This window comes from Callithrix jacchus, chromosome 7 (genome assembly GCF_049354715.1).
Source record: "Callithrix jacchus isolate 240 chromosome 7, calJac240_pri, whole genome shotgun sequence".
Lineage (NCBI taxonomy): Eukaryota > Metazoa > Chordata > Mammalia > Primates > Cebidae > Callithrix > Callithrix jacchus.
Window position 1 is genome coordinate 48872713 of NC_133508.1, and position 101647 is coordinate 48974359.

The 101647-nt window shown below is 47.6% G+C and overlaps 4 protein-coding genes across 20 annotated transcripts; 1 reads left to right on the plus strand and 3 right to left on the minus strand.

Moving 5' to 3' along the window:
• The first annotated feature begins 14980 nt into the window (after nt 1-14980).
• Nucleotides 14981-31810, plus strand: TARDBP (TAR DNA binding protein). 8 transcript variants are annotated; one of them, XR_013519786.1, is made up of 9 exons: nt 14981-15065; nt 16030-16278; nt 19527-19690; nt 21191-21331; nt 22684-22854; nt 24174-25378; nt 26112-26393; nt 27144-27242; nt 30925-31810. XR_013519786.1 is itself a non-coding variant. In XM_002750280.7 (6 exons), the coding sequence occupies exons 2-6, from the start codon at nt 16041-16043 to the stop codon at nt 24702-24704; spliced, it is 1245 nt and encodes a 414-aa protein (XP_002750326.1). In that variant the 5' UTR covers nt 14981-15065; nt 16030-16040; the 3' UTR covers nt 24705-27522. The 8 variants fall into 8 exon arrangements, 1 of the variants encoding a protein (XP_002750326.1); XR_008482574.2 differs by having other exon boundaries at nt 31410-31810; XR_008482575.2 differs by lacking the exon at nt 26112-26393.
• MASP2 (MBL associated serine protease 2) lies at nt 28881-51344 on the minus strand. Of its 8 annotated transcripts, none has more exons than XR_013519782.1 (11): nt 51306-51344; nt 50995-51223; nt 50660-50837; nt 49250-49381; nt 47098-48770; nt 46639-46786; nt 41783-41901; nt 36690-36768; nt 32035-32169; nt 31458-31532; nt 28881-29644 (listed from the first exon to the last, which is right to left on the minus strand). XR_013519782.1 is itself a non-coding variant. In XM_035307710.3 (11 exons), exons 1-11 carry the CDS (start codon nt 51308-51310, stop codon nt 28887-28889), a joined length of 2055 nt encoding a protein of 684 aa, XP_035163601.3. In that variant the 5' UTR covers nt 51311-51344; the 3' UTR covers nt 28881-28886. The 8 variants fall into 8 exon arrangements, 3 of the variants coding, with proteins under 3 accessions (XP_035163601.3, XP_078186496.1, XP_054114734.2); XR_013519783.1 differs by having other exon boundaries at nt 47098-48775; XM_035307710.3 differs by having other exon boundaries at nt 47098-47294.
• Nucleotides 51345-59630: 8286 nt separating this feature from the next.
• On the minus strand, nt 59631-63877 carry SRM (spermidine synthase). Its single transcript, XM_035307713.3, has 8 exons — nt 63602-63877; nt 63081-63201; nt 62630-62722; nt 61348-61501; nt 60738-60821; nt 60497-60642; nt 59990-60112; nt 59631-59913 (listed from the first exon to the last, which is right to left on the minus strand). Exons 1-8 carry the CDS (start codon nt 63766-63768, stop codon nt 59893-59895), a joined length of 909 nt encoding a protein of 302 aa, XP_035163604.1. The 5' UTR covers nt 63769-63877; the 3' UTR covers nt 59631-59892.
• Nucleotides 63878-70754: 6877 nt separating this feature from the next.
• Nucleotides 70755-101225, minus strand: EXOSC10 (exosome component 10). 3 transcript variants are annotated; one of them, XR_013519788.1, is made up of 25 exons: nt 101072-101225; nt 98731-98867; nt 96932-97055; nt 91967-92071; nt 91500-91665; nt 91061-91175; nt 88435-88510; nt 88114-88224; nt 87448-87591; nt 86155-86345; nt 84593-84749; nt 84273-84421; nt 84041-84091; nt 83251-83362; nt 81385-81435; nt 81149-81227; nt 80438-80544; nt 78172-78267; nt 77870-77944; nt 76083-76167; nt 74939-75921; nt 73369-73540; nt 72487-72548; nt 71856-71932; nt 70755-70891 (listed from the first exon to the last, which is right to left on the minus strand). XR_013519788.1 is itself a non-coding variant. In XM_002750282.6 (25 exons), exons 1-25 carry the CDS (start codon nt 101180-101182, stop codon nt 70861-70863), a joined length of 2658 nt encoding a protein of 885 aa, XP_002750328.1. In that variant the 5' UTR covers nt 101183-101225; the 3' UTR covers nt 70755-70860. The 3 variants fall into 3 exon arrangements, 2 of the variants coding, with proteins under 2 accessions (XP_002750328.1, XP_008998646.1); XM_002750282.6 differs by having other exon boundaries at nt 74939-75012; XM_009000398.5 differs by lacking the exons at nt 74939-75921; nt 76083-76167.
• Between the last annotated feature and the right edge of the window lie 422 nt (nt 101226-101647).

A 101647-nucleotide genomic window follows, 5' to 3' on the forward strand; every position in this document is an offset into this window, starting at 1 on the left:
TGAGAGGCTGAGGCAGGAGAACCGCTCGAACCCAGGAGGCGGAGGTTGCAGTGAGCCGACGTCCCACCACTGCACTCCAGCCTGGGCAATAGAGTGAAACTCCATCTCAAAAAAAAAGTTTTCTCACTTTGTTTAGAAAACATACTAGTTTGATTTAAAGAAGCAAATCAACAGTTAAGAGCTCAGATTCCAGAAATTTTCAAACTCGGGAGATATTGGAGAAATGCAAATGCAAATGACATTAGGAGAGAGCATTTTACACTCATCAGAAAGGCAAAAATTAGGAAGGTGGAAATGAGAGGGGTGGAGACAGCCAAGAGAGCAAGGAGCTAAGAGCCCAGGTGCTGCAGCCAGTCTGGGGTGGAGCTCAAAGCCCATCCTGGCATTTCAGAGCTGGTTTCTTACCTGAAGAATGAAGATGTTGTTATAAAATTGTTGTGAAGATTCAAACAACTATTAACATCAAGTGCTGGGAATGGTGTCTATGCTGAATAAGGGATCTGAGCCCAGCACTGACAACTGTGGGCTCCCAGAGGGAAGGGACTTTTCTCGGCTCCTTTGCTGTATCCTCAGTGTCTAGAATAACTGAGCTCAGGGATAATCGCCAGGGGAACCAGCAAGTAAACTGTGGTGGAGTCATGCTATACACAATCCCATATGCTGCAGCAGTCAGAAGCAACCACCTGGTGCCAGGGTTGGTGAACTTTTCCACTAAAGAAGAGACAGTACTTTGGGAGGCCAAGGCAGGCAGATCACCTAAGGTCAAGAGTTTTAGACCAGCCTGGCCAACATGGCAAAACCCCATCTCTACTAAAAATACAAAAATTAGCTGGACGTGGTTAAGGGGGTAGGGGTGCCTATAATCCCAGCTACTCGGGAGGTTGAGGCATGAAAATCGCTTGAACCTCGGAGGTGGAGGTTGCAGGGAGCGGAGATCACGCTATTGCCCTCCAGCCTGGGTGACAGAGCAGGCGAGTGTCTCAAAGAAAAAAAGAATAGACAGGCCTGGTGTTGTGGCTCACGCTTGTATCCCAGCACTTTGGGAGGCCAGGGTGAGTGGATCACTTGAGTCCACATGTTCCAGACCAGCCTGGGCAACAGGAAAACCAGCCTGGGAAAACCCTGTCGCTACCAAAATGACAAAAATTAGCCAGGCATGGTGCTGTACACTTGCAGTCTCAGCTACCTGGGAGGCTAAAATGGAAGAGTCACCTGACCCTGGAAAGGTCAAGGCTACAGGAAGCTGTGATCGCAACACTGCACTCCAGCCTGGGTGACGGAGGGGGACCGTATCTCAAAAAATAAAGAAAGAAAATAAAATTACCAAAATGCTTTTTTAAAAAAAGATAGTAAATATTTTAGGCTTTGCAGACTACAAAGACAGTTACAGCCTTAGATAGTATGCAAATGCATGGGTAGGGCTGTGTTCTAAAACCTTTATGAACACTGAAATGTGAATTCCACGTCATTTTCTTTTTCTTTTCTTTTTTTTTTTTTTCAAACAGAGTCTGCCCTGTTGCCCAGGCTGGAGTGCAGTGGTGCAATCTTGGCTCACTGCGACCTCCACCTCCAGGATTCAAGTGATTCTTGTACCTCAGCTTCCTGAGTAGCTGGGATTATAGGTGCACACCACCATGCCTGGCTAATTTTTGTATTTTTAGTACAGATGGGGTTTCATCATGTTGGCCAGGCTGGTCTTGAATTCCTGCCTTCAAGTGATCCGCCCACCTTGGCCTCCCAAAGTGCTGGAATTGCAGGTGTGGGCCACAACGCCTGGCCTCTATGTCATTCTCTATGTCATTTTAATGTGTCACAAAATATGATTCTTCTGTTGATTTTTTACCCCAGTCATTTAAAAATTAGCTTGCTGGCTGTACAGAAACTGCTGTGCCCCAGATTTGGCCTGTGGGCCATAGTTGCTGAATCCTATTCTAGGCCCACAACACAGAGAAATTTATTCATGTATTTATTTTTTTCTGAGACAGCGTCTTGCTCTGTCGCCCAGGCAGAAATACAGTGATACTGTCACAGCTCACTGAAGCCTTAACTTTCTAGACTTAAGTAATCCTCCTACCTCAGCCTCCAGGGTAGCCGGGACTATAGGCTCACAACACTACACCTGACTAATTTTTGTTTTGTTTCATTTTGTTTCTTTAAGACAGAGTCTCGCTCTGCCACCCAGTCTGGAGTACAGTGGTACAATCTCAGCTCACTACAACCTCCACCTCCCTGGTTCAAGAGATTCTCATGCCTCAGTCTCCCAAGTAGCTGGGATTACAGGGTGCCACCATGTCTGGCCAATTTTTGTATTTCCAGTAGAGTTAGGGTTTCATCATGTTGGCCAGACTGGTCTCGAACTCCTGGCTAACATGGTGAAATCCCATCTCTACTAAAAATACGAAAAGTTAGCCAGGCATGGTGGCATATGGCTGTAACCCCAGCTACTTGGGAGGCTGAGGCAGGAGAATACTTGAACCCAGGAGGTGGAGGTTCAAGTGATTCTCCTGCCTCAGTGAGCCCGGATCATGCCATGGCACTCCAGCCTGGCACAAGACTCTGTCTCAAAAAATATATATATATGTATATGTGTGTGTGTGTGTGTGTACATTTTATTTGTCACTATTGAAGGTGATGATTGTGTCAGTGTATCCTGAAAATTGATAAAGGATTAAGCATAGGAGGAGCTATGGTTCATCTCCAGTTGATGAAGGAAAACTCTTTGCAAATGAACATAGAAGTACTGGGACAGGAGTTGTCTCACGCCAGTAATTCTAGCACTTTGGGAGGCCAAGGCAGAAGGTTCACTTGGGGCCAAAAGCATGAGACCAGCCTGGGCAACATAGGAAGACCCCGTCTCTACAAAAAATTTAAAAAATAAAAACAATTAGCCAGACATAGTGGCACACCTGTAGCCCCAGCTACTCTGGAGGATGAGGTGGGAGGATTGCTTGAGCTCAGGAGGCCGAGGCTGTGGTAAGCTATGATTGCACCATTGCACTCCAGCCTAGACAATAGAGTGAGACCCTATCCCTAAAATAAATAAAATAAAATTTACCATTTTGTAACCCCCAATGGCATAATGGAGTCAGGAAAGGATTATCAGTGGATGCTAAACCATTTTTTTTTTTTTTGAGATGGAGTTTTGCTGTTGTTACCCAGACTAGAGTGCAATGGCATGATCTCGGCTCACTGCAACCTCCACCTCCTGGGTTCAAGCAATTCTCCTGCCTCAGCCTCCCGAGTAGCTGGGACTACAGGCATGCATCGCCATGCCCAGCTAATTTTTGTGTTTTTAGTAGAGACGGGGTTTCACCCTGTTGACCAGGATGGTCTCGATCTCTTGACCTCGTGATCCACCTGCCTCGGCCTCCCAAAGTGCTGGGATTATAGGCGTGAGCCACCGCACCCGGCCTACTCACAGGTTTAAATGAAATATTGGTTGGCCACTATTAAGCACAATTGATGGTATAAGGGAGGTTTTCAATACCCATTTTTAGACTGCATTCTAGCCTGGGCAATTAAGTAACACTCCCGTTCTCTCTCCCTCTTCTGCTTCCTCTTTTTTCCTCTTCTTCATTCCTTTCTTTTCTTTCTTCCTTTCTTTTTTTATTTTAAAAAGAGAATATTGTAAGTTGAAAATGTATTTAATATACCTACCCTACCTTAAATATGCTCGGGACACTTACATTATCCTACATTTGAATAAAGTTATCTAACACAAATACACAAAGCCTATTTTATAATCAAGTGTTGAATATCTCATATATCCTATCACTAGCTTCGGAAAAGATCAAAATTAGAAATTCAAAGTGCATTGAAATCGCAATGGTTTCACACCATTATAAAGTCAAAAAATTGTAAGTCCAGGACCATTAAAAAATAAAATAAAAAATAAAAATAAATAAAGCTTTGTGATTATTAATGTATAATTTTTAATTGCATATTAAGTTGTTCATATTCATTTATAAAATCAGTCTTAATATTTTGAAGGTGAAGATAAAACGTTTACTTTGAATCTATGATATCTGCTTCTAATTTTTTATTTTTCTTCCTTACTTCCTTTCCTCTTTTTCTTTCTCTCTCCCTTTCTTCTCTCTTTCCCCCCATAGAAAAAAAAAAAAAAAGATTAATGAGACATACTAAGCAAATGTAATGCATGAAACTTAATTGGATCCTATTTTAAGAAAATAGAGGCGGTTGGGCGTGATGGCTCATGCCTGTAATCCCAGCACTTTGGGAGGCTGAGGTGGGTGGATCATGTGAGGTCAGGAGTTCAAGACCAGCCTTACCAACATGGAAACACCTGTCTCTACTAAAAATACAAAATTAGCAGGGTGTGGTGGCACATGCCTGTAATCTCAGCTACTCAAGAGGCTGAGGCAGGAGAATCACTTGAATCTGGGAGGCAGAGGTTGTGGTGAGCTGAGATTGTACCATTGCACTTCAGCCTGGGCAACAAGAATGAAACTCCATCTTGAAAGAAAGAAAGAAACAAAGAAAATAGAGTCTGGGCACAAGGACTCACGCCTGTAATCCCAGCACTTTTAGAGGCCAAGGAGGGCAAGTAACTTGATCCCAGGAATTTGAGATCAGCCTGGACAACATGGTGAAACCTCATCTCTACAAAAACTACAAAAAAAAAAAAATAGCTGGGTGTGGTGCCATGTGCCTGTAGTCCCAGCTATCCGGGAGGCTGAGGTGGGAGGATCATCTGAGCCCAGAAGGTCAAGGCTGCAGTAAGCCAGGATCGTGGCACTGCACTCAGCCTGGGTGACAGAGAGACCTTGTCTCAAAAAAAAAAAAAAAAAAAAAAAAAGAAAAGAAAAGAAAAGGAAAAGAAAATAGCTGTAAAAGATATTTTGGGGGAACAATTATAGAAATTTGATTATCCTTTTTTTTTTTTTTTTGAAACTGAGTCTCACTCTGTTGCCCAGGCTGGAGTGCAGAAGCTCCATCTTGGCTCACTGTAACCTCCGCCTCCCGGGTTCAAGCAATTCTGACTACAGGCGCCTGCCACCACGCCTGGCTGATTTTTGTATTTTTAGCAAAGACAGGGTTTCACCTTGTAGGTTGGGCTGGTCTTGAACTCCTGACTTCAGGTAATCCACCTGCCTCAGCCTCCCAAAGTGCTGGAATTACAGGCGTGAGCCACTGTACCCTGCCAGTTGTAGAAATTCAAAGGTGTACCAGATATTAGATGAGAGCAGGAAATAACTCTTCATTTTCTTCTGTGATTACCATTGTGGTTATGTAAGACAATGTTCTTGTTCTTAGGAGAAGCAGGTTGAAGAATTTAGCAGTGAAATGTCATGATGTCTGCAATTTACTTTCTTTTTGGAGCATAGTAGGGGGAGATGGGGTCTCACTCTGTTGCCCAGGCTGGAGTGCAATAGGGCAATCTTGGCTCACTGCAACCTCTGCCTCTTGGGCTCAAACAATCCTCCTACCACGGCCTCCCAAGTAGCTGGAACTACAGGTATGTGCCACCACACCCAGCTAATTTTTGTATTTTTTGTAGAGACAGGGTCTCGTTATGTTGTCCAGGCTGGTCTCCAACTGCAATCCAACCATCTTGGCCTTCCAAAGTGCTAGGATTACAAACATGAGCCACAGCACATAACCTGCAAATTTACTTTTTTTTTTTTTTTTTTTTTTAGGTGGAGTCTCGCTCTGTTGCCCAGATTGGAGTGCAATGGGACCATCTCAGCTAACTGCAACCTCCACTTTGTGGATTAAAATGATTCTCCTGCCTCAGCCTCCCAAGTAGCTACCCACCACCACGGACCAGGCTAATTTTTGTATTTTTAGTAGAGATGGTGTTTCACCATATTGGCCAGGCTGGTCTCGAGCTCCTGACCTCAGATGACCTCAGATTACTCCTGTAATACCAGCATTTTGGAAGCCTGAACCTCCGCCTCAGCCTTCCAAAATGCTGGGATTATAGGAGTGAGCCACTGTGCCCAGCCCAAATTTACTTTCAAATAATCCAGCAAAAAGAAAAAATAAAATAGAGAGTGCCAGGCGCTGTGGCTGACGCCTGTAATCCCAGCACTGTGGGAGGCTGAGGCAAGCAAATCATGAGGTCAGGAGTTCAAGACCAGCCTGGCCAACATGGTGAAACCCCATCTCTACTAAAAATACAAAAAAATGAGCTGGGCGTGGTGGTGGGTACCTGTAATTCCAGGTAATCAGGAGGCTGAAGCAGGACAAGTGCTTGAACCCAGGAGGCGGAGGTTGCAATGAGCTGAGATTGAGCCACTGCACTCCATCCTGGGTGACAGCGAGAGACTCTGTCTCAAAAAAAAAAAAAAAAAGAAGAAAGAAAATAGAGAGACAGCTAGGTAGATACATACATACAGCAAATATGGCAAAATATTAACAGTTGTTTCATTTAAGTGGTAGCTATGCTGATGTTTGTTATACTGTGGCTTCAATTTTTCCATACATCTCAAAATTTTCAAAATAGAAAGTTAAAAAATGGTTGAAGAGATAATGGAATTAGAAAATCACCATTTTCGTATCCTTTGAGTCACAAAATTTAAAAAATAAAAATAAAGAAAAAAAAGAAAGAATGGCATGGAGTCTGTATATAAAAAGAAAAAAAAGAAACTCACCATTCTGTAACAATCCTAGTAATAACGATTTAGGCAAGATTCATCAGTCTGCCAGGCACAGTGGCTCACACCTGTAATCCCAACACTTTGGGAGGTTGAGGCAGGCGGATCTCTTGAGGTCAGGAATTCGAGACCAGCCTGGCAAAACCCCGTCTCTACTAAAAATAGGAAAAGTAGCCAGGCATGGTGGCACACGCCTATAGCCCCAGTTACTTGGGAACCCGAGGCAGAAGAATCACTTGAACCTGGGAGGCAGAGGTTGCAGTGAGCCGAGATCACGCCACTTCACTCCAGCCTGGGCCACAGAGCAAGACTCCTTCTCAAAAAAAACAAAAATTGTCCAGGCACGGAGGTTCACCCCTGTAATTCCAGCACTTTGGGAGGCTGAGGTGTGTGGATCACAAGGTCAGATGATCAAGACCATCCTGGCCAACATGGTGAAATGCTGTCTCTACTAAAAATACAAAAATTAGCTGGGCATGGTGGTGCATGCCTGTAATCCCGGCTACTCAGGAGGCTGAGGCAGGAGAATTGCTTCAATCAGGGAGTCAGAGATTACATGAGCTGAGATTGTGCCACTGCACTCCAGCCTGGGCAACAGAGTGAGAGTCCATCTCTAAATAAATAAATAAATAAATAAAGATTCATCAATGGGTCCTAAATCCACTGGGTAAAAACTTGAAGACTAACAGAATATTTGCATAGTCTCAGTGTATTTACATACAAATTATTAGCCTCAAAAAAGGGAAAATGATAATTTTACAGGGAAGACTGCCAGCAGATGCTAGTTTAAGCCAGGGTCAAGGTTAGCATCATCGGTTATGGAACCCAACAGACCTCATGTGTCCCCTGCTGTGATACACAAGACATGTCATTTCGGAGGTCTTCTCGCCAAACGCTTATAACCTGAATCGAATCGTGAGGAAACATCAGACAAGCCCAAATTGAGGGACATTCCACAGAGCAAAGTAAGCCTGAACTCTTCAAAAGTGGCCATGTCTTGAAAGACAAAGAAAGGCTGAGAACCTGTTCTAGATTGAAGGACATTAAAGAGCCACAATGATTGAATACAGTGTTCCTGGATTGCATCCTAGATCAGAGAGAAAAATTACTCAAAGAACATGGTTTTTACTAGTTTTTTCTTTTTTTTGCGATAGGGTCTCACTCTGTCACCCACGCTGGAGTGCAGTGGTATGATCACTGCTCACTGCAGCCTTGATCTCCCCAGGCTCAGGTGATTCTTCTACCTCAGCCTCCCAAAGAGCTGGGACTACAGGCATGTGTCACCATGCCCTGCTAAATGTTTTGTTTTGTAGAGGTGGGGTTTCACCATGTTGCCCAGGCTGGATTGCTAACTCCTGGGCTCAAGGGATCTGCCCACCCAGTGCAGCCTCCTGAAGTACGAGGGTCACAGGTGTGAGCCACCACACCAGCCTGTTTCTTTCTTTCTTTCAATTTCTTTTTTTGTGTGTGAGACAGAGTCTTGCTCTGTCGCCCAGGCTGGAGTGCAGTGGGGCAATCTCAGCCCACTGCTCAATTCACTGCAACCTCCACCTCCCAGTTCAAGCAATTCTCTGCCTCAGCCTCCCGAATAGCTGGCATTACAGGCAGCTGCCATCCCATCCAGCTAATTTTTGTATTATTAGTAGAGATGGGGTTTCACCATCTTGGCCACACTGGTCTTGAACTCCTGACCTCGTGATCCACCAACCTCGGCCTCCCAAAGTGCTGGGATTACAGGCATGAGCCACCATACCAGCCTGTTTTTGTTTCTTTTCCTGGGCAGGAGGGAAGAACCGAATTTGAAAATGGTTGTATATCGGAAAAGAGTGTTACCTGAATGTTAAAGCCCTGCATTTGATAATAGCATCGTGATTGTGTAAGAGAATGTCTTTGTCCTTAGAAAAGACAAACTGAAGCACTCAGAGGCCAAGAGGCATCCAGCCCATTAGTCTCAACGGATAAGTAAGAAGATACATGTTATTAATTAATTATGATGACGATGATTATTTGAGACAGAGTCTCGTTCTGTCACCCCAGCTGGAGTGCAGTGGAGCCACCTCAGCTCATTGCAACCTCTGCCTCCAGGATTCAAGCAATTCTCCCACCTCAGTCTCTGGAGTAGCTGGGATTACAGGCATGAGCCACCACACCCAGATAATTTTTGTATTTTTAGTAGAGATGGGGTTTCACCATGTTGGCCAGGCTAATCTCAAACTCCTGACCTGAGGTGATTCCCCGCCTTGGCCTCCCAAAGTGCTGGGATTACAGGCATGAGCCACGGTGCCTGGCCATATTATTAATTTGTATGTCCAAAGAGAGCGAGTGATAAACCAAATGTGACATAACATAATCAGTTGATGAATCTGGATGAAGGGAACATAGAAGTGCTTTGCAATTCTTGCAACTGTATCATAAATTTTAAATTATTTCAGAATAAAAAATTTGTTTTTAAGATCTAAGTTAGCTGGGTATGGTGGCTCTCTCTTGTAATCTCATCACTTTGGGAGGCCAAGGTGGGTGAATCATGAGGTCAGGAGATGGAGACCATCCTGGCCAACATGGAAACATCCCATCCTTACTAAAAATACAAAAATTAGTTCGGCGTGGTGGTGTGTGCCTGTAGTCCCAGCTGCTTGGGAGGCCGAGGTGGAAGAATCACTTGAACCTGGGAGGTGGAGGTTGCAGTGAGCTGAGATCCTGCCTCTGTACTCCAGTTTGGTGACAGAGTGAGATTCCATCTCAAAAAAAAATAAAAATAAAGAAACTAAGTTAGACCTAGACTAGTTGGGAAGGTAGCTTCTAATTTTGGCAGGAGCTAAAAATATGGAGATGAGGGGAAATTAAATCTTGATAAAATAATTTTTTTATTTTTGGAGACAGTTCTTGTTCATGGCTCACTGCAACCATCTCTGCCCCCTGGGGTCAAGTCATCCTCCCACAACAGCCTCTCCAGTAACTGTAACCACAGGTGTACATGACTATGTCTGGCTAAATTTTGCATTTTTTTGTAGAGATGGTGTTTCACCATGTTGTCTAGGCTGGTCTCAAACTCCAGGGCTCAAGTGATCCATCTGCCTCAGCCTCCCAAAGTGCTGGGATTACAGGTGTGAGCTACTGTGCCTGGCCTAAAATTACTTTTTTTTTTTTTTTTGAGACGGAGTTTCACTCTTGGTGCCCAGGCTGGAGTGCAATGGCGAGATCTTGGCTCACTGCAACCTCCGCCTCGCAGGTTTAAGTGATTCTCCTGCCTCAGCCTCCTGAGTAGCTGGGATTACAGGCATGCACCACCATGACTGGGTTAATTTTAGTAGTGACGAGGTTTCTCCATGTTGGTCAGGCTGGTCTCAAACTTCTGACCTCAGATGATCCGCTCACCTCAGCCTCCCAAAATGCTGGGATTACAGGTGTGAGTCACCTCGCCTGGCCCTAAAGTTATTTTTATTTAAATATCTTTATTGGCTGGGGGGTGGTGTGTGCCTGTAATCCTAGCATTTGGGGAGGCCAAGATGGGAGGATTACTTGAGGCAAGGAGTTTATAACCAGCCTAGGCAACATAACCAGACCATATCTTTACAAAAAATTTTAATTAGCCAGATGTGGTGGTGCACACCTACATAAATAAATAAATAAATAAAATTATTGCCCTGCTATTTCTTTCAGTTTTCAGAAATGTTGTGGAGCTGCCTCCTGTTCGTCTCATGGGGCTGATGAGCTGAGGGAATTTGAGGGAGGTGCTGGAAGAGGAGAAGGCAAGTCCCCAAGTAACCTCGTTGAAAACGGGGGGCTGGGCCGGGCACAGTGACTCACCCCTGCAGGAGGCTGAGGCAGGAGGATCGCTTGAGGTCAGGTGTTCAAGACCAGCCTGGCCAACATGGTAAAACTTCATCTCTGCTAAAAATACAGAAATTAGCCAGGCATGCCTACCTGTAGTTCCAGCTACTTAGGAGGCTGAGGCAGGAAAATAGCTTGAACCCAGGAGGCAGAGGTTGCAGTGAGCCGAGATTGTGCCACTGCACTCCAGCCTGGGCGACAGAGCAAGACTCTGTCTTGAAACAAATAAAATGCTGCGGTTCAAATGACTTTTGACAATCAGTGCTGTAAAGCTGAATCCCAGAGCTAACTGAGACAGGAGCAGGAGGATCTGTGGTCCAGCCTCCCTCTGGCCTTCAAATTCTCTTCCTGATTGAGTTACTGACCTTCCTTAAGACAGTGTTTGCTTGTCCTCCCAACTCACCTGAAAATTTTTCTTTTTCTTTTTTTTTTTTTTTTTTTTTGAGATGGAGTTTCGCTCTTGTTACCCAGGCTGGAGTGCAATGGCGCGATCTCGGCTCACTGCAACCTCCGCCTCCTGGGTTCAGACAATTCTCCTGCCTCAGCCTCCCGAGTAGCTGGGATTACAGGCACGCGCCACCATGCCCAGCTAATTTTTTTGTATTTTTAGTAGAGACGGGGTTTCACCATGTTGACCAGGATGGTCTCGATATCTTGACCTCGTGATCCACCCGCCTCGGCCTCCCAAAGTGCTGGGATTACAGGCTTGAGCCACCGCGCCTGGACGCCTGAAAATTTCTTGGGAGAAGGGCCAGCCTTTGGGGTTGTGTTCCTGTGTGACCTGTCCCTAGGAGCTTCTGCACACCCAGCTCTGCCCACCTGCAGCCAGCACCCAGGACTCCACAGCACTACCCGCACTAAATGCCTCAGTCTCAAGCTTGTTGCAGGGAATGGCCAGGGCAGTGGACATAGTGCAGAAGTTTAGGGTCTGACCAACCTGGGACAGCAATTTATGGGCTAGTGACATCCTTCAGCAGCTGTATAAACTCAGGCCTGCCATATGGTCTATGAGCCTCAAATTTTTCTTCTGTAAAATGGGAATGATAAAACCAACTTCACTGGACACGGTGGTTTATGCCTGTAATCCCAGCACTCTGGGAGACTGAGGCAGGTGGATCACTTAAGCTCAGGAGTTGGAGGCCAGCCTAGGCAACATGTCAAGACTCTGTCTCTATTAAAAATAACAAAAAGTAACCAGGTGGCATGCACCTGTAATCCCAGCTACTTGGGAGGCTGAGGTGAGAGGATCACTTGAGCCTGGGAGGTAGAGGCTGCAGTGAGCCATAATGGCACCACTGCACACCAGCCTGGGTGACAGAGGGAAACCCTGTCTCAAAAAAAACCAAACCAAAAAAACCAAAAACCCTGGCTCACGCCTGTAATCCAAGCACTTTGGAGGCCAAGGTGGGCAGATCACCTGAGGTCAGCAGTTCAAGACCAGCCTGGCCATCATGGCAAAACCCTGTCTTTTAAAAAGAAACTAATTCTAAAATTTAAAAAAAAGTAAAAAAAAACGAACAACAGCAACAACAACAAAATGACTTCTCCCCCACTGTGGCTGGGTGTATTAATTGAGATGAATCAGATCTCTGTGGCTTGTCCTGTGTTTCACAATGTTAGTGACCATCAGGGTCCATCTGTCGAGCCTCATTCCATGTGCAGGGCCATTTCTGGGGGTGAGTAAAGGTCACTAATTATATCTGCCTTCAATCCTTCCTCCCTTATCCCTTCAAATCAGTTCAGACATAATCTGCTTAATATGAACAGCAGGCATCAGAGATGGACTTGCAGGATTTACTATTTATTCCCTGGAAAGTCATAAAAAGCATCAACCAGATGGCCTGGGTTCAAATTCCGGTTCCACCACTTATTGGTCATGAGAGCTTGGGCAGCGCTACTTAATCTCCATGACTCACAATGGCACCTACCTGACAGGGTTGTTAAGAGGATAAAATGAGTTAATACATAAATATAAAGTACATGGCCAGGTGTGGTGGCTCACACCTATAATCTCAGCAGTTTGGAGGGCTGAGGTAGGCGGATCACTTGAGCCCAGGAGTTCAAGACCAGCCCGGGCAACATGGAGAGACCCTGTCTCTACCAAAAATGCAAAAAAATTAGCTGAGTGTGGTGGTGTGCACCTGTGGTCCCAGCTACTCGGGAGGCTAAGACGAGAAGATCGCTTGAGTCCAGGAGTTGGAGTGAGCCGAGGTCACCACACTGCACTCTATCCTGGGTGACTCTATCCTGGGTGAGACCCTATCTTAAATAAATAAACAAATAAATAAATACTTTGTGTAAACATTTCTTACTGTATGTCATTAAATTATTAATGTATATACAAAGAAACATAGTTACCAATTAAACTATGACACAATATCATCAACTGGAACTGGAACTGAAATCACATACTGATTCCAGAAATGTGAAACAAAGGCTGGGTGTGGTGGCACTTTGGGAGGCCGGTGTATCACCTGAGGTCAGGAGTTCAAGACCAGCCTGGGCAAAGGGGTTAAAATACAAAAATTAGCCAGGCATGGTGGTGCATGCTTGTAGTCCCAGCTACTCAGGAGGCTGAGGCAGGAGAATCGGTTGAACCCGGGAGGTGGAGGTTGCAGTGAGCTGAGACTGTGCCACTGCACTCCAGCTTGGGCAACAGAGTGAGACTCGGTCAAGAAAGAAAGAAAAAAGAAAGAAAGAAAGAAAGAAAGAAAGAAAGAAAGAAAGAAAGAAAGAAAGAAAGAAAGAAAGAAAGAAAGAAAGAAAGAAAGAAAGAAAGAAAGAAAGAAAGAAAGAAAGAAAGAAAGAAAGAAAGAAGAAGGAAGGAAAGAAGGAAAGAAGGAAAGAAGGAAAGAAAGAAAGAAAGAAAGTAAAAAGAAAGGTGGCTCGTGTCTGTAATCTCAGCACTTTGGGAAGCCGAGGTGGGGCAGATCACTTGAGGCCAGGAGTTCGAGATCAGCCTGGCCAACATATTTTTAGTCTCTACTAAAAATACAAAAATTAGGCTCGGCACAGTGGTTCATGCCTGTAATCCCAGCACTTTGGGAGGCCAAGGTGGGCAAATCACAAGGTCAGGAGTTTGAGACCATCCTGGCCAACATGGTGAAACACTGTGTCTACCAAAAATACAAAAATTAGCTGGACGTATCTCAGCTACTTGGGAGGCTGAGGCTGGAGAATCACAGGAACCCAGGAGGCAAAGTTTGCAGTGAGCCGAGATAACAAAGCGCTACTTTGTGTCACGTATCTTCTGAGTACTCACATACTTAACAGCTGCACTGCAGCCCAGACAACAGAGTCTCAAAACGAACAAACAAAACAAAGCCAGGCATGGTGTCTTTGCATTCCTATAATCCCAGCTATCCTTCCAACCTGGGAGGTGGAGGTTGCAGTGAGCTGCAGATCGCTCTAGTGAGACTCCATCTCAATCAATCAATCAAGTGTGCCTTAAAATAGATGAAATACTGTATTATTATATTATTATTAGAGGGCTGGAGCCAGAACATGTTAGCATTTTGTGCCTCGAGATTCAAACCGTAGGTCTACCATTTACTCCTTAGGTGACTTTTGTTTTGTTTTGTTTTAAGAGATGAGATTTTACCATATTGGCCAGGAGGTCTTGATCTCTTGACCTTGTGATCCGCCCGCCTCGGCCTACCAAAATGCTGGGATTACAGGCAGCAGCCACTGAGCCTGGCCAACTTTTTTTTTGGCGGGGGGACAGGGTCTCACTCTTTTGCCCAGATCGGAGTCAAGTGGGGCGATATTGGCTCACCGCAACCTCTGCCTACCTGGTTCAAGCAATTCTCCTGTCTCAGCTTCCCGAGTAGCTGGGATTACAGGCGCACGCTACTATCACCCTATCCTTGGGTGACTTTAAGCAAGATACTTGATCGCTCTGTGCCTCAGTTTCCTCACTCGCAGAATGAATATCAATAGTTCCTGCCGCACAAAACTGTTGGGGCTATTAAGTATGTGAGTACTCAGAAGATACGTGACACAAAGTAGCGCTTTGATTGCTATTATTAGAACAAAGTTATTGTTTCCAGGTTTGGAGGTGGGCTAGCGGAGGGAGGAGAGGACGCAACCGGCAGCCTTTCAGAAAAGGAGTCCGGGTCTTACCCTGCTTCCCAAGTCTATTTGGCCCGGGATCCCGAGCCCCGCCCCCTCCAGGCCCCGCCCCACCCTTTTTGGCCGAGCCCCTGCGCTACTCTCGCGCGCTTTGAAAGTGCGCGAGCTCCGAACGAGACCCGGGCTGGCGGTTGGTCGGCCGAAACCATCTGCTACGTTATGTGGGGGGAGGTCAGCGCCTACACAGCCACATTTTTTTTCGATTTTCAGCTTTTCAGGCCTAGTTCCTGGTCTTATTTTAGCTCTCGAGCTTCTCTGTAGGCTCGAATTTCGAGAAGGCAGCCCGAGTCCCTGGGAAGAGGGTCATCGTGGCTCTCCTCGGCGCCCTCCCCCTCTTGACAAGCGCTCGGTGGGAGAGGACGCCGGCGGGCAGAGGGAGGAGGCGGCTCTAGCGCCATTTTGTGGGAGCGAAGCGGTCGCTGGGCTGCGCTTTGGTTCGTCGCTGCCTCGCTGTCCCTGTCGGGCTTCCCAGCAGCGGCCTAGCGGGTGAGTCGCGGAGCCTTCTCAATGAGGACGCCCTGGGTGTCTCGGCTCCCGCATTGGGGCAGCCCGAGGCGGACGCAGCGGCTTCGGCCCCTGCCCAGGGAAATGAGCCGTGAGGCCGGGCCTCGTCCTGCCCGAGCGGACTCGCTCGGGAGCGTCGTTAGGTCCTGCCGCAGGAAGGCCGCAGGCGCCGAAAGCGGGACCCTGCCCGCGCTGCCGCGCAGCCTGAGGCGAAGGTTTGCCTGGTCCTGAATAGTGCCGGCGCCTTCGGTACTTTGCAGTCCGGGGACGCTGCCAGCTCGGGCCTTGGTGCTCCTGCGCCCCACCCCGGGCCGCGCTAAGAAACTCCTCCCAAGGCTGGCACGCGCGGGTTTCTGGGAGGCGAAGGCCGGCACCGCCAGGATCTGTCGCCGCCGGCCTTGCGGCTCGGGCTTGTAGAGCCCCCGGAAAGCCCCAAAATGAGGAATGGAGAGGACTCTTCTGCTGTTTTTTACACCTGGTTCACTGCTTATATTCAGTCTTCAGGTTCAGCTGATGCATCACTTAATTGGGAAAATCGACCTTAACCCATCATGCCCATGCCTCAGCCTGTTAGGCTCCTCTCCTGACTTCAGGATTACATAACGACTTCCGCGACTGTCATAAAATAGCTACTGTTATTCTCCTGCATACCCCAGCTTGTAACCAGCAAACCACGTTGTACTCAGCAGTTACAGTTGCAATACCTGACATATCATAAGCCCTCAGGGAAAGTTTGTTGATTGAATGAACTGGCGAGGCATCAGATTTTGATAGGAAATCACTACCCTTACCTTCCCCTCGTCATTTTTCAGGGATACTAGTGCATATACGAATCCAGAGAAGAATTTTTCTGGAAGTTAGAACACTAACGTGGTGTAGGTATTAGCATTAGAAGGAAACCATTACTCTGGCGTGAATGTTCATTCATTTCTCTTTTCCTTTTAAGAAAAGTAAAAGATGTCTGAATATATTCGGGTAACCGAAGATGAGAACGATGAACCCATTGAAATACCATCGGAAGATGATGGGACCGTGCTGCTGTCCACGGTTACAGCCCAGTTTCCAGGGGCCTGTGGGCTTCGCTACAGGAATCCAGTGTCTCAATGTATGAGAGGTGTCCGGCTGGTGGAAGGAATTCTGCATGCCCCCGATGCTGGCTGGGGAAATCTGGTGTATGTTGTCAACTATCCCAAAGGTTTGTTACCATTTGGTTTTGTAATCGTGCTGAAGCGTAGTCAGGTGTGTGTCTCATCCATGGGTCATGGCCTCTTTGTGGCGGCAGGTCTCCTGTAACTTAAGTATTTTCTTGAACTTCACAATTAGATAAGTTTGGAAAACCATGAGTCTAAATTTGTGGAAACTGGGGATCATATATCATTTTAAAAGAGAGAACGATGTATTTAAAAAATATTTTAATAAGCTTTGCCCAGTTTCTGCCACGTAAGGAGTTACTAAGAATGCTTGGGACTTGTATCAGTGTTGTAAGTAGATTCTTCTACAGTGCTCCAGTATTTGGGTTTGTTCATTGTCCTTTTGGTCTTAACATCATTCATTCAGGAAATCTGACTTCATTTTTTTCCTTAAATAAACAGCAGTTGCAGTAGCCAAATCTTGAATTAGTGCAGTTCCAATTACAATTTTGAGTTTGTTCATTGTCCTTTTGGTCTTAACATCATTCATTCAGGAAACCTGACTTCATTTTTTTCCTTAAATAAACAGCAGTTGCAGTAGCCAAATCTTGAATTAGTGCAGTTCCAATTACAATTTTGAGGTTCTAGTCTTACCCTTTTTGCTTCATTTTATCACTGATGTTCTAAATCTGAGAAAAGAAAGCATGATATTTTAAAAATGTGCCAAGGAAATAGCTAATTTCAGCAGTATGAATGTGTGCTATTAGTTGATCTGTGTTGCTTTTATTATAACTTGATATTGCAACAAAGTCCATCAAATTTGGTCAGTATGCAAGATGTTAATTTACATGTCTAGAAAAATTTTAGGGCCTGGTGCAGTAGCTCACACCTGTAATCCCAGCACTTTGGGAGGCTGAAGTGGGTGTATCAGCCAAGGTAAGAAGTTTGAGACCAGCCTGGCCAACATGGTGAAACCTGGTCTCTATTAAAAACACAAAAAATTAGCCAGGCTTGGTGGTGGGTGCCTGTAATCCCAGCTACTCCAGAGGCTGAGGCAGGAGAATCGCTTGAACCTGGGAGGCCGAGGTTGAAGTGAGCCGAGATTGCACCATTGTACTCCAGCCTGGGCAACAAGAGTGAAACTCCATTGCGAAACAAAAGAAAAAAAAAACAAATTAGCCAGGCACCTATAGTCCCAGCTACTCTGGAGGCTGAGGCAGGAGAATTGCTTGAACCTGGAAGGTGGAGGTTAGTGACCTGAGATCATGCCATTGCACTCCATCCTGGGTAACAGAGCAAGACTCTGTCTCAAAAAAAACACAAAGAAAAAAGAAAAATTTTAATAATGTTAACTCAGGGTTTTTAGTATGCTGTTTCTTGAGCAATTGGGTATAGAAATACTTACCCAAATTTAAAATGTCAGGCTGGGTGCACTGCCTCCCAGCACTTTGGGAGGCTGAGGCAGGCAGATCATCTGAGGTCAGAAGTTCAAGACCAGCCTGACCAACATGGTAAAACCCCGTCTCTATTAAAAATACAAAAATTAGCCATGTGTGGTAGTTCACACCTATAGTCTCAGTTACTTGGGAGGCTTAGGCAAAAGAATTGCTTGAACCCAGAAGGTGGAGGTTACAGTGAGCTCTTGCCACTGCTCTCCAGCCTGGGCAGCAGAGCGAGACTCCATCTCAAAAGAAAAAAAAATGTCATTTAATATCTCTCCCCAGGCTGGGCATGGTGGCTCATGCCTGTAATCCCAGCCCTTTGGGAGACTGAGGTGGATGGATCAGCTGAGGTCAGGAGTTAAGAGATCAGCCCGGCCAACATGGCAAAAACCCATCTCTACTAAAAATACAAAAATTAGCTGGGTATGCTGGCAGGCACCTGTAATCCCAGCTACTTGGGAGGCTGAGGCAGGAGAATTGCATGAACCTGGGAGGTGGAGGTTACAGTGAGTGGAGATTATGCCACTGTACTCCAGCCTGGGTGACAGAATGAGACTTCATCTCAAAAAAAAATTCTCTCCTCTTGTAAATAACCTAAGGTTAAGGTTATGTTTTATGTTTTTTAAGTAAGCCAAACTTTTGGTTTCTTTCTCTTTTTTTAAATTAGAAATGGGGGCTCTTGCTGTGTTGCCCAGGCTGGAGTGCAGTGGCTATTCATAGGTTTACTGCAGCCTCAAACTCCTGACCTCAAATTGTCCTTCCTCCTCAGCCTTGCAAGTTGCTGGAACTACAGGCATACACATCACTGTTCCTGGTTTTCTTTTTTATTAGAAAAGTAATGTGTATTCATTGTTGAGAGTTTAGGAAAGATAAAAGTTAGGCCTGGCGCGGTGGCTCATGCCTGTAATCCCAGCACTTTGGGAGGCTGAGGCGGGTGGATCACGAGGTCAAGAGATTGAGACCATCCTGGTCAACATGGTGAAACCCCGTCTCTACTAAAAATACAAAAAATGAGCTGGGCATGGTGGCATGTGCCTGTAATCCCAGCTACTCAGGAGGCTGAGGCAGGAGAATTGCCTGAACCCAGGTGGCGGAGGTTGCAGTGAGCCGAGATCGCGCCATTGCCCTCCAGCCTGGGTAACGAGCAAAACTCCGTCTCAAAAAAAAAAAAAAGAAAGAAAGAAAGATTAAAGTTAAATCTACTTCAGGAGATACAAGTTGCTGATTTTTTGTTATATAGCCCTTAAATTATGTAATAGGCATTCAGATAATTAGGGAAATTTAAAGTCAAAGTAAAATAGAGTTATTTTTGTTTTGATAAACCTTTTGAGAGGGAGAGATTGTAATCTGGAAATACTACAAAAAACAAAATTGGAAATCACTGAATTTGCACCAGAAAAGCACCTGAGACACTAAATGCAAGCCTTTATTCTGTCCTCTAGAGCAAACATCACTCCTTGCCAAGTTTTTGGTGTCTTAACAGTTCTTAGTCTTTTTTTTTTTTTTTTTTGAGACGGAGTCTTGCTCTGTGGCCCAGGCTGGAGTGCAATGGCACAATCTCAGCTCACTGCAACCTCCGCCTCCCAGGTTCAAATAATTCTCCTGCCTCCTAAGTAGCTGGGATTACTGGTGCAGGCTGGCTCATTTTTTGTTAGTAGAGATGGAGTTTCACTGTTGCCCAGGCTGGTTGCAAACTCCTGAGCTCAGACCATCTGCCTGCCGCAGCCTTCCAAAGTGCTAGGATTACAGGCATGAGCCACCACGCCCAGTCTTAAGAGTCTTTTTGCTTCTCATTTCTAGACGTAGGAGGTAGTGTTTTTAAAGAAGCGCTAAGTGAAAATTTCTAAAAGGTTTCTGCTCATTTTATTTAGATAACAAAAGAAAAATGGATGAGACAGATGCTTCATCAGCAGTGAAAGTGAAAAGAGCAGTCCAGAAAACATCCGATTTAATAGTGTTGGGTCTCCCATGGAAAACAACTGAACAGGACCTGAAAGACTATTTTAGTACCTTTGGAGAAGTTCTTATGGTGCAGGTAAACTTGGATTGCATCAAACATTTTTTTTTTTTTTTTTTTTTTTTAACCAGTGAATGAGCACCTAGCATTTATTTATTAATATAAATAAATAACAGATGGGGGTCTCACTCTGTTACCCAGGCTGGTGTCAAACTCCTGGGCTCAAACTGTCCTCCTGCCTTGACCCCAATATGCTGGGATTACAGGCATGAGCCACCATTGCCCAGCTGCATTCTTGTTAGGTTTGTTTTTGTTGTTGTTGTTGTTTTGTGTTTTGTTTTTTGTCGGTTTTTTTTTTTTTTTTTTTTTTGGTTTTTTGAGACGGAGTCTCACTTTGCTGCCCACGTTGGAGTGCAGTGGTGCAATCTTGGCCCGCTGCAGCCTTCACCTCCTGGGTTCAAGCGATTCTCCTGTCTCAGCCTCCGATATCTGGGATTACTGGCGCATACCATCATGCCTGGCTAATTTTGTATTTTTAACAGAGACAGGGTTTCACCTTGTTGGCCAGGCTGGTCTTGAACTCCTGACCTCAGGCAGTCCATCTGCCTTGATCTCCCAAATTGCTGGGATTACAGTTGTAAGCTACTGCGCCTGGTCGCATTCTTGTTATTTTAATGGCACTGTCCATGTTCCATAGATGATACTTCCAATATTTGTTATATTTATACATATATTTTGTACCCAATATTATTGCCTTTGATAATAAAGTAAAATGCACGAAGGCTTAAGGAAAGTAGATGATAATAGCATTTTTCTTTGTATTTTACACTAATGGGAGATTTTTCTGCTTTGTTTAATTAAGATTGTAAACAATTTAGTTTATATTTGAGCTCATTCTAAGATGTTCTATTAAAATTCTGTTGTGGCTCACGCCTGTAATCCCAGCATTTTGGGAGGCCAAGGTGGGAGGATGGCTTGAGGCCAAAAGTTCAAGACCACCTTGGCCAACATATCCAGACGTAGTTTCTCTCTCTCTTTTTTTTTTTCCCCCTTTGGAGACAGGATCTGACTCTGTTGCCCAGGCTGGAGTGCAGTGATGCAGTCTAGGTTCACTGCAATCTCCACCTCCTGGGTTCAAGCTATTCTTGTGCCTCAGCCTCCCAAGTAGCTGGGGCTACAGGCACATGCCACTACACCCTGCTAATTTTTGTATTTTTTGTAGAGACATGGTTTTACTGTGTTGCCCAGGCTTGTCTTGAACTCCTGTGCTCAAGCGATCCACCCTCCTCAGCCTCCCAAAGTGCTGGGAATACAGGCGTGAGCCACCGTGCCTGGCCCAATCTCTTTAAAAATTCAAAATCAAAAACATTTCTATTGTATAAGTGAGTTTTGCTCTATATTGTTAACAATATGGATTCAGTATTAACCTTATTTTTACTCTTAAGACTAACTTGGTTTAAATTTTAAGCCACTGTATCCAATTGAAACCATTCAAATTATTTATTAAGGAACTCTGATTTGGGAGTGGAGTGTGTGAGTATGTGTACTTTTAGAGTAAACTTAAATTGTCCTTTCTAGGTCAAGAAAGATCTTAAGACTGGTCATTCAAAGGGGTTTGGCTTTGTTCGTTTTACGGAATATGAAACACAGGTGAAAGTAATGTCACAGCGGCATATGATAGATGGACGGTGGTGTGACTGTAAACTTCCTAATTCTAAGGTACTTGCTTCTGTGCTGTGAGAATTTTTACGAACAGACTTCCTTAGAAGATTGTAAGATAAAATGTTAAATGCACTTAGAAAAGATAGTGGCAGGGCATATTCTTTGAATCTTTTTGTCTCGTTGAAGCCTTAGGGCTGTAATGCATGCTGAATATTTTATGCTTGTTGCAGATATTTAGTTTATTACTTCTTCAAACTAAAGCTTTGTTCATTTTGTTCTTTTTGTTATGGATGTGAAAGAGAAAAGGTTATTTGTCAAGTTAAGTTTCCTTACATAGTTATATGTTAAAACATGAAGACAATCAGAATATATATATATATATTAATCTTGTTATAAAATCTAACTTTGTCCAAGCAAACAAGTAACATCTGCTTATTTGGCACATCATCATCTTTGCCAGGAGATTGGTCATTTATTGATTTTCTCAAATCCAAATACAGTCATGCATCACATTGCAAAATTCATCAGTCAGCAGTGGACCAAGTGTACAGTAGAGGTCCCGTAAGATTATAACACTGTTTTTACTGTCCCCTTTCCATGTTTAGATATACACGTACTTACTATGGGGTTACAGTTGCCTGCAGTGTTGAGTATAGTAACTTGGAAGTTTGTGGCCTAGGCGCAGTAGGCTATACCATCCAGCCTAGATGTGGGGTGGCTATGCTATCTGGCTTTCTTTCTTTTTTCTTTTTCTTTATCTCCAGTAATGGCTATCAGCAATGTAGAAGCTATCTGGTTTTATATGATGTTTGCACAATGATGAAGTTTTTATTTTTATTTTTTTTAATTTTTTTGAGATGGAGTTGTTGCCCAGGCTGGAGTGTAATGGTGCAGTCTCAGTTCACTGCAACCTCCCCTGCCCAGGTTCAAGCGATTCTCCTGCCACAACTTCCCAAGTCACTGGGATTACGTAAAGGCGCCCGACACCACACCCAGCTAATTTTTGTATTGTTAGTAGAGATGGGGTTTTGCCATGTTGACTAGGTGGGGTTGGTCTTGAACTCATAACCTTAGGTGATCTACCCACCTCACTCTCAAAGTTCTGGGATTACAGGCATGAGCCACCACACCTGGCCACAGTGATGAAATGGTATAACGACTCATGATTCATTTCTCAGAACATATTTCCATCATTATGTGATGCATGACTGTGTACGTTTGTAACTTAAAATGTTACTCTTTATTGAAGCCTTACAAGAAAAAGAAATGTTGATGCAAAAAAATTAAGAGTATGTCCCTTTTTAATAACTCACTACTATCCAAGGCAGAAAGATTTTGTTATATCCCTTACCTTAATGCTTTTTTCATTGTTTATATTTGAGTTTTTTCCTTCCTTTTGATTTGACCAGCAAAGTGCAGATGAGCCTTTGAGAAGCAGAAAAGTGTTTGTGGGGCGCTGTACAGAGGACATGACTGAGGACGAGCTGCGGCAGTTCTTCTCCCAGTACGGGGAGGTGATGGATGTCTTCATCCCCAAGCCGTTCAGGGCCTTTGCCTTTGTAACATTTGCAGATGATCAGGTATTTTTCTCCTTAACAATATGGGCCAGGTAATTAGGTAATTTCTCTTGAACATTTCCCATCCAGCTAATTGCTGTTCTTAGCTAAGTTTTTTCACCTTATAAGATGTAGAGTGTATGGGCCTAGATGTTCCCCCCGCCCCAACTTTTTTGTTTTTTGAGATGGAGTCTTGCTCTGTTGCCTAGGCTGGAGTGCAGTGGCACTTCTCTTACTGCAGTCTCCGCCTCCCAGGTTCAAGCAATTCTCCTGCCTCAGCCTCCTGAGTAGCTGGGACTATAGATGTACATCACCATGCCTGGCTAATTTTTGTGTTTTTAGTACAGGTGGGGTTTCACCATATTGGTCAGGCTGGTCTTTGAACTCCTGGCCTAGTGATCCACCCTCCCTGGCCTCCCAAAATGCTGGCATTACTGATGTGAGCCACCATGCCCGGCTACAAATACAACATTTTTAAGAAATTTCTAAAAGTAAATCAACCTTTAGATAATTTTCAGTATATGGCATTTGGGAATGTTAAATATTTTTTTTTTGAGACAGAGTTTTGCTCTTGTTGCCCAGGCTAGAGTGCAGTGGTGTGATCTCAGCTCACTGTAACCTCTGCCTCCTGGGTTCAAGTGATTTTCCTGCCTCACCCTTCTAAGTAGCTGGGATTAACGGCATGTACCACCACGCCCAGAGATGGAGTTTCACCATTTTGATCTGGCTGGTTTGAACTCCTAACCTCAGGTGATCCGCCTGCCTCAGCCTCCCAAAGTGCTGGGATTACAGGTGAGAGCCCCCACACACACCCTTTTTTTTTTTTTATACAGGGTCTCACTCTGTTGCCTAGGCTGGTGGAATGCAGTGGTGTAATCAGAGCTCACTGCACCCTAGAACTCCTGGGCTCAGCCTCCAGGAAGAGAATCCTCCAACTTCAGCCTCCCAAGTAGCTAGAACAGGTGCATGCCACCATGCCCAGCTAGTGTGGTTTTTTTGCAGGGTTTTTGTCTTTAATAGAGGTGGGGTCTCACTGTGTTGCCCAGGCTGTCAGACGAGTCTTAAACTCTTGGCTTCACACAGTCCTCCCACCTTGGCCTCCCAAAGCACTAGGATTACAGGCATGAGCCACCATGCCGAGCCTATGTCTTTTGAAAATAGACTGAAATATCACTGCTGCTATTACTAAAACTAAAGCTGTATTGTGGGGTTAAACAAAATGAGCATTCATTGCTTATTTTTCCTCTGGCTTTAGTTAATGCTTGTAATCTAAGTTTTGTTGCTACTTTGATGTATAAATCAGTGGTTTAATCTTATTTGTTTACATCCCTTATTTCTTGTAGATTGCGCAATCTCTTTGTGGCGAGGACTTGATCATTAAAGGAATCAGCGTTCACATATCCAATGCCGAACCTAAGCACAATAGCAATAGACAGTTAGAAAGAAGTGGAAGATTTGGTGGTAATCCAGGTGGCTTTGGGAATCAGGGTGGATTTGGTAATAGTAGAGGGGGTGGAGCTGGTTTGGGAAACAATCAAGGTAGTAATATGGGTGGTGGGATGAACTTTGGCGCATTCAGCATTAATCCAGCCATGATGGCTGCAGCCCAGGCAGCGCTACAGAGCAGTTGGGGTATGATGGGCATGTTAGCCAGCCAGCAGAACCAGTCAGGCCCATCGGGTAATAACCAAAGCCAAGGCAACATGCAGAGGGAGCCAAACCAGGCCTTTGGTTCTGGAAATAACTCTTATAGTGGTTCTAATTCTGGTGCAGCAATTGGTTGGGGATCAGCATCAAATGCAGGGTCGGGTAGTGGTTTTAATGGAGGCTTTGGCTCAAGCATGGATTCTAAGTCTTCTGGCTGGGGAATGTAGACAGTTTGTGGTTGGTTGGTATAGAATGGTGGGAATTCAGATTTTTCTAAACTCACTGGTAAGTATATTGTAAAATACATGTACTAAGAATTTTCAAAATTGGTTTGTTCAGTGTGGAGTATATTCAGCAGTATTTTTGACGTTTTTCTTTTAAAAAAGGAAGAGCTAAAGGAATTTTCTAAGTTTTGTTACATGAAAGGTTGAAATATTGAGTGGTTGAAAGTGAACTGTTGTTTGCCTGATTGGTAAACCAACACACTACAATTGATATCAAAAGGTTTCTCCTGTAATTTTTTTATCCCTGGACTTGTCAAGTGAATTCTTTGCATGTTCAAATGGAAACCATTGATTAGAACTACATTCGTTACTCCTTATTTTAATTTGAACCCCACCATATGGATTTTTTTTCCTTAAGAAAATCTCCTTTTGGGAGATGATGGTGTCACAGTGTTTGGTTCTTTTGTTTTGTTTTTTAACACTTGTCTCCCCTCATATGCAAAAGTACAATATGAAGCCTTCATTTAATCTCTGCAGTTCATCTCATTTCAAATGTTTATGGAAGAAGCACTTCATTGAAAGTAGTGCTGTAAATATTCTGCCATAGGAATACTTCTGTCTACATGCTTTCTCATTCAAGAATTCGTCATCACGCATCACAGGCCGCGTCTTTGACGGTGGGTGTCCCATTTTTATCCGCTACTCTTTATTTCATGGAGTCGTATCAACGCTATGAACGCAAGGCTGTGATATGGAACCAGAAGGCTGTTTGAACTATTGAAACCTTGTGTGGGATTGATGGTGGTGCCGAGGCATGAAAGGCTAGTATGAGCGAGAAAAGGAGAGAGCGCGTGCAGAGACTTGGTGGTGCATAATGGATATTTTTTAACTTGGCGAGATGTGTCTCTCAATCCTGTGGCTTTGGTGAGAGAGTGTGCAGAGAGCAATGATAGCAAATAATGTACGAATGTTTTTTGCATTCAAAGGACATCCACATCTGTTGGAAGACTTTAAGTGAGTTTTTGTTCTTAGATAACCCACATTAGTTGGATGTGTTAAGTGAAACGATACTTGTACTCCCCCTACCCTTTGTCAACTGCTGTGAATGCTGTATGGTGTGTGTTCTCTTCTGTTACTGATATGTAAGTGTGGTAATGTGAACTGAAGCTGATGGGTTGAGAACATGGACTGAGCTTGTGGTGTGCTTTGCAGGAGTACTTGGAAGCAGAGTTCACCAGTGAGCTCAGGTGTCTCAAAGAAGGGTGGAAGTTCTAATGTCTGTTAGCTACCCATAAGAATGCTGTTTGCTGCAGTTCTGTGTCCTGTGCTTGGATGCTTTTTATAAGAGTTGTCAATGTTGGAAATTCTTAAATAAAACTGATTTAAATAATATGTGTCTTTGTTTTGCAGCCCTGAATGCAAAGAATTCATAGCAGTTAATTCCCCTTTTTTGACCCTTTTGAGATGGAACTTTCATAAAGTTTCTTGGCAATAGTTTATTTTGCTTCAAATAAACTTATTTGAAAAGTTGTCTCAAGTCAGATGGATTCATCACCTGTCATGCATTGACACCTGATACCCAGACTTAATTGGTATTTGTTCTTGCATTGGCCAAAGTGAAAAGTTTTTTGTTTTTTGTTTTTCCTTTTGAAATCTAGTTTTTAATAAGTCTGGGTGACCGCACCTAAAATGGTAAGCAGTACCCTCTGGCTTTTTCTTAGTGCCTCTGTGCATTTGGGTGATGTTCTATTTACATGGCCTGTATAAATCTCCTGGGAAATCATGCCGTCTAAAATGATTCTTATTTGGGGGAGTGGGCAAAATGTTGATTATTTTCAAATGCTTTGTAGCAAAGCATATCAATTGAAAAGGGAATATCAGCACCTTCCTAGTTTGGGATTTGAAAAGTGGAATTAATTGCAATAGGGATAAAGTAGAAGAAACCACAAATTATCTTGTGCCTGGAATCCATTAAGAAGCTTGATAGCTTTAAGAATTAGGGTGGGTTGTCTGTCTGGAAGTGAATGGGCTTCGTCCTCCAGGAGGTGGGGGAATGCGGTAATGTTGAATAAAATCACTTACAAAACGTAGACTCTCACAATGCATTGTTAATTATGTAAAAGCAATAACATTGATTCTCTGTTGTACTTTTTATGTAACTGTGAGAGAGCTCTTTTTCTAGTCGGAAGAATGTGACATTTTTTGTGTTGTTTACTTAATGCCCTTACCTAATTCGATTATGATAAATAGGTTTGTCATTTTGCAAGTTACATGTTTTAAACATTTATAAATGAAGTCATCCTTTAGACTTGTAATCACCACATTGTTTCATTATTCGGTTTCCTCTGTAAAGGGATCTTGAGTTGTTTTAATTTTTTTTTTTTTCTGAATCTAAATCTGCATGATTTCCAAACCCTGTACCATCTGAATTTTGCATTTTAGCACTTGCACTATTACTCAGCAGCAGTAACATGGTAACACTTAAAATGGTACTCGGGGACCTCCAAAGACTAAACTGACAAGCCTTCAAGGAGCCCAGGGGTAAGTTAACGTGTCAACGGCATGGTTTGAATCCTTTATTTACACTTGTGTAAATTTTAGTTACTGGTCATAGAAGGCTTTCAATGTTGAGTAGCCTTTTATTAACATGTTTATGGTACTACATGGATAACGGGTATTTATTTTACCCTAAAAAGATTTTGAAGTTTAGAATTAAACTATTTAGCAGAGATTTGTTTTTAAAAATCTATTTGGTCATCTAAATGCATTCATTCTAAAAATTTTTTGAACCAGTTAAATAAAAATTTTTATTGACACCACAGTTTAGTGTCTGGAGTCTTAATGAAAAACATGATTTCTTTTTATATGTGACATGTAGATGCTGGAAAGTTACCTTTAAAAATTGAGCCTCTAAAGAAAAAAATAAAAATTGAGTCTCAAGTAGCTGTACGCACAAGAGAAATTAGGCCAGGATTCACAGTAAACTTACATGGAATGTTAACTTAGCTAGACTGAAAAACTTAAATGCTAGCTATTAAAACCTTTTAGGAAGGAATAGCCAGTTAAAATGAAATGAGATTTTTAAGATTAAATCAGCACTTAAGTTTTGTCCTTCATAGGAAAAAGTAGGACATTAACTACGTAATTCAAGAGAGAATGTGTAAGAGTAAGAAAGATTTTGTTGTTACGAGCAAAGTAGCTCCCAACTGTGTATTAGGGTTCTGTACTTAACTGCTGTGTGATCTGTGCTCTTGTTCGGCATCACTGTGCCCAGATATCTTGTGTTCATTGTAAAGAGGAAAAACAAATGATCACAGTTTGTGACATCACTAATTTATAACGCCATTTTTCATCTTGTGGAAATGGCCGCATTTTGATTCAATCTTCTGAATTTAAACATTGTTCAGGTCATTTCCAATTGCTAGGAATATCTTTCCAGCTAAATTAAATTTGTAACATTGGAATTGCCAGGTCAAAGCTGATGATGCCTTTTCAGGGCTTTTGAAATGTATTGCCAGTCTATGGCCATACCACCCTCCCTGAACACACCTGGTCCTGCTTAAAATGGATTGCCAAATTGTCCTTTGGGAAGTTGGTGTCTTTAACAGTGTGAAATAGTACTACTATTCACATTCCTTTCGTCTGACAATTTGATAATTGAATAATTGTATCCCATGATTTTGTGGTATTGGTTTTTAACATGGAAATTTCAATCAATACCTGGGCTAAAGTATCAGTGTTTCCAACCTGCCTGCCCAAAAAAGGAATTCAAGGTTATTCCTGAATCAGTACTGCTACAACATATAAAGCACTTACAGAGATCAATAAGAACAAGTTTAAAAACAGAGCATGGCCAGGCAGTTTACAGAAATGCCAACAGCTAGTATGAGAAGATACTGGCCTTTTAAAGTAATTAAATGTAATTTGAGCAGTGACATTACATTGGATTGACAAAGGTGAATATCACTCTTGTGGCTTATGTCCCCTTGAGTCAGATGGGTAAGGTTGGAATTAAACCGTGGAGTGGAGAAATGACAGCAGTCTCACCTGGAGTCTGTTCTTTGGGTGGAGCAACAGCTGCCATTTTCACAGTAACGATGAATGCTTCTCGGGTTATGTGGCTGCCAGGGTCTTCACAGGCATTTCTAACAATGAGGAATCCTTGACTGACTACAGACATGCAAGTTAAAAATTATTTATTATGTTCTTGATCCAGGGAACGTAGTTAATGACTTTTGTGTAGACTCCATACTGACCTGCCTCACCACAATTCATGGAGCCCCAGGACACTATTCCTCCCACAAACCACCTCTGCGTTTCATTATCTAGAAAGACCAGTGCCCCTCCGCTGTCACCTCTGCAGCTATCCTTGCCCCCACTTTCTAAGCCAGCACAGAGCATGTTACCAGTTACACTTGCCCCTGGATAGGGCAGCTTTGCATATGCAGCACTACATTTTTGATGGTCAACAATTGGTATATCAACATACATGAGATTTCTAGCAAGAAAACCCCTTTGGGTTAATCCCCATCCAGATGCAGTTCCAATGTCATTTGTCCTCATAAAAGATTCATCTTTTGGCAGACAAATAGGTGTGATGTTGCTATTGATTACAACTTTGTTACTCAGTTTAATCAGTGCTATGTCATTGTCAAAGCCAGCATCATGAGTGTAACCTTCGTGTATAAAAACAGCTTCAGCCCAGGCTTGTGTATAATGAGGTGATAGTCTCTTCAGGGCACCCAGTCGAATGTCCAGGGAGTTTGCGTCATGTTTTTGCTCATAGACGACATGAGCAGCTGTTAAGACCCAGTTGTCATATAAAAGTGCACCTGCTGCTGTGGTTCCACCTAATACCAGGACTTGCCAAGGAAAATCACCAGGTTTTGCCTTTTGCCCTCCATATATACGCCCTCCTGTCGTCCGGGCTGATAGTCCACAAACTGAGGAGAGAAGCAGACCAGTAGACAGCCTTTATAAAAATGTCATGTTTTTCTTAAATTACGGCCACTTTGAAGTATATATTCGATGTCAACCAAGAATTACATGAATTGGTGGGTGACCACCTATAACAGGCAAGTGAGGATATTTTAAAACATCACAATTCAAAGACCTGATAAAACCTTTTGGTATTTTTTAGCTCCTCAGAAAAATGAGATTAGTGAAAACTTTTAGAAATTATTTTGTTTTGCTAAAATAATTTGGTCTATAAGATTTGGCGATTTGGCAAATTCACCAGGTGCAGTGTCGCGCCTGTAATCCCAGCATTTTGGGAGGCTGAGTCGGCCAGATCACCTGAGGTCAGGAGTTCAAGACCAGCCTGGCCAACATGCTGAAACCCTGTCTCATATATACAAAAATTAGCTGGGCGTGGTGGCAGGTGCCTATAATCCTAGCTACTTGGGAGTCTGAGACAGGAGAATTGCTTGAACCTGGGGGCAGAGGTTGTAGTGAGCCAAGTTGCACCACTGCACTCCAGCCTGGGCTACAAGAGCAAAACTCCGTCTCAAAGAGATTAGGAAAACTAACAGGGCAAGCAGGAATGGTCTGATCAGATGGACTGGATGATGTGCATAGGAATTAGGACGTAACCTTTCGTTGTTTCTGTTTTCCTACTTGTGAAGTGGGTATGTAATCCTAAAAAAGCAGGAACTTAAAGTCAGTATCAGGATTTGCAAAATTACTTTTACGTTTGAACATGCAAATGCTTTAGAAATTTAAAACATTGCAGTTGTGGCTAGGACCCTGCAGGTTCCAAAATTACTGTTTTTGATCTAGTTGATTCTTCCTAACTAAATTTTATTGCATCTTTATTGCAAACTAAATATTCCCATTAATGTAGCATATATGTTTCCTGTTGTGGTAGTGGACTTGCATTAAAAACTACAGACGTCGTGTTAGCCAAATACCAGTTTAAAAATAATTTGAACCAAATAACACAAGGGTAATGAATATATTATTACTTTCCTGATTTTTTTAATCATTCTACTCAACTGTTATCTTTGGAGGCAATTCTGGTTAAAAAAAAATACTATTAAAAGGCAAATTGCATTAATGTTTAAAAACTAGATGTCATTGAAAACAGTTGCTTGGGGAAATAATAAAGTTATTAGCTTTGGGTTTTAATAGCGTTTTAACATAGGACAGTAACTCAACAGAAGAGTTCATGTTTATAAATGTATAAATTGTTCAAGATAATTTTTTTTTGCTTTTGTTTTTTGAGACGGAGTTTTGCTCGTTACCCAGGCTGGAGTGCAATGGCACCATCTCAGCTCACCACAACCTCTGCCTCCCAGGTTCAGGTGATTCTCCTGCCTCAGCCTCCCAAGTAGCTGGGACTACAGGCCTGCACCACCACGCCCAGCTAATTTTGTATTTTTAGTAGAGACAGGATTTCTCCACGTTGGTCAGGCTGGTCTTGAACTACCGACCTCAGGTGATCTGCCCACCTCAGTTTCCCAAAGTGCTGGGATTACAGGGGTGAACCAGGCCCGGCCTAAAAAATCATTTACTTTTTTTATGCTTGCCTAGTTATAAGGTCAAAAATAATCAAGTGACTGATGCAGTCAGCACCTGACAACCTCTCTCTATGGAAAGTGGGTAATGAGAACATATTATTTGGAAATAATAACTTAGCCTAAGAGCCAAGTGCTGAAGTTCCATTTCTGCCTACCACAGCTAAAGCTCTGCTTACTCTCTCCTGCCCAGCTCTACTTTCCATCAATTACCAATCTCCTGTATAAATGTATCCATTACCAGGCTCACAGACTGGGAGGGATTTTTCTCCTTTGGAGCTCGTCCAGAATCCATCAGCCTCACACACATATTTACCTGTAAATCATTGGAAAAGCAAAAATGTTTAACTGCATGTATAAGATGGTTGTCATTTGCTTGAATACCCCCTTGAAAAATGTTGATTCTTGAGCATCCGTGGGAAATAGAGGTGTCTGAAGAACCATTTTACATGATTTCATAAATAGGAGGTCTCTGCATTACCATGTTTGCTTGCAAAGTAGAAACCTTTTAGATGTGTAACTTGAATATGTATCAAGATCTCAAGTGCTTAATGATAAGGTTTTGACTTGTTAAATTAAACCATTTGGAATATATTGTGTGTTTGTAGTAGTCATTTACTAGATAAGATCTGTTTTCAGATTTTTGCAAATTGACATTAAAGTCACTTCAGCTATGATATTTCACTTAGTGGATGGGAGAAGTGGCTTTTAATCTTTTGTCTAGCCTTAGCCAAAAATGTTGGTTTAAGTTTATTTTCTGACCATGGGGGCTCAAGTTCCAAGTATTGCCCACCCGCAGCTTTGATAAATTTGCATACCATCATTGAGTTTCATTGTGTAGAAGGTCTCTTCACAGCTGTACTGAATCACAGCTTTGTAGGTGGTCACTTCAGGACCTGTGGTGTACTCCACTCGGCCACTGGGGAGATCATCAGGAGGGCCACAGTCAACAACTAACAAAGAAGCAGGAGAGGGAGGAGTCCGTTGGTCACTTCAATGCTGACTTTGCAGAGGTCTGGGGAAGCACCTCTGGAAAGCCAAGCCAGGCAAATCCCTTGAGCTCAGGAATTTGAGACCAGGCTGGGCAACATGACAAGACCCCCTATCTAGAAAAGATTAAAAGGCCGGACATCCAGTGTGGCTGAAAACTGTAATCCCAGCACGTAAGGAGGCCGAGGTGGGCAGTTCACAAGACCAGGAGATCAAGACCATCCTGGCTAATATGGTGAAACCCCATCTCTACCAAAAATACAAAACAAAAATTAGACAGGCGTGGTGGCATGCGCCTGGGGTGGCTGAGGCAGGAGAATTGCTTGAACTCGGGAGGTGGAGGTTGCAGTGAGCTGAGATCGCACCATTGCAGTCCAGCCTGGGTGACAGCAAGACTATCTCCAAAAAAAAAGCCAGTCATGGTGGCACATGCCTGTCATTCCCAGTTACCTGGGAAGCTGAGGTGGGAGGTAACTAAATGGCTGAACTGAGGGGGGGGGAGTCCATGCAGAGGAAGTGGTGTCCTGCCTTTCCTAGGCAAAGGGAACTGGAAACCAGCCGGAGCTCCTTAGCACCCTCAAGTCAATTATAAAAAGGTCTGCAGCAGAACAGCATGTCACATGGCACAGGCTGATTCCATGTAAAAGGCTGAAAAGGACGTGACAGGTTGGAGGAGCCAGGCTTGGTGGCTCAGACCTGTAACCCCAGTATTTTGGGAGTCTAAGGTGGGAGATCACTTGAGACCAGAAGTTTAAAGACCAGCCTGGGCAACAGCAGAACGCTGTCTCTACAGAAAAATAGGCTGGGCTTGGTGACGTGGTTTCAGCTACTTAGGAGGCTGAAACAGTGGGATCGCTTGAGCCCGGGAGGCTGAGGCTGCAGTGAGCCATGATCACACCACTGCACTGCAGCCTGGGTGATAGAGAACCTGTCTCAATAAAAAATTCAGAGGCTGGGCACGGTGGCTTACGCCTGTAATCCCAGCACTTTGGGAGGCCAAGGTGGACAGATCACCTGAGGTTGGGAGTTCCAGACCAGCCAGACCAACATGGGGAAACTCCATCTACTAAAAATACAAAATTAGCTGGGTGTGGTGGTGCATGCCTATAATCTCAGCTACTTGGGAGGCTGAGGCAGGAGAATCGCTTGAACCCAAGAGTTGGAGGTTGAAGTGAGCTTAGATCGCAACCATTGCACTCCAGCCTGGGCAACAAGAGTGAAACTCCGTCTCCAAAAAAAAAAAAAAAAAAAAAAAATCATCTTCTTATTCTAATCCCTTTAATAAAGTTCTTCAAGAGACCTGGAAGTCTTTCCAAAACTCACTGGGCAAGGTGGCTCACACCTGTAATCTCAGCACTTGGCAAGGCCAAGGCATTCTAGCAACATAGTGAGACCCCATCTCTACCAAAAATCTTAAAGGAGCTGGGTATGTGGCACGTGCCTGTAGTCCAAGCTACTCAGGAGGCTGAAACAGGAGGATCGCTTGAGCCCAGGAGTTTGAGACTGTCACGTGAGCTATGATTGACCCACTGCACTCCAGCCTGGGTGACAGGGCAAGACCCCCCCCTCAGTAAAAAAATATATTATTCTTAGTTCACAAAATGGTAATGTACATCAATTATCCCAGTTTGGGGTGTGTGTATTACTACATAAAATTACCCCCCTTTCTATATACAGTAGTGTATACTTGTTCACATGTGTGAATTGTGTGTAATTGGAGTCTCTCCAATTACACACCAAAAGAGTAACCATTAGGCAAGGCACAGTGGCTCATGCCTGTAATCTCAGCACTTTGGAAGGCCAAGGTGGCCGGATCACTTGAGAAGTTCAAGAAAAGTCTGGGCAACATGATGAAACCCCATCTCTACTAAAAATTCAAAAATTAGTCCGGGCGCGGTGGCTCAAGCCTGTAATCCCAGCACTTTGGGAGGCCGAAGCAGGTGGATCACGAGGTTAAGAGATCGAGACCATCCTGGTCAACATGGTGAAACCTCGTCTCTACTAAAAATACAAAAAATTAGCTGGGCATGGTGGCGCACGCCTGTAATCCCAGCTACTCAGGAGGCTGAGGCAGGAGAATTGCTTGAACCCAGGAGGCGGAGGTTGCGGTGAGCCGAGATTACGCCATTACACTCCAGCCTGGGTAACAAGAGCCAAACTCCGTCTTAAAAAAAAAAAAATCAAAAATTAGGTGGACATGGTGGCGGGCACCCATCCCAGCTATTTGGGAGGCTGAAGCAAGAGAATCACTTGAACCCAGGAGGCGGAGGTTTCCATGAGCCCAGATCGTGCCACTGCACTCCAGCCTGGGTGACAGAGTGAGACCCTGTCAAAAAAAAAAGTGGCCAGGCACGGTAGCTCATGCCTGTAATCCCACCACTTTGGGGAGGCCAAGGTGGGTGGATCAGTTGAGGTCAGGAGTTTGAGACCAGCCTGGCCAACATGGTGAAACCTCATGTCTACTAAATAAACAAAAATTAGTCAGGCTTGGTGGCAGACACCTGTAATCCCAATACTCGAGAGGCTGAGGCAGGATAACTGCTTGAACCCATGAGGCGGAGGTTGCAGTGAACCAAGATGGGGCCGCTCCACTCTAGCCTGGGCAACAGAGCAAGACTCCATTTCAAAAAATAAATATAAAAAAGTAATGATTATATTCGCATATGGTGGTATTATGGGTATTAAGATGTTCATAATTTTCTGTATTTCCCATTTTCTACCATGAGTATTGTTATTTTTATACTTAGAAAAATATTGTCTGGCCGGACGCAGTGGCTCACACCTGTAATCCTAGCATTTTGGGAGGCTGAGGCGGGCAGATTGCCTGAGCTCAGGAGTTCAAGACCAGCCTGGGCAACATGATGAAACCCCATCTCTACTAAAATACAAAAAATTAGCCAGGTGTGGCAGCATGTGCCTATAGCCCCAGCTACTCAGGAGACTGAGGCAGGAGAATTGCTCGAACCTGGGAGGCAGAGGTTGCAGTGAGCCGAGATTGCACCACTGCACTCCAGTCTGGATGACAGAACAAGACTCTGTCCCCAAAAAGAAAAAGAAAATTGTCAAAGAACACGCTTTGGGAGTCTGAGGCGGGTGGATCACTTGAGGTCAGGAGTTTGAGACCAGCCTGGCCAACATGGTGAAAGCCCATCTGTACCAAAAAAGTACAACAATTAGCCGGGCATGGTGGCATGTGCCTGTAGTCCTTCCCAGCTCCTGGGGAGGCTGACATGGAGAATCATTTGAACCTGGGAGGCAGAGGTTGCAGTGAGCACAGATTGCACCACTGTACTCCAGCCTGGGCAGCAGGTGAGACCCTGTCTCAAAAAAGAAAAAAATATTAAAGAACATACTTTCTGGCTGGACGCAATGGCTCACGCCTATAATCCCAGCACTTTGGGAGTCCAAGGCGGGTGGATCACGAAGTCAAGAGATCGAGATCATCCTGGTCAACGTGGTGAAACCCCATCTCTACTAAAAATACAAAAATTGACTGGGCGTGGTGGCATGCACCTGTAGTCCCAGCTGCTCGGGAGACTGAGGCAGAAGAATTGCTTGAACCCAGGAGTCGGAGGTTGCAATGAGACGAGATCGTGCCATTGCACTCCAGCCTGGGTAACAAAAGGGAAACTGTCTCAAAAAATAAATAAATAAATAAAAATAAGTGGCCGGGCGCTGTGGCTCACGCCTGTAATCCCAGCACTTTGGGAGGCCGAGGCGGGTGGATCACGAGGTCAACAGATCGAGACCATCCTGGTCAACATGGTGAAACCCTGTCTCTACTAAAAATACAAAAAATTAGCTGGGCATGGTGGCCTGTGCCTGTAATCCCAGCTACTCAGGAGGCTGAGGCAGGAAAATTGCCTGAACCCAGGAGGCGGAGGTTGCGGTGAGCCGAGATCGCGCCATTGCACTCCAGCCTGGGTAACAAGAGCGAAACTCCGTCTCAAAAAAAAAAAAAACTTTCCTAAAGCACATACCTTCCCTAGGTTCTGTGTTAACCTCTAAGAATGCAGTGAGAGACGGGAGAAGAGATGCAAATTTGAAATTCAAGCTCTGAGAAATGGATCATTAAAGAAAAAAGCCAAGGGTCTGGGCACAGTGGCTCACACCTGTAATCCCAGCACTTTGGGACCCGGAGGTAGGCAGATCACTTTAGGTCAGGAGTTTGAGACCAGCCTGGCAACATGGCAAAACTGTATCTCTACAAATAATACAAAAATTAGCCAGGCATGGTGGTACTCGCTTGTAGTTCCAACTACTCAAAAGGCTGAGTCAGGAGGATTGCTTAAGCCTGGGAGGCAGAAGTTGCGGTGAGCCAAAATCACGCCATTGCACTCTAGTCTGGGCAACAGAGCAAGACTCTGTCTCAACAAAACAAAAGAGAAAGAAAACAGAAAACCAGAGAAGCAATAGAAGCAGCAAAATAGCAGCAGAGGGAGTTACGGGCGGTTATGGGAGTTGTAGTCACCACATGACCTACTGCTGCATGCCGGCATTGGCTGGTCCCAAGATCCATCTTTCTGACAAACTGCAGTAAATGATTTCAGGGGCAAGTGACCCTAAAGAAGAATTCGGACAATATCAATTTCCGTGTCTATTTCATAAAATCACTCCCCAAAGCTGTACTTCCACAGTAGTTCCTATTCTAGTGTTTTACGAGGTGCTTCGGAGGGAGATGGCTGTGCACATGACTAATATATCTGCTCGGGCTGGGGGCTGAGGGACGCCTGGAGCATGGATACCCCACCCCACTGCCTCAGTGCACATCTGTGATGCTAGGTTATGTATTTCATCATTCAACAGGTATTGGCATTTTATGAATCAGATGTAACCTTTGCAGCAATTTATAATTTTTTTTTTTTTTTTTTTTTTTTTGCTTTTCACTGTAATACAGAAACAGATCTCAGCTGGGTGCAGTGGCTCATGCCTGTAATCCCAGCACTTTGGGAAGCCAAGCCGGGCAAATCATGAGGTCAGGAGTTTGAAACCAGCTTGGCCAACAAGGTGAAACCCTGTCTCCACTAAAAATACAAAAATGTTGCCAGGCGTGGTGGCATGTGCTTGTATTCCCAGCTACTTAGGAGGTTGAGGCAGGAGAATTGCTTGAACCTGTAGAGGGGGAGGTTGCAATGAGCTGAGATCGCACTAACTGCACTCCAGCCTGGGTGACAAAGTGAGACAAATAATAATAATATCAGACCTGTCTCTAATAATAATAATAATAATAATATCAGATCTCAACATTTCTGCATCTGATGTTCCACCATTTCTTTCTTTCTTTTTTTTTTTTCTCTTTTTGAAACAGAGTCCCACTCTGTTGCCCAGCCTGGAGTGCAGTGGCACAATCTCAGCTCACTGCAACCTCTGCCTCCTGAGTTCAAGTGATTCTCCTGCCTCAGCCTCCTGAGTAGCTGGGATTACAGGTGCCTGCCACCACGCCCCGCTAATTTTTGTATTTTTAGTACAGACAGGATTTCACTATATTGGCCAGGCTGGTCTTGAACTCCTGACCTTGTGATCCACCCGGCTCAGCCTCCCAAAGTGCTGGGATTACAGGAGTGAGCCACCGCTCCCGGCCCACCATTTCTTTATATAAAGTGCCAGAGGGGTCAGGCACATTCGTTTACACCTATAATCTCAGCAAATTGGGAGGCCAAGATGGGAGGATTGCTTGAGCTCAGAAGTTTGAGACCAGCCTGGGCAATACAGTGAGACCCTCACTTCTACAAAAAAGACAAAAATTAGCCAGTGGTGCTTGCCTGTAGACCCAGCTAGTTGGGAAGCCAGAGTCAGGATTGCTTGAGCCTGAGAGGTCAAGGCTGTGGTGAGCCATGATTGTGTCACTGCACTCCAGCCTGGGTGACAAAATGAGACCCTGCCTCAAAAAAAAAAAAAAGTGCCAGAGGACTGTGGTGACAAGTCTCAGAAAGCGAGTGTGACAAGACTTGAAGCAAGTGTGTCTGTGTATCTGTCTAGCCTGTGGCCATTAGCTGTAGGAGGGCTACTAAAAATTCTTTTTTTTTTTTTTGAGACAGTCTTGCTCTGTCACAGTGGCATGATCATGGCTCGTTGCAACCTTTGCCTCCTGGGTTCAAGAGTTTCCCCTGCCTCAGCCTCCTGAGTAGCTGGGACTACAGGCACGTGCCACCACACCCGGCTAAATTTTTAGATTTTAATTGAGACAGGATTTCACCATGGGCAGGACGGTCTTGATTTCCTGACCCTGAGATCTGCCTGCCTCAGCCTCCCAAAGTGCACAGGTGCAAGCAATCTCTTTTTTAAAATTATTATTTATTTTTTTAAAGACGGGGGTTTCACCTTGTTGGTCAGGCTGGTCTTGAACTCCCGACCTCAGGTGATCTGCCTGCCTTGGCCTCCAAAGTGCTTGGATTACAGGCCTGAGCCATCACACCTGGCCTCTTTTTTTCTTTGAGACGGTGTCTAGCTCTGTCGCCAGGCTGGATTGCAGTGGCGCAATCTCAGCTCACTGCAACTTCCGCCTCCTGGGTTCAAGCGATTCTTCCACCTCAGCCTCCCAAGTACCTGGGACCACAGGTGCATGCCACCACGCCTGGCTAATATTTGTATTTTTAGTAGAGACGGGGTTTCACCATGGCCAGGATGGTCTTGATCTCTTGACCTCGTGATCCGCCCACCTCAGCCTCCCAAAGTGCTGGGATTACAGGCGTGAGCCACCGCACTCGGCCATGTGAGCAATCTCACCCAGCAAGAATTCTTTTGTAGCTGGACATAGTGGCTCATGCCTGTAATTCCAGCATTTTGGGAGGCCGAGGCAGGTGAATTACCTGAGGTCAGGAGTTTGAGACCAGCCTGATCAATATGATGAAACCCCATCACTACTAAAAATACAAAAATTAGCCTGGCATAGTGGCACATGCCTGTAATCCCAGCTAATTGGGAGGCTAAAACAGGCAAATTACTTGAACCCAGGAGGCAGAGGTTGCAGTGAGCCAAGATCACGCCATTGCACTTCAGCCTGGGTCACAAGAGCAAAACTCCATCTCAAAAAAATATTTCTTTCGTGAGCTTCGTCTATGTGCTATCCATCAGCTTTCACTGCCAATGTCATTCACAGAAAGACATTTTTCAACTTGCTGAGATAATGTTTTTTAATATCAAACATTAAAATAAAAGAAGATGGGCCAGGTGGGGTGGCTCATGCCTGTAATCCCAGCACTTCGGGAGGCTGAGGTGGGTGGATCACAAGGTCAGGAGTTCGAGACCAGCCTGACCAACTTGGTGAGACCCTGTCCCTACTAAAAATAAAAATTAGCCAGGCGTAGTGGCACATGCCTGTAAACCCAGCTCAGGAGGCTGAGGCAGGAGAATCTCTTGAACATGGGAGGCGGAGGTTGAAGTGAGCCGAGATCACACCATTACACTCCAGCCTGGGCAACAGAGGGAGACTCCGTTTAAAAAATAATAATGATAGCCGGGCGAGGTGGCTCAAGCCTGTAATCACAGCACTATGGGAGGCCGAGGCGGGTGGATCACGAGGTCAAGAGATCGAGACCATCCTGGTCAACATGGTGAAACCCCGTCTCTACTGAAAATACAAAAAAAAAATTAGCTGGGCATGGTGGCGCGTGCCTGTAATCCCAGCTACTCAGGAGGCTGAGGCAGGAGAATTGCCTGAACCCAGGAGGCGGAGGTTGCGGTGAGCCGAGATTGCGCCATTGCCCTCCAGCCTGGGTAACAAGAGCGAGACTCCGTCTCAAAAAAAAAAAAAAAAATAATAATAATAATGATAATTAATAAATAAAAGAAGATGGCTTTGGGAGAAACTGTGCTTCAAAGGATTTCAGGACTTCTTATGTTAAGTCAGAAACTAAAGATGTTTGTGGTCCAAGGAGCTGTGGAAAAGAGCCCAAGAAGTTTGCAAGGTGGGAAAAGTGTCTCGCTTTTTTTTTTTTGACTCTCCACAGGACTGTGGATTGCATAGCTAGCTATCATTTCAATGTTATTACTTTTTACCACTGGGATTCAGTGACAATTTTGAAGAACATAAAGAGGACGTGTTAATTTCTTATCTGTGCCCCTAAAGCAACATACTAAGCATTTTTAAAAATTATACTCCTCCCTTAACAGTGATCACTATTTATAACTTTGCACAACACACTCTTTCCCAGGGCTGTCTACATTTTTGTGGGCCCAGGAGTTGTTTCATGGAAAGGTCATTTGACCGGGGCGGACTTTAATGTGATACGAGACAGGGCATGTGGAGCAGGATAGCAAACTCATCTTTCTGTCGTTCCAGCCACTTCACAAAGAGCTGCTGTCCTATGTGACCAACAGAAAAGTTGCTCATTTTATTTTATTTTATGTATTTTTTTTGAGACAGGGTCTTGCTGTGTCGCCCAGGCTAGAGTGCAGTGGTGTGATTCCCAATCACTGCAACCTCCGCCTCCCAGGTTCAAGCAATTCTCCTGCCTCATCCCCCAGAGTAGCTGGGATTTACAGGTGCCTGCCACCACGCCCCGCTAATTTTTGTATTTTCAGTAGAGACAGGGTTTCACTACATTGGCCAGGCTGGTCTTGAACTCCTGGCCTCAAGTGATCTGCCCACCTTGGCCTCCCAAAGTGCTGGGAATACAGGTGTGAACCACCATGCCTGGCCAAAATTGCCCATTTTAATCACCAGCTTTCCAAAGTAGCTTTAAAATGAAGGGCTCGGGCTGGGTGCAGAGGCTCACACCTGTAATCCCAGCACTTTGGGAGGCCGAGGTGGGTGCATCATGAGGTCAAGAGATCAAGACCATCCTGGTCAACATGGTGAAACCCTGTCTCTACTAAAAATACAAAAAATTAGCTGGGCATGGTAGCGTGTGCCTGTAGTCCCAGCTACTCGGGAGGCTGAGGGAGGAGAATTGTCTGAACCCAGGAGGCAGAGGTTACGGTGAGCCGAGATCGGGCCACGGCACTCCAGCCTGGGTAACAAGAGTGAAACTCCGTCTCAAAAATAAAAACAAAAAAAGGGCTCACTTACATAAATTTAATGTTACATATAAAGAAAGAAACAAAAGGCCGGGCGGGCGAGGTGGCTCATGCTTGTAATTCCAGCACTTTGGGAGGCCGAGGTGGGTGGATCCCCTGAGGTCAAGAGTTCGAGATCAGCCTGATCAACATGGAGAAACCTTGTCTCTACTAAAAATACAAAAAAATTAGCTGAGTGTGGTGGCACATGCCTGCAATCAGCTACACAGGAGGCTGAGGCAGAAGAATCGCTTGAACCCAGGAGGTGGAGGTTGCGGTGAGCCAAGATCGCGCCATTGCACTCTAGCCTGGGCAACGAGAGCAAAACTCCGTCTTAAAAAATAATAATAATAATAATAAAGGCAGGATTCCCAGAATAGAATTTGCCCTAGCCATCCTTTTTGCCCTCAGCAAACTTATTTCTTGGCTTTCTATTATTTAAAGATAGACAAAAGAAACCATCGTGCTGACAAACTATTATTTTCCCACTTTCCTTTCACATATCTTCAGATGGAAATACGTTTACATTTCAAAGCGATCGTGATTGATCGTGGTGTACTTAGTCTTGTTTTAACTCACTTGCAGAAGCTCATAGCCAGTCTCGCAGAAGATGGAGAAGCTGTCTTTCAGGATGTATTTGGCTTGCACAGGTGAAATGTGGCCATTAGGTGGCGCCATCGGATAAGGGCAAGGCTGAGCTGCGCAGAGGAAACCAGGCTTAATGGTTTTGATGTGGTCTATAGTAGTCAAATCTGAATCGAGCTATCTGAAGTTCTTAGTTTATAAATAAAATATTCAATGTGTAAAGAGAGCTTGCCATACATGGGTAAGGTTCTTAAGATTTAAAACCAGGCTGGGCGCGGTGGCTTACGCCTGTAATTCCAGCATTTAGGGAGGCCGAGGCAGGTGACTCACTCGAGGTCAGGAGTTTGAAACCAACCTGTCCAACACGGAGAAACCTCGTCTCTACTAAAAATACAAAATTAACCGGGCATGGTGGTGCACGCCTGTAATCCCAGCTACTCGGGAGGCTGAGCCAGGAGAATCGCTTGAACCTGGGAGGCAGGTTGTAGTGAGCCAAGATTGTGCCACTGCACTCCAGCCTGGGCAACAAGAGCTAAACTCCATCTCAAAAAAAAAAAAAAAAAGATTTAAAACCAAAGGCAAGATTAAACTCTCAGGTGCTTTTGAAAACGAAGATTTGTTGTTTTCCTTGGGACTGAGCCAAAGGTATGTGAGAAAGCCAGGTATGTGGGAAGATGGTGCAGTCCCCATAAATGCAGCCTCCTCTGTGTCGAGAACTTCAGAGCCACAGCTCGAAACCAAGAGAGAGTGTAACTTTGAGGAAAAGTGCTCGGGGGAGCCTTTGAGACCTGCATTGGACTGGAGCTGGGTTTAAATTACAGCTCCCTGTTTCCCAGTGGCTATGTGTAACCTCTCTGAGCCTCAGTGTCTTCATCTGCATGATGGGAGGTGGTGATGATAATAGTTGACAGGACTGCTGTGGAGATCAAATACAAACCATCCAGGCTAGTGCTTGGTGTCACTGTCATTGACCCTCACAGCAGCCCCGTAGGATGGCTGTCGTGGCTTCCCCTCATGAGCATCTTTCCACAGTGCTCAGGCCACCAGGACACTGCATTCCACTCCAGCCCCCAAACCCTGGCCTCCACTCACCCCAAGGCTTCAGTGCTCCCCAGCTAACCCTAAAAACACACCGGCCAGTTTCTGAGTCCACTCCTCCCTCCAGCACCTGCTCTCTAGGTCCAGTGGTCCCTGCTAAGCTGCTGGGGCAGCTGTGTGCACCTGGGTGCCCCTGACCCAGCCTGTGTCCTGGGGCAGCTCTCAGTCCCATGCAGGTCATAAAGTCTCCCCTTGAGAAATCAGTCTCCAGGGACAGCCTCAGTGGACCTGTGGGAGCCCAGGGCTTCTAGCACTTGAGGATTTGTCACGAGGAAGAGGTGGTGGAAGTTCTCCTAGGGCCTCAGAGGGCAGAGCCAGGGCCAGTGGGGGTAATCATGAGAGGCAGTGTGTAGATCTTGGCTCCACACCCCTCAAGCTGTGGCTCTGTGGTTCCTCCATGGTCAGAACACCCCTTTTCCCTGCCCCAACTCATACCCCACCTCACCTTCCACAGCTCCACACCCTGAAGAGTGAAGCCTCTGGGCTTTTGCACACACTCCTCTGCCACCTACAACTCTGTCCAACACTCACTTATCCTTTCAATTGAATCTTGGTGTTTCCTATTCCAGGATGGCTTCCTAGCTTCTAACCCCTGCCTGGTGAGGTCCTCCTTCAGACTCACAGATTGCCTAGTGCTTGGCTCTAGGCTGTGCTTGCCACAGGGCTCTGGTTATGTTTCTGTGACTGTCCCCTCACTGGACTGAGCAGAGGCTGTGGGAACTGTGGCTTCCACATTACATGTCCCTGGTACGCATCCATAGGATGGAAGGATAGGTGGATAGAAGGATGGTGGATGGAGGGATGGATGTATTAATGGATTGGTGGATAGAAGGATTGGTAAGCAGAAGGATGGGTGAGGGATAGATGGCTGGCTGGAAGGATGGATGGATGGGTGGATGAATGGATAGTATTGGTAGGTAGGAGGATAGGTGGATAGATAGATGCCTGGAAGGATGGCTGGATGGATGCATGGATACATAGATGGATGGATATAATTGGTAAGTAAAATGGGTGGGTGGATAGACAGCCGGAAGGATAGACTGGATGGATGGATAAATGGATGGATGGGTGGATGGATAGATGCATGGATGGATGGATGACTGGAAGGATGGATAGATGCATGGATGGATGGATGGATGGATGGATGCATGCATGGATAGATGGATATAATTGGCTGGTAGAAGAATGGTTGGGTGGATAGAGGGACAACTGGAAGGATTTATGGATGAATGGATGGATGCATGGATCCATGGATGCATGGATGGATGAATATGATTGGTAATTAGAAAGATGGGTGGGTGGATAGATGGATAGCTGGAAGGATTTATGGACAAATGGATGCATGGATGGATGGATAGGATTGGTAGGTAGAAGAATGAGTGGGTGGATAGATGGACAACTGGAAGGATGAATGGATGGATAGATAGTAGGATGTGTAAGTAGAAGGTTGGGTGTATGGTTGGATGAATAGAAGGATGGGTGGATGGAAGGGTGGGTGGGTAGATGGATAGAAGAATGGATGGATGGATGGGATGGGTGTGTGGGTGAAAGGCTGGAAGAATGGATGGATGGATGAATGGATGGGTGGGTGGATGGATGGATAGTGGATGGCTGGATGGGTATGTAGAAGAATGGTTGGAGGGATAGATGGATGGTTAAAAGGATAGATAGATGAATGGATAGGATTGGTAGTTGGAATAATGGGTGGGTGGATAGATGGACAGCTGGAAGGATGGATGAATTAATGGATAAATGGATGGGTGGATGGATGTGTAGGTAGAAGGATGGTTGGATGGGTGGATAAATAGAAGGATGGGTGGATAAATAGAAGGATGGGTGGATAGAAGAATGGGTGGGTGGAAAAATAGAAGGATGGCTGGCTGGATGAATGGATAGAAGGATGGGTAGGTAAAAGGATGAATGGATAGATGGCTGGCTGAAAGAATGGATGGGTCGATGGATAGATGGATGGATGGATGTGTAGGTAGAAGAATGGGTGGATGGGCTGGGCATGGTGGCTCACACCTGCAATCCCAGCATATTGGGAGACCAAGGCAGGTGGATCACCTGAGGTCAGGAGTTCGGCCAACATGGTGAAACCTGGCCAACATGGTGAAACCCCACCTCTACTAAAAATACAAAAAAAAAAAAAAAATTCATTGGGCATGGTGGTGCATACCTGTAATCCCAACTACTTGGGAGGCTGAGGTAGGAGAATTGCTTGAACCCAGGAGGCAGAGCCAAGATTGCACTATTGCACATTGCATTCCAGCCTGGGAGACAAGGGCAAAATTCCATCTCAAAAAAAAAAGAAGGAGTGGATGGGTAGGATTGGTGAGTGGAAGGATGGGTGGGTAGATAGCTGGAAGGAAGGAAGGATGGATGGATGATGGATGGATGGATGGATGGATGGATAGAAGGATGTATAGATAGAAGGATGGGTGGCTGGGTAGATGAATATAAGGATGGGTGGGTGGAAGGATGGATGGGTGGGTGGATTGACAGAAGGATGGATGGATGAATGGATAGATGGGTAGGTAGAAGGATGAGTGAATGGATAGATGGATGGCTGGAAAAATTGGTGGATGGATGGGTGGATGGATGGATAAGATTGGTAGGTACAGGCCGGGCGCGGTGGCTCAAACCTGTAATCCCAGCGCTTTGGGAGGCCGAGGCGGGTGGATCACGAGGTCAACAGATCGAGACCATCTTGGTCAACATGGTGAAACCCCGTCTCTACTAAAAATTACAAAAACTTAGCTGGGCACGGTGGCACATGCCTGTAATCCCAGCTACTGAGGAGGCTGAGGCAGGAGAATTGCCTGAACCCAGGAGGCGGAGGTTGCGGTGAGCCGAGATTGCGCCATTGCACTCCAGCCTGGGTAACAAGAGTGAAACTCCGTCTCAAAAAAAAAAAAAAAAGATTGGTAGGTACAAGGATCAGTGGGTGGATATACGGATAGCTGGAAGGATGAATGAATGGACAGATGGATGGATGGATACATGGATGGATAGATGGATAGATGAATGGAAGGATGGATGGATGGATGGGTGGGTGGATGGAAGGCTTAATGGGTAGGAGGAGGGACAGATAAAAAGATGGGTATATGTATGTATGTATGGATGGATGGATAGGATGTGTAGAAGTATGGGTGGATAGAAGAATGAGTGGGTAGAAGGATGGGTGGGTGAATAGAATGGATGGATAGAAGGATAGGTGGGTGAATAGATGGATAGCTGGAAGGATGAATGGATTCATGATAGAAGAATAGATAAATAGAAGGATGAGTGAATGGCCAGATAGATGGATGGACAAAGGATGGGTGGGTAGAAGGATGGCTGAATAGGAGGATAAACTGATAGGATGGGTAGGTAGAAGAATGGGTGGATGGCTGTGTGGACAAAAGGATGGATGGATGGATGGATGGATGGATGGATGGATGGATTGATGGATGGATGCCTGGAAGGATGAGTGGATAGAAGGATGGGTGAGTAAAAGGGTAAGTAGATGGGTGAATGGGTGGCTAGAAGGATGAGTAGTGGAAGGATGGATGGGTGGCCGGCTGGAGGGAGGGACAGCTAGTGCTTCCCCTTAGAGGGATGCTGCCTCAGACCTCAGACACCACTAAACCTGGTGTCCCTTCCTAGTCTTGGCCCAGAAGGAGCCCCACACTCTGGGCCAAGCTCCTTGACACTCCAGGAGAGAGGGTAGCTTTGTGCTTCCAGCTGGGATCTGAGACCCACTTGCTCACCTGTGCTCGTGTAGTGGATCTTCCAGCCTGTGTGATCACCTGACTCATCTGTGACAAAGGTGATGGTCACGTTGTTGCTTTTTGTTTCAATCCTGCGGGGCAATGTCTTCCCACAGAATGGGCCTTGTTCCTCTCTGTCCGTTTGAATCTGAGAAAGAAGCTCATGAAAGCTGGGGAGCTGCTGCCCGGGGTCTCACCTTGGCCGAGGGAAGGGACCCAACTTCTCAGTTCAGGGACAGCCAATGAGGCCAACCCAGGTCACAGATCAGCGTGCCCCTTCCCGCTCTCCCTCCCACACTTGCATTCAGAAGGCCCCAGTCTTAGACCCCCATAGAGTGCCTGGAGAGGTGAGGGTTGCTGAGGTGGACAGGAACATGGTGGGGTTCGTGCTGTAGTAAGTAGGGGAGCAGCTGGGCTGAGGGGGCATCTGGGACAAGATGAGGGTCCCAGGAGCCAGACCTTGAGGAAGTCGTAAGGACACAGGATTTCCGGGTGCGTTTCCACATCAAAGAACTCCACAAAGTCCAGGATGATACTGAACCCCTCCTGCAGGCGGATGCTGTAAGTGCAACTGGAGAGTTTGGGGTAAGGCTGTGGGTATTCAGGGCTGCTGAGCTCCCCAGACGGCTGGGTGAAGACCTGGCCCCAGCACAGGGCTGGAAGGAGGGAAGGAGGGGAGTGACTTGGTGTGCCCTCCATCAGCCCTCGAACCAACAGCAGGGTGGGCTGCCTTGGGGAGCAGGACACAGGGCAGGGACGAGGCTGGGACATCGGCATCCCTGGGTTGAGCTGGGCCCTGCAGGTTGCCAGCCCCCAAGGCCTAGCCAAAAACCAAACGACCCACCTGATGGCTGAGGGACAGCTTAGAGAGGGGGTTTCTCTTGCTTTGAGGCTTTAACTGAAACAGGCAGCACTTGGGACAGGGTGTACGGGCCTCACGCACACCCCCAGAGAGCATGGGGCATCCTGGGCCAGAGCTGCAAGCCCAGGGTGGGGGCTGGAGCATGAGTTCTGCCGGGCTTTGCTGGGGCAGTGGGGGTCGGAGGTGGATGAGCACACAGGGAGGAGGAAGGGACACTCTCCTTGATCCCTGGGAATGCGGGAAAAGGGAAGAGTGTTTCCTTGAGCTGAGGGACCCCTTCAGTACTCCCCCAAATTCCCCCACAGCCACCCCATCGATTCCCAAGTTTATTCATCAGGGGTCTCCTACCCAAACCCAGCCAGGACCAGCCAGCCCCCTGGGTTCCTGGGGGAACCATCTGGAAGAAGGGCCTCTCGTCACTCCCCTCCCCCAGTTCTGGCACCTGCCCTGGAGGTAACTCCTGGAAGTTCAAGGCTACAGTGATCCTGACTGAGTCTGGTACTCTCTTTCCTCCTGGGAGAGCTGATGCTGCAGCCACAGGTGGGGCCTTGGGCTGCGCTCCATCCCTCAAGGAAGGCTCTGTCCCCATCCCAAACCACCACCCCACCCCTAGCTGCAGTGGGGGGCATTTGAGCTGTGAGGCCCCTCACAGCTGGTGGCTGTTGCACTCCAGCCTGGGTGACAGGCCCCATTTGAGCTGTGAGGAGCCCCAACGTTGCCTGCCTTTTTCCCTGTGGCCGTGCCCTTTGGGGCAGTGGGAATCATCTCCGGATTTGGGGGGTCCAGATTGCCCCCTTCAATGAATACCTCCCAGGGTGTCTCCTCTCTGGGTCAGACTCCTCCAGGCCATACCCTGAATGGGGTTGGTTCAAGATTACTCCAGGGTCAGCCTCTGGCGACCAGACCCTGCCCATCTCTGGGCCTCAGGGCCCCATCTTCAAAAAGCGGGGTTGGGGGGGAGCTAATAGCAAGACCTTCTGGCCAAGGAGCCAGGGCCCCATGGAGGGGGCGTCCACAGACCTGGGGTTCCTCAGGCTGGGAGGAGGGTAGGCAGAGAGGCGTGCACCCCGCCCCCTCCCCGCCCTCCCACTCCAGAGACACGCGGCAGCAGGTGGGGCGGAGCCAGGTTTATTATTGGGTCCGTGGCAGGTGAATGGGAGTTGGGGCGCAGCCAACTCAGCCCGGCCCGCTGAGGCCAGCTGAGGCCAGCAGGCTGGCTCTGGCTTCTGACCTGCTGGGCAGGCCGGCGCTCCAGGGGAAGCTAGAGGATCTGCTCTGGAAGAGACATCAAGAGACAAGGAGAGACACTGAGAGGGAGACACCGAGTGGGGGGGGCAGCGTCAGTGCCAGCGGGGGTGCTGCCCACACCCCAGAGCACTGGCCAGTCCCGTGGTGCAAGGGTGCAGTCCTGAGGAACCAGGCCAAGGTCCCCCGACTCTCCCACCTCAGGAGCTGCTACAGCTGCCCCAGGCGGGGAGTGGCTGCAGGAGGTGTTCCCAGAGCCCAGGTGGGGCCTGGTACACGGCCGGGTGTTGGAGTTCCCCCCGGTTGCTGGGGAGAGTGGCACTGGGAATGGGCCTGGCTGGTGGGAGGACAGGCAGGGCTGAGAAGGGAAGCTGGGGGGGAGGGTGCCTAGAAACACCCAGTGTCTGGGGCCCAGTCCCTCCACAGCCCTGGGCGGAGCAACAATGGCCCTGAGGAGCTGCGTGTGTCCAGGGGAGGGTGCATTGGGCCCGGTGCCTCCCTCACCTGAGCAGGTGCGCTTGTTCTGGTGCAGGACGTAGCCTGCGCGGCAGGAGCAGTAGAAACCGCCCAGGTGGTTGTGGCAGTGGTGGTCGCAGGCGGGCGCCTCTCCCGGAGCCACCTGGCACTCGTCGATGTCTGGAGGAGAGGCAGGGCCCGGCAGAGGCGTCAGGAGGGAAGGAGGCGGGATCCAGCCTGGCCTCCTCCCAGCAGACCCGTGACCTCAGAGAGGACCTCAGAGGGAGGGAGGCCTCTTCCTGTCTGGGGTGGGGACCGGCGTCAGGCCAAGCACCTTACGGGCCCAGGTTGCTGCGGGCTCCCCAGAGCGCAGGGAGGAAGATGCAAACAGCACCTGCTTGTTGTTTTTGTTTTGTTTTTTGTGTTTTGAGACAAAGCCTCACTCTGTCACCCAGGCTGGAGTGCAACGGCACGATCCTGCCTCAGCCTCCCAAATAGCTGGGATTACGGGTGCACGCCACCATGCCCTGCTAATTTTTTCAGTAGAGACGGGGTTTCACCATCTTGGCCAGGCTGGTCTCAAACTCCTGACCTTGTTATCCACCTGCCTCGGCCTCCTAAAGTGCTGGGATTACAGGCTCACGTGAGCCACCACACCCAGCCAACAACACCTCTGTTAAATCAGCAGGAAGTTCAGTGTCCAGCCAAGGCCACGAAGCTAGTAAGGGGAGGCAGTGAAACTCAGGGGCCCGGGCTACCGCACTGAACCTTGCAGCAGCTCCCTAAGGAGCAGAGAAGTTGTGCCACTTGCCCGAGGTCACACAGCTGGTCTCTGCAGGGACTGGGATCTGAACTCCGGCATCCCGGCAGCACTCCCGCAGGAAGAGACCCATTTTCTCAGCTTTAAATGGGGCGCTCAGCCCCTGCAATGTTTTGTTTTTTTGAGACAGAGTCTTAGATTCTCGCCCAGGCTGGAATGCAGTGGTGCAATCTTAGCTCACTGCAGCCTCTGCCTCCTGAGTTCAAGCGATTCTCCTGCCCTAGCTTCCTGAGCAGCTGTAACTACAGGTGCATGCCACCACACCAGCTAATTTTTGTATTCTTAGTGAAGGCAGAGTTTTGCCATGTTGCCCAGGCTGGTCTTGATCTCCTGTCCTCAAGTGATCAGCCTGCCTTGACCTCCCAAAGTGCTGGGATGACAGGCGTAAGCCACTGCACCCAGCCAGCCCCTTCACCACTTGAGGCAATGCTATCCTTAAGACCTTGGCTCGGAGCTGGGGCTCAGCCCATATGTCTGGAAGTCACAGCTCCATTGGTTGGTCTGTGCATTGCAGATGATGGCAGCCCCGCCCAGGGGGAGGTGGGGGGGACTGAAGGCAAGGCTACCTGGCTTAAGACAGTGTTACCCCCATAGCCAGCTGCGCAGGCTGAGATGCTGCAGGCTTCCTCTTGGCTCACCCTCGGCCGCGTAGAAGGCCTCGAACCCCGTGAACGGCTTCTCGTTGGAGTAGTCAGAGCGGAAAGTGACATCCAGGCTGGGGCCCGTTGAGTAGAACGTGTCATTGCCGGGAGCCCGCTCCGTGTCTGTGCTCTCTCGCCCGCACAGCGTGGCCAGCACCTTGGCCCCTGAGCTCAGCTGTGGGGTCAGGGGTCACAGGGAGGGAAGGCAAGACCCAGGCCTGATCTCCCGCCTGGCCAAGGCTGGCCCCTGCTCCCTGGTGTCCCCGAACTCTGGCTACTCCTTGGGGACCCCCTGACCCTGAGAGACCCCAGCCCTCCCACCCTGACGGCACCTTGACGAAGTCGTACTCGCAGAGGTGGGAGAGCTCCAGGTCGAAGTGAGTGAAGTAGAGGCGCAGGCGGTAGCCAGGGGGTGCGGTCAGGGTCCAGTGCCGCTCCTGGTCATTGGCGTACTCCCCTGGAAAGCCGGGGGACACCAGGCGCCCAAACACAGGCTCAGGCCACTTCGGGCCCGAGGGGGTGGCCATTGAGCCATACAGCAGGCCCAGGAGGGTCAGCAGCCTGCGGGCAGGGCAGGGGGGTGAGGGCCCAGGCCTGTGCTCCCACCCCGCACCCTGCAGGGAGGCCGTGGGTGGTCACCTACCTCATGGTGTGCTCGTCTACCTGGCCTGGCCTGGTCTGCGGCCCCACACTGGTCTCACCTTTGATCTGTTTGTCCAGTGATCTGCCCCTGCCCCCAGGCTCCCTGACTCTGGGATTCTGGGAATCGACCCCATGACTCCAGCCTGCCCAGAATTCCAGGCAGGGAGGACAGGCTGCTCTGGGAGCCAGGAGTTGGACCTGGGTGACAGCGGCCTGGAAAGAAATCCTGGCTCTGCCCCTCACCCCTCACCTTTTTTTTTTTCTTTTTTGGATCTTGCTCTGTTGCCAGGCTTTAGTACAGTGCTGCAACCGTAGCTCACGGCAGCCTCTACTTCCTGGGCTCAAGCAATGCAATCCTCCCGCCTCAGCCTCCCAAGTAGCTGGGACCACAGGTATGCACCAGCACACCCAGCTAATTTTACTCCCTCCAAGAATGTCTCTAAGTTTCTGCTGGGGTTAGGGGATGGAGAATAGGGATTGGCTAGGTTTTGTTATTGTTGTTGTTATTCTCTTTTATAGACAAGGTCCCATTGTGTCACCCAGGCTGGAGTGCAGTGCTGTGATATAGCTCACGGCAGTTTCAACCTCCTTGCTTCTAACGGCCCTCCTACCATCAGCCTCCCAGGTAGCTGGGACTACAGGCACATGTCACCATGTCCTGCTAATTTTTTATCTTATTTTATTTTATTTTAATTAATTTTTTTTTTTTTTTTTGAGAAAGAGTTTTGCTGTTGTTACCCAGGCTGGAGTGCAATGGCACGATCTCGGCTCACCGCAACCTCCGCCTCCTGGGTTCAAGCAATTCTCCTGCCTCAGCCTCCCGAGTAGCTGGGACTACAGGTGCGCACCACCATGCCCAGTTAATTTTTTTAATTTTTAGTAGAGACGGGGTTTCACCTTGTTGACCAGGATGGTCTCAATCTCTTGACCTCGCAATCCACCCGCCTCGGCCTCCCAAAGTGCTGGGATTACAGGCGTGAGCCACCGCGCCCAGCCTCTTATTTTATTTTTTATGAGATGGAGTCTCACTCTGTTACCCAGGCTGGAGTGCACTGGTGCAATCTCAGCTCACTGCAACCTCCACCTCCTGGGTACAAGTGATTCTCCTGCCTCAGCCTCCTGAGTAACTGGGGCTACAGGCATGTGCCACCATGCCTGGCTAAGTTTTATATTTTCAGTAGACATGAGGTTTCACCATGTTGGCCAGGCTGGTCTTGAACTCCTGACCTCAAGTGATCTGCGCACCTTGGCCTCCCAAAATGCTGGGATTACAGGCCTGAGCCACCACGCCCAGCTTTTATGTTTCTATGTTTTGCAGTCTTGTTGTTGAAATGGGAGGTCTTGCTGTTGCCCAGGCTGCCTAATTTCTTTAACACTGCCAGAAGGACCTGGTGTCACCAATTCCTGATTCTACTGCAGGCTTAGAAGTTGCTTTCCATACAGTTATTTCCACACCTGTTGATCTGTTCTTCCAGCTTCTAGAGCTTTGAGGCTGCTCCTTCCTCTTTCACACACTCTATCCTCATGGATTTGTGTGTTTTCTTTTTTAAATTCCCTTTATTTTTGTTTTCATTTTTTGTAGAGATGGGGGTCTCCCTGTATTGCCCAGGCTGGTCTCGAACTCCTGAGCTGAAGTAATCCACCTGCCTCAGCCTCCCAAAGTACTGGGATTACAGGTGTGAGCCACCATTCCTGGCCTCGTTATTATTACCATTATTATTTTCTTTTAGAGACTGGGAGGGGATCACTTGAGACCAAGAGTTCAAGACCAGCTTGGGCAACATAGCAAGATCTTGTCTCTGCAAAAAAAAATTTTTTATAGGCCAGATGCCATGGTTTACGCCTGTAATCCCAGCACTTTGAGGCCGAGGCGGATGGATCATGAGGTCAGGAGTTCGAGACCAGCCTGACCAACATGGTAACACTCCATCTCTACTAAAAATACAAAAAATTTAGCCATGCATGGTGGCATGCGCCTGTAATCCCAGCTACTCAGGAGGCTGTGGCAGGAGAATCAATTGAACCTGGAAGGCAGAGGTTGCAGTGAGCTGAGATTGTGCCATTGCACTCCAGCCCGGATGACAGAGTGAGATTCTGTCTCAAAAAAAAAAAAAAAAAGTTTTTTTTGTAAATATTAGCCAGGCATGGGGGCAGGCACCTGTAGTTCCAGCTACTCGGCAGGCTGAGGTGGGAGGATCGCTTGAGCCCAGAGGTCTAAGGTTGCAGTGAGCCATGTTCATGCTATTGCACTCCAGCCTGGGTGACAGAGTAAGATTCCGTCTCAAAAAATATACACATAGTAATAATAATGCAAGAAAATTTCCCAGAACTGAAGAAATGTGGTACTGAATGAAAGTGAGCCCCAAGCGCCCAGAAAAGATTTATAATATATATATATATATATTTGAGACGGAGTCTTGCTCTGTCTCCCAGGCTGGAGTGCAGTGGTGCAATCTTGGATCACTGCAACCTACACCTCCCAGGTTCAAGTGATTCTCCTGCCTCAGCCTCCCAAGTAGCTGGGATTATAGGCTCATGCCACCACACCCAGTTAATTTTTGTATTTTTATTTATTATTTGTTTAGTTAGTTATTTTTGAGACAGAGGCTCACTCTGTCTCCCAGTTGGGAGTGCAGTGGCACAATCTCAGCTCACTGAAACCTCTGCCTCCCAGGTTCTTGAACTCCTGACCTCAGGTGATCCACCCACCTTGGCCTCCCAAAGTGCTAGGATTACAGGTGTACGCCGCGCCCAGCTGCCTCCCAGGTTCAAGCTATCCGCCTACCTCACCTCCTGAGTAGCTGGGACTACAGGCATGTTCCCCCACGCCCGGCTAATTTTTTGTATTTTAGTAGAGACAGGGTTTCACCATATTGACCAGGCTGGTCACCAACTTCTGACCTCATGATCCACCTGCCTTGACCTCCCAAAGTGCTGGGATTATGGGTGTGAGCCACCTCATGTGGCCTAATTTTTGTTTTTTATTTTGTTTTGTGTTGTTTTTTTTTGAGACAGAGTCCCACTCTGTCGCCAGGCGCCAGGCTGGAGTGCAGTGGCACAATCTCGGCTCACTGCAACCTCCGCCTCCTGGTTTCAAGCAATTCTCCTGCCTCAGCCTCCTGAGTAGCTGGGACTACAGGCGCACGCCACCACACCCAGCTAATTTTTGTATTTTTAGTAGAGATGGGGTTTCACCATGTTGGCCAGGATGGTCTTGATCTCTTGACCTCATGATCCGCCTGCCTCGGCCTCCCAAAGTGCTGGGATTACAGGCTTGAGCCACCACACCCGGCCAATTTTTGTATTTTTAGTAGAGGTTTCACTATGTTCGCCAGGCTGGTCTTAACTCCTGACCTGGTGATCTGCCTGCCTCCGCCTCCCAAAGTGCTGGGATTGCAGGAGTGAGCCGCTACATCCGGCTGAGAGTAGTTTCAGGAAGGGACTACTGTTCTTGTTTCAAGTTAAACTCTAAATTCCTTCCCCAGTCAGCTTGGCCTGTGCCCAGGAATGAGCAGGGGCAGCTTGGAGGTCAGGAGCAGGATGGGGTCAGTTATGTCGGATTTGTCTTACTGTCATAATTTTGCAAGGGTGGTTTCAATAGGAAGACATAGGGTCCCTCTTGGACGGTGTTCACTAGGGGACTCCATTGGGGGCAGGGACAAGGCTCTGGACGGCTTCTCCAGAAAGGGGACAGTCACGGAAAACCTGTTGAGTTCAAGGAGCATTAGAGAACTGGTGAAAATTTTGGGGCTAAATTTGTGATAAATTTATTGAAAACTAAGTAAATGAGAAACAAACAGAAAATTCCAGGGAAAACAAGAAACTCCATAGGAGATAAAACGTTATTATAAGGCTGGTGCGGTGGCTCATGCCTGTAATCTCAGCACTTTAGGAGGCCGAGGCGGGTAGATCACTTGAGGTCAGGAGTTCGAGACCAGCCTGGCCAACATGGTGAAACTCCGATTCTACTAAAAATACAAAAATTAGCTGGGCATGGGGGCACATGCCTGTAATCTCAGCTACTCAGCTATTTGGGAGGCTGAGGCAGGAGAATCACTTAAACCTGGGAGGCAGAGGTTGCAGTTGAGCAAAGATCATGCCACTGTACTCCAGCCTGGGTAACAGAGTGAGACTCTGTCCTTTAAAAAAAAAAAAAAAAAAAAAATATATATATATATATATATATATATATATATGTGCCGGGTGTGGTGGCTCACACCTGTAATCCCAGCACTTTGGGAGGCTGAGGTGGGCGGATCACCTGAGGTCAAGAGTTTAAGACCAGCCTGGCCAACATGGTGAAACCCTGTCACTATTAAAAATATAAAAATTAGCCAGGCGTGGTGGCAGGTGCCTGTAATCCCAGCTATTCAGGAGGCTGAGGCAGAAGAATCACTTGAACCTGGGAGGCGGAGGTTGCAGTGATCTGAGATCTCCTGGGCAACAAAGTAAGACTTTGTTTAAAAAAAAAATGTTATCATAGGCTAATTTTTGTATTTTTGGTAGAGACGGGGTTTCCCCATGTTGGCCAGGAATGTCTCGATCTCTTGACCTCGTGATCTGCCTGCCTCGGCCTCCCAAAGTGCTGGGATTACAGGTGTGAGCCACGACACCTGACTCCTTTTATTTTCTTTAACTTTTCCTTTTTTTTGAGACAGCGTCCTCTGTCGCACAGGCTGGAGTGCAGTGGCGTGATCTTAGCTCACTACAACTGTAACCGCCCAAATGTTCATCTTGCCCGCTGCCTAGACAGAGCTGATTCATCAAGACAGGGGAATTGCAATAAAGAGTAATTTGGGCACAGCCAGCTGTGCAGGAGACCGCAGTTTTACTATTGCTCAAATAAGTCTCCCTGAGCATTCGGGGAGCAGAGTTTTTAAGGATAACCTGGTGGGTGGGGGGAAGCCCCTGAGCCAGGAGTGCTGATTGGTCAGGGCTGAAATCACAGGGAGTTACAGCTGTCTTCTTGCGCTGAGTCCCTTCCTGGATGGGGACCACAAGATCAGATGAGCCAGTTTATTGATCTGGGTGGTGCCAGCTGATCCATCAAGTGCAGAGTCTGCAAAATATCTCAAGCCCTGATCTCAGGAGCAGTTTACGGAGAGTCAGAATCTTGTGTCCTCCTGCTGCAGGACTCCTAAACCATCATTTCTTTTCTTCCTTTTTTTTTTTTTTTTTTTTTTGAGACGGAGTTTCGCTGTTGTTACCCAGGCTGGAGTGCAATGGCAGGATCTCGGCTCACTGCAACTTCTGTCTTCTGGGTTCAAGCAATTCTCCTGCTTCAGCCTCCCGAGTAGCTGGGACTACAGGCACGCGCCACTATGCCCAGCTAATTTTTGTATTTTTAGTAGAGACGGGGTTTAACCTTGTTGACCAGGATGGTCTTGATCTCTTGACCTCGTGATCCACCCACCTCGCCTCCCAAAGTGCAGGGATTACAGGCTTGAGCCACCGTGCCCGGCCCTAAATCATCATTTCTAATCTTGTGGCTGATGTTAACCCTATGAAGGCAATCTAGCCGCAGGCAAGGTCTGCTTTGAGAAAGGGTTTTGTTTAAAGTATAAACTAAAAATTAAGTTTATCCCAGACTTAGTTCATCCTCTGCCCAGGAATGAACAAGGACAGCTTGGAGGTTAGAAGCAAGATGGAACTGGTTAAGTTAGATGGATCCTTTTCACTGTCTCAGTCGTAATTTGGCAAAGGCAGTTTCACAACCTCCTGGGTTTACTTGATTCTTCTGCCTCAGCCTCCCGAGTAGCTGGGGTGACAGACACACGCCACCATGCCTGGCTGTTTGTATTCCGTGGAGACAGGATTTTGCCATGTTGGCCTCCAGGTCTTCTGGCCTCAAGTGATCTGTGCACCTTGGCGCCCCAATGTACTGAGATTATAGGCGGGAGCCACCACCCCCGGTTGTGCTCATGGTTCATGAGTTTGTAGAGCTTCACCGGTGGCCCCCTCCTGATCCCTTCCTGGTGGTCGTTGGGTGGGGTGAACATCTCAACTCTCCAGGCTAGGTCTTACTGATGACCAGCCCCACCCTGAGGCTCCGCCAGGACCCGACCCTAAATCACTGCATTAGCATAAACTCCACAGTTCTCCAAAGGAGTGTATAATGAATAAGACACCCCCACCTCAGTAATTTCCAAGGGTTTTAGGGGCTCTGTGACAGGAACTGGGGACAAACACATTTCTTCTTCTACTACAGAAGATGAACACCAAAATAATCGGCTCCAAAAGGGAAAAGGGCCATGGGAGGACTGTGATTTTTCTTCTGACAAGCCACATGGACGCATGAATCCTGAAGCAGGGGCCTGGCTCATTTTGATAAATGACATTTTGAAAAGATAGGATTGATGAAACTCCCCATGCCACACACTGGGCCTGTATGTGGCCCAAAGATTTCCGGGATGTTGGGGGACCCAGATAGTATCCTCATCGAGGCTGCTTCTGTTCAGTAGACCAGCCTGGGCTGCCTCACACCCACTCAGTCGTGGGGTTCAGCCTCAGCCTGGCCCTGGTGCATGCCCCTTCAAGGAGGGCAGGTGTATAGACTTGACTACAGGCTGGGAAAGCGGAGGGTCTATGAGCTGACAGCTTCATCTTCTAGGTTACGCTCTCCTGCTTCCCAGATGACTCTGGCCCTTTCCAAAACCTGGGCCACGCCCCCCGTCCGCCCACCCCTCCCTTCTCGTCCAGACAGGTGGTCCTGGTGGGCCAATGCGGAGCGCCAGCACTGGTGAGTGCTGCGTCACGGGCACTTCTCACCGAAGCTTTGTACCAGGTATGGGGTGCTCCCCCTCTGACAGTCAGGGTAGTGGCAGAGGGCCTGCATGGCTGCAGGTCACAGAGCTAAGATCTGGACCCAGGTCTGATTCCAGAGCCCTTGGGGAAAGGCCCTCACACTTAGGGGATCATGGGATTGTCCTTCTAAGGGGGGCAGCATTCCCTGACTGAATCTTGGTCGGGGAGTAGATGTCAGAGAGACCATCTACACTGGGGTGAGCAGGTGGAGCAGCCTTGGATGGCCGCTCCTGCTTACTGGCTGTGTGGCCTTGGGCACATCACCTTGCCTCTCTGTGCAGGAGCCATGGTATCTTGCTGGCAGGTGGTTGTGAAGATTACATGAATGGTGTTTGGTCCTCCCAGCTGCAGCCCAGCCTGTCAGGCTCCAGAAATAGCCCCTGCCAACCCACCTGACCACTAGCTGCTCCACTGAGGCTTTCCTTGGGAGTGTGGAGGCCCTGGGGCAGGCGCTATCTCCCAGGACTGATTTGAAGGGTTAGGGTGGCCTGGAGAAGTTAGCCTGACATCGGATCTGCTGATGGGGCCAAAGGTCTGAAGGTGCTTATTCTGGTGGGGGGGAGGCAGGTGGAGCCTGGAGGGCTGTGACTGGCTTGAGGCCAGAGTTGGTGGCAAAACCAGATTCCCATTATTCTGGATATCCCAGAAACATTCCCAGTAAGTTAGGGCTCCAAGATGGCTGCCTCAGCTGGGAATGAGGTATTCCAGCACCAGATGAGGGCCACTCCCTGCCCCCAGGCCTCCCACCCTAATGGGTTCTCCGGCTCAGCCCCCTGCCCAAGGTGGGGAAGGGGTTGGCAACTCAAGCATGTGTATGGAGGGGGGTTCCTTTCCTGTCCCCCCACCACTGTGATGACCTGGTTGGGGGGAGTTCAGCACCTTGGAGAGGGGACAGCCCCGATCCTTGGGAAGTCCCTGGTTTGGCCACCCACACCTGCATTCTCAACTTGTTCACACAAGTGGGGAGGAGATGCAGGGTGGAATTTGCCTGAAGGCACTCACAGGGTGACAGGCAGAATTTGAACCCCAGTCTGAGTCCCGAGTGGGGTCAGGGCACAGTCACTGGACCAGTGTTAAGCTTCTGATGTGCTTAAAAAGGCCGAAGGTAACTAAGCCCCACTACCCTCTTCTGGGGTCACCTCTGGTATCTGCCCTAGAGCACCTGGATGGGACATTACACCTGTGAGTGGTCCCAGTTCTGAGAACACTCCCGGACAGCCCCAGGAGACACCAGCAACCCCACCCTGATCTCACCCACCCCACAGCTCTGAGGGGCTGTCACCAGTGGCCTTGTGAAGGGCTTGCTGAGTCAACTTCCCAGGACAGCTCTGGGTCCAGCATGACGACCAAGATGACCCTCTGTATCCAGGCTATCCACGAGGGCCCACCACAGCCCCAGCCCTGCAGCAGACATGTGGGGGTCAGACAGCAAGGCCCTGCAGACCCTCACCCCAGAAATACCCAGTGGTGAATGTGGCTCTGCCTGGGCCCCACCAAGGTCAGGGGACACAGGACTCTGATCTTTGTTATAAATACACGTGTTTGGTGAGTGAGGGGCAACAGAAGGCAGAGAGATGGCGCTGTACACAGCTGGTATAGGCTTGGAGGTGGACAGACACACAGACAGTCCGCCCAGCAGGGCAGGCCGGGCAGCATTCTGGGGCTTGTAACACTTGGTTGGTGGGCGAGAGCCGCAGGAGGGCTGGTCCAGGGCTGGAGGGGCCCAGGCACCCTGCAGGCTCCTGGTCCGAGGTCCTGGGTGGCATCAGTGGTGGCGCCTGGGCTCAGCTCACATCATTCAGGGCCTGCAGGGACATGAGGCAAGTCAGGAGGGCGCTCTGGGGCCCTGGGTCCCACCGCCTGGCCCCGCAGACCACCTACCTTTCGGGCAAACTCTGGCAGCACGAAGGCGGCGCGGTGCACGTCGGAGTTGTAGTACTTCAGCTGCATCTGCGCCACCTGGTGCTGCGTCAGCGGCTGCACTGGCTCCTGGAAGTTGGTGCTCTGGGGACCAGGACAGAGGGGCATATGGCGGGGGTGCTTTTTTTTTTGAGAGTCTCGCTCTGTTGCCCAGGCTGGAGTGCAGTGGCACCATCTGGGCTCACTGCAACCTCTGCCTCCTGGGTTCAAGCGATCCTCCTGCCTCAGCCTCAGGTGTGTGCCACCATGCCCAGCTAATTTTGTTTTTTTGTATTTTGAGTAGAGACAGAGTTTCTCCATGTTGGTCAGGCTGGTCTTGAACTCACGACCTCAGGTAATCTGCCTGCCTTGGCCTCCCGAAGTGCTGGGATTATAGGCATGAGATAACCCGTGCCCGGCCTGGGGAGGGCACTTTATTTATGCCCACTTGCCCCCTGCCCCCCACACCCCCTGGCACCCCCATCTCACCGGGTTCTTGCTGCACAGCATGAAGCCGATCTGGCCACTGGGGTAGGTGGGGATGGTACAGTAGGCGTAGGCCACCACAGGGAACAGGGACTGGCAGAACTGCCGCATCTCCTTGATAAGGTCCAGGTGCAGCCACTGGCACTCACCTGGGGGCCCATCCCCAGCAGCATTAGCATCCAGCAGGGCCCGTCCCGTCCCGTCCCGTCCCGTCCCGCCCCATTGCTCCAGGCCTGTGGCTCACCCTGGCAGCAGAGGACGCCATCTTCCTTGAGGGCCGTCTTCATGAGCTGGTAATAGGACTCTTTGAAGAGACTTTCGGCGGGGCCTGGGGAAGGATGGTGGAAGGCACACTGAACACAGCCTGGCTGAGACCTCCAGGGCCACTGTCACCCCACTATACAGACCCACACAGCTGCCCGGTGGCCAGAGCCAGGATCTGAACCCAGGTCCGTGGAGGCTCCATACTTTAATCCCATTCTTGGGGGAGTCTCACTGGCACCGCAGCAGAGGAACCTCCATCCCAGGCCTTGGTTCAAGACTAGAACCCGCCCCCACTCCACAGATGACCAGTCCAGAGCAGAGGAGAGGCTGAAGAGGATGCAGGGGCCTCAGTGTCCCCAAGCCGGATCCCTACTCTTCCTGGGCTCCAGCTTTTGAACTCTGGGCAGCGGCCTGGCTCCTGCCTACTGTCCTGAGCCATGTTTCAGGGGCAGGTAACAACATAGAAGGAAAAAGTACAGCTCCAGTTCGAGGGCCAGGAGGTCCCACTATCGTTTACTCTGAAGGTCTTGAAGAGGCTGACCTCCAGACCTGCAGCTGCCAGAAAATCCTGGGGCCCGTCCGCTTCTTACCCATGGGGTCTGAGGAGTCAGTGATGATCACATCAAAGGCATCCTGATTCTGTTTCATGAACTCAAAACCATCACCCACATGTAGGGTCAGCTTCGAGCTAGAATAGCCAACAGCCATTCCCGGCAGGAACTTCTTGGAGACTTGGATGACATCCTGGAGGGGATGGGAGGGACCAGACTGGGCCAAGGGGGCTGGGAGACCTGGAGCCAGATACAGCCATGTGGGACTCCTGAACTGCCTGAGAGGCAAGCCGCCTTGGGCAAGCCCCCCCCCTCCCCCGCCACCCTTTTTTGGAGATGGAGTCTCACTCTGTTGCCCAGGCTGGAGTGCAGTGGTGCGATCCCCGCTCGCTACAACCTCCACCTCCCAGGTTCCAGCTGCTCAGTCTCCCGAGTAGTTGGGACTACAGGTGCATGCCACCACACCCAGCTATTTTTTTTGTATTTTTAGTAGAGACGGAGTTTCACCATGTTGCCCAGGCTGGTCTTGAACTCCTGAGCTCAGGCAGTCCACCTGCCTTGGCCTCCCAAAGTGCTAGGATTATAGGCATGAGCCACTGTGCCCACCTCCCCTTTTTTTTTGAGACTGGGGTTGATCTGTCTACCACTGTCTCCCCATACCCGGGCAACACCTGGCATGTAGCATGATTTTAGTGAGCAGCTACTGAGTGTAAGGGGCAATGTACAAATAGTAGAGCTGTCTCTGGCCCCTGCCTGGGGGCTGAGATTAACAATCAGTTTAGTTGGCTGGGTGAGGTGGCTCATGCCTTTAATCCCATCACTTTGGGAGGCTGAGGTGGGTGGATCACCAGATCAGGAGTTCAGCCTGACCAACACAGTGAAACCCTGCCTCTACCAAAAATACAAAGAAAATACCAGGCATGGTGGTGGGCACCTGTAATCTCAGCTACTAGGGAGGCTAAGACAGGAAGATCTCTTGAACCCGGAGGCGGAGGTTGTAATAAGCCAGGATCAGCCCACTGCACTCTATAGCCTGGGCGACAGTGCAAGACTCCGTCTCACAAAAACAAAACAAAACAAAACAAAACAAAACACATATCAGCTTAGTCTTACCAAAAACTTGCCACGCAGGCGCCCTCCCCACCTGCCAGGCCCTCTGCCATTTGGTTTTCCTACTGAACCCTCCCTGCCAGGTGTTTCCCAGATGGGGAAACAGGCCCCACCTGCCTTGCTCAGGGCTATGCAGCCATTGCAGGGCCAGCTGGCCGGTGGGAGAACCAGGACTCAAACTCCACTCCGCTGGCTCTGTGCTGGCACTCACCTCGTCGATCTCACACTGAACCACGGACTCCACCGAGGGGTGCTTCACCACCTCGCGCAGGACACCTCCGTCTCCACCCCCGATGATCAGCACCTGGGAGGAGGGGGCAGTCAAGGCAGGGGCCCTGGCAGGACTAGGTGTCCCCAGGCCCCTGGCCCCTCCAACCCAAGGGCCTCATCATTTTCTACCCTCGGAAATGCTTTCGTGCCGGTGTTCCCTTTCCTGGAAATTCCTTCCAGGGCTGCCCCAGGCTTCAGAAGCCGTGTCAGTGTCCGCCCCCAACTCTCTGCGGGACCCCTGTCCACCCCCACCCCTCTGCTAAAACCCCTGGCCTTGCTTCCACTTTCTCTGACGACCTTACGGGCAGCAGCTGGGCGGAGCCCGTGGCACACCTGGGACCCCCCCCCCGCCCCGTCGTCGTCCGGCGCTGTCCCAGAGGATAATGGGGTACCTTTTGCGGGTTGGGGTGGCTGCAGAGAGGCAGGTTGGCGATCATCTCCTGGTAGGAGAACTCATCCCTCTCTGTGCACTGGATGACACCGTCCAATACCAGCACGTTGCCATAGGTCTTACTGCGGGCGAAGTGACAGTCGGGGACCTGGGTTCTTTGGGGTGGGGAAACGTACCCCAAGCCGCCCTGGGTGAGGAGGGTCGCCCCAAGCCGTCCCAGGGGTGAGGGTCGATGGTGACACGTGGCGAGAAACGCCAGGTGGGCCGCCGGGCGGAGGCCGGGGTGAGTCCCGGGGTCTCCTCGGGCTCTGACGTGTCCCAGGGCTGACACGTGGAGCGGGGCGCAGACTCTGGCTCCACCACCCAAAGGCCCGCCCGCAGCCCCAGCTCCGGTCCCAGGCCAGGGAGGCGGGGTGAGGGGTGGCGAAGGGGGCCAGGGTAGGACGGGGTCCGGCCAGCCTAGGTCCCTGCGTGGAGGGGTGCGAGAGGCGGGCAGCGGGCGCCCGCGGGCAGCGGCGGTACCTGCGGAAAACGAGGATGTCCTGGTAGCGCGAGCGCCGGTGGTGGAGCAGCTGCTCCACCTGCAGCGACAGGGCCTGGCCGGGCCACAGGCTGCAGGTCTCGCGGAACCAGCCCTCGCGGATAGCGGCGGGGCCGGAGGCGGCTGGGCCGTCGGGGCCGGACTCCATGGCGGGCGGGCGGGCGGGCGGGCGGCGCGGGGCGCGGGCCCGGGACTGCAGGCCGCGCGGAGCCGCAGCACAACGGGACCAGCTCCGCCCGCCGCCCGCGCCGCAACCTAACCCGGGATCGGGGCGGGGCTTGCCGGCAGGGGCGGAGCCAACGGTCGCCAATGGCAAAGCGACAGCGCTGGGCGCTCATTGGCTGTCGGCCCTCAGCGCGGCGCGGAGTGGCTGGCGCGCGCCGTCAGTCGGCGGCAGCAGGGTAGTGCGGTCCGCTCCGGGGGCCACGTGGGGGCCCGGTAGGGGCCGGACGGCCGAGCCGGGTTCCGGGGCGGGCTGGGTCGGCGGAAGGGGTCCGGGTCCTTCCTCCGCTCCCGCCGGCCGGGGCCGTGCACCCCCAGCCCTTGCTGCCTTCTCGGGGTTGGGAAGCACCTAGGCCGCGAGAGGCTGCGGGACTGGGGCTCGGTGCGGAGCGCGGGAGCGCTGAGACGTGCGGACCCGGGCGTCAGCCTTTGGGCTGGAGGCAGGGGAGCGGGCGGCTATACTGGGTTGCGTTGTTGCAAGATGCGAGTAGAACGTATCCCTCGCCGCGTCCAAAATCTGGTTCCTTGTTGGACTTGAACAGATTATGTGGTTCGTCGAGGCGCACTGAGGATTTTTATTTACTTGGAAAGAATTATCACAGCCAGCGAATTAATGAGCTGGATTTAGCCATTTTCCCTTAGATTCTCTGAGCTATAAGCCTATGGGTGGTGAATACGAGAGAAGTGCTTTTCTAAACGAGTTTCTAAATTTACCAGCAGTGTCCAGGAAGAGGCCCAGCACATACATATTCAGCACCAGAAAAGACTGGCACGCAATTTTTCTCGACAAACTGGGTCTTGCTCCTTGAAGGGTGGGTGGGACTTTGCTCTCTGTTTTTATGAGAATGTCAGAGAACTCAGAATCACATTAAGCATGCTAATTACCAAATATTAAATGCTAATTGTTCTACACGAAGTTCAAATGCCAAGGAAGGAAGATGAAACTGGTAAAAGCTACTCCTGACATTATTTCAGGGATGGTTTTGACTGACGTTTTGCAGCCTCCACCTGGAGGTGGGGAACACGTTTCCTGTGTCGTCCGGAGAGCTGAATACAAGCGTTATCAGTGAGAGCAAGCTCCTAGCCTAGGCAACAAAGTGCCTTGCTTCACTTCAAGCTCCTTCTAAAGGGGAGGTAGACCAAGACTGCTAAAGAATTGCTAGGCATAGGCTGCCTGCGGTGGCTCACGCCTGTAATCCCAACACTTTGGAAGGCCAAGATGGGTGGATCACCTCAGGTCAGGAGTTTGAGACCAGCCTGGCCAAGATGGTGAAACCCTGTCTATACTAAAAATACAAAAAAATTAACCATGCAGGAGAATCGCTTGAACCTGGGTGGTGGAGGTTGCAGTGAGCCAAGATTGTGCCACTGCACTCTAGCCTGGGCAACAAGAGTGAAACTCTGTCTCAAAAAAAAAAAAAATTGCTAGGCAGTTGGGCATAGGGGCTCATGCCTATAATCCTAGGATTTTGGGAGGCTGAGGCAGTGAGGCAGGACTGCTTGAGCTCAGGTGTTCGAGACCAGCCTAGGCGACATAGCAAGACCCTGTCTCTAAAAAATAAATGGTGGCTCAGGCCTGTAATTCCAGCACTTTGGGAGGCTGAGGTGGGCAGATCACGAGGTGAAGAGATTGAGATCATCCTGGCCAACATGGTGAAACTCCATCTACTAAAAACACAAAAATTAGCTGGGCCCACGTGGTGGCGCATGTCTGTAGTCCCAGCTGCTCAGGAGGCTGAGGCAGGAGGATCGCTTGAACCTGGGAGTCAGAGGTTGCAGTGAGTCGAGATTGCACCATTGCATTCCAGCCTGGTGACAGAGCAAGACTCAAAAATAAAAAATAAAAAACATTGTTCGGCGGTGGCTCCCATGGACCTGTTCAGGACAAAAGATTCATGAAAGCAGCATGTGGTGGCAGACACCTGTAATCCCAGCTACTCGGGAGGCTGAGGCAGGAGAATCACTTGAACCCAAGAGGTGGAGGTTGCAGTGAGTCGAGATTGCGCCACTGCACCCCAGCCCAGGCGACAGTGAGACTCTGTCTCAAACACCCCCCGCCAAAAAACCCCAAAAGTCCTCAAATGTACAGCATGGTGAACCCAGAAATGCCACTTGATTTCAGGTCACATAAAGATAATTGGCTGGGCACGGTGGCTCACACCTGTAATCCCAGCCGTTTGGGAGGCCGAGGTGGGTGGATCACTTGAGGTCAGGAGTTCGAGACCAGCCTGGCCAACATGGTAAAAATCCCAACTCTACTAACACAAAAATTAGCGGGCATGGTGGCATGCACCTGTAATCCCAGCTACTTGCGAGGCTGAGGCATGAGAATTGCTTGAATCCGGAAGGTGGAGGTTGCAGTGAGCCGCAATCACACCACAGCACTCCAGCCTGGGTGACAGAGTGAAACCCTGTCTCGAAAAAACAAAAACCAAAACCTAAAAACCCAAAAATGAAAAAAAAAAAAAAAAAAACCCCACAGAACTAGGATTGAGAAAACGCTTTAGCATGAAATATTTTTCCCTAAATTCAGACCAAGATACCTCAAAAATCCAGTTCACTATCCCACCCAAGTGCCTAAAAAGTGTTATTTTAAAAGGGAAAAGGGGAGAGAAAGGTGAGCCAGTGGCTGCTGTTGAAGGAAACAGTTCAAATGGGGCTGCCACATGTTATGTGTCTCTAGAGTCTAAAGAGATTTGTTAGGCAGTTAGCACTTGAGAGCCATTTTTAAAGCCTATTCAGCCAGGCAGAGGGCTGTGGTTATCAGTGGGAACAATTTTGGTTATTATGTGGTGTGGCTTGGTTGAAATGCTTATGGTAAGCTGCCTCCATGAGCACACAGTCCTCTGCTCCTCAATTCTCTCCCACCTCCAACCCAGCAGCCCTGCCAGATCCCTTTCCCCTCTTCCTAGAGCACAGGCCCAGCCATGGCCTCCACCCTCAGTCACTGCACAGTTCCTGACCCCTACATACTGTGTATGCTCTGCATCCTCCTGTCTGGCGGCAGATGCTCCCCAAGAGACCTGACCTTGAGCTCCAGCTGTTCTTCCAACTTCCCAAGACCCTCATCTCTACCCCATGGCTCATGAGTTCTGAATTAGGGGTCTGATGGATCAGTAAAACTGCAAACACACCTAGAGACTGACACTGGGCTGTGAACTTTTTATTTGGAGAAATGAACATTTGAAAAGATTTCAAACTCCTGTGTAAGGTTCCTGTCTTTTAAAAAACAAACAGAAGGCTCAGCCAGCCTTAGGCCCGTGGCTTTAGCTAACAGCGGTTCCCAATCACCAGCAGGTGGAAGAATCAGCAGGAGAGGCGGGTGAACACAGCGGCCCAGGGCGGCCTCCAGGCCTGCTCGGCACTGGCTTCTGACAAGCCCCCTGTCTGGACTGTCAAGAGGCCTCTGCTTTGAGCAGTGCAGCCACAGAGCACTCTGGGAGTCTCTTGCTCCTCAGGGTCCAGTCTGAATGCCTGTTTCACGAGACCTCTCAGGCCATCCTCACTATAAAATTTCTCACTTTGGCTGGGCGTGGTGACTCACACCTGTTAATCCCAGCACTTTGGGAGGTTGAGGCGGGTGGGTCACCTGAGGTCGGGAGTTTTAGATCAGCCTCACCAACATGGCGAAACCCTGTCTCTACTAAAAATACAAAATTAGCCAGGCATGGTAATGCATGCCTGTAATCCTAGCTATTTGGGAGGCTGAGGCAGGAGAATCGCTTGAATCTGGGAGGTGGAGGTTGCAGTGAGCTGAGATCACACCATTGCACTCCATCCTGGGCAACAAGAGCAAAACTCCATCTCAAAACAAAACAAAACAAAATAGAAATTTCTGACTGAGCGTGGTGACTCATGCCTGTAATTCCAACATTTTGGAAGGCCTTGGTGGGCGCATCACTTGAGGTTAGGAGTTCAAGACCAGTCTGGACAACATGGTAAAACACTATCTCTATTAAAAATACAACATTTAGGTGGGTGTGGTGGTGGGCACCTGTAATCCCAGCTACTTGGGAGGCTGAGACAGGAGAATCACTTGAACCTGGGAGGCAGAAGTTGCAATGAGCTGAGATCACTCCAGCCTGGGTGACAAGAGCGAGACTCGGTCTCAAAAAAAAAAAAAAAAAAATTCCACCTGTGGGGCCAGGTGCAGTGGCTTGTGCCTGTAATCTCAGCACTTTGGGAGCCTGAGTAGGGGGATGGCTGAGGTAGGGGGATCACGAGGTCAGAAGTTCAAGATCAGCCTGACCAACATGGCGAAACCTCATCTCTCCTAAAAATACAAAAATCAGCTGGGTGTGATAGCAGGCAGCTGTAATCCCAGCTACGCAGGAGGCTGAGGTAGGATAACTGCTTGAATCCAGGAGGCGGAGGTTGCAATGAGCCGAGATTGCACCACTGCACTCCAGCCTGGACAAGAGCAAACCTTGGTCTAAAAAAAAAAAAAAAAAAAATCCACCTGTCCGTTTTTGATCGCAGAGACTACCATTTTTTGGCAGTGACTGTTCTTTGTCCTTTAATGTCTGTTCGTACCACATTCTGCAATAATAGAACACTGGGCTTTTAGCTGGATACATGGATGACTGAAATAGTAACATTTCCTAGTATCCCTTGCTGTGGTCACCTGACTCAGTGCTGACCAACAGGAAGTAGAAATGAGCAGTATCTTATTCAAAGACTGGGTGCTCAGGCTGGGCACGGTGGCTTATGCCTGTAATCCCAGCACTTTGGGGGGCGGAGGCAGGTGGATCACGAGGTCAAGAGATCGAGACCATCCTGGTCAACATGGTGAAACCCTGTCTCTACTAAAAATACAAAAAATTAGTTGGGCATGGTGACGCAGGCCTGTAATCCCAGCTACTCAGGAGGCTGAGGCAGGAGAATTGCCTGAACCCAGGAGGTGGAGGTTGCGGTGAGCCGAGATCGCGCCATTGCACTCCAGCCTGGGTAACAAGAGCGAAACTCCATCTCAAAAAAAAAAAAAACAAAAAAACAAAAAAACCCCCAAAGACTGGGTGCTCTTCTTTCCTCCTTCCAGCTGACTGGAATGAGAATGTAATAGCTGGAGCAAGGGCAGTCACCCTGCACCATGAGGTGGCAGCCTTGTGTTTGAGCTGAGGATAGTAAAACAGGATAGCAGCCTGTGTTTGATGATCATGAGCATCATACTAGCTCTGGACCAACTATATTTAAAAAAGCGGAAAATCATCTCTCTTGTTAAGTTACTAATAGTTTGGCTTTTCTGTCACTTTCAACCAGTCCAGTCCTAGCTAATACAAACTCAAGCCTATCTTAGGACAGGGGTGTCCTGTCCTGTTCTGCTTGACTGAGAGCTCTCTGACAGCAGCGATTTGTGATTTAGCTTGGTACACCCCAAAGGGTATTATATACAGTTGGCAATCTCAATAATTTGTGGGATGGATTTCAAAGAAAAACGGTTCTTAGTTTAAGTATTTGTAAAAAAATAATGGCATTCTGTGCTTTCTTGATTTAACAGCCCATCTCAGGATTAAAATAACATGAAATTCCAAAGAAATAATCAGAGATTGGGTCACAGATTTATATAAGAAGTTCACTGCTGCATTATTAAGAATAGTACTGAAAATGAAAACCTAAATGTTTAACATAGGGGTTGACAAAAATAAATTTTACATTGAGAAAAGTCTCATAATATAAACTTTAAGGTGAAAAATAATAGAAACATAAAGTCGTTTGTAAATTTAAAAATACATCTATATACACACAGCAAAAGCTTATAAGGAAATAAAGCAAAATGTTAAAGATTATCTCATCCAGGTGTAGTGGCTCATGCCTGAAATCCCAACACTGGGAGGTCAAGACGTGAGGATCACTTGAGGCCAGGAGTTCAACACTGGCCTGGGCAACACAGCCAGAACCTGTCTCTAAAACATAAGAAAAACTACTCAGGTGTGGTGGCATGTGCCTGTTGTCTCAGCTGCGTGGGAGGCTGAGGTGGCAGGTTCACTTGAGCCTGAGAGGACAAGGCTGCAGTGAGCCGAGATCACAACACTGAACTCCAGACTGGGCAACAGTGAGACCCTGTCTCAAAAAAAGGAAAAAAAAAAAAAAAAAGAGCACCTTGGTGTGGTGGGACTATCGACGATTAAAATTTTCTCTTCGCATTTTCTTTGAGACGGAGCCTCACTTTGTCACCAGGCTGGAGTGCAGTGGCGCGATCTCGGCTTACTGCAACCCCTGCCTCCTGCGTTCAACGGATTCTCCTGCCCCAGCCTCCTAAGTAGCTGGGACTATAGGCACACACCACCATGCCCAGCTAATTTTTCTATTTTTAGTAGAGACGGGATTTCACCATGTTGACCAGGATGGTCTCGATTTCTTGACCTTGTGAACCACCCAACTTGGCCTCCCAAAGTGCTGGGATTACAGGAGTGAGCCACTGGGACTGGCCTTGCGATCTTCTGTATTTCCAACATTTCTTGCAATGAACATGTTGTTACTTCTATAATCAGAAAAGAAACAAAGTTGATTTAAAAAAAAAGGTGTGAAAGGAACAGACTAGAGAACAGGTCCTCAGGAGCCATGGCTGATGCTAGAGTACCTTACCAGTTCCTTTCCCAATGGCATTTTTTACCAGTTGGCTCCATTCACGATACCTGAAGGCTTGAGAAGGAAGTGAAACGGCCCAGAGAACCCCCTAAAAGTGGAGGCGGATGACCACCACACCCTGTGCTCTGCAGGTGCTGCCTGCTTCTGAGTCCCAGGAATTTGTCTCGTATTCCTCCTTGGGTGTGGCTCTGCATTCTCTGGAAGTCATGGTAACCCCAGGGCACTTACCTGCCCAGACACCTGAAGATGATTGCCTAAACAGGATGGGGATCTATCCTTCCTGACAGAGCTGTGGCGGCAGCAAAATAAAAATCAGGAATCAACTTTCTTCCAGGAAGAATTTTTTTTTAATGGTTTAAAAATACGTCTGTACAAAAGCAGCACCGACATCTGGTGCTTCTGCTCCGTGGGCGCCACGTGTCTTCCAGGACTATCTCTGTGGCCAGTTGTACCTGAAGCCTCTGCAGAGACAGTACAAAAAAAACAGTTATTTCTTCTGGGTTGGTTGGACGTTCTCAGATGGTTTACAAGATGGTGCAAACCTTAATCATGCAGAACGGGGGAGAATGGTTTGTTCAGGGGTCTCAGGGACCTCAGCGGCCCACCAGAGTTGGCTGAGCTGAGCAACATCTAAAGGACACAGACCTGTCCTTCCTGCCCTTGGGCAAGTCCCCTGAGCTCAGCATTGGCTTATTAGGATGTTATGCTTTTAACAAAAACATTTGGACGAGTGCAGTGGCTCATTCCTGTAATCCCAGTACTCTCGGAGGCTGAGGCGGGAGGATCAACTGAGGCCAGGAGTTTGAGACCAGCCCAGCCAACAAGGCAAAACCCCATCTCTACTAAAAATACAAAAACATTAGCCCGGCATGGTGGCAGGCACCTGAAATCCCAGCTGCTTGGGAGGCTGAGTTAAGAGACTTGCTTAAACCCAGGAGGCTACAACTGCACTCCAGCCAGGGAGACAGAGTGAGACTGCCACAAGAGAGACCAAACCACTCTTCAACAAGGATAACCCACACATGCTTACTTTTTCCTCATTCCTAACAGGCTGGTCCAGGAAAATTTCACAACTATTCATGTCTATTTTCACAGAGTGACTCCAGGAAACAGTAACTGGAGAGCCAGGCACAAGGGGAATCTGTGTCCTGGGGCGCAGTGCCTGCAGACGTGATGTGTAGCACAGAGCTAATCACCTCCTGCCCTTGTTATCGGAGTGTCGAGGGGGACCTGGCTGTGGGAGTTTCTCTGAGTCTTCCTGTTGAAGCCCCTGGGCAGTGGCTCCTCAACTGCTCCCCACCAACAGCACCATGCACGACAGGTGCTCTCTCACTGGGCAACCTGGGCTGTGCAGCTATCCAGCACCACACACAGCAGGTGCTCTCTCATTGGGCTCCCTGGGCCACGCAGCTGTCCACCACATACCTGTCTGATTTTCCAGTTGGAAAGGACATGCTTTTGTTTCCCAATGACTGTTTAATTTTTTTGGCTGCAATACATTTCTGAAAAGATAAGAAACATTGAAGCTGGGTGCCACCAGGACCATAAGACATGCAGAAAAACACGCCTGGGCTCAGGCAGCCAAAGATTCTAGCAGCAGAGGTGTGACTTTTGATTCCCGGCAAGAGGGACATTTCTGTGTTTCTGAAGGCAAGGCTGCTCAGATGTGCAGCAAGAGGAACAGGAGGGCCTCAAGCAGCCCTGCCTCCCACATGTGGAACCTGCGTCCACACTGTCTGCCTGCCAGCGGCACCAACACCCACGTGGGGCGAATGCAGGCTTGTGCTGGCCCCAAACGGGGTGCTTTTGGCCTGCAGCTATAGTTCCCATGGTAGGAAACACAAATAATACCTTTAAAACCACACAGCAGCTTTTACGACCTCATTTTATGAGTTGCTGGGGTAGTTGATGGGTATGTCTGCACTTGGGAAGAAATGAGGTGAGAAAAAAGATATGCAAAGAAATAGATTCCTAGATGGGCCTGTCTTCTCAGCAGGGGAAGAGATCAAAAATAGGTGCTACCGGTGTGCTCAAATCCTCCAGGAACAGTTCTTACCTTGCCAGACAGGGTCTGTTTGTTTGGATCAAACTGGGAAGAAGCTTTGGATTTGCTTATTCCTGCAGGGTAAGAGATGAGAGAGCCCTGCAGTCAGGTCAGTGGGTTACCACACATCACAGGCTCACAGCGAGGCTGGGACCACGACACTTGGGGAAGCCTTGGCTGTCAGAGCGCAACACCCATTACGATGAGGGGCTTGTGGCTCATGTAAATGAACACATGGTGATCCTGGTCCCTGCAGGCAGTCCGAAGACCATGCCTGCTTCTCTTGGCTCTAGTCCTAGGACGTTAGGGACAGGTGGCTAGAGCAGTGGCCCCTGCATGTAAGGAAATGCATTCTGATCTCTGTGCTGGGTGACACCATCAGGAACTTGGGCTCCGAGGCGACACTCCTGTATAAAGCAACATTGCATGTTGCTCTGGAAGCTGCTGGAGCCGGGAATGCCATCTGCAGCCCCTTCAAAGCAGGCGGACTCTTACAGCCCAAGCAGCCCTAGGGCTTCATGTCATAGGCATTGAGATTTTTCAACAAACAAAATCTTTACCATGTGTTTTGTGTGTGTGTGTGTGTGTGTGTTTTTCTGGGCACGAGTTACAGTGAGGAAGGATGGAGTGCTGGTCCCAATGGAAGTGACAGGTGATCTTGCTAACCCACCACAGAGGCCACCCTGACAGTGAGTTCCTGTGAAGGAGGTGGTGATGGGGCTGCAGGCATCTTTCCACATTGCCATGGCCCCTCTGGACCACTCCAATAATTCCTGGCTAATGCCACGCCCTGTGCAGGACTGACTCGGCCACTGTGTTGCGGTCTCTATACTCTGTGTCTCCTCCCACCTGATGCATGCAGATGTCCCTGTATGGGCCCCAGAACTTCCTCACCAGCAAAAGCCTTGAAGTCTGACTGGCTGTAGTCGTAAGGTGTAAAATCTTTTTCTGGTGGCCCTGGGTCCTTTGGCTTCTTGGAAATTTTGAGTCGTTTCTTCTCCTGTTTCTGTTCTGGGGTCCTTGGGTCACTTGTTGTTCGCTCTCTCTTCTTCGCAGCATTTTCTAGCTATAGACCAGGAACACATGTGGGTGAGGAATAGGGAGGCGCATGGGAGAGGGAACCCCCCTGGCCTCAGCAGTAGCCAGGACCCAGCTGCCTAAGTGGTTAGAAGAACAGTCAGTGGCTGGGCCCACGTATAGGCTCACACCTATAATCCCAGCACTTTGGGAGGCTGAGGTGGGTAGATCAAGAGGTCAAGAGATCGAGACCATCCCGGCCAATGTGGTGAAACCCCTTCTCTACTAAAAATACAAAAAATTAGCTAGGTGTGGTGGCGCATGCCTATGTCCCAGCTACTTAGAAGGCTGAGGCAGGAGAACTGCTTGAACCCAGGAGTCGGAGGTTGCAGTGAGCCGAGATTGTGCCACTGCAGTCTAGCCTGGCGACAGATAAAGACTTTGTCTTAAAAAAAAAAAAGAATAGTCAGTGGTGGGAGAAGAGTAGTGGCTGGACATCCAGACCAACACTCAGGGTTAGTTGAAACAAATTCCTCACTGGACAATGACATGAGGTCATTTAAGAAAGACAAGCAGGTCAGGTGCAGTGGCTCACGCCTATAATTCCAGTGCTTTGGGTGGCTGAGGTAGGAGGACTGCTTTAGGCCAGGAGTCTGAGACCAGCCTGGGCAACACAGCAAGACCTGTCTCTATAAAAAAATGAAGAAAAGCTAGCCAGGCAAGGTGGTGCATGCTTGTAGTTCTAGCTACCTGGGAGGCCAAGGTGGGAGGATTGCTTGAGCCCAGGAGTACAAGGCTGCAATAATCACACCACTGTACTCCCATGTCACTATTTTTAAAAAAAGTAAATGGAAAAAAAAAAAAAAAAAAGAAAGAAAGAAAAGGCAGGGGGCAGGGGTTAAGAATTTGAGTGACAGCCTGGGCAACACTGTGAGACCGTCTCCACCAAAAACAATAACAAAAGATAGCTGGGCATGGTGGTGTGTGCCCGTGGTCCTAGCTACTTAGGTGGCTGAGGTGGGAGGATCTTTGAGCTCAGGAGTTTGAGGCTGCAGTGAGCTATGACTGTGCCACTGCACTCCAGCCTGTGTAACAGAGGTAGACCCTACTTCAAAAAACAAAAAAAAAACAAACATTTTGTAGGGTAGAGCGGGACACACAGGCTTCAATGCTGTAACTTCAGTGCCTTTTCTACTACTACTATAGTTGAGTGGTCTGGCATATTTACCACAAACGCAGAGGAAGAAGGGTAACAGGAATTACAGTATCAGCACTGTGGAGGTTTTGGAAATGAGGTGGACCCTAATGGCTAAGCTAAGTGACCTGGAAAGAAGGCAGCACTTAATATAAAGCACAGGGCAAGCCCCTAAGACACCTGAGGAAGACCCTGTCCATAAGCAGGGGCATCGTTTCTCAAAGGAAAAAGGAGAGAAAAGCTGGCACGTACCGCGGCCTGCTGTCGGACGGAGATGGCCTGCTCTGCTACAGCCCCGCATGCTTCCTTCGCCTGCTCCCGGGCAGCTGTAAGGGACAGAACTGTCTCTGGAGTTGCTGAATCCAGCAACCACCCTCCTCCATCTCCATCCTCCTCCAACTCAGCCTAGCCACAGGGCTTGTCACAGCTGATCCCCCGTCCCTCTCAGCTCCCTGGTCCCCCAACCTCTACAGGACAGGCTGCCTGGGACTGAGGCTGCAGTGCTCTGCCCACCTTCACCTACACGTGAGCTGATCCTCCCCAGCCCTGCCTAATCCTCTCCTGTGAACCCGAATGCTCAGTGGCCTGTGGACCTGAGGGTGTTTAATAGGATCGTCTCCATTATGGACATGTCCACTCAAACCAGCTACTTTGGCTGCCAGCGACTCCAGCTTTCCAGCTGCTCAGGACAAAACCGTCACCCAAGGCTCACTCCTTTCTCTCACATGCCACATCCACCTCATCATCAAATGCTGTCAGCTTTGCTACAGGCCAGATCCAGGCTCTGACTGCTTCTCACCACCTCCCCTGCTCCCATGCTGGTCTCAAAGCCATCATCCCGTCACCTGGGTCACTGTCGCGTCTCCTACCCCTTCCCGGGCTCTTGTCCTTTCCTTTCTAGTCTACTCTCAACACAGTGGCCAGAGGGCCACAGCCCCCTCCTGGCTTCTGAACTCGGAGTAATAGGCAGTGTCATCCTGTGGGCCCCTGCTGGCTCCTTCCCCATCTCCTGCTCTTCTCCTGTTCTGCTCCTGTGGCCCACTTGCTGCTGCTGAGCATGCCCAGTGAACTACCCCAGGGCTTCTGGGCTCGCTGTGCTGTGGCTCCAGAACACTCTTCGCTAGGTTGCTCAGGTGTCTTCAGTGTCGCATTCATTAGACTGCCTTCTCCAGCCACCGTCAGGACATAGCTACAGCACCCCCAGCACTCTCCACAGTCAATCTACACAGCACCTGCTGCCATATGATGGGAGGAACACTGAGTGCCCACCATCCCTCAGCAGAAGGGAAGCCCAACAGGGCAGGGCTGTGCCGATTTCACTCGCGGCTGAATCTGGCACTTGGCTGAAACAGCCGTCCCTTAGCAGCCGACTGAGTGACAGGGAAGTGAATGCTACCTGTTTGTTCAGCTGCCTTCTTCTTGTCAGTTTCCTTAGACTCTTTTTGCACTTGTATCTGAGCCAGCTTCCAACGGTTGCTGATCTATAATGAAAGCAAATATAACCAACAAAACCCTCCAAAGTCAGCCACCTAAGTCTTACTTTTCACGAGGTGATATAGGGCATGTTAACCTAAGTACACAAGTCCTTTTTTTTTTTGAGACGAAGTTTCGCTCTTGTTGCCCAGTCTGGAGTGCAATGGCATAATCTCACTGCAACCTCCGCCTTCTGGGGACAAGCAATTCTCCTGCCTCAGCCTCTCAAGCAGCTGGGATTACAGGCATGCGCTACCATGCCTGGCTAATTTTGTATTTTTAGTAGAGATGGGGTTTCTCCATGTTGGTCAGGCTGGTCTCGAACTCCCGACCTCAGATGATCCGTCCACCTCAGCCTCCCAAAGTGCTGGGATTACAGGTGTGAGCCACCATGCCCGGCCTAGAAGTACACACTTCTAAGTCATAAATTTCAAATCTAAGGGCATGAAACACAAATTTTTTTTTTTAAGATGGGGTTTCACCACGTTGGTCAGGCTGGTCTTGAACTCCCAACCTCAGGTGATCTGCCCGCCTTGGCCTCCAAAGTGCTTGGATGACAGGTGTGAGCCACCACACCTGGCTGAAACACAAATCTCATGCTGGGCCAGGCGTGATGGCTCATGCCTGTAATCCCACCAATCTGGGAGGCCAAGGCGGATGGATCACCTGAGGTCAGGAGTTCAAGACCAGCCTGACCAACATGGTGAAACCCCATCTTAAAAAAAAAAAATCTCGTGCTGGCTTTACTGCTAAAATCCTACTGTCCTCCAGGCACTGGGACATCCAGCATCTTGTTCAATCCCCCTGTAACCCTGAGTCAAAGGTACTGTCATCACCTTCTCTTTAGAGACGAACAAACAGGCTTGGGGAGGCCAAGTAACTTGTCCAAGGAACAGGGCCAGGAAATGACAGAGGTAGACTCAAGGCTGGGCTTCCACACATCTGCTGTGTTAATTCCTGACACCATACTGATCTACAGCATCAGAACACATTTAGGTGACACTGAGCTTAACACATGGGATGTGTGGTTGTTTGATGTGCCACAAGCCGTGGGAGGAAAGAGGAGAGAAGGCAGAAGCCCCATCTGATTCCCCACTTCTAAAAACAGCAAGCTAACTCAGGGACAGGAATGGGGCCAGGAGACCTCTCAGTCTTGCCTAATGGAAGAGCTCTGCTGCTGCGCAGAGGGAGCCAGTCGGCTATGTGATCTAAGCAGACACCCTGCAGGGAGGAAGGAGGCTGTGAATGGCGGTTCATGTACTAGCTCCCAAGAGCATCTTAAGGGGGTCCCAGGGAGGTGTGTTCTCATTCTTACTCATCATGCTGGTAAAAAAAAAAGCCAGATAAATAGAGTGTTTTAAAGTTAAAGCTGTCACCTTTAAGAGGCTTAAAGTAACAGATATCTGTAAAAATGTAACAAGCTGTATATTTAATATTTGTGTACTTTATTACATATAGATTAAACCTCAATTAAAAAAATGAAAACGAAGAATTCTTTCTTATAAGGCTTCCAAGTGCTTTTGAGAATCTGACTGAAATTCTGGGCCCTGTCCCTAGAAATAATGTTTCGAAAATAAAGGGCTTTTGCATTCACTTTCAGGGGGTTCGCAAATGAGATGAGCTTGTCTAAAACAGAAACCTGGTACAAATAATTAAGAAATCCCCTTTTCTTAGAAAGTCTCTTTTAGAACAGGGGACAAGTCTACTTACTTCATAGATTTTCGTTGATGGATCGAACTTTGCTGCCTGAGAGACGGGAGCGCGGTGTCCCAGTGAAGGCAGAAACTGAAGAAAGGAAATGACTGTGTGAAATGCTGCCCGGAATGGAATCTAGACCCACAGGGCAGAGGCACTCAGATGGGGGGTTACTGGTGTCATGTCAGCATCTTTGCCTGGATACCAGGAAGGTTGACACACTGGATTCAGAGGCTTCCTTCCGAGGTAACAGCATGTACAGTTGCACGCATCTCTGTATATCTTGTCAGCCCTGAGCATACAAAACTACTACTCACCATCCTAAATGGATTTTCAAAGGACTCCATGATGTTCTGGGCTTTTTTCTGTGCAACTGTCAACGGACCCTTCTTATTGTCTTCAGCACTAGGTTCCTGCAGAGACAGACAAAAAAATGATCACTAATATCCATGATCATCTGTGACATCAAGATACAAGCAAGAGAGCAACAGTTAACCGTGATTTTTTTTTTTTTTTGAGACAGAGTCTGGCTCTGTTGCCCAGGCTAGAGTGCAGTGGCACGATCTCAGCTCAGTGAACCCCCCACTTCCTGGGTTCAAGAGATTCTCCTGCCTCAGCCTCCGGAGTAGCTGGGATTACAGGCACACGCCACCATGCCTATCTAATTTTTGTATTTTTAGTAGAGATGGGGTTTCACCATATTGGCCAGGCTGGTCTTGAACTCTTGACCTCAAGTGATCCACCTGCCTCGGCATCCCAAATGCTGAGTTTAAGATGTGAGCCACCACACTCAGCTAGTAACGGTTATTAATACCAATGGCTAAGGCTAATTTTCATACATTCTCCTATGTATAAGGTGCTGTGCCTGCAACAGCACACAGTAGTGTTTCATTATCAACGTGCTGGATCACTGAATTCTCACCATGTCCTCACCACCTATGAGGTGGTATTACTCTCACCACCTTACAGAGGAGGAATCTGAGGGCTACAGAGGTTGTGACAGTCTTCCAGAGGCTGGCAGTGAATACGAGCAGAACAGGGATTTAAACCCAGCATGGTCTGGCTCTAGAATTTGAGGTCTTATTTGATGTCTGAATTTTATTTTATTGATTGATTGACTGAGATGGAGTCTCATTCTGTCACCCAGGTTGGAGTGCAGTGGCATGATCTCAGCTTACTGCAACCTCTGCTTCCCGGGTTCAAGTGATTCTCCTGCCTCAGCCTCCTGAGTAGCTGGGATTACAAGCATGAGGAAAAATGCCTGGCTAATTTTTGTATTTTTAGTAGAGATGGGGTTTTACTCATGTTTTGAGATGGGTCTCAAACTCCTGACCTCAGGCGATCTACCAGCCTTGCCCTCCCAAAGTGCTGGGATTACAGGTGTAAGCCACTGTGCACAGCCTGAAATTTAATATTTCATATATTTATAGGGAATCATTGAAACTATGCAACAAAATGCTGCTTCCAGATGGGTTCATAAATATGAGCTATCCTTTTACTTCGTTTGTAATTATGCCCTTGCCACACAGAGTGCAAGAAGCCCACAGCCTCCTTTACACCACATAGCACTTCCACGAGAAAGCAGCGCAGAGTTCACACTAACACTTTTAGCTGATAAATCACCTTCATGACTCAAATTAGCTCTGAGGTCGACTAAAGCGCCTAGAATTTTCTCATTAATTGCTGAAGCAAGGTCCAATCTAGATTTATATAATTAAGTTAAAAACAAAATTGAAGCCTGGGCGACATGGTGAAACTCCATCTCTACAAAACATACAAAAAGTAGCGGGGCATGGCACATGCCTGTAGTCCCAGCTACTTGGGAGAAGGCTGAGGCAGAAGGATTGCTTGAGCCTGGGAGGCAGAGATTGCAGTGAGCCAAGATGGTGCCACTGCACTTCCACCTGGGTGACAGAGTGAGATCCTGTCTCAAAAACAAAACAAAACAAAACAAAACAGTGAAATAAATGGGTATAGTGACTCATACCTGTAATCTCAGCTACTTGGGAGGCTGAGGCAGGAGGATCGTTTGAGCCTCAGAGGTCAAAGGCACAGTGAGCTGTGACTGTGCCACCACATGCCAGCCTCAGCAGCGGAGCGAGACAGTCTCAAAAAAAAAAGTGTTTCAAAAGCGTTTCTCTTCTTCACCGAAAGCACACACACGGTGCTGCGGTCAGGCAGGAAGCTATAGGCAGAGCACATTCTACAGTTCACCAGACAGCACACCCACGCCATCCCTGCTGGGCATCCAGGTGAGCCGTTCTTCCCTTGCCCCTGCTGCAGCCTGTCTGGAAAGCCCTGCTTGTATGTTCTTTGCATAGGCCCTCCTCCCACTAGGTGCTATTCAACACCTGGACGTCAGCCTTTCCTTGAAGATTTCTTCACACACAGAGCTCAGAGAATCCTCCATCCACGTCCCGAGACCACCTCCTCCAGAGTGGTAAGTGCCCCTTACTCATCTGTCTCCATGCCTCTCCCACCACTACTGGGTTTTGCTCTCAGCATTAGTCTCCAAGTGGATGCAATCCTCCAGGCAGACAGCCTGCTGGATAAACCCAGTCAATCCTAGGGGGTGCTACTCACATTAAATAATGTGATGACAGCTGTGGCAATCACGCATGTGGTACCCAGCAAGTTATCTTCTTTTTCATCAGGGAAGAGGTTTGCCTGGTTCTGAACTGGCACAGATCCTAGAGGAGCAGAAGTTAATAAGGTCAAGGCCTACGAAATTGTATTTAATTTAATTAATTTATTTTGTTTTATTTTTTCTTTTTGAGACGGAGTTTCTTTCTTTCTTTATTATTTATTTATTTATTTAAAAGACAGGGTTTCACCATGTTGGTCAGGCTGGTCTTGAACTCCTGACCTCAGGTGATTCGCCCGCCTTGGCCTCCAAAGTGCTTGGATTACAGGCGTGAGCCACCACGCCCAGCCTTTGAGACGGAGTTTCTCTCTAGTCACCCAGGCTGAAGTGCAATGGCACAATCTTGGCGCCCTGCAACCTCCATCTTCCGGGTTCAAGTGATTCTCCTGCCTCAGCCTCCCGAATAGCAGAGATTACAGGTACCCGCCACCACGCCCAGCTAAGTTTTGTATTTTTAGTAGAGACGGAGTTTCACCACGTTGGCCAGGCTGGTCTTGAACTCCTGACCTCAGGTGATACACCTGCCTCGGCCTCCCAATGTGTTGAGATTACGGGCCTAAGCCACTATACCCAGCCAAGCCTACAGAATTTTAGACATGGCAGGTGTGTCCCAACCTCTTTGGGACAGTCAGGAGGGCTCTCGACTTTACCATTGGTTGGGATGATTGGATAGCCATCCGGAGGGGCATGGGAGCAGTCGTGAGGTCCAAAGAGAACATTCTCCAATCTCTGCATAAAAAAGACACCAGCAGGCTGGCATGTAAAACGTGCAAGCCGGCAGTAGCTTCCCGCCAGCTGTCAGCACAAGCCTCTGGCAGAGGTGTACTTGAACAGGCTGCAACTGATGTCTTCCCTCCCGGGGCAGACTGTGGACCCGACACTCTACCTCAGCACCGGGCAGTGGTCCACTCTTCTTCACTCCGGTTGCAACTTCAGACTAAGGGTAAAAACAAAGGGAACTAAGGAAAGTTGCCTAAACGCCTCAGGTCCAACACCCAGCCCCCAATGCTGTGTTCCTTCACCAGACTGTTTCTCAAGAGCCCAGAGATTTTCTTTCCTCCCTTCACTCCTTGCAGTGCCTGGCAGGAGAATTATTTGGTGCTCAATAATTATGTGTAGGGTGAAAGAATAAGGCTCTTTATCGTGACTAAGCACAACAGGAAGGGTGCCAAAGAGCTTGAAAAAGACTCTTCTCTAGTGACCAGGGTCTCTCTTTACTTGGACAAAATACAGAGCTTACAAAGACATTTTTTTTTTTAAAGAGTTTCACTCCTGTCACCCAGGCTGGAGGGTTCAAGCAATTCTGACTCAGCTTCCTGAGTAGCTGGGACTACAGGTGCATGCCATCTTACCCAGCTAATTTTTGTAATTTTATAGAGAGGATTTTTACCATGTTGGCCAGGATGGTCTCGATCTCCTGACCTCATAATCTGCCTGCTTTGGCCCCTCAAAGTGCTGGGATTACAGGCCTGAGCCATCACACCTAACCACAAAGACATTTTTAACATAAAAATTGCAAGTGTAGGGCTGGTAAGTGGCTCACAACTGTAATCCCAGCACTTTGGGAGGCCAAGGTGGGAGGACTGCTTAAGCCCAAGAGGTCAAGACAGTCTGGGAAACACAGCAAGATCCATCTCTACAAAAAATTTCATCACTTGACGTCAAGAGATGGAGACCATCCTGGACAACATGGTGAAATCCCGTCTCTACTAAAAATACAGAAATTTGCTGGGCATAGTGGTGCATGCCTGTAGTCCCAGCTACTTGGGACACTGAGGCAGAAGAATCGCTTGAATTCGGGAGGTGGAGGTTGCAGTGAGCCAGATCACACCACCGCACTCCAGCCTGGTGACAGAGTGAGACTCCACTTAAAAAAAAAAAAAAAAGAATGGAGACCAGCTTATGTATTTACAAGGGCACAAGGAATAAGATGCTGGCAGAAAGAACAGGCCTGCTAAGGCTGGGCGCGGTGGCTTGCGCCTGTAATCCCAGCATTTTAGCAGGCCGAGGTGGGCGGATCACCTGAAGTCAGGAGCTTGAGACCAGCCTGACCAACATGGTGAAACCCTGCCTCTACTAAAAATAAAAAATTAGTCAGGAGTGATGGTGCATGCCTGTAATCCCAGCTACTTGGGAGGCTGGGGCAGGAGAGTTGCTTGAATCTGGGAGGCAGAGGTTACAGTGAGCCAAGATTGCACCATTACACTCAGGCCTGGGCAACAGTAGCAAAACTCCATCTAAAAAAAAAAAATGCTGGGTGTGGTGGCGTGTGCCTGTAATCCCAGCTACTCGGGAGGCTGAGCCAGGAGAATCGCTTGAACCTGGGAGATGGAAGTTGCAGAGAGCCAAGATCGCGCCATTGTACTTCAGCCTAAGTGACAAGAGTGAGACTCCGTCTCCAAAAGAAGAAAAAAAAAAAAGAACAGGCCTGCTAAACTGGGAATCTTTAGTAGAAAAGCTTTTTCTTTTTTTGAGACAGTCTCCCTCTGTCACTGTATGATCTCAGCTCACTGCAACCTCCACCTCCTGGGTTCCAGTGATTCTCCCACCTCAGCCTCTGGAGTAGCTGCGATCACAGGCATGCACCCCATGCCCAGCTAATTTTTTGTATTTTTCGTAGAGATGAGGTTTTACCATGTTGGCCGGGCTGGTCTTGAACTCCTGACCTGAAGGGATCCACCTACCTCGGCCTCCCAAAATGCTGGGATCACAGGCATGAGCCATCACGCCCAGCCGTAGAACAGCTTCTTACCTTAAGCAGGGGCATCTCTCGAGCCTGCTGGATTAAAAGGTGCATTTCGTTGATCTGCTGCCGCACAAGGGGTGGTACTGGGTTGCAGCAAGCGATGATGCCCTGAGGTTCCCTGCAGACAAGTAGGAACACACACTCAACTTGTCACTCAGAAATGCAGCTCTCAAAGGCTTCCAGATAAGAATAATGACTGGGTAAAGCCACGGTGCCACACCTAAGCTGAAGCTACAGCTTGGTGACTAAGCAAACACTGATATCAGGATAGCCAAGGCCAACTTCTCCATGTGTTCTTTGCAACACCAAGCTTTAAGTGGATCCCTCTTAAAGTCTGACTCCAGCAGTCAGGGAGAGCTGGAAGTAAGCACCACAGCACTATGGATTCTCAATTCTGCAGGGGGGCAACCAACAGACTGCGGATTTTGATTCTTGCTTGTACTTCAATCAATATCACAAAACATTTAAGATCATGAGATGCTTTAATTTGGAAGAAAGTATACATGAGAAAATCTGGGACATTTTCTTTCCGTGTAAGTAGATGCTATAAGGCTTAGGGACTTAGATGAACTCAAACTAAGGCATAATCATTGAGATTATTCCAGTTCAGAAGTTTTAGTTCTTAAATGGCAGCCTGAGGGCGGAAATTCTCGATTCCTTGGACTTGCTACCTTCCAAGCTTAGAGTATTGATCTCTGAGTAAACAACCTTGGGTGACAGCAACCAGAAAAGCTTGATTTTGAAGAACATGAGATCTACTGAGAAGGTTGAAACACATCAATCAGCTCTCACTCACTTGGGCAGTTCTTCAGCTATCTTCAGCATCATATGGTTTGGCAGTACGTATCTGAAAAAAACACACACATTGGGGACACATTACATTCAGCCAGTGAGTTCCATTAGATGCTGTCCTACAGGGGAAATAACCAGCTTTCATGGCAAAAGAAAAAAAAAAGAGACCATTATTTACTTGCTATTAGATGTGCTCGGTCTGGAAGCAGGCATCAAAAGAAGTTCTAATTCCTTACCCGTAACTTTCATCTTCCCTGCGAGCTGTTTTATCCCTCCAGGCGAACAGCAGCTGAAAGGCTGCTAACTGCTGTGTGTTAAGGTGCTTCTTTTGCTTCCTGTAGAGTTCCAGGTAGGACTCATCCGTGAAGATAGGTTTGATGAATTTCTACAAAGTATTAGAGAATATTCAAAATCAATGGGAATCAAAATTGTGCCCTGGGCTCTGTAAAACGTTTGGCTCTTTTCATGAATGTAAGGAGCAAACCTAAGAACTGGAACCTGGCCAGACACAGAGCCTGAAAGTGTTGCAGTCTGTGTGACTGCGGTGAAGGCGTACCTTGAGGCAGATGTCCCTGCTCCGCTGCCACACCACCTGCAGCTGCACGGGCTGGCTGTTGCCACGATCCCACAGCTCCAGCCTCATTTTATCATAGATGTACAGCAAGTAATGGGTGTCATCCCGGGCGTAGCTGAGCATTTCCTCAGGCAGAGGGCTGGAATTACAGAGGACACTGTTTCACTGACTGCCCCCAAGGACAGCAATTCAATTTGTCCACTCCGTGGGTGCTGGGACCTCCTTAGACCCTTCTGATATGAAAGATCCTTTCATAGCCAATATTGTAGTTCTGCCAACACTTCCTGCATTTTAACGTGGTAAGCCATTATTTTAATAGCTGGGTAGAGGGAGGCAGGATAATATGATGGTTAAAATAAGAGCACTGTCAGCTACTCTGGACACACACAAGGAGCGGCAGAAAAGGGGACACTGTCCTGAATTCAAATCTCAGCTCCAGCTGTCTGTCCTTAGACAAGTTCCTTAACCTCTTTGGGCTTACCCAGCTAACCTGTGAAATGGGAACCAGGTACTCCACAGGCTGTATTGGGAACTGCTTAGGACCACATCCTTGAAGCACTTAGCCCAGAGTGTGGCACAGGGTAAGGGCTCTGTAACAGGGAGTGGGTTTTTAGATTTTATCAATTTTTACCTTTTATTTGGACTTTATCAGTCTTAATGTAATTTTATTTTTATATTTAGAGATTCTGGCATTCTGGCATGTGGAATTCCTGAAAAAGTTCAGTGGCACCTTCCTATGACAACTGCAACCTCGGGGAGATAGCAAACAAGTGGAAAATGACCAAGCTAAGCAAGGCCTGCAGGAAATGGGGCAAAACTGCTACATTATGCCACAAAAAACATTCATTATAAAGCTAAACCAACAGTGTCCCTTAGAATTCTTCTCCGCCTACAGAAGATCATCTTACACACACACACACACACACACACACTCTCTCTCTCTCTCTCTCTCACTCACTCACTCACTCACTCATCCCTGCTAGGGAGATCTGAGTTTCAAAAAAGAGACCAGCATGAACAAATACTGATGTGGCACCTCTTTTTCAGCCACTGTTTCCATGAAACACAGTGTAACTGAATCAGTCCATCATAAAGTCCACATTATCATTAAAGAATTTCCACACTTTGGGAGGCCAAGGCGGGTGGATCATGAGGTCAGGAGATCGAGACCATCCTGGCCATGGTGAAACCCTGTCTCTACCAACATACCAAAAATTGGCCAGGCATGGTGACACATGCCTGTAGTCCAGCTACTCAGGGGCTGAGAAAGGGGAATCCCTTGAATCTGGGAGACGGAGGTTGCAGTGAGCCGAGATCGTGCCACTGTACTCCAGCTTGGTGAATGAGCAAGACTCTGTCTCAGAAACGAAAAAAAGAATTTTCTACCACTTTTACGCTGCTGAAGATGACTAGCAAAAAGCCTGATATGCCATTCATTTCAATGAATATGGTATGGCCCTAACCCAGGTCTCTGTGAACGACAGGTTAATGAATAATCACACCTTCTTCTCCCACCCACATTTCCTCATTAAGAGCAAACTGACCGTATTCTCCAGTCAGCCAGCTGATACTGCTTGTTTGATTCCACGTTGCAGTAGAGTTTCAGGAGATGATCTAGTGAGTGCCTGCCCAGGTTAAGAAGACGTGCTGCCTGATGGGTATCAAACATGTTCACTACATACAACCCAAAGTCTTTCTGTAGCCATTCTATGTCTGAATCAGCACCATGGAAGACCTGAAAACAGAACCAAAGTCATGCAGTACACTGGTATCAGGCCACTCAGGCTCTGAAATTAACTCTGCCTCTAGTTTATTAGAACACTGAAATTAGACAGTAATCTTTAGACAGTAATCTTTGTTGTCCAGTCTGTAGTGCATTGGTGTGATCTTGGCTCACTGCAACCCCCGCCTCCCATGCTCAAGCAATCCTCCCACCTCAGCCTTCCAAGTAACTGGCACTACAGGTGTGCCACAATGCCCAGCTAACTTTGAATTTTTTGTAGAGACAGGGTTCCATTATGTTCCCCAGGCTGGTCTCAATCTCCTGGGCTCAAGTGATCCTCCTGCCTCAGCTTCCCAAAGTGCATGGATTACAGACTTGAGCCACCTCGCCTGGCTGAAGCCAATATTCTAATCAAGATTAGATATATGCAGCCAGGCATGGTGGCTCACACCTGTAATCCCACCACTTTGGGCCAATGCAGGTGGATTGCTTGAGGTCAGGAGTTTGAGACCAGCCTGATCAACATGGTGAAACCCTGTCTCTACTAAAAATACAGAAATTAGCCAGATCAGGTGGCAGGCGTGGCAATCCCAGCTAGCTACTTGAGAGGCTGAGGCAAGAGAATCGCTTGAACCCAGGAGGCGGAGGTTGCAGTGAGCTGAGATAGCACCATTGCACTGCAGCCTGGAGGACAAGATTGAAACTCCATCTCAAAAAAAAAAATTAGATATATGCAGTTTTAAATGTTTTTGTCTTCAGTCACAGCTTTCTACACTCAAATTCCATACTCTTAAAGTCTGAAACTGTTATCAACCAATGAGACGCATGAAAGCAGTTCAGTATGGCCGTGAAGTCCAAACAATCTTGACAGCTGGGGCTCACTGCAGTAGTCATGAAAATGATTTAACATTTTTCTGGGTGGTATCAAGCTAAGTCTTAGCTGCTCTAACAGGGATTTAGAAACAAATGCCATTTAGCATGGTACCCTAGTTAGGAAATGACATGATCCCTCCCAACTTTACTGGGTCTATGTTAAAATAATGAAATAGTAGACTGAAAAGCACTAAAAATCTTGTATGAGCTCACAGGCATGAGCTACAAAAGGCTTGCTGACCTTAACGATAGCGGGGTTTGTGAGGCTCTCATTGAGGATGTACATGTCACTTCGAAGCTCAAGGGTGTCAATGATGAAGTCTTCCATCCGAGTGGAAATTTGCATCAGGCAGGTCAGTCCCAGGAAGCTCCTATAAGAGTGGTGCTAAACAACACAGAAGGAGAGGAGAATAGAAAAAAACAAAGATTTTATTAGACTTTCCTTTACTGATTTTGAAAAGTCAGCTACAGGCTGGGGGTGGTGGCTCATGGCTGTAATCCCAGCACTTTGGGAGGCCGAGGTGGGTGGATCACCTGAGGTCAGGAGTTTGAGACCAGCCTGGCCAACATGGCAAAACCCCATCTCTACTAAAAATACAAAAAATTAGCTGGGTGTGGTGGCTGGTGTGTATAATCCCAGCTACTTGGGAGGCTGAGGCAGGAAGAATCACTTGAACCCAGAGTGAAGGTTGCAGTGAGCTGACATCCCACCATTGCACTATAGCCTGGTCAACAGAACGAGACTCCATCTCAAAAAAAAAGAAAAAGAAAAGTCAGCTACAAAGCTAAGTTGTAAGATTAATTTTTTACTAAAAAATAGATTAAAATTAGTACCAATTTTATACTTATTCAGTAGATAAACTCCCAGAAAAGGTAAAAATTTCACCCAGGGTCACATACAAGATACCTCCAAGTCGACTGCAAATTCCTGACAATTCAAGAGCTTTTCGTTGAGTTCCACAAGTTCATCCAGGGAGGATATAAAATGGCACGGTGTCTCTTCTACAGGTCTGTATAACTGGATCAAGAGAACAGTGAGAAAGGGAGGAATATAGAAATCACCCCCCAGTAAAGTACAAAGTGAACTATGAGTTTGAGAAATGACCCAAAACTGGAACCTTCTACCTTAAAGATATTCAAAAAAAGTCAAAATTACATCAGTGACTCTACTTACTTGATTCCTCCTGGGCTACAACACACCACCCTTAAACTAAGGCTGGGCACTAACCTGGGGTTGTGGCTTTTGAAGTACTGAATCTGGTGGAGTAAAGTGATTTAGTTCATATTGATAAGGATGTGCAAACCTGAATAAATAAAACAAAAAGAGAAATTATTCTGATTAATTCCATAATTCAAAGGAAAAACAAAGGCTCTTATCCAATCTGTAAAAACAAGTGAGAAAAGTCCACTGCGAAAATATTTTCCCTTTATAAAGAGCATTATTATTTCAGCAATTTGAGTATAAATCATAAATCAGGTGATATTTGCTCACCCTTAAAACATTATAATTAACTCTTTTTTTTTTTTTGAGATAGAGTTTCGCTCTTGTTACCCAGGCTGGAGTGCAATGGCGCGATCTCGGCTCACCGCAACCTCCGCCTCCTGGATTCAGGCAATTCTCCTGCCTCAGCCTCCTGAGTAGCTGGGATTACAGGCACACGCCACCATGCCCAGCTAATTTTTTGTATTTTTAGTAGAGATGGGGTTTCACCATGTTGACAAGGATGGTCTCGATCTCTTGACCTCATGATCCACCCGCCTCGGCCTCCCAAAGTGCTGGGATTACAGACTTGAGCCACCGCGCCTGACCTCTAATTAACTCTTTTCATTTCTTTAGAGAGCTGGAGACCCAGGCAGCTTTATTAAGATTTGAGTACTTATTTGCAAAGTACTGTACGGTTGATGTTGGGATAACACCAAAATGGTATATTTCTCAATATACCATTTGGTGGTTTGGAATAATAAATCTCTAAAGTCAGGATGAAGCAAATGCTTCAGCTGGCCAAGAGCTTAATGTTCTATTTTCTTCTGATCCTAAGAAATCTGTATAAAAATCCTCGCCCTGTGAGGCGTTGAGGATCCCTGTGGCCCAGTAGCGCAGGCTGCCTTTCATGACCTTTATTTCTCCAGCACTTAGCTTGTGGCCTCACAATGCAGAGCTGGGGCTAAAGGCATGAATGCCCAGACAGACTTTGGCTCTATGTGAGGAAAAGGCCAATACTAACAAAATTTTTATCACGTTTTTCATTACACTAAAGGCAAAGTCCATTTGTCTATATTAAGTGAAGTTTTTCCAAGATACTTATATTGCCAGTGAAAAATGCCTTTTCAGGCAGGCATGGTGGATCACACCTGTAATCCCGTACTTTGGGAAGCCAAGGCGGGTAGATCCTCTGTGGTTAGGAGTTTGAGACCAGCTTGGCCAACATGATGAACCCTGTCTCTACTAAAAATAGAAAAATTAGCTGGGCATGGTGGTGTGCACCTGTAATCCCAGCTATTCAGCAGGCTGAGGCAGGAGAATCACTTGAATCTAGGAAGTGGAGGTTGCAGTGAGCCGAGATCGTACCACTGCATTCCAGCCTGGGCAACAAGAGCGAAACTCTGTCTCAAAACACAAACAAAAAAAAATACACATGGGCCAGCTCTGGCCAGGTGCAATGGCTCATGCCTGTAATCCCAAAACTTTGGGAGAGCAGGTTGGGAGGTTTGCTGAGGCCAGGAATTCAAGACTTCAAGACCAGCCTGGGCACACAGAAAATATAAAAGTTAGTTGTGCATGATGGCTCACACCTGTGGTCCCAGCTACTTGAGAGGGAGGGGTGGGAGGATGACTTGAGTCCAGGAAGTAAAGGCTGTAGTGAGTTGTGTTCATGCCACCACACTCCAGCCTGGGTGACAGAGCAAGATCGTATCTCAAAGAAGTTCCAACTCTGTAAGAAGTCAGAATCTCTAATTTTGCTTTTTACATCTTTTTTTTTGAGACAAAGCTTTACTCTTGTTGCCCAGGCTGGAGTGCAATGGTGTGATCTTGGCTCACTGCAACCTCCGCCTCCTGAGTTTAAGCTTCCTGGGTTTAAGCGAATTCTCCTGCCTCAGCATCCCAAGTAGCTGAGATTACAGGCATGCGCCACCAGGCCCAGCTAATTTTTTTATTTTTAGTAGAGATGGAGTTTCTCCATGTTGGTCAGGCTGGTCTCAAACTCCTGACCTCAGGTGATCTGCCCACCTCAGCCTCCCAAAGTGCTGGGATTACAGGCGTGAGCCACTGTGCCTGGCCTTTATTTATTTATTTAGAGATGGAGTCTCCCTTTATCACCTAGGCTGGAGTGCAGTGGCGCCATCTTGGCTCACTGCAACCTCTGCCTTCTAGGTTCAACCGATTCTCCTGTCTCAGCCTTGCGAGTAGCTGGGATTACAGATGTGCACCACCACGTCTGACTAATTTTTATATTTTCAGTAGAGATGGGGTTTCACCATGTTGGCTAGGCTGGTCTCGAACTCCTGACCTCAGGTGATCCACCTGCCTCAGCCTCCCAAAGTGCTGGGATTACAGGAATGAGTCACTGCACCCAGTCTTCACTTTTTACATTTATAAAATGAGAATGAAGAGCAACTGCTACTTCTCAGGACTGCAGAGAGGTTTCCATGAGGCAATGGTGTGCAGGCCCTTTGTGAATAGAAACATGATAAGCCCTGTCTCTACTTATTGCTAAGGCCCAGGGTGGGATAAAAAAGGAAATCATTGCTCCTCAGAATGTTTTCATGTATATACTCCACAAAAGTGAAACTGTGAAAATGTGGCAAAAAAGTAAGCGCTCACACAGAAAGATCAGACATAGGCAAACACTTACATGTCTTGCTCAACCTGCTGGGTTCTCTGCTGATAGATGAAATCAGCCAGTGCAGGGGGGACATCCAAGTCCTCAGGACGATCCTGTGGGCGTTCCCGCCTTTCCTTAGAGAGGGCTGAAGACCCAAGCAGTGACAAAAACAGCATCACAACAGAGATAAGCACATTCGTGTCTTTTCTATCTAGTTACTGGCTCCCTTTGTTTTTTTTTTTTAGACAGGGTCATGTTCTGCCCCCCAGGCTGAAGTGTGGTGGCACAATCACAGCTCACTGCAGCCTCGGCCCCCTGGGCTCAAGTGATTCTCCCACCTCAGCCTCTGGAATAGCTGAACTGGGCTCCCTTTGAAGAAAGGAGGGTGGTAGAGAGGCATGTATGGCTTTCCTGCTTTTTGCATCAAACAAAGCAAGACTCAAATGCAAGCAAAGTATGAACTACTTACCTTGAGGGAGGGGTTTCTGAGCATTGGGTTTAATGAAGATTTTAGGAAGAAATGGTGTGTTGGAATTGTCAATCTTCTCTCGAAACTTGAGCTGGGGTCGGATGATATTTTTTGCATGAAGCAGACGGAAAGTTTCAGATTTTGCTTTTTTGCCATATTCTGCTGCCTATGATCAATGCATACAAATACTTTATAACACAGCAACTCGATGAATTAGAAAAGGAAATTCCAATTTATGACTTCCGAGGAGACAATATCCCATGGGCCATTCATTTAAGAATGCATGTGTATGTGGATGTCTCCAGAAAGTGAATAGGGTGTAGTTAGGTTGTGTGTTTATGAGAACAAATTAAAGGAGGCAGTGACCAGTTCTCTAATAAATTTGAACAGAAATGCATGTTAGAATGAGCAAAATCCCTATTATGAAGCTGACATCAGGAGCTCTAGTTAATCTGAAAAGTCCTCACCTTACGGTTCCAGCTGGATACTATTGTTTTGGGGACCTGCAGGCCAGCAGGGAGGACAGGCTGTTGATTCTTATTTACACCTGAGGCTTCATCCAGTAAAATACCCTAAGAACAGAAGAGGTACTGGTTTAGTATTTTTCCTTTTGAGATCAACAGAGTTAATTACCTATTTATTTATCTGACACATGGAGTCTCACTTTGTCGCCCAGGCTGGAGTACAGTGGCGCGATCTCAGCTCACTGCAACTCTTCACAGTCTGAATTGGGCTCACTGAAACCTCCACCTCAAGCATTCTCCTGCCTCAATCTTCCAAGTAGGTGGGATTACATGTGCACACCACCATGCCTGGCTACTTTTTGTATTTTTAGTAGAGACAGAGTTTCGCCATGTTGCCTGAGCTGGTCTCGAACTCCTGACCTCAAGTGATCTGACTGCCTTAGACTCCCAAACTGCTGGGATTACAGGTGTGAGCCACCACACCTAGCCTAATTACCTAACATTTAAAAAATATATATTCAGAGATGTTTAAGAAAATATACATATATAAGAACAGATCAATATATATGTCAAAACATCATGTTGTATGTCACAAATATATACAGATGGTCCCTGATGTATGATAGTTTGACTTAGAAGATTTTGAGTTTACAGGTTTCACCATGTTGGCCAGGCTGGTCTCAAACTTCTGACCTCAGGTGATCAAAAGAAAAAGAAAAAGAAAATTTTTTGAGTTTACAATGGTGTGAAAGCGATTTGCATTTAGCAGAATCCATACTTCACGTATACTCACAACCTGTTTTTCTTTTTTGAGATGGGAAGTCTTGCTCTGTTACCCAGGCTGGAGTACAGTGGTCCAATCTCGGTTTACTGCAGACCTCGCCTCCCAGGTTCAAGCAATTCTCATGCCTCAGCCTACCAAGTAGCTAGGACCACAGGTGCAGGGCACCACGCCTGGCTAATTTTTGTATTTTTTAGTAGAGATGGGGTTTCACTATGCTGACCAGGCTGGTCTCAAACTCCTGATCCTCCTGCCTTGGCCCTCCAAAGTGCTGGATTACTGACATGAGCCACCACACCTGGCCACAACCTGTTTTTTTACTTTCAGAAATATATTCAGCACTACTTGAATTACATAAGATATTCAACGCCGTATTATAAAAAGAGGTGGCCAGGCGAGGTGGTTCATGCCTGTAATCCCAGCACTTTGGAAGGCTGAGAGGTAGGTGGATCACCTGAGATCAGGAGTTCAAGACCAGTCTGGACAACCTGGTGAAACCCCGTCTCTACTAAAAATTCAAAAATTAGCTGGGCATGTTAGAGGGTACCTGTAATCCTAGCTACTTGTGAGCCTGAAGCAGGAGACTCACTTGAGCCTGGGAGGCAGAGGCTACAGTGAGCCAAGATCCTGCCACTGCACTCCAGCCTTGGAGAGCAAGACCCTGTCTCAAAAAGAAAAAAAAAAGAGGCTTTGGTGGCTCACACTTGTAATCCCAACACTTTGGGAAGCCGAGGCGGGCAGATCACAAGGTCAAGAGATGGAGACCATTCTGGCCAACATGGTGAAACCCTGTCACTACTAACATACAAAAATCAGCTGGGCGTGGTGGTGCACGCCTGTAATCCTAGGTACTTGGGAGGCTGAGGCAGGAGAATTCCTTGAATCCAGGAGGCAGAGGTTGCAGTGAGCCAAGATCACGCCACTGTATTCCAGCCTGGTGCCTGGTGACAGAGCAAGACTCTGTCTCAAAAAAAAAAGATTGTGCCCAACTTTAGACTAATGGAGGTGTGTTAAATGCATTTTTGACTTATAATATTGAGACATAACCCAATTGTAAATCAAGGAGCATCTGTACAACTTTTATCAATTAAAAAATTAAAATTTTACAGAGCTGATCAATATAATGAAAGGTGATTAGTACATCATGCCAAGTAATTAATCCATTATTTGCTCAAAGGCAGGTAGGACAGTAATTATTCATGCCCAATACTCGACTGACTCTTTACAGCTCTGAATTGGGCTGAAAATTCTAATATGATTTAGCAGTGTAACGTGGCCACTAAAATAACTAAGAAGTCCCTGGACTGCATACATTAAATATAGATGTATATTACTTAGAATGAGACTGCAGGGAGTCCTGATCTATTCCGTACTTTTATTTATTTATTTATTTTTAAGACGGGGTTTCACCATGTTGGTCAGGCTGGTCTTTAACTCCCGATGTCAGGTGATCTGCTCGACTTGGTCTCCAAAATGCTTGGATTACAGGCATAAGCCACCACGCCCGGCCTATTCTGTACTTTATTTATTTATTCTTTTTTTATTTTTTTGAGATGGAGTTTCGCTCTTGTTACCCAGGCTGGAGTGCAATGGCGTGATCTTGGCTCACCGCAACCTCCGCCTCCTGGGTTCAGGCAATTCTCCTGCCTCAGCCTCCCGAGTAGCTGGGATTACAGGTACGTGCCACCATGCCCAGCTAATTTTTTGTATTTTTAATAGAGACGAGGTTTCACCATGTTGACCAGGATGGTCTCGATCTCTTGACCTCGTGATCCACCTGCCTTGGCCTCCCAAAGTGCTGGGATTACAGGCGTGAGCCACTGCGCCAGGCCCTATATATTCTTTATTTTTGAGATGGAGTCTTGCTATCGCCCAGGCTGGAGTGCAGTGATGCAATCTAGGCTCATTGAAACCTCCACCTCCTGGGTTCAAGCAATTCTCTGCCTCAGCCTCCTGAGTAGCTGGGATTACAGGTGCCTGCCACCACATCTGGCTAATTTTTTGTATTTTTGGTAGAGAGGGAGTTTCACCATCTTTGCCAGGCTGACCTTGAGCTCCTGACCTCGTGATTCACCCTCCTCAGCCTCCCAAAGTGCTGGGATTACAGGCGTAAGTCACCTCTTCTGGCTTTTTCTGCACTTTAAAGCAAGACATGAAATATCAGCTTGGGCACTACTAACAGAGGCACACCCAGGTGACTTGGCAGGACTTGAAATCACAAGGTATCAGAAACTGCTGAAAGATCCATGGGCATTTAGGGAAGAGATGACTTCATGGGACCGGAGAGCATGCCTTAAATATTTTTAGGACTGTCAGATGGTTGAGGTTAGATTTGTTTTTCATGATCTCTACGTATTTCTATGAAAATAATGTTCTGCCATAGAATTAGGCATAAATAGACAGTAAGCAAGATAGAATAATACACCTCTCCTTCCAATCCTGTGAGCTGAGGTGGTCAGTAGATTTTGAGTAACAGTACAAATAACCTAAATTTTAGTTGGGTAATATAAGAGCTTATTCTCTTGCAATACAAATAGAATTTACAAATCTTGTCAGGCAGTGACTCAGGCCTGTAATCCCAGTGACTAAGGAGTCTGAGGTGGGAAGACTGATTGAGACCAAGGTTGTTTGAGGAGCTCAAGATCAGCCTGGGCAACACAGTGAGACATCGTCTCTATAAAATAAAAAAAATCTAGGCAGACATGGTGGTGCACACCTGTAGTCCTAGCTATGTGGGAGGCTGTGGTGAAAGGATCACTTAAGCCCAGGAGTTCGAGGTTGCAGTGAGCTATGATCGTACCACTGGACTCCAGCCTGGGTGACAGAGCAAGACTTCAGTCTTCAAAAAAAAATAAAAACAGGGCTGTGCGAGGTGGCTCACATCTGTAATCCCAGCACTTTGGAAGGCTGAGGCAGGAGGATCATGAGGTCAAGATACGGAGACCATCTTGGCAAACACGGTGAAACCCCATCTTTACTAAAAATCCAAAACATTAGCTGGGCATGGTGACACTCGACTGTAGTCCCAGCTACTTGGGAGGCTGAGGCAGGAGAACTGCTTGAACCGAGGAGGTAGAGATTGCAGTGAGCCGAGATCGTGATCACACCACTACACTACAGCCTGGGTGACAGTGCGAGACTCCATCTCAATAAAAAAAAATAAAAGAAATAATAATAAAAACAGAATTTGAACATCTGGAAGGAAGATTCTGAATAAGGTACTTTATTTATTTATTTTTCTATTTTAAACAAAGACGAGGTCTCACTAAGTTGCCCAGGCTGATTCCGGAACTCCTGAGCTCAAGCAATCCTTTCAACTCGGCCTTCCACAGTGCTAGGATTTTGAGCCACTGTAGCTGGCCAGAATAAAGTGTTTTAACGTTTTTTTTTTTCTTTTTTTTTTTTTTTTTGAGACAGAGTCTCACTCTGTTGCTGAGGGTGGAGTGCAGTGGCATGATCTTGGCTCACTGCAACCTCTGCCTCCTGGATTCAGCTGATTCTCCTGCCTCAGCCTCCTGAGTAGCTGGAATGACAGGCATTCGCCACCACAGTTCTGCTAATTTTTATATTTTTAGTACAGACGGGGTAACTCCCGACCTCAGTTATCACATACTCAGCCTCGCAAAGTGCTGGGATTATAGGCCTGAGCCACGGCACTTGGCTGGAATAAGGCACTTTAAAAACAGGCTTCCAGGCCCAGCACGGTGGCTCATGCTTATAACCCCAGCACTTTAGGAGGCCAAGGCAGGTGGATCACTTGAGACAGGAGTTTGAGACCAGCCTGGCCAATTTAACAAAACTCTGTCTCTACAAAAATTAGCCAGGAATAGTGGTGGGTGCCTGTAATCCCACCTACTCTGGAGGCTGAGGCAGGAGAATCACTTGAACCTGGGAGGTTGAGGTTGCCATGAGCTGAGATCGTCCCACTACACTCCAGCCTGGGTGACAGAGCAAGACTCCATCTCAAAACAAACAAACAAAAAACAGGCTTCCATGGGGTGGTAATATTTTTAAGACAACTGTAATAATTTTCTAGAAAAAACATGCCAACTATCAAAAGTGAATGTTATTATAAGAAATGTTAAGCTTATTTCCTTTTCATTTTCTAAGGTGTCTGGGTTTTTCTGTATATTTTAATAATACAAAGTTCTTTGTTAGTTACCATAAGAGTAAAGGAAAATACTCACCACTCTCTCCAGAATTACATCATTGGTATCGACTAGTAAGTCAAACTTGTCTTCCAACTCAGTCACTTTACTTCGATCCTTAATGTTACTGCGACACCCATGGTACTGCATTACTCTGCTCATGCTAAGGAAAGGATAACCAAGATTAGATTGTGGACATTTATTTCATTTGTTTACAATCTGTGAGAGAGAATGCTTAAATGATGTTGCTCAGAATGTTTCCAACACTTTTTTTTTTTGAGAGTGTCTTGCTCTGTTGCCCATGCTGGAGTGCAGTGGCATAATCCTGGCTCACTGCAACCTCTGCCTCCCGGGTTTAAGTGATTCTCATGCCTCAGGCTCCTGAGTAGCTGGGATTACAGGTATGCACCACCAAGTTGGGCTAATTTTTTGTATTTTTAGTAGAGATGGGGTTTCTCCATGTTGACCACGCCAGAATGCAGTAATGCAATCACAGCTCCTTGCAGCCTTGAACCCCTGGGCTGAGGTAATACTCCCACCTCAGCCTCCCAAGTAGCTGGGACTACAGATGTACACCAACCCTCCCAGTTACTTAAAAAATTTCTTGCTGGAACAGAGTCTCCCTATGTTGCCCAGGCTGGTATTGAACTCCTGTTCTCAAGAAAGAGATCCCTCTGCCTCAGTCTCCCAAAGCACTAGGATTACAGGCATCAGCCACGACATCCAGGCTCCAATACTTTTTGATGAGACCAATAAAACTCGCCCTCTAGCCGGGTGCTGTGGCTCATACCTGTAATCCCAGCACTTTGGGAAGCTGAGGTGGGTGGATCATGAGGTCAGGAGTTCGAGACCAGCCTGGCTAATATGGTCTCTACTAAAAATACAAAAATTAACTAGGCATGGTGGCACAGGCCTGTAATCCCAGCTACTGGGGAGGCTAAGGCAGGAGAATTGCTTGAACCTGGGAGACAGAAGTTGCAGTGTGTCAAGATTGCGCCATTGCATTCCAGTCTGGGTGACAGAGCAAGACTCCATCTCAAAAACAAACAAACAAACAAAAAATACAAAAAATTAGCCAGGCGTGGTGTGGTGCACCTGTAATCCCAACTGCTTGGGAGGCTGAGGCAGGAGAATTGCTTGAGCCGAGATGGAGCCAATACACTTCAGCCTGGGTGACAGAGCAAAATTCCATCTCAAAAAAAGAAAAAAAGAGAGACAAATACCTGTAACACTACAAGTCTGTGAAAGAATCTTTTATCTATGTGTTCAAGTCCCATATTAATTCAAAAAGATTTGCAAGCTGGGCGCTGTGGCTCATGCCTGTAATCCCAGCACTTTGGGAGGCTGAGGCAGGCAGATCATGAGGTCAAGAGATTGAGACCATCCTGGCCAACATGGTGAAACCCCATCTCTACTAAAAATACAAAAATTAGCTGGGTATGGTGGCATGCGCCAGTAGTCCCAGCTGCTTGGGAGGCTGAGGCAGGAGAATTGCTTGAACCCAGGAGGCGGAGGTTGCAGTGAGCCAAGATCGCGCCATTGCACTCCAGCCTGGCACCTGGTGACGGAATAAGACTGTCTCAAACAACAACAACAACAACAACAACAACAACAACAACAAAACAAAAAGATTTGTACAAAAGTCAATACATTTCTTAAAAGCTAAACTAAAAAATACCAAGTAATATTTCCCTAATCAAAATCCATTGCTTTGTTATTTCACATTTTATAGCTCTTCATACCACAGAAAATGTTTAAGGAAAAATAAATTTCAGGAAAAAATTTATCTACCTCTTTGTTTTTATTTCCTTCACAAGGTAACAAAATATAGTACTTACCACTGAAGCAACCTGTCTCCCTGTGTTTCACAAAATGCTTGGAAGCCAGGAAAACTTCGGTAAAAGTCGTATTCATCGCCAAACTGTGGTAGGCCCCCAGATGCTTTGGTGACCGCCACCACGGACCCAAGAGCAAACTGTCAAAAACCAGAAAAGATGGCATGTTTTACACATGGATTCCCATTCATTGGGTATCATTTTTTTGATCTATTGTATACAGTGCATTGCAGTAGATGTTGAAGATGTCTACTCTTCATCCATCAAAAAAAATACTCATTTAGGGCTGGGTGCACTGGCTCACGCCTATAATCCCAGTACTTTGAGAGGCCAAGGCAGGCAGATCACAAAGTCAGGGTTCGAGACCAGCCTGGCCAATATGATGAAATCCCGTCTCTACCAAAAATACAAAAAATAGCTGGGTGTGGTAGTGCACACCTGTAGTCTCAGTTACTCAGGAGGCCGAGGCAGAAGAATTGCTTGAACCTGGGAGGAGGAGGTTGCAATGTGCCAAGATAGTGCCACTTACACTCCAGCCTGGGTGATAGAGTGCAGTGGCACTATCTCAAAAAACAAACAACAGCCGGGCGCGGTGGCTCAAGCCTGTAATCCCAGCACTTTGGGAGGCCGAGGCGGGTGGATCACGAGGTCAAGAGATCGAGACCATCCAGGTCAACATGGTGAAACCCCGTCTCTACTAAAGATACAAAAGATCAGCTGGGCATGGTGGCGCGTGCCTGTAATCCCAGCTACTCAGGAGGCTGAGGCAGGAGAATTGCCTGAACCCAGGAGGCGGAGGTTGCGGTGAGCCGAGATCGCGCCATTGCACTCCAGCCTGGGAAACAAGAGCAAAACCCCGCCTCAAAAAAAAAAAAAAAAAAAAAAACAACAACAACGAAACTCATTTAGTACAAACCTCAATCTAATCTAGGCCCTGAGAATACAGAATCGTGAACAGAAACCAAGTTTGGAGCTTATATTCTTGGGAGAGTTGAGAGACAGAACAAACACACAGGTATGTAATATGATTAATACGCACAAAAACCTTGGGTTGAATCTTGACACACTGCTATGTATTAACAAACATCTGGGCAAGTGATTTCTTTTATTTGGACCTTAGTTTTCTATTCTGAAAAAAAGGGAAAAATAAAAAGGGCCTGCACCATAGTTTTTGTGAGGATTGAATGACTAAGCTAATAAAAGCACTTAGGACAGTTCTTGGCAGATAACTGCTATTATTATGACTCAAGTTCAGATCCAAGAGCTTTCTACAGGAATTTGTTTCCGTGTTTTCATTTTGATGAGCATCTTAAAACAACGCAAGCTTTTCCTAGATCCTTGGACTGTCAATTTATAATAGCTACTATCTAAAACTGGATTTGTGTTTATTGTTCAGTTAGTGTCAAGTGGTTCTCTATTTTAACTCTTGTGAGGTAATGGAAAAAACGCAAAGTGATATAGATGATGGCTGACCATGTGAAGGCCAAATGATGTCACTGTGAGTTGTGTGAATAAATATTTCCCAAGAAAAAAGCAGAGAAAGGAGGTGGGAAATTAAGCCATGGAGGCGCACATGGTAGCTTATGAGCATAAGTGCCACACAATCAGGATCACAGTTAGTGGTCCAGGAACTACTGAGAGCCAAACAAATGAATAGCATTAGCTAGTGGCAAATTAGATAGATACAACGTGAGTGGAGTTTCTGTAAATTTACAGAGCTAATTTACAAATTAGTTTCATGGCTTTGTAAGAGCTATGCACAGTTTAAACCTAGTTGTATGTTTGTTCATGTGTAAGCTAAGTTATACAAATAACTTAAGTGAACCATTCTGTGTACCTTCCAGGAGTTACTGATAAACGTGCAATGGGGCTTTAACCAGTGACATTTAACTTAGGTTTAAAAATTATGTAGGATTGCACAGCGGAACAGAGGAATGGAAGAGAGGCCATCCCGGCCGCGGGAGGGGACAACTCCGGACAAGTGTGGGGAGCGCGAAACAGCCGAGCCCCTGAGGAGAGTTGGCCGGGTGGCTCAGGAGTGGCGGGGGGGACATTGCAAGGGCTGGGGACGTCTGGGTGGCAAGGAAGCCCTTTCTAGGATGCGATACGGCTTTCCACATTTGGGCCTACGTGAACTTAAGCTGGCAAGCGGGACGTCCCTAAGCGTCCGTTTCCGAGGTCCCATCCCCGCAGGGTGCAGGTAGAGTCCGCGCTGCGGACAGTGACCCCGCGACCCCCGTCGGGGCTCTAATGCGGCGAGGTGGCATTGGATGCCCAGAGCTCTCGGGTCGGCTTCCGGCGGCCGCGGGAGACTCCTGGAACCCCCGAAGCCCCGCGAACTCACCTTCACGAAGCTGTCGGCGTCCAGGAAGCCTGGCAGCACCATTTCCCCGTCAGATCTGGTGGCGCTTGTCGCCGACAGGACCCCGGGCTCGCGGGTATTGGGCGGCGCCATTTTTCACCCCCCCTTGCACGGCTCTTCTCGCGATAGCGTCTCCGCCGACGCGACGCGACGCGTGCGCGCCTCGCGTACGCCGGGGCGGAGGGGCGGAGGGGCGGAGGGGCGGAGGGGCGGAGGGGCGGAGGGGCGGAGGGGCGGAGGGGCGGAGGGGCGGAGGGGCGGAGGGGCGGAGGGCGATTGGGGTGTCACCTCCGAGCGCTCTGTCATGAACTTCAAGTTCTTTTACCTAATGTTGTATCATCCCAACAACGCTGTGGTCTAGGGTGCGGCCTGGAGGACCTGATTATCACATATATTTTTGACACGGGGTCTCACCATGTTGCTCAATCTGGTTTTGAACTCCAAGGCTCAAGCAGTCCTCCCATCTTAGCCTGCGAAGTAGCTGGGACCACAGGCGAGGGCCACGAGCCCCGTTTATTCTCGTGTTTATTAAAAATAAATAAATAAATAAGCTGGGAT

Coding starts and splice junctions, on each gene's coding strand:
- TARDBP (XM_002750280.7), top strand. CDS start 16,041: ATGTCTGAATATATTCGGGTAACCGAAGATGAGAACGATGAACCCATT. Junction 16,279..19,526: donor TGTTGTCAACTATCCCAAAG/GTTTGTTACCAT, acceptor CATTTTATTTAG/ATAACAAAAGAAAAATGGAT. Junction 22,855..24,173: donor TAACATTTGCAGATGATCAG/GTATTTTTCTCC, acceptor TATTTCTTGTAG/ATTGCGCAATCTCTTTGTGG.
- MASP2 (XM_035307710.3), bottom strand. Junction 41,902..46,638: donor GATCCACTACACGAGCACAG/GTGAGCAAGTGG, acceptor TCCTCTGCGCAG/CTCAGCCTTGCCCTTATCCG. Junction 32,170..36,689: donor GCCAATGCCGGCATGCAGCA/GTAGGTCATGTG, acceptor CTTCTTTGTTAG/TTGTTGACTGTGGCCCTCCT.
- SRM (XM_035307713.3), bottom strand. CDS start 63,768: ATGGAGTCCGGCCCCGACGGCCCAGCCGCCTCCGGCCCCGCCGCTATC. Junction 63,202..63,601: donor GACATCCTCGTTTTCCGCAG/GTACCGCCGCTG, acceptor CTTCGCCCGCAG/TAAGACCTATGGCAACGTGC. Junction 61,502..62,629: donor TTCAGTGTGAGATCGACGAG/GTGAGTGCCAGC, acceptor CATCCCCTCCAG/GATGTCATCCAAGTCTCCAA.
- EXOSC10 (XM_002750282.6), bottom strand. CDS start 101,182: ATGGCGCCGCCCAATACCCGCGAGCCCGGGGTCCTGTCGGCGACAAGC. Junction 80,545..81,148: donor TCCAATCATCCCAACCAATG/GTAAAGTCGAGA, acceptor CTGCTCCTCTAG/GATCTGTGCCAGTTCAGAAC. Junction 73,541..74,938: donor CCGTCCGACAGCAGGCCGCG/GTACGTGCCAGC, acceptor CCTGGTCTATAG/CTAGAAAATGCTGCGAAGAA.